General features: G+C 39.5%; 13 protein-coding genes across 25 annotated transcripts in view; 11 read left to right on the forward strand and 2 right to left on the reverse strand.

Annotated features, from left to right (window-relative positions):
• Positions 1–1,954: 1,954 nt before the first annotated feature.
• Positions 1,955–11,128, forward strand: pmt (phosphoethanolamine methyltransferase). Its single transcript, XM_040016372.1, has 12 exons — positions 1,955–2,088; positions 3,233–3,404; positions 3,778–3,933; positions 4,671–4,807; positions 5,000–5,151; positions 5,284–5,472; positions 8,858–8,947; positions 9,054–9,143; positions 9,237–9,359; positions 9,483–9,614; positions 9,898–10,014; positions 10,142–11,128. Exons 1-12 carry the CDS (start codon positions 2,079–2,081, stop codon positions 10,250–10,252), a joined length of 1,479 nt encoding a protein of 492 aa, XP_039872306.1. The 5' UTR covers positions 1,955–2,078; the 3' UTR covers positions 10,253–11,128.
• A 2,947-nt stretch (positions 11,129–14,075) lies between these two features.
• Positions 14,076–29,243, forward strand: zgc:152774 (uncharacterized protein LOC553526 homolog). 3 transcript variants are annotated; one of them, XM_040016369.1, is made up of 18 exons: positions 14,076–14,542; positions 15,464–15,633; positions 15,769–15,841; positions 16,873–17,005; positions 17,243–17,463; positions 17,738–17,885; positions 18,709–18,862; positions 19,408–19,536; positions 20,135–20,254; positions 20,349–20,452; positions 20,679–20,807; positions 22,669–22,785; positions 24,300–24,377; positions 25,673–25,709; positions 25,812–26,140; positions 26,386–26,890; positions 27,732–27,895; positions 28,266–29,243. In XM_040016369.1, the coding sequence occupies exons 2-18, from the start codon at positions 15,532–15,534 to the stop codon at positions 28,420–28,422; spliced, it is 2,700 nt and encodes an 899-aa protein (XP_039872303.1). In that variant the 5' UTR covers positions 14,076–14,542; positions 15,464–15,531; the 3' UTR covers positions 28,423–29,243. The 3 variants fall into 3 exon arrangements, with proteins under 3 accessions (XP_039872303.1, XP_039872304.1, XP_039872302.1); XM_040016368.1 differs by lacking the exon at positions 14,076–14,542 and having other exon boundaries at positions 14,938–15,633; XM_040016370.1 differs by lacking the exons at positions 14,076–14,542; positions 27,732–27,895; positions 28,266–29,243 and adding an exon at positions 27,224–27,473 and having other exon boundaries at positions 14,936–15,633.
• Positions 29,244–31,635: 2,392 nt separating this feature from the next.
• Positions 31,636–46,110, forward strand: f8 (coagulation factor VIII, procoagulant component). 2 transcript variants are annotated; one of them, XM_040016367.1, is made up of 27 exons: positions 31,636–31,897; positions 32,233–32,330; positions 32,529–32,651; positions 33,891–34,103; positions 34,400–34,582; positions 34,777–34,880; positions 35,179–35,299; positions 35,393–35,663; positions 35,752–35,917; positions 36,029–36,116; positions 36,482–36,699; positions 36,807–36,951; positions 37,075–37,284; positions 37,621–38,438; positions 38,524–38,666; positions 38,965–39,130; positions 39,294–39,533; positions 39,650–39,878; positions 39,967–40,149; positions 40,380–40,496; positions 40,668–40,739; positions 40,980–41,065; positions 41,236–41,391; positions 42,441–42,585; positions 42,685–42,833; positions 45,128–45,310; positions 45,628–45,783. In XM_040016367.1, exons 1-27 carry the CDS (start codon positions 31,725–31,727, stop codon positions 45,781–45,783), a joined length of 4,956 nt encoding a protein of 1,651 aa, XP_039872301.1. In that variant the 5' UTR covers positions 31,636–31,724. The 2 variants fall into 2 exon arrangements, with proteins under 2 accessions (XP_039872301.1, XP_039872300.1); XM_040016366.1 differs by having other exon boundaries at positions 31,639–31,897; positions 32,230–32,330; positions 45,628–46,110.
• Positions 46,111–55,145: 9,035 nt separating this feature from the next.
• slc16a2 (solute carrier family 16 member 2) lies at positions 55,146–76,602 on the reverse strand. The gene is made up of 7 exons (XM_040016371.1): positions 75,444–76,602; positions 64,719–64,863; positions 63,946–64,438; positions 62,481–62,624; positions 59,918–60,146; positions 57,715–57,980; positions 55,146–57,596 (listed from the first exon to the last, which is right to left on the reverse strand). The coding sequence occupies exons 1-6, from the start codon at positions 75,874–75,876 to the stop codon at positions 57,730–57,732; spliced, it is 1,695 nt and encodes a 564-aa protein (XP_039872305.1). The 5' UTR covers positions 75,877–76,602; the 3' UTR covers positions 55,146–57,596; positions 57,715–57,729.
• A 5,578-nt stretch (positions 76,603–82,180) lies between these two features.
• si:dkey-34l15.1 (thiosulfate:glutathione sulfurtransferase) lies at positions 82,181–85,075 on the forward strand. The gene is made up of 4 exons (XM_040016378.1): positions 82,181–82,310; positions 83,936–84,064; positions 84,217–84,379; positions 84,608–85,075. The coding sequence occupies exons 1-4, from the start codon at positions 82,298–82,300 to the stop codon at positions 84,660–84,662; spliced, it is 360 nt and encodes a 119-aa protein (XP_039872312.1). The 5' UTR covers positions 82,181–82,297; the 3' UTR covers positions 84,663–85,075.
• Positions 85,076–93,251: 8,176 nt separating this feature from the next.
• LOC120724267 (LRRN4 C-terminal-like protein) lies at positions 93,252–97,821 on the forward strand. Of its 2 annotated transcripts, XM_040016374.1 has the most exons (3): positions 93,286–93,381; positions 94,573–94,621; positions 95,799–97,821. In XM_040016374.1, exon 3 carries the CDS (start codon positions 95,801–95,803, stop codon positions 96,602–96,604), a length of 804 nt encoding a protein of 267 aa, XP_039872308.1. In that variant the 5' UTR covers positions 93,286–93,381; positions 94,573–94,621; positions 95,799–95,800; the 3' UTR covers positions 96,605–97,821. The 2 variants fall into 2 exon arrangements, with proteins under 2 accessions (XP_039872307.1, XP_039872308.1); XM_040016373.1 differs by lacking the exon at positions 94,573–94,621 and having other exon boundaries at positions 93,252–93,381.
• On the forward strand, positions 97,277–100,550 carry LOC120724268 (thiosulfate:glutathione sulfurtransferase-like). 2 transcript variants are annotated; one of them, XM_040016376.1, is made up of 4 exons: positions 97,277–97,315; positions 98,598–98,726; positions 98,819–98,981; positions 99,232–100,550. In XM_040016376.1, exons 1-4 carry the CDS (start codon positions 97,303–97,305, stop codon positions 99,284–99,286), a joined length of 360 nt encoding a protein of 119 aa, XP_039872310.1. In that variant the 5' UTR covers positions 97,277–97,302; the 3' UTR covers positions 99,287–100,550. The 2 variants fall into 2 exon arrangements, with proteins under 2 accessions (XP_039872310.1, XP_039872309.1); XM_040016375.1 differs by lacking the exon at positions 97,277–97,315 and having other exon boundaries at positions 97,929–98,726.
• Positions 100,551–100,928: 378 nt separating this feature from the next.
• Positions 100,929–108,222, forward strand: zgc:195212 (DUF4554 domain-containing protein). Of its 4 annotated transcripts, none has more exons than XM_040016629.1 (14): positions 100,929–101,054; positions 101,234–101,357; positions 102,826–102,891; positions 102,971–103,092; positions 103,200–103,283; positions 103,367–103,422; positions 103,791–103,862; positions 103,950–104,145; positions 104,307–104,430; positions 106,350–106,508; positions 106,609–106,730; positions 107,027–107,137; positions 107,215–107,327; positions 107,442–108,221. In XM_040016629.1, the coding sequence occupies exons 1-13, from the start codon at positions 101,034–101,036 to the stop codon at positions 107,281–107,283; spliced, it is 1,326 nt and encodes a 441-aa protein (XP_039872563.1). In that variant the 5' UTR covers positions 100,929–101,033; the 3' UTR covers positions 107,284–107,327; positions 107,442–108,221. The 4 variants fall into 4 exon arrangements, with proteins under 4 accessions (XP_039872563.1, XP_039872561.1, XP_039872562.1 ...); XM_040016627.1 differs by having other exon boundaries at positions 107,229–107,327; positions 107,442–108,220; XM_040016628.1 differs by having other exon boundaries at positions 102,838–102,891; positions 107,229–107,327; positions 107,442–108,220.
• A 1,043-nt stretch (positions 108,223–109,265) lies between these two features.
• Positions 109,266–115,459, forward strand: pola2 (polymerase (DNA directed), alpha 2). Its single transcript, XM_040015565.1, has 18 exons — positions 109,266–109,623; positions 110,099–110,223; positions 110,331–110,419; positions 110,546–110,603; positions 110,836–110,945; positions 111,109–111,308; positions 111,425–111,513; positions 111,737–111,889; positions 112,241–112,303; positions 112,378–112,429; positions 112,513–112,631; positions 112,795–112,833; positions 113,303–113,376; positions 113,805–113,913; positions 114,083–114,189; positions 114,392–114,448; positions 114,531–114,657; positions 114,841–115,459. Exons 1-18 carry the CDS (start codon positions 109,539–109,541, stop codon positions 114,991–114,993), a joined length of 1,809 nt encoding a protein of 602 aa, XP_039871499.1. The 5' UTR covers positions 109,266–109,538; the 3' UTR covers positions 114,994–115,459.
• On the reverse strand, positions 115,460–121,896 carry LOC120723820 (cilia- and flagella-associated protein 251-like). Its single transcript, XM_040015564.1, has 12 exons — positions 121,790–121,896; positions 120,775–120,870; positions 120,004–120,063; positions 119,781–119,931; positions 119,596–119,679; positions 118,088–118,148; positions 117,444–117,914; positions 117,221–117,347; positions 116,069–116,887; positions 115,856–115,996; positions 115,748–115,782; positions 115,460–115,671 (listed from the first exon to the last, which is right to left on the reverse strand). The coding sequence occupies exons 2-12, from the start codon at positions 120,786–120,788 to the stop codon at positions 115,574–115,576; spliced, it is 2,061 nt and encodes a 686-aa protein (XP_039871498.1). The 5' UTR covers positions 120,789–120,870; positions 121,790–121,896; the 3' UTR covers positions 115,460–115,573.
• zdhhc24 (zinc finger DHHC-type containing 24) lies at positions 121,372–125,268 on the forward strand. Its single transcript, XM_040015583.1, has 3 exons — positions 121,372–121,983; positions 122,763–123,040; positions 123,557–125,268. The coding sequence occupies exons 1-3, from the start codon at positions 121,679–121,681 to the stop codon at positions 123,847–123,849; spliced, it is 876 nt and encodes a 291-aa protein (XP_039871517.1). The 5' UTR covers positions 121,372–121,678; the 3' UTR covers positions 123,850–125,268.
• Positions 125,269–125,391: 123 nt separating this feature from the next.
• On the forward strand, positions 125,392–134,028 carry LOC120723825 (myosin heavy chain, skeletal muscle, adult-like). 5 transcript variants are annotated; one of them, XM_040015578.1, is made up of 12 exons: positions 125,392–126,328; positions 127,746–127,792; positions 127,877–128,035; positions 129,118–129,268; positions 130,313–130,363; positions 130,553–130,630; positions 131,122–131,184; positions 131,310–131,369; positions 133,202–133,266; positions 133,355–133,484; positions 133,564–133,637; positions 133,727–134,028. In XM_040015578.1, exons 2-12 carry the CDS (start codon positions 127,770–127,772, stop codon positions 133,929–133,931), a joined length of 1,059 nt encoding a protein of 352 aa, XP_039871512.1. In that variant the 5' UTR covers positions 125,392–126,328; positions 127,746–127,769; the 3' UTR covers positions 133,932–134,028. The 5 variants fall into 5 exon arrangements, with proteins under 5 accessions (XP_039871512.1, XP_039871514.1, XP_039871515.1 ...); XM_040015580.1 differs by having other exon boundaries at positions 133,573–133,637; XM_040015581.1 differs by having other exon boundaries at positions 133,355–133,478; positions 133,573–133,637.
• Positions 134,029–134,689: 661 nt separating this feature from the next.
• Positions 134,690–138,519, forward strand: part of LOC120723822 (sodium/potassium/calcium exchanger 3-like) — a 12,229-nt gene continuing 8,399 nt past the window's right edge. Inside the window, exons 1-5 of the mRNA XM_040015566.1 lie at positions 134,690–135,331; positions 135,552–135,650; positions 137,188–137,264; positions 137,376–137,450; positions 137,864–137,948. Of these exons, the coding sequence (XP_039871500.1) occupies positions 135,223–135,331; positions 135,552–135,650; positions 137,188–137,264; positions 137,376–137,450; positions 137,864–137,948 (445 nt within the window). The 5' untranslated portion in view covers positions 134,690–135,222. The remainder of the gene's footprint in view (positions 135,332–135,551; positions 135,651–137,187; positions 137,265–137,375; positions 137,451–137,863; positions 137,949–138,519) is intronic.

Here is a 138,519-nt window from a genome sequence, read left to right on the forward strand (position 1 = left end):
GGTGGTTTGAGTAAACCTTCTTGTTTTTATAAATAGAGCAGAGTGAAAGTGAAAGTAAAGGTGAGAAAGCAAATTGCAGCTTGTACACAGTTCAAAACACAATGTGTTTTAGAGTGTTTATTCATGTTATAATGTAGGTGCACTCAGTGTGAGAATCTGCTGTTCCTTTACTGCTTGAGAGGAGCAGAAGGCAAACGCTGTCACAGAAAACAAAGAAGAGCAGCAAGAAAGGAGCACTAATTGGTTTACAGTAGCATAGAAGCCATTTGGTGTATTTCACAGTCTCGTGTGTGCTGATGGTTGTGGCTTGATCTCTTTTGATTCCTATTGCCATAAACGTTCATCCACTGATTTTAAATTGCACGTAGAGCACCTCTAAATACAATTTTGAGGAACTTGTCTTTAACTACTGAAGCTCTATTTAATGCTACTCACGTATCCTCAGTTATAGTATTTTAAGGATGAAATTACTTTGTATTATTAGATCTGATAGATGTAGCTAGTTAAAACATAATAAGCTTAATATACCGTTGAAGATTGACTAAGACATTGCCAAGCAACTTTCCCTTGCCTTAATGCCTTAAGCTATAAAGATGCAGGAGGATTCGGTCATTTATGATAGCAAAAGGCAAGATTACCCAGAAGTGATTATGATTTTAACAGTCAATAAATACACACACTGGACATTTTATAAGGTAGAATGGCAATACCAATTTTACTTATATAGGACATTTGATTATATGTAAATTAAATGTGCTTAAAACAGAAAGTAAAAGCATAAAAAATCACTGCACATTTACTATGCCTTAAGGCAGTGAAAACAAAATAAAACAATACAAATATGCACAGCTATTAAGTGTAATGGCCTGTGTGCCTGTTTGAACGTACACACAGATGTAAAAGTAGTTTGTTCCAAAGAACAGAACCACAGTACCTGAAAGCACCTTCGGCACACTTGGATCTGATTCTAGGAACATTTGAAAGAGCTGCACTAGATTACAGGAGAGATCATCAGGTGCAGTACTGGTACTTTCTAGTACTTTGCTGGATGCCGTTTTGGCTTCAGAACTGCCTTAATTATTTGTGGCAAAGATTCAGAAAGGAGCTGAATACATTCCTCAGAGATTTTGGTCTATGGCATTTAGTAAAGTAATACAAAATAAAAGAGTCTGATCTCTTTGTACGATTCAGTCTGGTTTAAAACGACTTACTTAATGTTCAGTTACACACTCTCTGCAGGCTTTTTGAATTGTTTATCATCGTTTAATGGTTTATTAACTTATTATTATTAATGACAAATTAATTGTTTTATTTTACTTATTAATTCTACTAATTTCTCATACATTTTTAATTCCATACTTAAGTAATATATGTTATTCACTAACTTCTCATACAGCCTGGGACCCCACTGACTGCTAATGCTTTCTTTATAAAGAGGGCCAAAATTAGATATTAGCAATTAACTGTTCATTACAGTTTTCATAAAGCCTTGTGAAAACTGTGGGCTACTTACACTCCTGGCGCATTTCATAACCTCACGCTTTCCACCTTAACAGTATGAGGCAATCTTGCACAATGTTGCGCGTGCCGCCAGACATTTTCCACGTGTCAGCACAACCGAGACGCGACGAGCCGGGAGCCGGTGAGGCAGACTGCCGCGGGGAAATACACGAGGCAACGATCGTGCAAAAAGATGTGAGTGCATTCTGTCAACTTACTATCTGTGGCCGACATGTCTCCCAGGGATTTTTCTGGACGTCTGTGGTGTGTTGTGCACGTAGGCTTTGCGTTATGCCCAGTGTCAATGCAAATCTGTTCTATGTTCTCTGCAGACCCTTGTTCCCACATGGTGATTCGTGTGTGTGTGCTCCCCTCCCATGCCCTCGTATTGGGCGCATCCTAATGGCCAGTTTCCTACCTGGCGACCACCTCCTCCACGCGCCACGCTCGTCCCGTTATTTAAAGAGCCCACACGCGAAGTGACATCTGCTTTCTGTTATATAGGAGATCGATCGTTAATCATCAGACTGATTTCTCACTTCATAGATTAATTTTACAATAATCAACCAAAAACCACAATGGACAAAGGTATGAGCAGATCAAATGTATTCATTTTATTTATTCATTTACTACTGTGAAACTTTCTTGAAAAGTTGATTTAAGCCAGAGGGAACTGATTACACCAAAGTTTGGATTTTGTTTGAGCTGCTGTGTTATTGTGTTGTAATTGTTCACTCAACTGGTGGAAGTAATCCTACTGTGAGCTCTGTGCTGGAATGTGATGGTGATTTGAACAAAGCTGTCAAATGATTTTCTTTTAACCTGCAGTTATCCCTCAAAAAAAGAACCACGAAGATTGTCTCTCACCCTGTTATCACCTCGTCACTGGAATCTTAGATTCCACTTTGCCGCGTTGGCGTCATTTAGCCTGTGGATGTGTGTGTCTCTGGTGTAAAGCACATGGGGAAATTTGTGAGTGAAAGCGGTAGCCTGATGTTTACTGTCTTATATGCTTGTGCACATTACTGTACATGGTTTTCTTGGATCTCTGTAAAATTAAAGAATGAGTGGGGGATTTCAGGTGGGTGGAGGGGCCATGTGGAACAACTGTAGTATAATCTGTCTTTTGACAAAAGGCAGCTAAAACCTGTTGTGGAAATAACAGCGCGTCTTATTAACAAAAGCAAACAAAACCAAACTTTGCAAACTGTGACAGCGAACGAGTGTAATATGAAACTGATTCTGGTTTAATATTCTGTCTATGTGGCAAATGAGTGTTTTGGGATTGCTTAATCAGGTTAGATTAATGGTTAATCTGTGTGGCCACAGAGTGTTTGTGGGGGTTTATCTGAGAAGAATTTTTAGCCTAAGGGGTAGAGCCCTTTATATGAACATTTGTCAAACTTTCCAAAAGCTCACATTTGAGTGAGTTAAAGGAACTCAGATTGTTTTTTTCTCTTTAAAAATAAATAAATAAAAAAATAATTTACATCTTAAATAATTTAGAAGTAACATGATTAACCTGATGATCACTTCTTTTTTGTCATATACTTGATAGATGATTCACAGACAGGTACCCTTGAACTTTGACACATCATCCCATGGGAATTAAATCTTAATTGCACATTCATAAATTGTAACTGCATTGCCATCATTATTAGTGTCCATACGCACACACCCACTTACACACATATCTAGCTTCTTGCCAACCCTGTGTGTTCTCTTATGATAGTTCGGAGCAATATGACAGAGTTTTGGAAGGAGCACTCTAAGGCTGCTACAGTGGAGGAGATGATGCTGGATTCTCGTGCCAAAGAACTGACTCAGCATGAGCTGCCAGAGATCCTCTCCATGCTGCCTAGCCTGGAGGGATGCAAAGTGCTGGAGCTGGGAGCAGGAATTGGGTGAGCACACAGCTGCAATAGACTTAGAATTCTGGGAAAACAGTACAAGAAGACAAGAAAGTCAGTGCTTTAAAAGACAGGGATTTAGTAGAAGAAGTATAAGCTAATGGAGTACTGTAATATTTAATAAATGTTTAAAATGGCATATTAATGATGGAGAAACTGAACTCACAGATCATTGTTCATTCAGTAGGCTAGTTCCAGTCATTATACGAATGTACTGTTTACAAGGTTGGGGAAACCTGCAGTGTCCAGATGAACAGAATCAACTTTTTGGGGTTCGGACTTCATTTAGTATAAAGATTTATGACTGAGGAGCACTCGATGAATATATGTAGCAAAAGTCATTTTATATTCTTATGTTTGCATCCAGTCGTTACACCAAGCACCTGCTGACCAAGGCAGCCCATGTGACTGCTGTGGACTTCATGGAAAGTTTTATAGAGAAGAACAGGCAGAAAAATGGCCACCATAGCAATGGTACCTTCCTCCAAGCTGATGTCACAAAGCTGGATGTTCCCCAAAACAGGTGTGTGTTAAGATATCGTCGTTAATATTTAACCTCACTGATGGCGTGGTTCGATGAATGGCACTACTGTGAGTCAGCTGGTCTACTGGCCTGATTCTGAATTATCTCAAGAACATCTGGATAAACTGTCATAAAATGAGTATATTTAACATGCGCAGAAGTGGCTTCAGCAGAGGCTTACCTTGGAAAACAATAAAGCTGACATTTGCCCTTTTAAGTGAAATGAAATGACACATTTTTTCCATGAAATCTATCTTCCTACATCCTGCTTCTAGCTTTCTCTTTGAGGGCTTGCACGTGCACATCTGTAGTGTCCGTATGGGACCTTAAACATGCAGAGAGCGAAGAATCACCCCTTTTGTCAGCTATGGCCCACAGATCAAATAGTCTAGAGGGGGAGAGTCTGCAGTTTCCAAGCCAAAGGCATCTTAGGAGGAGCATTTAGTAGAAACTGCCTTAACTGTAGCGTATGCTATCATGAATCCCAGTGCATAGAAAAGGCAGAAGTATTATGGCCACAATACACATTCACCACAACTTTGTCCACTTCCCCAAAATGAAACATAAGTTAAAAGGTCACCGTTTCCAGCACACATCATAGGTGTACAAGTGGAAGTAGTAACTCTGAAAGGAGCCAGTCTCGAAAGGCAGAGAGACGACACGCACAGCTTTATTTGTTATATACTGAAAATACTGTTGGTTACTGTGATAAAAGAATGATGCTTTTTTTTCCTCAGCATTGACTTTATCTTCTCCAACTGGCTGCTGATGTATTTGAGTGACGAGGAGCTGAATTCGGTTATGCAAAAAATGCTTACCTGGCTGAAGCCTGGAGGCTTTCTGTTTTTCAGAGAGTCCTGCAACCACCGGTCAGGTACAGATGCAGAATTAAATTCAATGTTTAAACCTTTATGGTAAATGAAGGTAACTTAAGAAAGATTGTATGAAGTCCTCTGCCTGTATATTTCAAAAAGATTTAATTAGATGTCTGTACACCTTCTTTTAACTGCTCACTTTCTATGCTCCGTGGAGATTAGTTTGTTTTCATTCATAATTTTCTACCAAGGTGACAGTAAGAGGGATTTCAACCCCACCTGCTACCGTACTGAGGCACAATATAGCCACATGACTACAACAGTGCAAGTGACGGAGCCAAAAGAGGGCCAAACGTTTGGTTTCGACATTGTCTTGAAAAGGAGAGTTCAGACCTACGTTGAGGTAGAGACATTTGAGTCATATTAGGATTGAAAAAAGCACATGGCAGTTTCTGATGCTGGTGTGTGGACATGTAGTTAACCCATTTTACTACTACTTATCTCTGTCACCTTCTCATCCATCCAACACTTACAGATGAAAAACAATCCAAATCAAATCTGCTGGTTGCTAGAGAAGGTCACTCGCTCCTCGAACAGCCAGAATGGATTCAAAACCTTCCAGCAATTCCTGGACAACCAGCAGTACACCAAACGTGGCATCCTGCGCTATGAGAAGATGTTTGGGGCTGGTTACGTCAGCACAGGAGGGCCTAGCACCACCAAGGTAGGCAAATCCCAAATAATATGGCTGGATGCAAATGATAAGTGCTTCTCGGAAGGAAATTTAACAAGTAAAATGCAAAAATATGATTTTGAGTTATAAACACAATTACAGAAAATAACACAGAAAACTGCATGCTTCTGTAAGTATTCAGACTTCTGAGCGTCTAACATTTTAGTGTGGTGCAGAATTTGCATTAAATGCACTGGCAATTTTATTCAGACCCTTTGTGGTAGCTCTTCAAGTTGTGTTCAGGTGTAATATTTTTTTCTTTGAATTATTTTTTAAATGTCAAACGCAGCTGCGCGTCTCTTAACTGGTACTGTACTAGAAATTATGCCCACATCACACCAGTTTTAGCCAACCTACAGTGGCTCCCTGTTGATTATCGTATCAATTACAAAATTCTTTTGCTTACCTTTAAAATTTTAAATAATTTGCCTCTCGGCTATCTATGCAAACTCCTTCAATTGTATATCCCTAATAAGTCCAGAGGTGATCGGGCCTTTGCTGTCTTAGTGCCCAGACTCTGGAATAACCTCCCTCCTTATATTCAGTCCTCCGAGTCCATCCAGTCTTTTAAATTGCGTCTTAAAACTTATTATTTTAGTCTGGCTTTTGCTTCAAACTTGTATGTTATTTTGTGGCTAGTTTTTGTTTCAAACAATTGTCATATTGTTTCCTGCCCTCCTTTTAACGGTTTCTGTCTTATGCTATTGCTCTGACCGACTGTGAAGCACTTTTGTTCTTTGTTGTGTTATTATGTGCTATAGAAATACATTTTGATTTGATTTGATGTCACTGAAAGTTAATGTAAAAAAAAGAAAAGAAAAAAGAATGAATCCTTCAAAGGACCTGGCCTACCCAGTCTACGCCTTCAAAGGCTGCAAAGACTGGAAGCGAGCGGCTGTTAAATTGAAAGATCTAGCCTAAGATGCACTTCTCCTGTTGTCTAGCAACCACAACGATATCAGCTAGAGCCGCGGGGAATGACTGAAATAGAGAAAATCTTTATTTTATGTAATTTATTTTACTTTTATTGCAGAAAATTGTGATGTTTCATCTGCGTATGAGCTGAGAACTACGGAGCCCCCCAGGGGACATGGGAGAGAAAAAAAATTAGGGAGGAAAAAAAAAAAATTAGGGAGGAAAAAAAAAAATTAAGACGGACTTTTGCGAGATCTCTCGCAAAAGTATTGCGAGATCTCGCAAAAGTTTTAGCCGCATTCTTCGGAGGCCGCTAGCTCGAAGCCGACCGGGAGGTCGAGGCACGATGTGCCGGGAAAGCGGTGTTCCTCCCGGCTGTAGTAGGTCTCGACTTCCCGTTAGCTTCGAGCTAGTGGCCGCCAGCTCGAAGCCGACCGGGAGGTCGAGGCACGATGTGCCGGGAAAGCGGTGTTCCTCCCGGCTGTAGTAGGTCTCGACCTCCCGTTAGCTTCGAGCTAGTGGGTGTCAGATCTCCAAAAACGTCGGAGCACTTTTGCAAATATGTGATGTCTTGTAAACCGAGCAGGTATCTGACGTTTACACAACTACATTCACGCCTCAAAATATCTTAAAAGTGTATTTTGTGACCCAGAAAGAGTAATATTACAACTAAGTAGCTGCCGCCATTGTTGGACTTTTGCGAGATCTCGCAATACTTTTGCGAGCGCTCGCAATACTTTTGCGAGATCTCGCAATACTTTTGCGAGCGCTCGCAATACTTTTGCGAGATCTCGCAAAAGTCTGTCTTAATTTTTTTTTTCCTCCCTAATTTTTTTTTTTCCTCCCTAATTTTTTTTTCTCCCATGTCCCCTGGGGGGCTCCGTAGAGAACACCACAGCCATGCGCCGAGTCCCTTTAGCTAACAGTTATCTTAACTTTAGTTAGTAAACTAGTTTGCTAGTGTAGCTCACGAGACTAGTCTCATTTCATTTTGAAGGTACAAATACGTCTTAAGTTATTGATATTTTATTATAAATAAAAGGGAGCATCTAACAGGAGAAAGATGATACAGACACATGACTTCTTATATAGAATACTATAAAACACACTTTAAGTTTATGAACGTACAATTTTTGTAGCTCTTTGAAGTCTTTATTTCAAAGATCTGCATACTTTTCCCACTGAAACCAACACAATCATACTTTGACGAGAACAATATTTTAACTAAATATATTCTGGAGAAAATTAAACCATTATCAAAGTTGGATGAGGTTCCCTTTATTTCATCAGGGGTGGAAAGCCTCTGTACAGTCATGTCTCACGGCACAACAAAAGCAGAAAATGTAATCAAATATCTGTTAACTTTCATATGAAAGCACAATTTTCTCATAGAATCACATTAATATATCTCATATATTGTAATCAGAGAGAAAAAAACGAAACAGAATAAAGAATCCTGCAGAAACGTGGGCTTTATGACAAAGGTGACAGGCTCAGATTGTATGATATAAGCATGCCAAAAACAGCATAAAAACAAGAGAAGGGCTTCTCTATTAACTCTCTGTCTTATTATTATTATTTGCTCTATACAGGATGAGAGCGTATGTAAATATGACTTCAGCACATCCTGGTTACATCAGTCTGTTTCCTTACCACAGTTCACAGGTCACATGTTTGGTCCTGGAGAACACACTTACCTCAAAAAGTGAACCGTCTGCTCGTTTTTTCCCAAAACATTTAAGTACATTTGGCTTCACACTGGCAAACAGACGCAGCTTCAGCAGAAAACTAACTAGCCAACTAACCAACCAACCAACCAAAGCACGCAGGACCTGTGCTGCATTAAGTTGGCCAAAAGTTAGCTCAGTTCGGCTTTTTAGGATTCTTCTCTGCTGAACATTTGATAAAACTCAGCACTTACTATTAAAAGTTTATTTCTGGACTGCTTTGCTTAAACCGGTCACCATTTTTTCCAAAAAGTTTCTTCAACCTTAAAATCGTAATGAATTCTGGGATAGGGTGGGCCACGAAGGTCTATGTCATCTGATGCCATTTTTTTAGACATTTTAGTCTGATGCCAGAGGCTGTTTTGAGCTTATGTCTGAGGACGTTTTTCCTGAGACCTGCGGATGTCCTAAAACAAGGGTGTCCTGCAGGTTTTAGATGTGTCCTTGATCCAACACAGCTGATTTAAATGGCTAAAATTCCTTCTCAACATGTCTTGAAGTTTTCCAGAGGCCTGGTAATGAACTAATCATTTGATTCAGGTGTGTTGACCCAAGGTGATATCTAAAACCTGCAGGACACCGGCCCTTGAGGCCTGGAGTTGGACACCCCTGTCCTAAAATGTACACCGTAGTGGCCTCAGTAACTATGAAATAAAAGTTTGTAGCCAAAATAACGTTTACAAAGTTGGCCTCAAAGCCAGGCTGAATCAAAGAAAACATTTTTGTGCTAACAGGAGTTTGTGGACCTGCTGAACCTGAAGCCAGGACAGAAGGTTCTGGATGTTGGTTGTGGCATTGGTGGAGGAGACTTCTACATGGCAAAGGTAAGAGCAACAAAGTCTCAGGCCAAACTTACAATGTTGATTTTAGGGCACTTATCATTATTGTAAAAGCTATAACTGTGGCAATTATTATGTGATTTTTTTTCAGGCATTTGGAGTGGAAGTGCTCGGCTTGGATCTGTCAGACAACATGGTGGACATTGCAATAGAGAGGGCAAAAGTAGAGAATGTTCCATCAGTACGTATGTTATTCTGTTGATTACAACACCGAAGTTAATGGCTGGACTAATGATTTATTTCCAAATCTTTAATGGTATTTACTGTTCCTCAGGTGCGGTTTGAGGTTGCCGATGCTACAAAAAGGACATTTCCAGAAGATTCATTTGATGTGATCTACAGCAGAGACACAATCCTGCACATAGATGAAAAACTAGCCCTCTTCAAACGCTTCCATGTGTGCATCTCTTTAAGTCTAAATGGTTTCAATTCATGAATTTCCCAACTTTTCTTGTAATTTGTAGAGAAAAAATGATACAGCACTAAATGTAACAAACATCTTGTTCTTGTTGATATCCAGTCATGGTTAAAGCCAGGCGGACAGTTGCTTATCAGTGACTATTGCTGTGGGAAGAAGCCCTGGACCCCAGCATTCGAGGCCTATGTGAAACAAAGAGGCTATGTCCTGTATACACCTTCAGAGTATGGCAAGGTAAAAATACTCGTGTATAAAAATGCTAGTAGTTTAAAACTTTGGACTCTTGTCTGATATGTAGATTATATTTTCTGTTTTTGCAATTCAAAATCCTGTTTAACAGTATAAGCAGTGCACTGATCCACTTATGAGTAAATGTGTTTAGAAGAATATAGAAGCAGCCAAATTTTCCAACATTATGTCCAGAGAATAGACTTTGTGTGTATGTACTACTGCAGTCCATCAGTTGATGGTGCTGTCCCCACACCGCTTAATCCCTCCTCTGCCTCCCCATCTACAGTTCATTCAGGAGGCTGGTTTCAGCAAAGTTCGAGCCGAAGACCGCACAGCCCAGTTCATCGAAGTGATTAAGACAGAGCTGCAGAGAGCAGAGGCCATTAAAGATGAATTCATTAAGGTGGGAATGCACAACCACAAAGTTCACACAGTGTGTCAAAGATTGCACCTTCATAATTGTGTTACGACAGAAAGCTAAATTCCTCCTTTAGTGTGCCATCCAACACACCTGTATCTTTTCCCTGCAGGAATTTTCTGAAGAGGATTATTTTGCAATAGTGAATGGATGGAAAGAAAAACTGGAACGTTCCAACAGTGGAGACCAAAGATGGGGACTTTTTCACGCGACAAGAGACTGAGCTGTTGAAGCTCGCCGTGTTAGAGATAATAAAAGAAAAAAGAAACAATGTTTCTACTACATTATTCTTTTTCTGGGTATCCTGTTGTCTTTAAAGCAAATCACTGACAACTCTTTCATTATTTTGTGCCAATATACCTTTAACTAAGTGATCTACGCTTTGCCATCTTGCATTTCTAGTGAGCAAATATTTTTGGGAGTATAACAACAACGGGGTGTAACAGAAGGTCCAGACAACTGCACAGAGTAATCAAGGTTTATTCTGATTAAGCAGGTTGTTGGTGTCCAATTACTTAAATGTAAACAAGTTGAAATGAGTTCTTGAACTAAAAAAAAATAGCACTGTTCTCAACCGCAGAGGCAAAATCAATTGACAGCAGATTGATTTTTGAAGGAAGATGCAATTAATTATTTCTAGTTAAATTAACAGGTGCACGAATTAGTTAACAAACAGTGTATTGCAACAAGCTTTAGTAGCTAATACTGAGCAGATAAACCTGAGCAAAAAAAAATTCAACAGGAACCAGTTAAACTGGTTGAAGCAGTCAGCTTATCTTTTCTGAGCTGTCTGCATTCTCATGACATCAGTTTACAGTTTAAAACCATCAATTGGAGTTGCAAGTATTGCAGTTTGCTCATCTGGCTGGATTGCCACATTAGGTAGCTCCACATGTTTGATTTGGCAGAGTTTTATGCCACATGCCCTCCCTCATGCAACCACAAAGAAACTTCCATCTCCTTCCAGGAAAAATAACTAGAGATCTTTTGTTTGGTAGGCAAATGTGTAAACCACTACAATAAGAGCCACGGTTGGTAAAGCATTGCAACACCTCCTAAATCCCAAATGTTTAATTAAATACATAGTTTATCATTTCTTCATAAAAGCTGGAATAAATCAGTCTCATGCATTCTAAAGAAAAATGCCAATAAATAAAAGATAAGTACTCCGTGTTTACCATTAACTGCTTCTTCAAATATTCTTGTATGCCACGTTGATCCACTGTGCAGATTTGCAATAATGATTCTGATCCATTTTTAAGTTTGTGTGTTAACGCAGCAGATTTTCCTAAATGCAAAAAGACTTCTTAACACTTTATAATGCCACTGTTAATAAAAATGAATCGCTAACTTTAGTTAACAGTGTATTACAACAGTCATTATTATTGCTGCTTACTGTTTGGTCAATAGCTGGTTTGTAAATCACTGTAAGTTTGCAACTGATGGTTATAAAACGTCTTTGGCTATAATAAAGTTGAAGCCTCTGTCTCTAATACAAACCAATCAATCATGACCAGAAGCTGTGGTTTGTGTCCTCTTTCACTTACAGTTTAATTTTCATTTCGGTTAGGTTTACAGAAAGGTTGTGGTTTGATTTGAAATACAAGTTAGGAGTGAAACCCCTGTCACTATTGCCATGACACACGCATCACTGCTTTACACCCAAGCACGCCTTGTGTGTAATAAACAGTAGTATTTTATGTCCTGGGAACGAAAAGGAAATATGTCATCAGTGATTAAGCCTATCCTACAACACATATATTTAATAAAATATAATATTGATTCTACAATTATGGCTGTTGGCAAAAAGATATTTCTACAGTAAAGCAATGAATCTTTTTAATTTGAATAGTAAAATATACTTTGCTGCGTAGCCCTTGTTAGTATCGTTTTAGATCCATTCTTACCTGAAAACACTGCCTTAATTCAACAGGGCACAGATTCGACATGCTGGTGGAAACATTGCTCTCAGATTTCACTCTGTATTGGCCTGATAGAATCACACAGTTGCTGCAGATCTGTCGGTGGCACATCCAGGATGCAAATTTCTCATTTCACCACAGAGGTTCCAAAGGTGCTCTACTGGATTGAAATCTGGTGACTGCAGAGGCCATTTGAGTTCAGTGAACTCACTGTTATGTTCAAGAGCATTGCTAGACTGGGAGTTTAGGCCGGCCTCAAAGGCTTTTGAATTTTCACTCAGTAACAGTGCCACTCTTAAAGCTATTTACTAAATTTCAAAGAAAAACTAATATATGCCAAAGACTAAAATGTCACAGGATGACACTGAAATAAATAATCAGTGCAATTTGAGTTCCTCGCCATTTTTTTAACTTTAAGCAGCTGTATAAAAGCTTTAAAAAAAATGTAAAATTAAAGTAAAGTAGTTATTTGTGAGACCATATTGTGTCACTATTTAGTTAGAATGCTCGTTTCATCCGTCCTTTTCTTTTCTTGTCACCTTTGTGCTCTTTTGTTGTCTAATGAACCTGCTCCACTTTTAACCCCCTCTGCTCTCTCCCCCTCACTTTCATGTCCTGGTTCTAAAAAGAAAGCAGTCAGCAGGTGCCACCCAAATTTTATTTGGATCGCAAACTTTTGATCTGACCATTAGGTTATTAACTCGTTATGTATAAACTTAGTTTATATGTGGACTCAAACACTGTATTTATCATTCAACAAATATCAACATGCAGAATATGAAAATTTTCTTGTCATCAAAAGCTAAATAGTTATCCAAGTCACTACTAAGTGACACTTACAATATTTATAAATTATGATTTATAGCCCAAATCATGTGTTTTTTGATTTTTTTTATTAAATATTCATTTGCATATATGAGTTTTTAAATTTTTATTGTATTTTCTATATCCATACATCCATTATCTTCTGCTTATCATTATCAGGATTGTGGGGAAAAAAACCTCACCAAAACATGGTGAGGTTTTTTTTTATTTGTTAAAAATGTACTGTGTAATTTAACTAGGGGGAAAAAAATCCCACTGATGATGCAGAAGTCTCCAAAACTGACAAAACCCATGTATCAAATATGATACTCTAGGCCTTAAGGGGTTAATGCGGGCAGACACAACGTGCTTCACTCAGTGTTCTGCAGGATGTTTATTTCTATGGCATTCTGTGCCCTCTCCACCTAATGACGTCTGTGTTTACAGGCACACAGTGTTTTAACAATCACGCCTCATTCGTGCTATTTTTGTCATCGCTCTCTATTTTTCTGCATTTCCTTTATTTCATGTATGAATCCACAGTGAATGTGGGACCTAACATTCTACACAGACCTAAGTCATCTTGTTTATGGCAGACTTCGTATACAAAGATATAGATATATTTATATCAAAGATAAAGATATATTTACTGTTCCAAGTATATCTTGGAACAGTAAATTACACAAATGCACTCAAATGAAGAGTTCATTTCTGTGCCTCTCTGATATGATTCCTATAGAAAAAACATAACTGACTACATACATACACAGTATATTTTTACAAGGTTTTAGCACTGATGTGCATTCTTCATTTTAAATGGCCATAATAACCTGAGCTCTTTTATTGGGAATGGGAATGAGTGCTTCAGAGCGAAGTACAGAGCATCTCCCTGTCACCAGGGTTACTCACTGTAGCCATGGTTACTCATTGTCAACTACGTGTGCAGGTTGAGAGGAGAAAGTGCTGCTGTTTAGGCCTGGCATTACTTTGAGCAGCATGAATGATTTTAAGAATCAATAGATTTATTTGTATTTTTCTCAGGTTTCTCTTGATGGTCTAAATAACTTTGTTATGATAAATTATTTTATTTTATTTTATTTTTTTTTCAGATTAGGCCTACGTGAGAAAATGAAGGTCAGACAGGGTGTGAGGAATATGTGTGAATCGTTGACTCAGTGTGTGAGATACAGATGGCAACCTTGACTTGTAGCAACGAACATGTCAGAAGCACTTCACCAATTCACCCCCCTGAGTTTGTATCTAATGCAGTGGCCATTTCATGCCCTGTGTCTGCTACAGTAGCAACAGGAGGCAGCTCCTTCCACCTGCGCCTCCCCCTCACTTTGTCTTTTTTTTTCTAAAAAAAAAAACTTCTTCTGCTGAAGTGCTTTAGCTGGTTAGCAACCACCAGTTTGTCAGATCCAGACCAATCAGCAGTGACAGCTAACAGGTGCTGACGTTGGACCTAAAGGAGGAATGCTCTGCTGTGATTGGTCGGACAGAGATGGGAGTGGGGCTTCGCCCCAGATAAATTGTGGCAAACACATACCTAAATACAGGTTTCCTCTAATAAACATTTCATTCAGCCGGGAGATCGGAGGGTACTGAAAAAACATCTGGAAGTAGAGCCCCGAATACCCACGGGTAACGACAAACCTGTGTTCAACAAACCAGTTTGAGATGATTTGAGCTTTGTAACATGGCGCGTTATCCTGTTGGAAGCAGCCATCAGAAGATGGATACGCTGTGGTCATAAAGGGATGGACATAGTCAGCACCAATTCTCAGGTAGGATGTGGTGTTTTGAACAATGCTAAACTAGTAATAAGGAGGCCAGAGTGTACCAAAAAATATCCCTCACACCATTACACCACCTCCACCAATCTGAAACATTGACAGGATACAGCACGGATTCATGCTTTCACATAGCTTACACCAAATAACTACTGAACGTTGCAGCACAAATCGAGACTCACCAGACAGGTCAATGTTTTTCCAATCTTCCGTTGTCCAATTCTGGTGAGCAGGTGTGAACTGCAGCTTCAGTTTCCTGTTAGTATCAGCAAACCACTGCGCTGCACTTAGCTGACAGGAGTGGCACCCGGTGTGGTCTTCTGCTGCTGCAGTCGATCTCCTTTAAGGTTCCATGTGCTCTTCTTCATACCTTTGTTGTAACAAGTGATTATTTGGATTGTCTGGATTGTGCCTTCCTTTCAGCACGGCCACTCTCCTCTGGCATCAACAAGACACTTGAACCGCTGTGAGTAGCAGAGAATTGCTGAACACAGATTTTTTTTTCCCCTTTTCAGACCATTCAGTAAACGTTCATTTAAGAAAAAGTTGTATGGGAAATTCTCAGTACAACCTCAGATATTCAGACCAGCCCATATGGCACCAAGCCACATTCAAAGTCACTTATATCACGTCTCTTCCCTATTTTGATGCCAGATTTGAACCTTCAGCATGTCAGATCTGTTTTAATGAGTAGTTAAGGAGGTGAGCCTAATACAGCGGCTATTTGCTGTAAGCATTTAGCTGATTCTGCGACTGAATTATTATAATTTTTGAATGAAAAAAAACAGCCCATTTCAAACACGCGTTATAACAAAGTAACAATAAATCAACTTGGTAATAAATGCAAGAACTTGGTAAAACGTCATAATAACATAAGATCTGCAGAAAGAAATACCTCAGCTGTGTCTCTTTCAGACTGCTCGAAGCGCGACTTCGGCTGACTTCCTTTGACACAGGCCCCGAGGACGCGCCCACTGCTCTGTATGGCTACGTACCTGCGCACGGAGAGCTCACACGACGAGAAGCAAAATATTCAGACGAAAAACATGGCGAGGTTAAGTGAGCATGGGATTCGCCTGAGTTCTGTAAGTATTTCAGATATTTGCTGTAGAGGATTCGCATTTGTTTCGACACTTTAGAAAACGTTCGCTACAGCGGCTCACAAAAAAGAGCAAGTGAAAGTTTAACTTATTTTTTTAAATTCTTTTTTTCATTTCCAGATGAGTCCTTCCTTCCTGAACAGCAACTCCACAAGTCATACCTGGCCTTTCAGCGCTGTGGCAGAATTAATAGGTAGGCAATAAGAAATTTCAGGCATAATACAGAAACGCTCCACAGTCCCCTGCACCTGTTGATGCAGCTTTTCGTGGTTTCTTTCGCACCGCTCTTCCGCTGTCGCGCACAAAGTTGGCGTGTTGAGCAGACATTTGTGTTGGTGCTAAAATGGACCGAACGGACTTCCTCTTTCACGAGTTTGCGCTCACACGCCTAAAGACGTGTGCTGGCAGCTGCAGACGCTGTGTTGTGGTAATAATCCCGTCGTAAAGTAAGGATAGAGGAGCTCGTTCCTTTAACGCTCTGCAGTTTGAAATCATAGTGCTGAGATATTAGTAACTGCTCAACTGCAGCGAGGTTTTCTGCAGTGTCGGTACTCTTACTTCTCGTGAGCATTAACAGAATCAGTTTGGATTATTTTTGACAAAATACATATAAAACTTATTGGTAAATATGCAGCAGTAGCTTATTTGCGCCTTCATGTGACATAAATGGATCGTGTCTGGGCTGTCAACATTGCCATTCCTCCACTCTGTGCGCTCTCATTGGTTCAGACGTGCTGACCGTCTGTTGGCTGCTGAGGCTTTTTTTAAAAACCGGAACAGCGAAGGGAGTGCGCTGTAGAAATGCATTCGCACCACTGTCCCACGTGAAAGTACAGGCTAAAGTTTAGAAACAACAAAGGGAGCCACGTGCTTATTGGAATAAGCTCGCAGTAATTCGCAATAACCCTGCAGAAAGTTCCAAACTCCAAATGTTCGATGTTTGTTGATCATGGTGTGACGCAATTAGTGGCTGTGCCCCACATTGAAGTATAGATTACAGCACATGCAGTAGCATCCAGAGATCAGCAGTGGAGTTGTAGATCTAATGATTTGTTCCTGCAGCATGAGTCTCCTTCTCGGATCTATAATGTGCAGTATCACTTTGACTATGCCTGCAGGAAGTTCACGTTGTAAAGAAATATAAGGAAGGCATTAAAGAAACTAGCCATCCCATGTGCTTCTCTTGTTTTTCTTATTTCCAATTTTCTGTCTGTCGTCTTCTAGACAATGCCTCAGACCCCGGTGTGTCCGCTAAACAGTTCTGGATAGATGTAGTTCATGAAACGGATCACCTCTGTCTGTCTTTCATCGATAATGGCAGCGGCATGACCCCCAACAAACTGCACAAGATGCTCAGGTGAGACACGTGTGAAGTTCACACACAAGGAAAAAAAGAAACATAGAAAGACACAGTAGCGCTGCATACCGATTGTGTTCCTCTTTTCTGCATTTAACCCACAGACACACACGCGCAGTTTCCAACTGTGGCCTCACATGCGCCGCTTTGTGTCACATTCACACATTAGGCTAGTTTTGTCTTCTCAGCTTGCTTCTCAGTGTTCGATAATTAACACTTGCTCGCTTTTGTGTCCAGCTTTGGTTTTACAGAGAAGGGCTCGGGTAGGGCCAGTCAGCAGGCCATCGGGGTTTACGGGAACGGCTTTAAGTCGGGCTCCATGCGCTTGGGGCGTGACGCGCTCATCTTCACCAAGAACGGCGGCTGTCAGACTGTGGGGATGCTGTCGCAGACCTACCTGGAAAGCATTAAAGCCCAGGCTGTCATCGTCCCCATTGTCCCTTTCAACCAGCAAACCAATATCCTTCACAAAGGGACTGGGAAATATTAGGATACAATATTAGGTTTACCGTGTGAATTTGCTGATGCGTAGACGTTCTACATCAGTATGACTTCCTGATTTTTTTAGTGTGAGAACTGATGAGATCATTTGAATGGCACAGGGTGTGTGGGTGGGGGCGGTGGGTGACATGAATTAAAATAGGCAGGCAGATAACAGGAAACAAATATATTATGTATATGTGTTTATTACCATACATGCTCCCTTATGTTCTGACCTTAATTCGGTGTTACAGTTATTAGTTGTGACCGAGGATTCACAGGCCAGTCTGACGGCCGTCCTCGACCACTCGATCGTCAAATCCCTGGAGCAGATACATTCACATTTTGACTCAATTCCCTCCAAAAAAGGCACCAAGATATTAATCTGGAACATCCGCAGGTCAGAATCACATGTTCGTGTTACATTAAAGTTGAAACATGATAAGATAAGAGTGTTCCACACGACGAACATCTCCCTTCCACCACTAGCAGTTTGACGAAGCCAAATGTGTGAAATCTGTAATCTTGTTAGATAACTGTCATGATGTCAATCATTTTGTCGAACTCTGTACAACAAAGCAGATTAGCGCAGACCTTATTACACTGTTTCTTTAGTGTCAGTCAAGTCAAAACATCTCGGTTAGAGTTTCCAAGTTGGCGTGTTGTGACCATTGGTTGAAAATACCACATGACACTGAGGAGTGTGCAAGCACAGTCAGTATCAGAGGGAGGCAAGTGGGTACAAAAACACATATGTAGTATTTGTATAAGCATGGTTCTAGGCAAATCTATGCAAAGTGACCCACATTCAAATGGAGAACAGAGAACCTCCTAAATTGAAGTTTTGAATTTTCTCTTTTCCTTCTTCAACTAAATTTCTTAGAGAGAAATGGTCGACTGAAGTCAGGTTCTTGTAAAGTGGCAAAAAGAACCAGGTCAGGTTTCTCATACCTCCTATTTCGCTTCCTCTTCATGCTGGAGAGAGAGATGATCACCACAATGAGTATAATCATCCAGCATTTCAAGTATTGCCCTGTGATTCAAATCCTAGTAATTAGACACAGGAGGTAAAGCCATACAGTGACTTTGTGTTGCAAATCGTTCCCAATTAATGAAATGTCTCGCAAAGCCATCTGCGGAGCTTTCTAGACAGCCATTACAGCGTGTGCAGTGAAACACAATTACATGTTCTAACAGCTGCTTTCTTTCGTGCTATCCCGAAGAGCTAAAGACGGTAAGATGGAGCTCGACTTTGAGACCGATCCGAATGACATTCGTTTGCCTGAGATTCAGATCGAAGAGTTGAAGAAGGGGCTGAAGAATAGCGGATCCTTGAGAACTGAGCAGAACATCCCAGACATGCATTACAGTCTCAGGGTGAGTGGGTAAAAAAACACTTTACCATCTGTTATTATGTTAGAGCCTCTGTGGCCCATAATATTAATATTTGTCAGGGCTTGGGGACCTGTTCAGGAGGATTTTAGTGTTAAAGGTTGTGATCAGGGTTAGAGAAAAATTCAGGGTGTAGTGGTTGTGGTTTACGTGTGGGTTTAGCCATACAAGTGCTGTGTGTGTTGGGGGCTGGGTGTAAGAGTGTCTTCCACTTTTTGGCAGACACTGAGTACCTCCACACTACTGTAGACAAACTGTCAACCTTGTGGTTTTGTAGTAACACTGCCCCAGTTTCATTAAAAAAAATGTTTTTTTTGCAGGTTTTAAATGATAATTCGCAAATTCTAAGAATTTACTTTTTGTTTGTAAATCATCTTTTGCATGTTTCAAGATTAAAAAATGTGCGTTCACGAGTGGATTTCAACCGACAAAAGAGTATTTCATATTTAGAGTTTTCAGTTTTAAGCCTCGCTTATTTTCTTTGTTTTTTTCACCTTGTCCGTTTTATTTGCTTTGTATGTTTATCACAGGCCTACCTCAGTATCCTGTATCTGAAGCCGAGAACACAGATCATACTGAGGGGGAAGAAGATTCAGGCCAAACTGGTAGCGAAGAGGCTGATACACATTGAGCATGACGTCTACAAACCCCACTTCAGTGTATCCTTACGCTATGTGTGTGTGTAACAGCCAAATTCAAGTGTAAACAGGAAGTGGGATTCGAGTGACTGTTGGAGATGAAGCATCTGTGTGACTTTACTGGGGTCTGGTAAAAAAGTTTAAAAAAACACACACACACACACTTTTGGTGCTTAACAGATGTTCATGAAGGGAAAATCCAAACGAGCTTCACAGTGCCAGTTCATGCGGTCTCATATCTAGTTATTATTATTTTTTTAATCTTTTCATGTCTTCTAGAGAACTGAGATTTTGAAACTGGGGTTTTGTGTTATCGTGCCAGGGATCGGTTCAGCGCCCACAAAACCGAATTTTTAATCTGAACTTTATCTGTTTGCCTATCTAATATATGAATGCATGCAACAAACCAGACCTCAGGGGTAGGATAGGAGTTATGAAAATTTTGAATTATACTCTACTATAATTAATAATAAGGTCATTAATAATAATTGCATGAACAATGTTACATTTTTTCCATGTTTTTCTGTTAAAACAGTTACATTAGTAACATCCCTTTAATTATATGAAAATTGCATCATTATTCGAAACTTTGTCAGTTTTCTTAACTGGTTTTTGTCAGAAAGACAAAGTGAAGGTGACCTTTGGACTTAACCCAAAAAACAAGGATCACTATGGGATTATGATGTACCACAAGAATCGTCTCATTAAGGCGTATGAGAAAGTGGGCTGCCAGCTAAAGGTAAAGTAAAATAATGTTGTATGTTACAAATACTGTGGGGCTACCCTGGGTACCTGCCTCTGCTTAATAAATGTCACTCTTAAATTTCCTTCAGACTTCGGGCCTAAGAGCGGGCATTGGCGTCATCGGCGTCATCGAGTGCAATTTTCTGAAACCTGCTCATAACAAGCAAGACTTTGAGTACACCAAAGAGTACAGGTAACAAACAGTAATAAATCAGATCGTTGCTTTTTTTGTTTGATTGTTTTGTTTGTGAATATGAGCTGTTGAGTTGGAATAAATAGTTTCATCCTGTATGTACAAAGTTAAGAGCGAACGCGGTAATTTGATCATGTAATCTTCAGTCACTGACGTTTAATTTCTTTTTCTGTCATTGTCTTATTTTAAACACATTTACAGTTGTTTCCTCTTTTTTACTCCCAAGACTGACCCTCGGAGCTTTGGGCCTAAAACTCAACGACTACTGGAAGGAGGTGACAGAGAAGAAGGCCAGAGAGCGAGAGTTTCAGGCTCTAGACAAAAATGAGAAGGAGGTCCAGGAGGATGTCGATGAGTAAGTTTTAACTGTTTTGTTTTTTTTTACACAGATGAAGTCAGGGCCAGATTTTGAAAAACAGTGAGGTCAGACAGTGGAAATAGTTGCTGTTAAATTTGCTGCATTATTAGAACGTTAATACTTTATTGTAAGTTATGTGTGATGCTTTCATATTACAAATTATAAACAAATAATACATTGCATAAACATTATATGTTGAGGCTCTGAATACAGGTTTACAGTATGAAAGCTGATAAATAAGCTATGGTTATTTGTCATTTTACCAAGCTATAAATATATAGGAAAAAATGCTTGTTTATGACACTGTTACAAGCTGACATCATTGCAGACTAATAATAATTTCTAAAGTTGCCATTACAAAGTTTTATAGGCCTATTAATGTGGAGTCTGTTGGCTAACTAAGGTGTTTTATACTCAGTGATGTTGCCATTATGAGGGGTGAGGCCTCAGTGTTCTCTTGCATGTCCGTCATTGCTTTGTATCATCAGGTGGTATTCATTGTTGCTGTTCTCACACAAAGGCTGCTGCAGCTGTACAGAGATCAATTGAAGTGGTCGTTATGCAATAGGCTGGCTGTGCCCTTGGGCCATTTCTCACATACAGCATAAGCCTTTTTTTAAAATTCAGCTTTAAATTTTATTTCTAGTTCTAAAAAACAAAACTGCGTGGTGTTGTAGTGGTTAACCCTGTCGCCCAACGACAAGAAAGTTCCTGGTTTGAACCCTGTGTGGAGTTTTCATGTTCCTCATGTGTGAGTGTGAGTGCCCTCTGGCTACTTCCTCCGACAAACCAAAGATAGCATGTTAGGCTAACTGGTGACTTGAAACAGGCCATGGACGTGAGACGTGAAGGCTTGAAGTGTATGGAATAAGGTACTGTATGGTGTGTTTTGACTTGTAGTCTAGAGCACCTGGAGTGGTCAGTAAGACTAGAAAAGCCAGCCCATCACTGGTATAACGAGTATAGACCCAGACCTGATATAGCTGTAGTGCAAACAGTGAACACTCATCCGGTTCATCTGGCTCTAAATACGTGCCGAGTATTAAGTGCAGTTCAAACAGAAAGTCTAAATGTAGAACCCAGAAAGGTAGGAAAGGTAAATAAAGGTTTGGTGACAAGTATAAATAACTAGGGTGGAGCAGACAGCTAGAGGAATAAAAAAGTAACGGATGCCAAAAAGCTAGACACATGGTAAATAGTACTATCAAAGGAGGAAATAATAAAAAAAAAACCTCAATAAACCCTTACACTGCGTTCAGTGGCGCCCAGTATTATTAGTGCGCTGCTTTTCTATACAGGTGGTTTACAAACATGTCACTGCTGATAATCTAACACTCCTCACTCACCCAGCAAATAAGATCAGTGTACTTCAAAGCCCCTCTGTTCCACATCGCCGCACACTGTTTTGAGGAAACGTGCTGTTCAACTCGGAAGGGTTTCCCACAGTTTTCAGGTTTTTTCATGACCAAAATGTGGAGTGTTAATAACGTATCCTCATTCCAAAGTTCAGTTCAGCCGCAGGCCAGTGCATGTTAGAACTTGGCTATTTATCAAAGTCATAATATCATATCTATATTAAACCAGAGGAGTGATACTCAGGCTCTGGGGTAAAATTACAGAGACAAGGAACATAAAAATATCATCTATATGATCCGTTAAGCCAAAAGTTTATAGATAGATAGATAGATAGATAGATAGATAGATAGATAGATAGATAGATAGATAGATAGATAGATAGATAGATAGATAGATCTTGAAGAGATCTGTTGTGTGCACAAGTCTAGACTTACTGAGATAAAAATAGTTAAGTATATCTTTATTGCCAACTTTATCTTACTGACAGCTGTTGTATTTACAGGGGTCCCATGTGGTTACAGTGTGAAGAGTGTCTCAAGTGGCGAAGCATCCCTGACGGCTTTTACAGAATTGCTCCCGAGAGCTGGACCTGCAGCCAGAACCCAAATTCACGTTACAGGTGGGTATTTCATATTATTTCTCGTGATTTTAACTGCACCACTGACTTGAGTAAGAAGCACAATTACATAATGAATGCAAAAGCTGGATCATGTTCAACAACACTGTTTTCAGGAGCAACATTACACTGCTGGAAAACCTAATTATTTGTGTCAGGCAGCATTTATCAGTCTATTCTTCTTTCGGCTGCTCCATTGCTGGGCCGCCACAGCAGATCATCGGCTTCCACATAACCCTAACTCCTAACATCCTCCTCTGTCACGCTAACATATATATATATATGTTTGTTTGTTTGCTCTCAATTTTGACAGCCCTATTAAAGATTAATATCAGTCTGTACATGCTCCAGATAGTTTTTCTTCAAATTCTTTAATTCTCACTCGCTTTTGCAACTTTGTACTTTTGTGTTACTCGCAGCAACAACTCCACCTCATTATTAGTCCATTTAAAAAACTCGGTAAAGCCGGAAAGTAAATAAACGGCAGACAGAAATGAGGCAGGCCGAATCGTCTCGCATCTCACGCATGCACATGCGGCCGTTTTCGGTCATTTCAATGTGGACACACAACTCTCTGAAAACGATAGTGTGGACGCGGAAAACGCTGTTTTGAAATTTATCCAGGCTAATGTGGACGTAGACTAACTTTGTCTCTCCAAGCTGCTCATCTTGAGCTGATATATTCATTTCTAATTTGGTCCGTTCTGATCATTTACAATGCTCGCTCTAGATGCTATTCTTCTGTCTCGAATCGCCTCTGGCATTTGTTTTCAGTCACTCCACCCTGGCTGCACTCTCTTCTTCCCCTCGCTTGTGTGTGCGTTCGCCTTTCCACTTGTCTCCCTCTCATTCACACACATTTTGTCGCTTCTGCTGGCTTTCATTCCCCCTCCCTCAGAGCATACCTCCACCACTCCAGGCTCGCTTCCACCTGCTCTCACTGCACATCACAATGCCACCTGTGAACACCATTCCAGAGACAAAATTGATAGCTGAACCTCAGCTCTTCCTCTGATATACTCGTCATTTTATCAAGTGAAGCTAATCAGCTACCAGGTAACTTAACAAGCATGTTCTAATCTTGCTAAAATTAAGACTTCAAATTTTAGTATTATCTTAATGAAGTCAGAGCACAGAGTGGAGACACTGAATTTTAGCAGGCAGGCAGACCTATATTTTTTTTCTTGAGCTATTCTGTGGACTAGAGGTCAAGATATTTTAGCCTCTTCAGCATCAGTAGTCACCATTTCCTTTTTTTTAGTCTGTCTTTAATCGTTTAACTCTGCATGGTCATATTTTAGCGCTCTCTGTGGTTAATAGATCGAGCACGAGCCCTTTCTGAGCCCTGCGTGTCCTTTGCATTCATTTTCTCCCTTGTTTACTTTTTATTTCACTGCTTTTCTTAAAAAAGACAGATATTTCTAATGGCTCGTATGATGCAAAACGTCATTTTCAATTTTCGCCAAAGCCACTGCTGACTGAATTGAAAGTAAGCACAAGTCTCTTTGTCTTTACAGAAGCTGCTCGTCACCAGAGGAAACAGAAGAACACGAGGAGCTGTTAACACCGAGCTATCAGAAAAGCCACAAGAAACTGTAAATTCCCATTTCTTTACCCCTCTGAAACTTTGACTGTATGTGAAAATTCGTACATGGACGGATATATCGCACTGCAGCTCTTTCTGCATGCCTGCTTGCTCATGTGGGTTCACATGCCGTTTTGTGGTTTCATGCACTTATTTCCGGCGGTTGTCCATGTGACTCTAAGCGTGTCTGAGAAAAGTTTACTTATGGTATCCTCTAACTGATAAGAATCAATTAGCTCTTTAAAATATGGTTCTATGTTGCTCATCAGTACACAAAACGCTTTAGGTCTGTTATTTAGACACTTAAGCAGAAGTCGGCAGAAAGGGTGACGTCTAATTTGCTTAAATTTGGCAACTTTTGACAGAAATCTGTTAAATACAAATGTACTAAGATAAACCACAAGGTTATAAACCGCTCACTGACAGCAGTTAGTGAGTGATGCAGAGACTAAAGTGACTGTGGTCTGCCCATAGACTGTATATAAAAGATGGATGTGACTTGAACCTGAAATCTTCCTAATGGACGACAGGGGCGACTACTTATGTAACAAAAAGAAACCTGATGGTCTGTGACAAAAACAACCCTACTGCTTAGTTCCTTAATGAATTTAGTAAACACTTTCCCGATGACTTTACGGTCTCGATACCTAGTTTCAGGTCTTGCTTGTTGCAGCATAATTTTTGTTTTATAACTAAATAACTGAGAAATATTCTGTTGAACTTACACCAAGAAACTCTGATTGTTTTACAGCTCTGGGTATTTGTGTGGCATTTACTTGTAGCATTACTCTGGAAAGTTAACATGTTTTTTTTTTTTCGGTGCACGGTTACTCAAACTTCCTCCCACAGTCCAAAGATATTCTTTGCTAAGTTGATTCTAAATTGGCTGTAGGTGTGAACGGTCGTTCGGGTCTCCGCGTTAGCCCTGCAGACTGACAACCAGTCGAGGGTATACCCCAGCGTTACCAGATACTGATGGTTTCCAGCCCAAAGCCTATTTAAAACCACCACTATGCACACAAAGCTGCCCAAGATATTGTTTTACGTTTAGTTTTAATCACCGCTGCACGGCATCGTATTCAGAAAATCCAGTGCCCGCAGGAGTCACACAAAAACAATCCTTAAATCAACAAATAACAGCGAATGTCTGATTAGGGCTCAGATTTACTAAGCAGAATAACTTGTGTGCGCAATCCCCGAATAGCCTTCATAGGTTCAGTTAGTTAGTTAGTTCCAGCAGAGACAATTATATTTACTGACGATAAACCAGAGCATAACGTGATTATCCGTGTTTTTATCTTGCAGAGAGTACTCCAGAGGCACAAAGCGAAAATCATTAGAGGTATGTAAATTTGTTTGTTTCTTATCTTTGTTGTGTTTTTCTCACCGACAGTAAAGGTCCCGTACTGTATCTCACAGGTGCGTTCTGCTGTTTTCATTGCAGGTGTCTGAGGTAGAGGAACAAGTGTCTAAACATCAAATCGTCTTACGGAGTTCATCTAAGCCCACCAAAGTGGAAAACGCAGATGAACTCACAGATCTAAATGACACTTTCGCGAATGACGATGCGGAGTCAGAGTCGGACACGGACACGCAAACGCAGGAGGAGGCCGCTGGAAGAGACACGGTCACTAAAAAGAAGAATGAAATTGCAAAAGGAGCGTCGCCCAAGGAAAATGAGATAAGTGACAAGAGGCTTCAGGATGAAGAGAGCGACAAAACGGAAAACGCAGACATGGAGACAGAAGAGGAGGAGCACTTAGAAACTTTAAGGTGGGGAAAGATTGAATAAAATAAAAAAGAGAATCTAATTCCAGTCTAATCCAAGTGTATTGATGCAAACTTGTGCTTTAGATAATGGTTGGATATAGTGTAGTAATTAATTTATATATATATATATATATATCTGTGTGTGTGTGTGTGTGTGTGTGTGTGTGTGTGTGTGTGTATAGATAGATATATCAGTGTTTAATACCTTGTATTAACCGATTAACCCTCCTTTTTTGTAACCCCAAAAGGATGTCAGATTCAATATTGTGCGTTGTTAAAAAGAAGCGGTACCTTTGGAAGCTTCACCAGTCCGATTCAGCAGTTACGGATAAGGAGTTGCATTCTGGGAAACAAAGTGATATAGTCAAGACATTATCCCCAGAAAAAAACAAAAAGGACGCCAGCAGCCGGGTAGAGAACTCAGACACAAACCCACCGCAAACCCACACCGGCAACACGTGGCAGCACTCACTCCCCTCCACACAGACTGTGAAAGTGCCCCCGCTGAGCCGAACAGAAGGGCAGCAGAGCAGGGTGCTGCCCACGGAAGGGGTTAACCGGGAGGCTAAAATGCAGAGGCTGGTTGGGTTGGAGAAAGAGGCTGAGAAGCTCCGCAGCCTTCTAGGTCTGGAAATCACAAAGACAACTCAAGGAACGATGACAAATGATGACAGCGACGAAAAAAGTCCAACGCAGACGCTGGAGAAACCATCGGGACGCAAAGAGGTCGGCTGTCAGACGGACATGGCTGAGGTCAGAAACCATTTAGAACCATTTTTGCCTTTTTAGTTTATTTAAATGTTGGTTAGACTAAAATTTAATGTAGTCACATTTACTCTATCATGATTTTCTTTTGATTCTCATCATTCCTTCTTATAATGAGCCTCTTTTGATATTTACTTTTAGTAGTTATTAAACACTTGAAGGACATGTAATAATAATTCTTTCTGGTTAAAGTGGCCTGAATAAATTGATTTAAAGCATATATTTTCAACAATATAGAGTTTCTAGGTGATATCTTTTCACACCCCACTGCTTTATTTAATCATTAGCAGTTATTAAACTCTGGCTCTCTCTCTTCCATAGTTTCCTTTTGTCCCGTCTCTCTCTCTCGTCTCCCTTTTCTTTCCTCTCACTACCATCCGGTCACAGCGGATAGCTGCCGCTCCCTGAGCCTGATTCTGCAGGAGCTTTCTTCCTGTTAAAGGGGAGTTTTGCCCTTGGCACTGTCGCCAAGCCCTTGCTCATAGAGCATCGTATGATGACGTCATTTTTTCTGATGTTGTAGGGTCTTTTTACCTTACAATATTAAGCACCTTGAAGTGACTTCTTAAATTAAAAAAAAGTGAAATTTGATTTGACTTGCAGAGCTGAATTTAGCTACTAAAATATATTAATCTAAGGTAATCCCAAGTATAAGGTTTGATCATCTTAATAAGTAGTTGAGTGTTTTGTAATCATATGAACAAATCAAGAACAAAAGAGTGAATTATTAAGAAGAATGATAAATACTGCAGTGTAATGCGATTTATTTTAAATTTAGATTTAAATGAAATCTAAATGAAAACTTTGATTATCTCCTGCTGTCTGTCAGTGCTCTACTTCATCCTCTGGCCTGATTCAGGCTGCAGAACTTCACGGGTTAAAAGCTGTGAGTGAGTCCAACAACCAGCCTGAACTGAGCAGAGCCAGGAAGGAAAAGACTGACAGCCAGACGAGAACAAGACTCAGTGACACTGAGGCCCGTGAAGACAACAGGTGAGTGCGCTGTACAGACGTCCACATGCAGCTGTGTAGACAGGGATCCCAAGCTATATATTGATATTGTTCTAATTTGAATGCCTAATGCTTAATTTATATTTATCTTCATCTGCACAAAGTACGTGTAGATAAATCGATCGAGTATCAGTCAAGACTGTGATTTATTTCACATCAACTTGATAGGTTTTAACAGGTTTTAACAAAGTGATAAAGGAACACCTCGTAAACATCTCACTTGTAGCCTTTTACACCTATTCATACACGATACAAAAGCTCAGTTCTCCCAGAAAAAATTTTCTTGGAACAAGAAGTGAAATCTGAGCTGTTTGGGTTTCTTGCTGTAGTGACAAATCTGTTGTACGCTCAGGTCTGTGCAAGAGAATCTGCATGACATCCGCCACAACGTTGTAGTGCTTCTCACGGCACTCCTGCCCCAGCTGGACCTGGCCGGCATCAGCCTGGAGACCAATGATGTAGACAACATCCTGCAGCAGATCATAGAGGTCAACTCCCTGAAGCTATGATCAGCAGTCCAGCAGAAGTCAATTATTATTCGTTGTGTTACACATACTTACACAGTTGTGTTTGGATCAATTAAACTATTTGTTACTTCAGTATACAATATGCATACGTTAATAATTCTCTTTCTGTTGATTTGGAGAGTAATGTCATTCCCATGTTTTTCATATTCCTGGTGCTGCATGTGGATTACGTGTATAATAATGAAGATTATAAAACCTGGTAATATTTGTGTTCCGTGTGGTAATCAGTTTGCAGTGTTAAAATAAAAGACATGTATCGAATTACTTTACCTCAGTGTCTTTCAATATACAAAATTACAGTTCAGGTGTATAAAAAAATTGCCCTGCACTGATTACTGTATCACGCTGCGAGTGCCAAGAGTTCTTGTTAAGCAAGAGGCTGGGAAAAAGAGACAGGAGAAATGCTAAGTACTAGTTTGCAAATCGTTTTTATAAAGAGAGTTAAGAGGAATAAAAGTTGTAACTTAAATTCTTGTAGCTAACCGTCAGGGTCAAGTCACCAAGTCTGACTACTCGTACTTGTGAAGCTGTCTTGTACATATGGCAAACGGTTGTCACATCGTTTTGAATACTTGTGCAGTATAATCTTTAAGAAACATGAGCATGTTGGTCATGATGTCAGTTAGAAAATATGAGGGGTTTTTTTTTGTCTCAGTTCATCCATTAATTTTTTTAACTGTTGCTTTTCATTGTTCTGCTGCTTTTGTTGTTCTTTTTTAATTAGCTATTTAAGATGCTGTACACACTCGGTTGCTGTTTTCTAAACAGGATTTGTTATGTTTGCATTAAAATATTGAAACCAGTTATTGCTCACTGCATCTCTGTTTTTAAGCTACTCATGGGTCCAATAGTGGGATTTAAAATGGGAAGGTTTTCAGTACTTATTCTTTTTGACCACAAGGTGACAGTAAAGCCTCTCAAAGACGCCTTTGGAGAGGAAGGTGGAAAATTCTTTGCTTGGTTGGTTAAGTATCGACCATCCAGGGCATACAGTAATTGAATCTTTTAATATCTTGTATTGAAACTAAGTGGCATCTGTGCAGAGTGAATGGTATTATATTACACAATAGTTTGATACAGCATTAACAACCAACCAACACACCCTGGAAAATATTTCTTTTCTGTCTCTTTGACATTTTTGTAAACACTACACAGTGCATGAAGAACGTATGAAGGGATATATTGGTGAAAGGTGTGTAGTGATAATTTCTTGTAGAGGTACAGTTTCATAATGCAGGTATTCATTTATTGCTATTGTTTGGCTATTAAACATTGGAAACCCATTAAGGCACGTTAATAGCAAAACTCTTCTTGCTTCTGTTTTTTTCTTTCTTTTTATAAAGTTGTAAATGCAGGCAGTCCATTGGTGAATGCTATTTTCAAATAGTCAAGTATACACTTACCAACCTGTTCAACTGCTCATTAAATATTGACAAATTCCATGGCAACAGCTCAATGCTTTTAGGCACAAAGACATGAGGAAGACAACCTGCTGAAGTTTTAAGGGATCATCAGATGGGGAAGAAAGGTTAGCTAAGTGCCGTTGTGACGGTTGTTGGAGTATTTTATAAACTGCTGATGTAGTGGGGGTTTTTGCACAAACATCTGTGGGGAGTATAGGGAATGATCTGGAAAAGAGATGACAAGTATTGATGACCATGCCCATTCCAATTTCAGATGGCTTCTTCCAACAAGTTAACACACCATCTAACATTGCTCAAACTGGTTTCTTGATAATGACTGTGTACTCAAATGGCCTCCACAGTCACCAGATCTGAGTCCAATAGAGTTCCTTTGGGATGTGGTGCAATGGCAGATTCACATCAAGGATGTGGAACCACACATCTGGAGCCTCTGTGTGATGCTATTATGTCAATTTGGACCAAAATCTCTGAAGAATTTTTCTAGTACCTTGATGAATCTATGTTGTGAAGAATTAAGGCTGTGTTGAAGGCAAAAATGGTTCAACCCAATACTTGCAAGGTATGTTAAAAGCATTGCTATTCCAATTCCACTCCACTTACCTGTTATTCGTCAATATTTGCTCTTTATAAATAAGCTAAATAACAGCCTGTGCTCTTTGAGACTGAGAGAGTACCAACTGAGACAGAAGCCCTTCCTTCAAAATCAACACCTTCAAGTTCAACTGAAATTTGCAGCTGCCTACATGGAAAAGTTAAAACACCTTCTGGAGAAAATTCTTTAGTTAGACGAAACAAAGACTGAGCTGTTGGGCTACAATGACAAGCGGTCTGTTTGGAAGAGTAAAGGTGATGCATTCAAACCTGACAGCACTGTCTGAGCTGTCGAGCATGGTGGTGGTAGCATCATGCTCTGAGGCCGTTCTGCTGCCAGTGGCAGTGGTGCATTGCACAGTGGATGAAACAATGAAGCGGGAGCCATAACTCAAATAAAAATCTAGATATCTTGAACACAACTGGGTATTTCAACAGGACAGTGTTCCTGGTTTTGGAATAGATAAAGCAGACTAACATTGGACTTTTGGAATGCCCTTCCTAAAGCCCTGAGCTCAACTCTGCCAAAGATTTGCAGACTATGCTTAAATTCAGGAAAGCAATGAGTTGTCATGAATTCTGCCGAGATGAGTGTTCAAATATCCAGCCAGAATTATGCCAAAAACTTCCAAAAGCATCAGTTCATGTGCGACTTACACATTTAACCAAATGTCAGAGGCGGTGTGTGTCCGTCTGTGTACTTTCGACACTGTGTGGATTAGGAAAAATCCCCCAAAAAGTCAAACTTGTGCACCCGATTCTTGTGATTAACGAATGTGCAGGACAATCGTTCCAACTTTTAAAAAAAAAAAAACTGTTTAAAGAAATCATGAAAAGCCCCAAAATACAATTGATGTCCATTATGAGTATATATGAACCTTTGTAAAACTGGGATATTTGGCTTGTGTTTCATAATTATTTATCAATAATGTTTCCAATATGGAAAACTGAGGCTGAATGTAAGAGTGAGTGTGTGTATGAATAAAGCTCCTTAATTACAAGTATTTAAGAATGTGTGACTCGGGGTAACTTTCTGACTCTGGGCGCCACATGGTGTAGCAAAGTTAGATAAATCTCTTTCCTGGAACACTGTCATGTAATGTTACCACAGCAGAGCGCGCAATCTCACTCACACACTCCCCAGCCACCACAGATCCCCCGCGTGCTTGAACCTCTCAGTGACTTGGCCCCTCTCCGCCCTCCTCCCTTTAAATATCTCAGCCCACGGAAGGCGCACCAGAGCCGTGGCAGTGTTCGACCCGGGACGCCATGGAGCCGACAAGTGCGCACGCAGCGATGAGAGCGACACTCGCGCTTCTGCTGCCTCTCCTCTGCTCCTCCGTCGAGCAAGCGCAGCAGCCAGGTGCTACTGTAAGAGAGTATTATATAGCAGCTGTAGAAATCGGCTGGGACTACGAGCCTCACCCAACAACTGAACAAAGGTAAACTCTTTCTTAAATATAAGTCTGATTTAGACAAATGAAATCACGAGCAGTCTGTTCGGTTGGTAAATAATTGTGATGATTATGTTTCCAAATGAAGAAGAAGACTTAGCTTCAGAAAAATCTGTGTCCAGTCAGTTAGGTTAGTTTTGCTTTTATGTTTTTAGCTTTTCTTTATGTAATTTTTGTTTTGTTTTGTTTCTTTAAATTACTTTTGAATTACTCGAAGTAAATTAAATGCAGTTTTATTAAGGAAGAGCTAATAAGGATATTTTAAGTCAGTTTTCTCATAAGTTTCTCTTCATATTTTTATGCGTGTTTTTATCTTTAAGAAGGACATCCAAGGACATTCCGCAAAAATACATCAAAGCAATTTATAGGGAGTATACGGACTCTACATACACTGTTCCCAAGCCAAGACCAGCATGGACAGGTAAGTCTCCTTGTACATATTTTCAATAATCAATAAAAAAAAAAGCCATAAGTGCTTGTATCATACCATATTTTTTGAATGTCAGACAATTTTTCTGAGTGGTTTGAAAAAAAAAAAAGAAACAAATTCAACTTTTTTTGCCTGAATTGTTTGAATTCTTTTAAAAAGAAAATAAAAAATGATGTAATTTTCTTGCAGGGATTCAAGGCCCTGTGATCGTCACGCAGGCTGGTGAAACGGTGGTGGTCCACTTCAAAAACCTAGCCTCTCAGCCCTACAGTATCAGCCCTGTAGGGATCACCTACTGGAAACAATCTGAAGGTTGGAGTAACAGAATGGAAAGAATTTGTCTTGCTTTCACTCATAAACTTACTCACAAGTTGAACCTTACTCAGTAGGATTCTGTTCTTCCTCACCAAGCAGCTAGCAAGAACTTGACTCAGCTTTCTGACTCATGTCTGTTTAAACATAATGTTCATTCACAAAAAAAAGCCCAGATCCTTGCTTTCCAGTACTACTTTGGCTGAGATCAACACTTTTCCGGTTTTGCTTGAGTCTGAAAATATGTTATCTGAATCAAAATGTACCTCAAAAAAACTGCTTGTTAAGGCTTATTAATGGTTTGATCATGAAAACGGTTTCGTAAGTTATACAGAACTCAGGAAATAACAGTTGCCACCTCATTCCTTAGAAATTACCAAGAGAAACGGTTTTCATTATCTTGCGTGTGCAGATATTGCACTGCCTGTGAGAGCCAAACAGTCAGTCTTTAAACTTCTTTCATCTTCAACACTACCCAACCGTCGAGGATATAGCTGAATATCACTGACTTAAGAAGGTTCTTAGTGTTAATAACCCCCCTACAGATTAATGCTGCCATGGATCTAATGCAGTCAGTTTCTGTAAGCAGTTCATGTCTTACCACCAAAGGATAGATTCCTATAACTGCGCTTATCCTAATCTGAAAAGCAGCTTCTGCCATGTCCAGGAACGGGATTTGATGAAGCAGATCCAATCACTTCAGCGTCACCACAAGCCGCCACTCATCAACCACTCTATTAGCTACACCTCGCTAGTAATGGGTTAGAACCTCTTTGTGTCTTCAGAATTGGCTTCATTCAACATGTCACAGACTCAGTAAGGTGCTGGAAACATTCCTCAGAGATTTTAGTCCATATTGACTTGATAGCATCACACAGTTACTGCAGATTTGTCGGTGGCACATCCACGATGTGAATCTCCCGTTCCACCACATCTGCTCTATTGGATATTTGGTGACTTTGGAAGCATTTTGAGCACAGCAGACTCAATGTTGTGTCCAATGAACCAGTTGAGATTATTTGAGTTTTGTGACATGGTTCTGGCCCAAGACGAACTTTAGCACATCATCTTGACTACCTATCTACATGCCTTAATGATGCGCTGATTTGCTGTCATGGGATTGGCTGATTAGAGTTTTAAGACAGAGTGGCTAGAGAGTGTATTTTCTGCTTTCAATTCTTTCTACTGCTTGAAGGGTACGGATGAGTCACAAAGTGATTACATGTGGTTTCTTTCCAGGAGCTGGGTATGACGACTCCACAGCAGGCCAGGAGAAGGAAGATGATGCCGTCTCTCCTGGAGGATACTATGAGTATGTGTGGGACATCAGCCCTAAAGACGGCCCCACCACCAGCGACCCCGATTGCCTCACCTACTCATACACATCACGAGTCGATACAGTCAGAGACCTCAACTCAGGACTCATTGGTGCTCTGCTTATCTGTAAAGCAAGTAAGAATGCTACTGACTCATCTTTCTGTTGGTATTTTCCATAAACACATACTATCAAAAATCAAAAACATAAAAAGAAAGAAATAAGGCCATCTTAATCAGAGCATCATCTAGCTTTAACTACTCTGACTCTGTTATGTTTCAGTTAGAGGTATAGTTATGATAGCACTGCATGGAGATAAAAGCAGTGGACTGGAAAGAGAATTTCAAAGGAGTGTAAGGAATTGTGGAAATGTACTCGATGGGATCCTTTTATCGCATCCTGCATCGTGTGAATTATGCCTGTCTTCCTTCAGGTGCCTTCACAGAAGACGAGGAGAGGAGATATTCGGCGTTCGTCCTGTTTTTTGCAGTGTTTGATGAGACCAAAAGCTGGTATGGAGAGGTTGGAGAGAGGGTGAGCAGAGAGAAGTTCAAAAGGAGCAACGGCAAGAAGGAATACCACACCATCAATGGCTTTGTTAACTCAACGTTACCTGGTAATCAAAGAGCCTGACTCAGAACAGAAATCACTTAACATTACAGCGAGAAAGTCATGCTGTAATGTTAATTGCCGCTAACACTGTGCGGGCACAGCTTATCAGTGGCTGCTTTGTATTTGGTCGTCACAGGAATTTGGTCACATTTTATTCCGCCTTACCCACTCTCTCTGTTTCTGTGTTTTTGTGTGTAGGGTTGACAATGTGTCAGGGGCGAAATCCTGTGTTCTGGCATCTGATAGGCATGAGCACAGCTCCAGAAATCCACTCCATTCAGTTTCAGGATCATTCTTTGACGGTAATCTAATGTTTCATTCTGGAAGGGCAGGAACATGTATATGTAATAAGAATACACTTAGATTAAGGAATATGTGCTGCTTCCTTATTATTGCCTATTACTTTTCTATACAACACTACACTCAGTTTGGCTTCAGAAACAGTGCAACAGATATATAATAAAGCTCATTAAACCGTGTTTGTCACAGCAAAGCATTTTGGGATACGTGTTTTCTTTCTAAGAGTTAGGTGATGTTAGATTTTTAAACGCGATCTTAAATGTGCACTACACTGCCTTTGTTTGCTTTTTTTTTCTTCAGATATTGAACCATCGTAAAGTCACCGTGGAGGTAACCCCCATGAGCTTTATCACCGCAGAAATGAGACCTCACACCATCGGCAGCTTTCTAATCAGCTGCAAAATACATGCTCACCGCCATGGTAAGAAAGACCAAGATTCCAGAACCAGAACATTTTATTCATTTTGTTGTTTTGCGAGTCTTTCTTTTCATTGTGCACGTCTGCTTGCCCCAGATGGCATGAACGCATTGTTCACAGTGGAGAAAAAATGCCCCGAGGTCGTTACTCCTCCAGCGCCCAACCGGCGTCAAGTCAAACACGAGGAGGACTACAGCGACGAGAACTTCGACGACGGCGATTTGTTCAACGTGATCAACGTTAAACCAAAGAATACACAACTGCAAGTCAGAAGCCTCAGAGGACAGGAGTCCAAAACCTGGGTGCATTATATTGCTGCTGAAGAGGTCACCTGGAACTACGCTCCTCATCTCAAACCCTCTGACAGGTACTGAGAGGAATCATAGCAGAAGAGCAGAAGAAAAACAGAGCGACACTTGTTTAACTCAATGTTTGTTTTCTCTTTGCTTCATCAGTGAGTTCCAGTCCAGATATTTGCCTTCAGCTTCACACCACCTCAGCTACCAGTATAAAAAGGTTGTGTATGTGGAATACACAGATGGATCTTTCACTCAGCGGAAAGACCCTGACAGCCCACTCCTCGGCCCGATTCTGAAAGGAAAAGTCAATGATCAGTTCCATGTGAGTGAATAACATTTCAGAGTTTTGCATCCTTAAATTTAAGCAAAAACTATCAGAATCACACCAGACTGAGAGGTGAACCTACCTTTGAATGGCTTTAATATTTTGCAGATCACCTTTAAGAACCTGGCCAGTCGCCCTTTCAATATCTACCCCAACGGCCTTACCAAGATCTTTCCGCTGCAAAGATCCACAAATGGTAAGCTTAAGAGACAAAATGATTGTCTCTCAGTTTTGAGTGGTTTTGTCAGACATCGAAAAGTTAATTTTAGTCATTGCGAGGTAGCATTTTTAAGGTTTCTCACACTGTTTAAGGTAATTTCCCCACTTTTAATCTGTAAATATAATCCCTGCAGTAGCAGATTACTGATCCGAAAAGCACACAGATAAAGTCAAGAAATAAATGACAGTTTTAAACACAGCACCTTTAAAATTGACAAGTTAAACGTGACTGTTTTTGATTAGTCCCTGTCACCAAAATGACAGACTCTAACATCTGATTGATTATCTTTATTAACGCCTAATGATTTCATTCACAAAGTCTTTTCAAATCTAACCAAACAGCTGCAGAGAGTGACCTGCACTCAATGGGTGTGCCCCCCAACAAGACGTTTGGCTACATTTGGAGGCTAACAACAGATGATGGGCCCTTGGAAGGAGACCCCACGTGTTTGACCCAGCTGTATCAAAGCACTGTCTCCCCAGAGAGGGACTTGGCCTCTGGGCTGGTGGGCACCCTGCTCATCTGCAAGTACGACGCCATCGATTTCAGAGGACGACTGGTGAGGAGAATGTTAACGTTTTCAAGCTGCAGCCACAACCGTTAATGTGCACTGACGTAACATAGCAGCTTGCTCTGTGTTTTGCTGAATCCTGTTTTTGCATGCAGTTGGGACCAGATAAGAAGTTCAGCTTAATATTCGCCATATTTGATGAGAACAGGAGTTGGTACTTTGATGAAAACATGCGGAAGTCCACTCAAAAGTCCTTCAACACCACGGACCCCGACTTCTACAACTCAAATGTCATTTACAGTGAGTTACGTTTACTTCTTTTCGGTGGTTGTTACTGAAATGAAAGCCACTTTTGAACACAAAATCTAAAATAATCATCAGAAGTTGAAAAATAAATCATTTGATTTGCTTAATTCCTTTCAGGTGTAAATGGCATCATGTTCAGCAGGCGTCAGTTTGTGATGTGTCAGACTGATGTGACCTTCTGGCACGTTGCCAGTGTGGGCACCCAGAGTGACTTCCTCTCCGTCTACTTCACTGGAAACATGTTTCAGTACCAAGGCCTCTACCAGTCTGTCCTCACCCTATTTCCCATGACTGCTATAACTCTTCCCATGGAGACGGAGCTTATTGGTAAGGTCATAGGCCAACATCTGCAGAGAGAGTCAGCTGTTGTAATTGCAGGAACAAAATTCATTTGTTAAATATTGTTTGGTGGGTGGATTCAAACTTTAGGCAACTCTGGAGTCTTGTTTTTTTATTGTTGTGTGACTCTAGTACCCTATTTCCACCCCTAAGTGACACAGACACAGTAAAGACACTGTAATCAGGGATGTAACAATCTGGAGAGCGCTGCTTTTTTAACAATGCATATCAAGGCAGTTATACAGGACACACAAAGGTTGTTTGGCTTGTGTGCAAAGTGGATGTTTTACTTTGTATCGCACACACACTTTTCCCCTCTTGTAGGTGAGTGGGAGATCAGTGCCTTTGACAGCAGCCTCAAGAACCGCGGGATGAGCATCCGCTACACCGTTCGTCCCTGCGGGAATGGAGACAGGGATGACGATCTCTCTGACTATATTGATAAAATAGACTTCCTGCCAAGAGGTTTGAGACCTGAAAATCACACAGTGTTGGTTCGAGTGTGCAAGAAAGCCCGGGCTCAAAACAGTACTCAGTCACTGAACACCACTGCTCAAACTGAAGGAACTGGACCGAGATGCCGCCTGAGGAAAGTGAACATAGCATCGCTGAAAGGGGGGAAAGCTCCCTCTGAGAGTGAAATCCCACTGGATGTCTTGAAAGAATTAGACAGAGATGGAGAGAGGGCAGCTTCTGAGAATCAGACAGAGCATGGAGAAAGACAGAGACAGAGAAGGCAGGCAAACAGAAATGAGACAGATGAAGACATAAGCTCTGAAGATTTAATGGATGAAGAAATTACGATGGAGATTGTTGGAGAAGTTGTGGAAAACATGACTGACATCGATGCCAAGGCAAAAGCTGAGGAAAGCAGAGAAATGCAAAGCGAGAAGAATGACACAGTGGTAGAACTTGAAGAGAGCAACGAGATCATACTGGACCGGGAACCCCTGTTGAGCACCAAGGTCTCAGCTGCAGAGTTACAAAATTCAGCAGATATGGATAAAAACTTAGTACCGCAAAACCACATTCGCATCAAGCCAGAGCGACTCATACATGATCTGCCTGATGTGGAAGTCAACTACACTGCTGCAAACACAACGATTGATCTGTCCTTCGAGTATGATGACTACAGTTATGAGGTACCGTGATGTATGTCTCACGCACATTTGTAAAGGACATTAAATAGCACGAGTCTCACTACATAAATTCGAATTGTTTTTTTAGGCGAATGACACATTAGATACAGTTGGTGCAGATTACATAAACGTGCGCTCTGGAGGAGTCAGACCTCGGCACTACTACATTGCTGCAGAGGAGATCATCTGGAACTACGGCATCAGAAAACCACAACAGGTCTTTGAAAACGGGTAAGAATTAAGTTTCCTTGCAGAAATTCTAGGAAACTGTCAAACATTTGTGGCAGTATGCCTTTATTTTTCCTGTTGTTTTCTGGCCTTTTTGACTTCTTTCTCAAGTCTGTGTAATAAGAATAGGTCAGCTGAAGACTGAGAGAGGACAGGAAACTGTTTGAAAGCCCACCCAGTGTTTATGCAACCAACTTCCCCCATTAAAATGTGAAATCCTAATGTCACCTGAAAACCAAAAAAAATACATCTGTAATATAATTTGTGTAAACGGCAGTTTCGACTCAATCCCTCCTTTTAGTGAGATACGTCGAGGGATCAGGAAGTTCCTGCCAGATTATAAGAAGGTGGTGTTTCGAGCCTACAAGGATAAAGACTTCCTGCTACCTGAAGACAGAGGGGAGCTTCAGGAGCACTTGGGAATCATGGGACCTGTCATCACAACTGAGATTAATGATCTCCTTACTGTGAGTGCTACTGTACCCAAACCAAAGTAAAACAATGACTGTTTCCTCAAGACTCGGCAATCACAGTTATCTAACTTGGTGCTGAAATATGGAAATAAATGTGAACAATGGTCATCAATTAATTAGTTAATTAAACCCATCTTCTCACTATGTCTAATCCCAGGTGACCTTTAAGAACAGCGCATCCAGACCGTTCTCCTTTCACCTTCACGGAGTCTATGACCGAAGCCAGGGGGCCAGCACTGCCCAAACAAGCTCCCCCTCTGCTCCGCCCGGGGTGCCAGGAGAGCCTGTTCCTCCTGGTGAAGCCCGAACTTATAACTGGAGAGTAACCAAGAAACAAGGACCGACTGACTCTGAATTTGACTGCAAGACTGGGGCCTACTACTCCACTGTGGACAAGGTCTGCAAAGTCTTCATTTGTACCCTGTTCCTATCTTAAGATAGGAACTAAAATGTCCAACATTAACACTATTCACCTGAATAGGAGAAAATTAACAATTCTTTTTTATATTCTAGGAGAAGGACCTTCACTCAGGTCTGATCGGTCCACTTGTGATCTGTAAGCCTGGTACCCTCCGGCCCAATGAGAACATGCAGCCAGGCATCCAGGCGTTTTCCCTGCTCTTCCACACCTTTGATGAAACTAAAAGCTGGTACCTGGAGGAGAACCTGAAGCGACACTGTGCCCCACCTTGTCAAGTCAATGCTGAGGATCCCTGGTACCACACCAGCAATAAGTTTGCAGGTAAAGATTAACACATTGATTTCTGATGTAAAATCTGCCTGCCTGGGCTGTAATCACTCTAATAAGTAATGCCAATGTTTATCCTCAGCAATAAACGGCTATGTGGCAGAGACTCTTCCTGGTTTGCTGTTAGCCCAGTACCAGCGAGTCAGGTGGCACCTTTTGAACGTAGGAAGCGACACAGAGATCCATGCTGTGCACTTCCATGGTTTGCCTTTCACTATTCATGCTAAGCAGGAACACCGTATGGGCGTCTACAACCTCTTCCCTGGTAAATACATATGCATATTCATATTCATATACTTATTTCTCCACTCTCCCAGACTCTACTGCTCTTCGTCATATGATGACACATGAACATGAACAGATGCTTCCACTGAAATAACAGATTTTCTTTTTTTACCAGTTGGGGTTAAACACGTTTTTGTTTGCTTTTCCTGCAATGAAACACACTTTTTTCATGTAATGCATTGCTCACCAATTTATTCCTCCCTCCTCTAGGTGTATTTGGCACGGTGGAGATGAGACCCCCCACGGTCGGCACTTGGCTGGTGGAATGCACTATTGGAGATTATCAGCTGGCTGGCATGAGGGCTAAACTACTGGTCTATGACCCAAGTACGTGCAATGTACTCTGACCAAGTAATGCTGCTGTAAATAGTATTGACTGAGCTTTTAGGTGAAGGATGGCACCAGCAGAACATGCTAAAAATTGTATAATATATGGGTAATTTTTGTGTGCATGTGGAAACTTGTAATGCATGGAATTTTTTTGGTTTTGCTATGCAGAATGTGTTTTGCCGCTGGGGATGAAATCAGGGAAGATTGAAGATTCCCAGATCACAGCATCAGATCACATAGGTAAGACAGCAGGAGAAGGGGAAGAGTTATTATTATATTTATTTATTTTAGTCCAATTCAGCAGGGAAACACACCAAGAAGGCTCTTAATCCCTCTTAGTGTGCGCAGAGGAGATGAAGGGCTTAACATACAAATGAAAAGAACTCACTCTGGTGGCCACCAGGAAACTTTATGAGATCTGAAAGCCCGGAAATTACCCACAGCGAGATGGATTATAACTGTGTTTTCACGTGTGTCTAGATTACTGGGAACCAGCGCTGGCGAGGCTGGACCAGTCAGGTTATATCAATGCCTGGATGGGCAAAAACAAGCAATCATGGATACAGGTTAGATGTGCAGCTTTCTTTGTTTCTGCTCTATTTCCTTCACTTACGTAAAGTCATGATGTTCTGAACTGATCTAAAAAATGATGTCAAAATCAGTTTAATCAATCAGTTATCTCATATAAACCAAAAATAGGGCACAGGAAAATATAATGCAATGTCTGTGTTTTTAGGTTGATCTGCAAAGACCCACCCTCATGCATGGTGTGCAGACACAGGGAGTGAGGTCAAGGCTGAGAGAGCACTACATCACATACTTCACTGTCTCCTACAGCCTGGACCAGGAGACTTGGACTAATTACAGAGGAAACGAGACCAGCAACATCAATGTATGTCCACATGCTGAATATCTGTTACAGTAAGGGTTGAAATTGCCCTGTGATATTTAATTCCACACTTTCTGATATGAGGCTTGAAGTAAGTGAATTTTTCTTCAAATAAGCCAGGCGTCCTGACTGTCATTGCACCACACAAACATGACAATAAGATTATAAAAAGACTCAGAGCAATCCAGTTATAAGGGGAACTTGTAGCTTTTTTTAATGACAAATAACTCTGTTATATATCAAAACAGGAACTTCACATTTACAAGAAACGTCAAAAAGGCCAGTTACGATAAACATGTCTAGATTTTAAAAACAAAATCTAAATATAAGATTATTACACTGGACAGCAGCTGCAGTTTTGTGGCATGCACCACTAAAATGTTAACCCTTCTGGAAATTAGTACTGCAGCTTTGAAAAGTCCAAAACTAGAAACCACACATGTCATTTGCAAACCCCACGTCGCCAGAAAAAAGAGAGCACATGACCACTTTTATATTTTTATTGAAGTTCCAGATATGGCACGATGTCATTTAATGTGTGCTGGTTTGAAATTGTGTGTTATGGAACATTTCACAGGGCAAAAGCAGCTCTGCTATCTGTTTCCTGTTTCATGGTTGGAGGAAGACAAACCGCTTCCTCCATTATTCCTTTCTACTGAATCCAAAAGTTAAAGTGAAGAGTAGAAGCTCAAGCGAAAAGTGAAACTTGCTGCTGTGAAGCTGTTACTTAATATTTGATTGAGTCAACGGCTAAAATTATTTCCAATTCCTCATAGTTGCTTCTATTTTGCGTCAAAGCACCACAGAAATGAAAAGCCAAGGATAAATAGTAAATGAACTAAAGAGGAGGCTTTATTAAATTGTTTCATTCTTAAATAAATGCTGTAAGACACCAAATACTTTACTTTAACAAGTTACTCATCTCAAGCAAATTTCAAGTCTGGAAAAGAAAGAAAAGTATGCAGAATGTGAGGCAGTTGTTTCAGTGCTGGGTTGTTCTGCTAAAACATGCCGTCCTGCCAAGTGTGATCTAAAAAGTGGTTCTGTTGTAGATCTTTCATGGCAACCTGGACAGCTCCAAAGTAAAAGAGAACCTCTTCTCCCCGCCATTCGTGGCACGTTACATCAGGATCCACCCTTACCGCGTTGTGCAGAGGCCCGCTCTCCGGCTGGAGCTGCTGGGCTGTGATCTCAACAGTGAGTTGCACCAAAAATAACAAGAATGATCTCAATGTAGCTCTGTATAGACTGTGAAAGTGCTTACATCATATCTGTGGGATATATGTGCGTTGCCAGGCTGCTCTCTCCCTCTCGGACTCCAGAGGAAGAGTATTCCTGATGGCAGCTTCAGCGCTTCCTCATCTCACTCCTCGTTTCTCCGTACCTGGAAACCGAGTCTCGCTCGCCTCCACCAGGAGGGCGGCGCCAACGCCTGGAGGCCAATGGTGAACGTGCACACACATAATTACACATATGCAAAATTTGTAGAAAACTGTACACTGACTTATTTTTAATTAACATAAAGAATAAGAACAAGTGGCGGCTTTCAGGGAAGTTACTCTGGCCTTCATTTAGCATTTCAGAACTACACATGAGGAGAAAAGGATATTGATTATGTTACGGTTAGTGGAGCGGAGACCATTTACAGTGTGTCTGACGTGCAGTTCACACAGACCATAAGTTCTGTTTAACTCTGATGTCTGGGAAAAAATATGTCTGCCCACTGAAGATATCATGAACCAGACAGTTTGTTTTTAATCTTGGAATACAAATGAAATATTAAAAAATGTTTTACTCTAAGCAGCAAAAATATTAACAGATCAGCTTTGCAAGCACCATCAGTGCCTCAGCTATACTGTTCAAGAAGCTTCACCACTGAGAGAGCAGTAATTTGCATAATGACATTTATTAAGCTTTCAATCTTCTGTCTGTCCTTTTATTTTTTGGCCTTCAGTTTCTCCTTTCATTCTGCACAAGTTATCATTTTCACACTTCGCAGCACTGAACTTGAGAGGTGTGATTTGTCCTTGTGGAAAACTCTTGAGCTGCTTATTAAAGGTCACACACATCAGTTGGGACTGAGGTCAACCACTGCGCGCTACCTTTTACCTAGAACAGTCTTTTTAAAAGGTTTCAAGGATCTGATGGAATTAGATAATATTTTCCTTTTTCTAACATCCTGATTGGCTCCGCTAGTACCTGAAGTGAGTGCTAAGGTTAGACTAAACAGGAATACTGCAAATATGTCACAGGATACTGAAAAAAAACAACATTTTCTTTGCTTTTCTTTGTAAGCGTGAGAGATCTGATTTTTAGACTGGGTTTTAATATAAAGAGCACAGGCACGCAGTGAGTTTCAAGTTCTGTTTAGACTTCTGATGCCAACCGTTTCCCTGCAGTAAACAGCTAAAATTTTTCCTGAATGACGAATGGAGGATTTAAAGTACATAAAAAAGTCTTCACAATAAGCACTTGTGTAGGTCTGGCCATGCACAGCGAAGTCATGTCAGTGGAAAATGATGCATCGCATTGCCAAAAGCATTTTCTTAGTTTATGAGTTTCCTCCTTCCTGGTAATACGGGAGAGGAAGCAGTGTGGTATTCATTTTGGCCATCTCTACATCTCTTTGCTTTCTTTGTTTTATCTGCTTCATTCAGAAACATGTATCCATTTCTTTTAGTCATAAAAGTTTTTTTTTACTAATTTAATTTATTAATTTTTGCACATAATATCACAAATGTAGATAGATAGATAGATAGATAGATAGATAGATAGATAGATAGATAGATAGATAGATAGATAGATAGATAGATAGATCAGTTACATTTTTTAAGCCCTGGTTTCAATCCGGGCTTCTACATATTATATGTTGCCTGGACGTATTGATCCTGTCAACATGCTTTTTTTCTGTTGGGTATCTGTCAATTCAATTACACACCGCAATATTGAGTTTCTGCAGCCCAAGAGGTCAAGCTGTTTGTCCAGTAACTAGAAGGTCAGTGGATCAATCCACAGTCCGTGTAAGAACTCAACGTAAATTCAAAAGGTCAAAGTCTTTACTGAATATTCAGGCAGCCGTACACAGAATGTACACAGTATGGACAGAAGTATTGGGTTGCACCTCTTCATCTTTGAATTCAGGTGTTTTCAGTCCCATTGCTACAGAATTGAAGAAGTGTGGTGTTGTAACAATGCACCAACATTAAGTCATTTGGTGAAATCTCTTCATTTCTGCATATTACACCATCATCCGTGCTATTGCAAAGTGGAAGTGTTTTGAAACCACTTCAGCTCAACAACAAAGTGGCAGATCAGATTTAGCTGCACAGTTGCCAACAATCTGTTGACTCATTAAACGCAGAGACTGGTGTCTCAGCCAAAGAAGACAAACTGAAATAACAAGACATGTGAGTCTTTCAAAACAAAACAAGAAGCAGAACAAGTAAACAGGCCAGGTTAACTGACTTTCAGAGTGTTTTGTAGGCCAGGGGACGCTGCTAATTAATTAATTAATTAATTAATTAATTAATTAATTAGCAGCTCCCCCATCTTCCAAGCAAAATACATTAAAATGATGGGTGACTCAAGATTTATGTATTTCCTAAATGTATCCACCTTTTTCTTCCGAACACAGACATTTATAATAATTTCCTAAATTTCACAATGTACTTCCACTTAAGCATTTTTTCTCTCTTTTTTATGTCTAACCATGTTTTCTCATGTATCCCTCTTACCTCAGAACAACAACCCCCACGAGTGGCTGCAGGTTGACTTGGAGAAAGTCAGACGCATCACAGGAGTCATCACCCAAGGAGCACGATCACTGATGACCCAAATGATGGTGACGGAGTTCTCGGTCACCAGCAGTCTTGATGGGCACTCCTGGAGCAGCGTGTTAGACGAGAGAGCCCGGAGAGAAAAGGTAGGCTTAGTGTTTAGTTTTGCAGCAAAATGAGGCCTCTGTCAGTCTGGGATGGGCTCCAGCTTCCTCTATGACTTCACCTACATAAAACAGTCCATAAAACTACAATGACTAACATGCTTACTGCTTCTTTAATTTATTTCTTCAGGGAGGTTACCAAAATGTGTTGGCATTTAAAGCATTTTGATGTTTTAGTGGCATAAAATGCTCTGGGTGCCGGCATGCACAACCAGGTGCAGATATGTGTCCGATCCTGCATGAATCTGTCAAACTGTTTACTTACCGCTTCTCTTCTTTCTTCCTCTGTTCATCCAAAGATCTTCAAAGGAAACGACGACCCTGACGAAGAAGCCATCAATGTTTTTGAGCCTCCGCTGTTTGCCCGCTACATCCGAATCCACCCACGGGGTTGGATCAAAGACATCGCTCTGCGTCTGGAGGTGCTGGGCTGTGACACACAGCAGGGCGTCTGAGACCACTGGACAAACGCAACCAGCAGCACGAAGCAGCGTTTAAGAAGTAGAAAAGCCCTCGTTAAGTTATATATAAATTGTATTAAGCTATTTTTCCTGTGGCTGCAATCTGTGAACAATTACTGATCAGAAGAAATTAGAGCTGAAAACTCTGAGAATTACCACTTCAGCATATGGCTGCAATAACTACAGAGAAAACCTTTTGAATGTAATCGTGTGTAAATATTTCTGACTCAGATGGATATATACTGTTTGGCTGTTTTATATCATTGGAAAAGTTTGTATTTTTGTGCTTTACGTTTGAATAAACTATGAATTTACTAGTTAGAGTGGTGCTTTTTTTCATGATACTAAAAATATGTATAATATATTGCATAACATATTTTTGCTGACAGACATAAAACATTTGAATTCTTATGGCTGCTTTCCAAAACTGTTAACTAGTGCAAAGTTGAACATGCTTAGAGCTAAACTGAGTGTTTTCTGACTCACTTTTTTTGCGTTCTGATCTCCAATTACTTTTCCTGCTTTTGCTTTCTTCATTCTTTCCAGCTCATTATCCATGCTCTTTCTTCATTTCATCTGTCTTAAGTCCAAAATGTTCCCAAACTGTTATTTTGGCTTATCCGCCTCCACCAGGCCCTCCTGGCAGAAACAATGAACCCTTCAGGTCCAGCATTGTTCTGTTACAAGTTAAAATATGCACTCCCGTTCAGCAGAGGAAAAACAAGTCTGTTCACACACAATGATAGAACGACCAGGTCCAAGGACTGTCAAACCAATGCTAAGATCAACAAGGTGTGTGCATGCCTGTATCTGTTGGTTTTGCGTGTGTGGTGGCAACATGAAAACAGGGAATTCACCCTGTTTGTAGGTCCACAACCTTTATCACCTCATTATCAGCCAGGAAGTTTCCAGGCAGGGGGTCTGTGTTTTGTTTGGAGGGCAGAGTAACACTGGACAGGAGATGAACTGGCAGAGAATTGGCTGTAGCACAATATGCCTGACTATCACATCTCTCTGAAAACAATAACAAATTGTCTATAATCTCAAAAACAGACCTGCACAGAACAGCACCTGCATTGATCTCGCGCTAACCAATCCGCACACATAATCTCAGAGGAAAGGAGAGGCCATGGCCTGCTGCTCAACTTCTAGTGCTGAGTTTAGTGTGTGAAAGAAGCAACAGCAACAAATACAGGCCAGTCACATACAGCAAAGTGGACACAGGTGGAGCTTAAATGGCTAAACATGAGTTTAGGTTTATTTTCCAGCTTTTGGTTTCAGTTTGTTCTTTGTAATCATTCAAATGTTGACGCAACACAGAAAAACCCACAACTGAAACTATACATTTAATGGGGTTTTTTTTCAAGTCCCTGCTTCACATCACCAAAAGTCGAAAAAGTTTTCATGTTGAAGTAAAAATTTGATTAAAGAGATGTGTTTTTGTCTTATCCAGGTATGCTTTTACTGCACTGGCAGTGTGTTTGGGATCATTGTCATGTTGAAAACTAAAACCACAGCCCCTCCTCTGTGTTTTACAGATTGCTGTAGACACTCACAGTTGCACCTCATGTCCTCATTAAAATTAAAAATTTCTGATTTGGATCCATAGACTCCACGTTTCCTCCCTCCCTTCTTGACAGCCATCCTTCCATCCTTGTGCCTCCTTCTGATGAGGCTTCAGTCAACAGTAGACGGATGAAGTGAAGGACGGATCTCTCAGGTCAGGTTTTTGCTGATTTTTTTTTCCTATTTCTGCTGCTTTAGGCACTTCTTTTTGCCCACTTTCCTCAAATTCTTTAAGAAAAAGCTTCACACCATATGCAGAAAAGTTTTCAGCTAACAGCTGTTAACTCACTGTTGTTGCCAAAAAAAACCCTTCTGGTTCCTCAAAGCTAATCACAAAAATGTTGCTGTGAGTTATTTCATGAAGAAATTATTTTAGAAAGGAAAATTTAGCAAGATAATGCAGAGGTGGGGAATATTTATTTCTTGTCATGACGCTATTATTTCACAAATAGCCGTCATCATTCCTGGAAAAAGACGTTGATTGCGATGACTTTTTCAAATAGTTTTTGGCTGATTTGAGTGTCAAAAAGCAAATTTTATGTAGTACAGTCTAATTAAAAGAAAGCAGGTATCTTTTAAAGTGGATACAGTATGACAGCGTAAACTAGATGGGCAACTAAAGCTACAAAGCAGATCAAAAATACATTTAATTAACGAAAAAGAAGGAAAGAAACGTAGAAATATCAAATAATCATAAAAATAACAGCACAAAATCAAAGTATTGAACATCAAAGTTTGTTAAAGCTCAAATGTATTTAAATGTAAGAAGACTGTTCTGTTGTTCAGCTGGTAAGGGGTGAGAAACAGGACACATGGATGTCATCAGTGCAGTGGGTTTTTGAGGTTAATGTGCAACGACACACAGCTGGCCTCGAAGGCCCCTCGGTTTCCTCTTTTTTCTTCTTCTTTAAGTTTGCATCATACCAGAAAACAAAATGAAACTAAAAAGTTGGTAATTTCAGAAAATTATAGCTTACCTTATTTTAATGTGAGTCATGACACACTCATAGAAGGTTTTCTGAGAAACAGATATTTCCTTTTGTCCATAAAATGTTTTTTAGACTGCTGTGATCACCTCCGTCCACCCTGAATTGAATAAGTGGAAGATAATGAATGGATGGATTTTTAGACAGTGACATATCAGGCTGAGCTGATTTTAAACATCTCGAACCCATTTGCTTCGAAACTGTATTTTAACCAAACTGATTACTGATTCTGATTTCAAAGCGTCAGCTGCCACACAGACAGTAATCTGATTAAGAATTTCCAAATATGACCAATGAGTGATCAGAATTTTCAGATTTTCTCAAACATTTATAAATGTGAACCTCAGTGAGCGATTGCCACACTTCTTGTTGTGACAACAGTGTAAAGGAATCTGTTTCTCGGGGCTTTTACAAACCAGCAGGAAGGAAAACAAAGTGACACAACTGAAGAAAAGACCACAGTTTTATCACCCTCACTGACATCACTTCTTACCTTGGCCTAAGGTCCCTGAGAACCGACATATAGATTAGGGGGGAAAAAAAAAACACACAAAAACAGAAGTACCTCGTCTATACTTTTTTTCCCACCATCTTCTTTTTCTTCTTGCAAAATTGAACAAGAATAATTCTTTTTTTCACATTGTTTTCTCATATTAAGCAAGAGACTACTATAAGCAATAACCACTATACAATGTATTTGTGTAATATACACCGATATTGGGGACTGTAACTGTCAAATCGAATTCAAACCAGTGAAACAGCTCTTCGTAAATTGCGCTTCTATCAAGCACCTCCTGTTTTTTAACACGAAACATGTCACAGGAACCGTCAAATATTTGAAGAAGATGCTGCACTGCTTTGGAGTAGATTGCACAATGGTTCCTAATAAAGTGACCAGATGGTCAGATTAACAATAATAATCTTCAAACTCTATTTTTAATACCTTTTAGAAAATCTGCCAATGCCTCCAAAGTTCAGTGTAATGATTACTCACTGCCCATATGCATTGTTCAAAGAGGAGCTGCTGAATGGACTTACTCGGGGGGGCTTTGCTTCCAAATAAACTGCAGGGTTTTCCGTTACCATGGTGATGAATAAACACTTCTTTGCAACAGTAGGTCTTGACCATATTAAGAACCATCCCACATGTGCAGCATGGACCATTTGCCGATTTTCCATTGTGACAACACCCTATTACCCTGAAAAACTTTGAGATTACAAATATTTCACAAGCACAGAATCATCTCAACGTCGGTTTTTCTACATAATCGTGTGTCCGTTTAAACATGCACATTTCAACGAAAATGGATTAAATGTTGTGGGGTTTTACCATTTTTTTTAATCAGCTTTACAGACTTCTGTAAATACCATGGCCTGCATCTAAGTTAAGTAAGTAACATATTAAATTAGTTATCTGTAAACAGTAAAATAATAGAAATGTCTGTTGTTTCTGTAACCACTTTTTCAGCATTAACTACAAAAATATCTGGTTTTATCATGTGCAATCTATATATATATAGAGAGAGATCATATAATGTGTTTCATATCTCATTGAATAGTCCTCTTGTTGCACCAGCACACATATAGTATAGACATGATTTATCCGTCTCCTGTCCTCATTTGTTTTTGCTACTTTCAGACATCATCAGATTGTAATGAGTTGACAGTTCTGGTATAAAGCTGCTTGTTTGTGGAAGTTACTATCTACATGTTAACATCATTGCTTTGACTTATTTAAATCTCTAAACCTTTAGATTTAAATGTGTTCTTTAGTCAGATTCTGCTCATGTTTAAACATTTGTGTGCATTCACAACACGTCACAAATATCTGAGTTTTTAAATGATTTTTAGAAATCATGTAAACCCTTAGGTGACTCAAGAACATGCACCGTTGTCTAAAGGCTGGCTCATGGACTTGCAAACAAATCTAAACTTGAAAATCAGTGGCTCGTAGGGTTACAGGAGTCATATTTTTTGAAAGAAAAAAGAGACTCAAGTGCACGCCCACTAAATATTGTAGGAGACAGAGAATAAAACCAACCAGCATAAATATTAAACTACATTCAATTAATTATCATATAATTATTAAAATAAGTACATTTATTTGCAGTAACTCAATCTTTACTATTTACTTTACTACTTTCAATATAAGACATGAGGACAGGGACCCCTGCTGGACAATTTGGAGTGTTACATTGGTGTTTGCTTTAGGAAAAAAAGGTTTAGTATTGAAGTTTGTTTCAGCTGCTGAAGGGGGGGTGGGGAGTTATTATCTCAATAAAAAAAATAAATTGACATTCATAGTTAACTTGACGTTTTGAGATAACAAATATTTTTTTAAAAAAATAAGTAAAAACTTCAGTGACGGTAACTATTTTGTCAAAAACAAGCAGTCAAAACAATCTTCTGTAGTTTTCACTATATGGAAAGATCTACTGTTAAAACATATTTTTTTAAGGCACTTCCTTAAAGTACCTTCAAGGCAGATCATTTGCTGTTCCGACACTATTGTGGTAAGATAGAAGCCAGTACTGTTCCAACAGGTAATACCAGTCACTAACTGCAAATCTATCTAGAGGATTAGATGAAAACAATTCTTAAAGGAAAATCGTTCTGTTTTCTTCTAGAGGGGTCAACATGTAGGAATGAGTCAAAGGGTTTAATGATTTTTGTGTTTTGGAAGAACAATGAATATCACTGGTAAGCAGCATCAGCAGAAATCAAATTCAGGCCAATTTCTTTAGCAGGTTTACCAAACAGCTCTTAGTACAGTGTCTCTCCTTTCTCCATGGCTAGGACTAGTTCAAGTAAATTTACTAGAAAACAAGGTTGTGACTTCTTGTCTCATTCTATAAGGTTGATTTCCAGTAAGTAAAAAGATCAGTAGTGAGGTAAGTGAGTAAGTAGTAAGTAGTGAGGCTGGTAGGGCAAGAGTTGCTCAGGCAGGTTAGTAGAGAGTTCTTTACAGCAGGTACTCAAACAGGAAGTAGGATACAGGTAAGTACAAGAATAATGACTCCAAACACACAGGTGAGCAAATAAGTAAAAAGTGGCCTGAGGTATACTACCACTACCATAACAGTCGCACAATGAGTGATGGTGTACTCTGGGTTTAAATACTGCATGGACGGGGCATCTGAAAAACGTTAAGGAGAGAACTGTTCTGAGCATACTGCAGCATGTTCAGGGCTTTGATAGACTGGCCAACCAGGAGGTAATCTGGGTGGGAAGTGATCAAAGCATTAATGAGGGTTTCAGCTGTGTTCTGCAGATTTTGAGATGGATTTAATATAGAATGAGAATTTGAGGGTGGAGTTCAGTGTCCAATCATGTTAAGGTGTAAATTAGCCACTTTTGAGAGAATTGACTTGGATGGATGGCTGGACAAACAACATGTGCCTACAGAAGTAGAAAAGAAATCCATGAATTAAACACTATATAGTCATGCAATATTAGAACGCTCACATTTAAAGGGGTTAAATAATGTAATGTGTGCCCCAGAAATATCATTCTTCATTGTGTTTATAGTTGCTTTATAAAAGGAGCTCCAAGCTCAGAGTTGAAGTCAACAACTGATTTATTCTTTGCCTTGTGACACGTGCCCAGTCATTCCCTTTGTACATAAATAGCTTTGCTTTCCGGAGCTGATTCACCAAAGCGTAAACTTCAAGATTAACCATGACCGGGTGCCTAAGTGAGGAATACTGAGGCCAGCGCAGGACTTAAAGCCTGAATGAACACAGCCGTGTTGCTCTGGTGATAGTGAACAGATTGCACATTTGATGACCGAGAGCGTGTCCATGGACAACAGCACAGAATTACACTTAAGTTAATCTCCAGTCGGGTGAAAGAGTTGACAAGCGAAGCGCACAGCTATAGAGAAAAGAGTGACAGCATGAGCTGCAATATTATGTCTTTATTATAGGTTTAATAGAAAAAAAAAATGTGCCTCTTTTGATACAGATTCAAAATTATGACAAAAAAAAAAAAAATCCATACATTTTTCTAGCAGCATGACTTAATCTCAGATCATGTGATGACACTGGCCTTGTTTGATCATTCTGTAAAAGGAATTAAATGGATAGATATATATTTAAAAAAAAAAAAAAAAGCTTCTTTTTTTGCAAAAGTACAGCTTGTGTGAAACAGAAGGACAAAAGGTGGCAGCTTTAAGAAGTGACGAGAGGCCATAGAGGTTTAACTGCAGGAACCTTACTGGAGGTTAGAGAAGGAAGGTTTATCAGATCCCTGTACTGAAATATGTAAGACTGTGAGGAGGTCTCGGCTGAGCATCACTGCAGAACCATCCAGACAACGTACAGAATCAGTCAACAGTTTTAGCACACCTCCACTTTTCCAGTTACTGCTGTTTACATCACATAGTGTCTAAACCAGGAGGGTCAAACATAAGGCTCAAGGGCAGGGATAGGGACGCCAAGGACTCCAGTCTGGCCCACTGCACGGTTTTGGAAAACGTGAAGGAGGACATGAATGATTTTTTTCATGTTTTGCAGCTTTCACTAATGATAAAGAACTCCCTCATGAGCAAGTAAATAATACCCTAACAATTAAATCACAGAATGTTCCTGTTGAAGCTGGCCCTCTGGGTCCTTTCGATGTTTGGCTGCCTCTAGAAAAATTGTTTGCATCTACTTTCAAAGCTACGTTGAATTGCACCGCTACTGGAAATTATTTTCTTAATTCTGTTTTTGTTGCAGTTTACTGCTTACCTTTGTACCATTTACGGTCAATAGACATTAACAGCCTTAATCTCAATAAATACCTGGAAAATGGAGGGAGTGCTCAAAACTTTTGACCATTAAGTGTTTCACAAAATTTAAAAACACAGTTACTAAAAACATTGGAACATTTATAAATGTGGAAACATGATGCCTACAGTTAAGATCATTTTTAAAAAAAAATATCACTGAATAAAACATGTGGAGCGTGGAAAGGTCTATACATTATGCATGTGCGACCTGTAATATTGTGTTCTTCCTGGAAGGGATCCATAGTAATCTGCAAATCATGACTCAGCGTATAATAGAGACCCCTCAGCTATGCTTTAACACATACTGTTTGTTTTAGATGTTACACAGTAAGCAGAGATTGAGGTCTGAAGAGCAGCAAAATGACACATTGCACACCGGTATAACAAGGCTTGCTACTGCAAATGGTGAAGAAATTATGCTATTTTTTTTTTTAATTACCTATAAAACAAACAAACAAAAAAAAAAAAACAAGTAAATATGACACAGTATAATCACATTTAGTTCATCTGACCTGTATTTCTATGGGTTTTGAAACAACCAAGAAAGCACATAGGGAATCATGCTAGCGTTGTCTTTTCACGTGTACATTAGAGTTTAATGTGCCTCTTTGAAGCTGCTACATGCATAGTGTATGTCACAAGCAGCACAGGAGAAAAAGGTGAAGCTTTCTGGGAAACAGTGACAAGTCTGACAACGACTCAAAGCCTTCTAATAATACAAAGTATTTAAAAAGAAAACATTAAGTAAAACAAGTAGTAGTGTTAGTAGTACATACATAGTTTAGGTAAAGTATAAGGGGCTCTACTGTAGGTTTAGCGGTTCCCGAACTACTACCAGCTACAGCTTTGAGTGCTACAGAGACAAATGCAACTTGTAGTCCAAGTAAGCATTCATTATTACAGTCTGACATGATCAGAATGAAATTAATGCAGTCTCATAAAGTGGACCACAAACCCAGTGATGCTGCATAGATCAAACGGCTTTGCTAAGCCAAACACTGGTTTAGCAGACACCCTGTAACCATACACATGTACTCATGTGTCTCATTTTTCATTCATTTGGGTGTTTCGCCTTTATGTATTCCTTCAGAACCGGACACACAAACTAACTCAACAGTTCTCTTTCCAGCAGTATCACAAAAAAAACTTATTTATGATTCATTTAAAAGAATTATAGTAATATATGTCATTTTTCTGTATCTTAATCTACAGTAGGTTACAAAATAAAAAGCATTCAGCTGCTTCTGACCAGAAACTGGACGAAGCCGTTAGAAAATGAAAAATAATCAGTAGAAAAGTAGCACAGGTATAATTGAAAATGTTACGATTTTAATTCTGGTCTCAAATCTGGAAACAAATTCCGATCACGTGTATAGGTAAATGTAAGGCAGGCAAGTTTTCATAATTTAGGTTTCTGCTGTGACTCAAATGTCTTGTTTTCGTCTTCAAAAGCGTGATTTGGAAAACACTAACATGATGCCAACATACTAAAAATTAAGAAAAAAGCAAAGAATGTATCTTCACAGTCAATGACATGCTAAAAACTGAAAAAAAGAAATCTATTACATTTTGTTTGGACGGATATAATTGGTGCATAAAGAAAAATCACTTTTCACAACTGGGGGGTCACCGAAGAGGACATAATGTTGCGACATTAGCTTTATCTAATTTTTTTTTTTACCAGTGGTGGAATATAAATGACACAGGCCCCTAGTTTGAGCTGCAGTGGAATTGACAGTGTACACAAAAAAGATAGTTTATATAATAAAATTTGCCTCATTACATTTCATATTTACATATGGGTGGATGCACTTCATATAAATATAAACCAACTCTATAAGGACGCTGAATTTGCACTTCTAGAAGCATCTCCTGAAATCATTTATAATACTTAATTACAAAATCTGTTGGGCAGCTGGTGACTGTTTTAGTTAAGTAAAAGAGGCTTTGCATGGAGGGATGAAATCATGTTAAATCCTTTGGTTATATGGCTGGTGTAAACCCATCATTTTTAATTACCACCATTTTTTTTTATTGGCCAGCAGCAGCTGCAAATTATGTAAACAACCGTTTCCACTGCCAATAAAATCTAACAAAGCCTTAGACCTCAAACTAGAGACGTGTGATTTTGCTTCCCAACCTGCGCATATAAACTGTTTATATTCCTTTATTCCACCTTATTAAGTATATCTGACAGTTAAATAACAGCATTTCTTCAGCTGAAGTCAATTTCATGAAGAGAACTCACGGTGACAACGATCAGTGAATGTGTCGGAAGAGCGGGAATGCTGAGGACTGAAAACAACAGAGTAAACGGATACGAAGGCAGAAGATCTGTTAAAAACGTTTACGCACCAACTGTTTTGGAGGAAGCGAGACTGACTGACAGACATTTGGCAGTTTTGTGGCTCTCGGACTGTAACAGAAAAAAAGAAAAAATCTCAACACAGAACAGCAACGTTATAAAATAATAAAGAATGTCGAAGTGTTCAACTGGATTGCTGAGGATTGTGTAATTACTGAGGTACAGGTGTATGTTTCCTATCCAGAACCATTTGTCCATATAAAAACTACACTCAGCAGTGAGGTTTGTGCAGCTTTTATGCTCTGATCTGTTGTCAAGCAGGAGCGGACTGAGTAATGGCAGTGAAAGCAAGGAGGGGAAACCAACAAAGAATGCCGCGGCATTCCCCCCTTTGTGATTCAGTTATGCATAGAACCACGTAGAATTGTGTAACTCAAACAGCTGATTATTGCAGCTCTACTTCACGTCTGTTCGCTGAAGTCTGTCGTTCAGGAGAACTTGCAATCTAAAAGCGCAGAGGTAAGTGGTCCAAAATGGTAAGTGGTAGTTACCACTACAGATTGTCCTCCCGAGGGAATACTGTATCTCAACAAGATTGCAACTTTGTCTCTTTTTTTCCCATTTCTGCAAAAGCAACTAGTGATGTCATCGTAGTGATGCTAAATTAAAGCAGCAAACTGGCTGGATTATCTGTGAGACGGCCTGATGAGGGCTTGGGCCATTTGGCAGTTTTTAATCTCTGCCCCCTCTTCATCAACAGACCCCAACTTACCTTCATATTAAATAAATGCCTCTAATATTAAATGCAGATTCACGCACGCACAGGATGCATGACTATCTTTGTGAGGAAGATCACTGACATCATCCCTACCTTTAACCCTAACCATCCAAACCAACACCCCAACCATAACCTTCTTGTAAACAATCCTTAGGCCACATCATAACCTTTAAACAGGCAGAAAGGATGTGAAACTCAAACTAGTCCTTACTAAGATCACTAGGCAACCACACACACATACACTTTCAAACAAAATGCCTTTTGCAAAGTTGAATAAAGTCTATGTTTTTCACAGCCATTAAGTTCCCATAACTACTGCTTGACTCCAACTCTTTCCACACCTATAAAGCACAAAACTGTTGTCAGTTATTTTTCAAAGCTGTGTCAGACACAGTTGATTCAGATTTGTGTAGCACCCTGCTAAAAAATAATTTAGTTTGGTGAGAAAAAAAGCAAACATTTATGCTTTACAGACTCAGGAGGAAATACCCTCTATTAACTGTGGTGGTGAAAAGTCACTGACCCAACACTGAAAACTGGTAACAGGTCAAAAACACTAAGGTTCATTGCATATGAATCAGTGGAATCAACAGCTGCCACAATTACACACGTCCTCCTTGCAGGCAGACCGGTGAAGAAATTCTGCTTAAGTTTTAGACAGCGGGGTGTGAACACACAGTGACGCCAGGGTCTAAAACTCATGTGCAGCTGAGCTGAGGTGGATTGTATCTGCTGGCTCATCTACTTGTAGAAATATCTGTTACCTCCTGTGACATGTACAACCAGTACGCATGCTTCTCTTGTAGCTGTAACAGCAGAAAACAGAAACAGAAGCGCAGAGCCGAATACAGCAAAGCTGCAAATCATTTAAGATATAACCATGTTTTAGCTACACATACTAAATAAAACACATTGTGTTAAAAAGAAATCAGATGTTTGAGGTACAACATAAAGACATTTTGACTTTATCCCTTCACTAGTTGTTATTTTATATACCTCTTCTTCTCAGAAGATCTAAAAATAAAAGTGTATCTTTTTTACAGCTTCAAAAGCTAAGGTAGCACGATTAAACGCTATAAAATCAGAAAGACAGCTTTTTAGTCTTCATTTAGTTCCTCTTGGAGGTATGTGTTACAACGACTAGATTAGACTACGTTGTGCTTTTCTGCTTTTATCCACCTCCGACGCTAATGTGCCCTCTTTTCATCCACTCCGTGACTTGTCGCCAGAGCATTGTCAACTTCTCTTCGCATTAAACAAAAAAAAGAAAGAAAACAGCCAAAGAGGGGGGTCTTGGAGGGTTGCAGGTTAAAGATCAGCCAACAGGAAATCCACAGTTGAGACTTCTGGTTAGGTGGAGGGCAGATTATGGATGAGAAAAGGTGCTGGTGGGCTGAATCCCTGAGAAAAACAGTATATGCAATATGTTTTAGAAGGAGTTGGAATATCTAGACGTTATTGCATACATGTATGTTTTCACATACGCGAGCAGCGTTTGACATATGTAAATATGTCTAACCTTTGTATGATGCGATCAGATGTGTGTCTCTACATCTGTATAGCCGGGCAGGATGTCTCCATTGGAGCAGCTCTTGGGCTCCTCGGCCGGTGGGGCGCTGGGCAACATGTGGGCAGTTGTGGAGGTCTCCTCTGGTGATGCCTGACCTCGCTGGAGCCTGTGGTGGATCAGGGGCACAAAGAACAGCACCACGCCCCCCACCATCGGAGGCACACCAGCCAGGGAGAAGGCCACTGTGTAATTCCCAAAATAGTCATGCAGGAGACCTGTGCAGAGGAGGTAAGGAAGCAAAATGCGAATGGAAAGATTAAAACATCTGCTTTAGATCAAGCAGATTCCCAGTTTGTTTATACTGTGTATACACACAGTGAAATAAATGTACACCCTCTTCCACATCCTGCAATGCATTTAAGCTACTCCGCTGCCCGGCAGATGGTGGACATCGCACACTAGCAAAGACAGGCCGTGTGTTGACGAAGGCAGTGAAGAAAAAGATTTGTAATTACCAAACGTTGTAGTAAACAATGCAGTATTCAAACCATTTACAGACCAGGGTGTGCAAAGATTATATGAGGAAGGAAATCCACATTTGTTGGGCCTCAAGGACACATGAGAAAAGAGCAGGGGGGGTTTTTAACTACAGCTCTGGGCCTAGAAGACAATAAGCTTTGTCAAGCCTCATAAACACAGTGTTCCTTAGTTTCAGTTTGTCTGCTTGTAGGCTTTAATGCTAACTAAGCATTAGAATAAACGAACCGTTTTTACGTTCTATAGTATGGTTGTTATTATGGTTGTTTTTGTGGCTTAAAGGGGCCCCAGTATGCTCATTTCCAACTATGTTTTATCTTTGGACTCCAATTGAAGGCTCTGTATGTGTCACAATTCAAACTAATATTTGTTTTTCTTATCATGGGGCCTGGTGCAGCCCCTCGGTTTTTCCTCTAACACAGTTCTTTGGTTCCAGTAACCATAAGTCAATAAAAAAAGACACTTTCTCTGCATGCAGGTCACAGTGTGCATTCTCAAGTAGTGCAGTCTAATTTCTTAAATTAACATCCCACCTGCACCGCCTGTTCATATTACTTTTTGGTGATACTGTTCGCTAACAAAGGAGACAGAAAGCCAAGAAACAAGGCTGTTCATTTTTGTAAAATTCATGGAATTTGACAGTAAGAATTCCTTATTTTCTGTCTTGTTTCCTGGATTTCTGGTCAATTGTGAAAAAAGACAAGTGCCCAAAATTAAAATAAAATTTCTGGTTATTGAATAGAAAACATTAAAGATGAAATTGGATCTCCTATATCTTGATTATGAAAACAAGACTTTGCAAAAGAAATGAATACAGCAAGGCTACAACTAGCAGGTTTTTTTGTAGTTGAACAATTTGCAGGTATATACTGTCATAATACCTCTTTTTGTTTAACCACACTATAAAAGAGGTGCATAGTAATGTATTATTACAGTGAGAAGGATTATTGGTTGCACCAATATTGCTGGCATAGCTTTGGATATGCTATCGATCTATGTCAGTGCACTGCTGTCTCTAACACTGCAATGCAAAACAAAAATCTGTCATTAGGAAGTGAAGATTATTTTGAAAACTAAATCTCTTTTAAAGAAATAAAAATAAAAAAAACCCTGCCAGACAGCATGACTCTTCATTTAAAAAAGTACATTTAGCATTTGACATCTAAGAGTTTCAGTATGTTGGCTGAGGCTACAAAGGCCAGGAAAAAGCTGTCAGGAAGTCAGAAAGTTGTGTAGTAAAAGCAGCTCTGGTATGTGTGAGAGGCAAAAGAGATTGTCGAGATAAAGTCAAAAGATGCCTGAGTCAGCAGCGTGCTGCGACTAGTGTTCTTAGGTATTATTTTTTTATTAGCGAGCGGAACAAAAGAACGCAGATCGAAGATCAGTACTGTGTGTGCTTTTTCATGAACACAAATCCTTGGAGACGGGCAGTGGCTGGCCATGAGCCCAACCATCTCTAAACACAAACCAGTGTATAACCTGTCCTGCTGTGCATTTGTCTTTTTCCGTTTACTAATTACGTTAGTTGTACCCACGTCCAAGGTTTTTCTCTGCTAATATAATTCAGCTCATTGTGCATCCCTACTGCCAACAAGCATAGCACAGATGTGTAAATGACATATATCTGCGCTATTCAAAAAGTGGAAAACACACACACACATATATAGCTTCTTACCAGCGATAGGTGGACCCGCAGTCATAGGGATAGACATGAGGCCTAGAAGGTAACCTATAGCCTGCGACGCTTGCATGGGCCCGACAAGCTCAAAAGCTATGGGAGCCATCATGGTGAGGAAGCATCCATCACACAGTCCCAGAAACACACACACGACCACCAGCCCGGCGAACATCGAGCACTGAGGAATCATCATGGACATCAGGCCAAGAACAATGAAGGAGACCACCTGCAAAATACAGCAAGAACCCATAAACAAGCTTTGAATGTCTTGATGCTCTCCTAACGTTCTTTTTGACAGATAAATATGCGTTAAATGCAGTCAGTCAGATGGCTCACGTTGCTTTCTTTTTGCCTTTGTTCATGCATGTAAATCTGGCCTCAGGCAGATATGGTTACGTGTGCAAGTGGACACACCCTCCATCTACAGGCTCCACCTACACATATTTATGTCAGGTAAAGTTATTTGAGAAAATAAAAAGTACTTTGTCTGCCAGAGAAATTGATCATGAACGATGAAAAGTCCTGATATGTTCTCATACATACTTTACATATGCAGAAAAACAAAGTTCTGATATGAGTAAGTCTTACCACTTGGCTCGGTAAGACCTGTTGGTCCTTACTGTGAAATACTATTTAAATTAAGTGTATTTCTGTGGTAACAACATAAAAGAATTTTTGAATTAATTTTTCCAATTCAGGACTCTTCCTGTGTCATCGCTCTCACCTAACGTCTCCGTCAGGCAAAGTTCAGCATCATAGTTACATTTACTATGGTAATTCACCTGAGTGCACCGGTGCCGTCATCAATCTGATTAATAAACTACATGTTAATGATTATGAAGAATATAAAAGATATAAAGCTGTCTGTTCACTAAGTGTCTACGGCATGAATGCTGTGAATGACTGTTCTGTGTCACTTCAAAGAGCCAAAGAGTGTTACTTCAAATCCCTTCACAACTACAACAATGTGGATTTAAGCAATTAAAAACTGTGTTCAACACTTGGACAAAAGAAACATACTGGATTTCATTCTATAAAAGACTCTTGCATAACTAGACTCTTTAATATTCACCGCCACACTGTCAGGAAATTCTTTATATGACTAATACTGCAAATGAAGCTTTAGAAATACTTTGCTTGATATCACAGATCAGCACATTTTAAGTATGCATGTCCCACAACTTCAAAGTTGTTTTTATATTTTAATTAATCTGTAACTCCGTGCCCCTTTGCTTAGTGAGCTGCTTGAACGAGTTTGCTGGTCAAAACAATGGATTCCTGTGTTTTGCATTCAGCAGATGCCGCACGTGCAGGAAATGGCAACTCCTGTTTGTATTCACCGCACAAATTGCTCTCACGTCACCTTGTCTATTTCCTGGAAAATAGACAAGGAACCTGACATTATCCAGTCATGTAATTCCCCTTGTGTTCGCAAGTCTGTTTTTCATTCCAGAGAAACATAATGCCATTAATAAAAACGAATTTCTAATTTCACCAAGGTAATAAAAAATAAATATTTTAGTAAAATTGGGCCTAACAAACAACACAGGTGTGTGAAAAAGTGTTTGCCCCGCTTAAATGTTTCAAATCATCAAACATATGTACATATGTACACAAATGTAAACACAAGTAAACACAAAATGCCGTTTTTAAACAAATTATTACATAAATTAACTGTTGTATATCACATCTTTGGAAAGCTGAGTCCCCAGGCCTGATTACTGCCACACGTGTTCTCGATCAAGAAATCACTTAAACAGAACCGGACTGACAAAGTAAGCAGTTGACCAAAAGATCGTCAAAAGCCAGACACCATAGTGCGATTCAAAGGAATTCGGGAACAAATGAGAATCAAAATAAGTGAAAACTCCCAAGAGGTTATAAAGCTGTTTCTAAAACTGTGTGACTCCAGTGGACCACAGGGAGAGCCAGTATCAATAACTGGCAAAAAACACGGAACAGTGGGGAACTTTCGAGGAGTGGCCGGCTGACCAAAATTACCACATGAGCGCAGCGGCGATTCATCCAAGAGGTCACAAAAGACCCCAGAAAAACATCCGAAGAGCTGCAGGCCTCACTTGCCTCAGTGTTCATGACTTCATAAGAGTCTGGGCAAAAAAAGCCTGCATGGCAGAGTTCCAAGATGAAAACCACTGCTGAGCAAAAGGAACATTAAGGTTCATCTAGGTTTTCCCAGAAAACATCCCGATTATCCCCAAGACTTTTGGGAAAATAGTCTGTGGACTGACGAGACAAAAGCTGAACTTTTTGGAAGGCGTGTGTCCCGTTACATCTGGCATTTCAGAAAAGTAACATCATACCAACGGTCAAATATGGTGATGGTAGTGGGATGGTCTGGGACTGTTTGAGTTACTCTTACATAATAAGGAAAAGCATAAAAAAAAAAGTGCTTGTGTGGGTGAATGAGGCAAATTTTATAAAAAACACTTTTTGACGGGCACGCTTACCACTGTGAAGTGCATTAGGTTTTCCCAAAAACAGACCAAACAGTAAAGAAAAGCAGTCTGCATAAATTTTAGAGCTTCAATAATTCCCTCACCTGCATGTAGACTTTCCGTAGACCAGGAATGAGGTCCCCGATCTTTCCAAAAGTGAGGCGTCCCACCCCCGATGATGCTCCTATGCAAACAAGGAGCACCCACTCCTTTTCAGTGCCCTTGAACTGTTCTTTTACAAAATTAATCTGAGAGACACAATAAGACAGAATCATTACTGTGGACACTGTTAGTCCGTAAAAGTCCATCGTGCATATAATGACAAAGATATTATACAACGTGCTCATGAACCGTATTCTTCATTGCCGAGAAAACATTACACTCAGCATTTGTTGGAGTGGAATTGTTCATCCTTCACCCCAAATCAACCTCAAACATTAACAAAATGTCCACATCAACAGACCTTTGGAACAGCGGAGCAGGAAGACTGAACGCATATAGGTCAGAGCCTCCCGCTCCCTTTAGCCGTGACCCCCAAATTAGATCCAAAACATGAAACCGCCCTCTGAAGTCTTTCCTGAACATGCTGGTCCTTGTGAAATATTTGCTCTGCTTTGAAGGTCTACATTCATCAATGGCCATAGGATAGGTATGTTTAGGGATACAGAGAGGCCATACAGGAGAGGTTTCCTGAGATGGTCGAGCCAATACAAAGACCGGGGCAGTGTTTACATCTGGGCCCGGGCCTGAAACAACAGGCCTGACAGAGGGAGGCCGGAGCTGGAACATCCGACATCTGGATAGAGGGAGATCAACTTCACAGCAACTTAACACTTCATCTTCATTTTTTACTATCTTACTATCACACACCAAATTCAATCAGAGTTCAGACTTTGAAAACATACTTGAGTTTGTGGATGTAAACAAAATGGATAAATGGACTTCTTTTACTTTCGGCTTCTCTAGCTGAGTAGTTTAGTTAGTAAACTACTGTCAAGCTCTTTGGCTTCAACATGACATATTTAAAATATAGATTTTCCCTTTGGGCAACCTTTTTCAAAGGTTGTACACTGAAGCAGAAAAAAAATTAAGAAGAGCACAATTAACTCCTGGCAACTGAGTGCTGTTCCTCACACAAGCTATTGTGACAAACTCTGTTATCCTTATTGAGAGGGACAAAGGCGATGTTCAGCCACTGCTCATTTACTCAGTTGACATGCATTCAATTGCCCTCTTTCCAAAAGGCCTACAGAAGATGAATGGCACCAGACCTCCCACAGTGCAACAGTATGGCTCTGACATCAATCTCACTCCCCCTCATTTCCAGTGTCAGCTGAGAAAAAGCATTTTTACATCAAACCCATGATTAGGAACCCCACTGATCTCTAATGCTCTTTGTGTAAGCGCATAATATAAATAAAGAGGTCGGAATGTTTTACCACAGCAGAAATAACTGAAAGGCTGTTAAACAGTGCTTTCTTTATTCACATAAAAACTGGGCTTATTGTAAATATTTATAAAGCAGCACCATTTAGAAACAATTACTTCTTGCCTATCTTATGTTCTTACCAGATGGATATATGGCACGAAATAGCCCAATACAGCTGTAGCCACTCCAAACGCCCACACTCGGTATGTGACGATGTGAAACACACGCAAATTGAAGTACTTCCTGATGGTGGTTATCGCCCTGCTCCACCTGCCTCCACCTTGAGCATTAGCTTGAGTTTGGGATTCTGAATGGTCGGGGCCTATTCCTTGGGGGCCCATGCCTCCCCCAGCAGGGATCAGAGGCTTGAACATTAGCGCCAGCAGAGCCTGGATCAGCATGAAGACGCTGAGGATCTGGAATGTTCTGCTGAGGCCCAAAGGTTCCACCACCTCTTTCAGTAACACCGGAAGGCCCATAGAGAAGAGGCTGGCACCAGCCGTCACCACGCCATTGGCCAGACCCAAGCGCTGGCGGAAGTAGTGGCCCAGGATGACCAACGAGGGCTGGAAGGTGAAGGAGGAGCCGCAGCCAAACAATATGCCGTATGTGAAGTAACGAAGGATCAAGGAACTACAATGAAAAAAAAGGACATCAGGAAGAAAAACGAGCATAAATATAATAATAAATAAACCCAGTGTAGGTTGTCCACAGAAAACTCTCACAGAGGACCACATGGGCTAGCCGACATGGCGCCCACATGGGTTTTTCATGTGCAAGCTCATAATGGTTTACCCACAAAATTTCCTCTTGGAGGCCTAAAAGGGCAAAACATCTAGAGCCCGTGATTTAGCATATAATTACATGGTTTCATTCATATTTTCAAAGGACGTATCTGACAAACATGTCTTACTTTGCAAACGATGTACTGAGCAGTCCTATAAAAGCCAGTGCCGCCCCACTCACAGCCGTCTTCCTACAGCCAAAGTGGTCTGTGAACATGCTGACCACAGGCGAACAGAAGAAGATCATGCCCATGGCCAGGGCCCCAACCCAGGCTGGAGAGGAAGTTGAGAGAAGAAAGAATTCATCATCGGAAGCATGTGGAAATCTCAGGTGTTATACCTATCACCTACAGTAAATAAAAGACACTGTTATATCTGTTTGTACACAAAGCAAAGATCAGTGTGTGCAGTCCTTGACCATTAAAACATAATTTTTTCCACGTGTAGAAGTTATTGCATAAAAGTTGAAAAAGGCATCACTGAAAAACAACATGGCCTTCATGCACGTATGCCTGGGCCTCTATGCAAACCTTTATGTTTTGTTTAAAGTTTTTGAGAGCTCGCAAGCTGTTTGCAAATCTGCCACCTGACCTCAGCAGCAGCCACGCTCAAAGTAAACATGTGCAGCATGTTGAGTCTTGCCTTTAAACGCCCCATACAGTAGGTATTAATTAACCCAGACAATAAGAATTTTGCCCACAAGATTTCCCGAAGCTTTGAAAAACTACAAAGCTTTGTATGCTGCACACTAGTTTTTTCCTTCTCTGTCTTTGTGACTCTCTCACCACCTGATGTGATTTGCTATTAATATACATTTATGTAACTCTACTCATTATTGTGTCTACACTTGCATCATGTAGATCAGACACGCTCTATAAGATTTCTCATGGTGATTAAGCAGATCAAAAAGTGAATCAAAGTGGATAGTTCTGGCCTGTAGAGCATGCAGTGTTAAAACATAACGAGGCAGATTTCTCTAGCAGAGACACCGCGCACCCTGTAGTACAAACAAACACATGTCTGGATCCAGTCTCTGAGGGAGCAAAGGTAGCTTTGATGTCTACCATGGTGTCTGGGCCTTGGGTCACACTGGTCCAACAGTCCAATAGAAATGAGACCAGAGAGACTACTAAACAGCCTGATGGCAGGATTTATGTACCTATGCGCGCGCACACACACACACACACACACACACACACACACACACACACACACACACACACACACACACACACACACACACACACACTGAGTTCAGAGTGAAACATGAGCTGTGCACCACTGTATAAATAGTCTTAAATGTGGACACTATGTAACACTATGTACTATACTATACATGTAATACATGTTCTGGTACACAGAGTACGATTAAAGCACAGGACTCTACTCGAGTCTTTCTACAGTTTATTCTTTCAAATTAAATGGAAAAAAGGGGAGGGGGGGTCATATACCCAGAAATATAGGTGGAATCTACATCCTCAATAACAATTTCAGTAGATTTAATAGTATAATATATTAAATGCTTTTGATACACATTCACTAGTCACTTTGTTACCTTGCAGTGCTGGGTTAGACTCAGAATCAACAAGGTGATGGAAACAGGATTTTGGTCCGCGTTGACATCATAGCATCACACACTTGCTGCACATCCATACTGTGAATCTCCTGTTCCACCACCTCCCAATGGTGCTCTAGTGGATAGTGATATACTCATATTACAAATGAGTATATCATAAATGACCATCATAAATGGTCCACTATAATACATAGGTAGGCTGTGATGCTTAAATTATGCTTTATTGCTCAAGGTGAGACTTTTTCTAGTCCAGTCAAATTCTAAATAGCATACTTTGAGGAATTTGCAAGTAGTGAGACATACAAACATAAAAACAGTGCCCTTTAAGTTACCTAAAAGTGCGAACTGGCTGATAGTTATGAGTGTTTCTATTGCTGAATTAAACTCACTGCATTTCCTCAGCTTCAGATATTATTTCTTACTGATGTAGCTCCTAAGACCACTTAAGCTACCACCTGTAATACTTTTCCTTTTTTCTGTTCAATACTAGATGTCCAGCTGGTTTGTCTGGAAAATACCACAGGCTCTTAACTTAATCTCACCAATCTCAGCTAGTGATTGCGGCGTTCCCATCTGGACATGCACTGCTGCTAGCATGCTGTTTCTTGCAGACTCATTCTTGGAAAGCCCAATATCTGACACAGAGATGTGAAGTGTTTTATAACACTCAAATTGGTCAGTTTGGCATTATAATGTAGTTCCAGTATTGCTTTTTTTAATGGCTCTAGCACCTGCAGTGCTGGTACTGCACCGATAACAGTTTGGACATGACAAACCAAAAGGTCCGATGTGAAATCAGAGGGTCAAAACAACAGGCCCGTGTCACACTGCCTTACAGCATACTCTATATTCTGGCCAGCCCCACAACAAAGCCCCATTTCCCTGTGTCCTGACACAACAACTGAGTGCACTGTGCTCATTAGAGGGGATTAGGTCCAAACACTTTCAAACAAAAGCAAAAGAACACAGTGAGGGAGACTGGAGCCAAATGAAAAGATGTCTGTTTGTGTGGGGTAGCAAAGAAGGGGGTTAACAAGCTTCCATCTCTTAACGTGATAGATGCAGTCTGACAAGAAGCAGCAGACTCTATAGGACCCATATTTATGTTAGAGTAAGAACACTTAAGGCAGAAAAATGCGGTTGGGTTTGATATAATAAGAAGTTTATATAAGACTAATGATTTCAGCATGCTTTATGCTAAGCTGTAATATATGCATGCAAGACAACTGTGTTTTGTGGATTTCTTCTATGTGTTATGTAATTAAAATGTATATTTACATAACTGTGTCTACTCTAATCTGTGTAGCCATCCTAGACAACCATATATATGACAGCTAAAGGTACACTAAAACTAAGTCATTCATATCACAGAGGCCCTGTTACTCCATTCATAACAAAGCTGAAATTTAACCAGGCATTAAATTACCTACACTGCAGTTACTAAATTATTAGGTTCACAGATCCTTTTTTATGAGCAGCTGTAGTGCAATGAGAAACTGACACTATTTTGTTGTCCACAGCACCGGATTTGAAATGAAATAATGACGTTTAACTGCCTACTTTCAGTCTTAATTTGAGAATATCAGGATTCATATCAAATGACTAGAGTACGGTAGGAATAATAGGTCATTAGTCCCCTTGTTTAAGGGGGCAGAAAGTAAGATACTTTGAAGGGAAACTGCTCAGAATATGGTCTGTGGGTTTTCCAGAATAACAAAGACACTGTCCTTGGAAAGATCCCTTGCTGTTCTTTTTGTTTTCATTGCTTTGAGGAGCACCAATGAAATTTTCTTTCACTTCCAATGTATCCCGCAGTGTATGAAACCATCCGCTTAGACGACTGCGAATGCAGCGCACTGCTGCTTTCAGCTCAAAATTATTGTTTCTGAGCCAGTGAGCCCAAACAATCAAAAACACATCTGTTCAAATGCTTTCTGGCGATATTTTCCACGGCTGACGCAGACACGGGGAAATGCTGCTGAACCTAAACAATGCATCACACTGTTTCTGAGAGCGTCTTGGGGACGTACTCCTAAAGAAACAATAGTCATAGGTATTTTTGTCCCTCAAGGTAACATAAAATGCTCTTAGCAGGTGCTGAGGCAACATAATAAACTGAAAAACACAAATACATTGCTTTACACTGCTACGATCCAGCAGTGTGTTTTTTGCACACAAAAAAAAGTTTAAATGAGGAACCGACTCTGACAATAAAGATTTCTGGTATTTTGCTAAAGATGGGAACTGTTAGGAAAAATTTGATTGGAATATGTACGAGTAATCCCTATGATCCAGCTCAGGTTTCAAACTGCTCCAAATGCACAGATTCAGAGCATTTTTTCTACTCTATATCTCTATGATGAGAGCACATATCCCTAACGTGGTCAGTCAGTCAATCATGAGAAATTTGGCTTGAATTTAGCCAGAAAAGAGCTAAAACTTCTTCAAACGCAGGCAGTGCACAAACTTACAAGCCGCGCCAATGTCCAGTATTAGATCAAACATGTTGAATCATCTGTGAATCAACTGTGAATCATCCACGAATACTAAAGTAGAGTCCAAGAACAACACTATGAAGATGAAGATAAGCATAAAAGTCACCTTTAAATCAGTCATTTTTATCTTATAATAATTAATACCATACCAAGTTAAAGGTTAAAGTCCATAATAAGGACAGAATGTTCATTTTAAAGAATGAGAAAACACTGCTTGTATCATAAAGACAGTAGAATGGTAAGGATGTTGTGTTAGCACAAATATAGAAAGTACAACAGGTGAGGCGACACAGTTCGCAAAGGCTTGCTAGCAGAAGGCATGTGGAGGCCCATCTGTCACAGATCAACCAGGAGTCTCTTCAAACAGCTCAGGCTCAGACCATAAATGAGCTCTGACAGCAAAGCTATCAGGATGCTCCTTGAGTTGTTTACTCGGTACCACTCACAGGAAAATCAACCATTCCCTCTGATGTTTACAAATCGCATCATATTTCAGGCTGAGAGTAAGTGCAAACTGCTTGTGTTGACACTATTAATAAAGCTGAAAGGGGTAATCCTTTTTTTTTTTTTTAATGGATGTGTTTTGCGGAGATTTTACTCTGCCATGTGTCGGCGTAGTAGTACAACTCAAATTAATTGGATTGAACTGAAATGATAGTTTCTGCAACATCATCTATAAACAGATGCATTTTGGTATTGAGGGGACACTGGTGTCCTAGTCGTTAGGGTGCATACCCCATAGGCTAAATTGTGATCAGTAGAAGGGTCCAGAGCCAAGCGCCTGGTTAAATGGACCTCATCCTATCTAAATACAGGAAAAAATGCCTAAAACTAACCAAAATCAACCAATAACAGTCCAATTAATCTTTGTACACATCTTTATATACCTTTTTATAAGCGCATGGAGTTTGAAGAAACTTTTTCCAACCTGAACCCATTCCACTGTCCACTGGAATGCTAAAAATGCCTCGTTGCACCCTGATCTGCCAACCTGAGATTTCCAGCTGTCCTGGGAGATGCTGGAGAAATCTGGAGCAGGGGAAAAACAATAACACACTACCTACCAAGAGCACAGCCCTACGTTAATGGTTTAAGACATGTTCTTGGCAGACAGACTATTGTGTTACTTCACTTGTTTTTGATGTTTTTGATGTTTTTGAGAAAATCCAACAATGATTATTAAGCACATCTAAAATAATGAACAACTAGCCACTGAAGAAACACAGAGAGAAACCTGGAATCATTGTCTTCGAAGGTTTCCCCAGTTTCTCCAACCACTGTGTATACAAATGTTATAAGCATATGTTGCACTTCATTCTTCCCCATGTTTAATGTTCTGTTAAAGGCTTTTTAACATTAGAAAGACTTTCAATAAAGACGCCATTGTTGCCTTTAAGCAATGAATCAATGAGTTTAAAGTGAAACAGAGTTTAAAAAGGTTTTTTTTTTTTTACCTGACTGCTAACGATGGCCAAGATAAATAATGCACAACAAGGTCACACAAAGAAAACAGAGATATGATGAAGCACAACTCAATATTTGGAAGACAGCTTTAAGCGGTTTAGTAAAACATCTTTAATGCCTCTCACTTGTTGACTAGTTTTGGCTTGTTGTAGAGTTTCCTAACTATATATTGTCAGCATGCAGCGAATGGCTTCTTTTAATCTTCAGATACTTTCCAACGTCCAGGCCAGTGAGTGTGAATGTCCCTGTTATTTCAGTATTCTCAGGGTTTTCAACACTTAAAGTTATGAATGCATAAACATTATGATGTTTGAGTTAAAAAGGCTCTCCTTTACCTGCAGCATTACTAATGGAGCCTATCTTGCAGAAGCTTGTCTCAAAGTCTTTGAACCAGGAACAAAACATCACGAGTAATTTTTTAAATGGACCCAAGAAATCACTTAAATTAAGAGAAATCTAGCAATAAATTAGACTACAGGTGACAGGGCAATTAATTTTTGACTAGTAAAAAGGAATAAACTTTTTAAACTTTTTTGGGGCTCGATATTAGCAGTTCTTATTAATAATAACCGGTGTAGCAACAGCTGAAATGTAATGAAAGAAAACTAAAGTGTGTCCCCTACTTTCATCCAACAGCAGGCCCTCTACACTTACCCTGGATAAACAACAAATTGCTAAACACATAACCTTGTTCTACGCAAACAGCTGATCAATAGTCAAGATGAGATAAACCCAGTAATTGTTTGATCTGTCTGACTGAGCTACCTACCGCATAATTAGCACAGATACTGCGCCACTCATTTTGGCTTCAATCCTATCAGTGTGACAGGACCAGGTAAGCTGTTTATCCAGACTGACACCTAAAAGCTGGACCTGCCCTGAAGTCGTATCCAGACAAGACACCAACTTGTCTGTAAGCACTGCAACATAAGGAAGTGTGGTTCTGCCACTAAAGCAAACATTTCCTGACTGGATCCTGAAAGGATCAAACCACACTTTGAACTTTGAAGGTGAATCCGCTCCTTTTTTTAAGTTTTAATACAGCTAGGCTAGTAGTTAGCGAGTGTTTTAGACGCTGTCAGTCTCTTCCATGAAAATTAGGAGGGACCAGCAATCTGCTAGCAACCAAAGCGAATGTAAGGAATTTTCTAATGCAGCTCCCAATTCAATCAGTTTCAACAAATGTCACTTCCAAAAACTTAGAGGAACACAAATTTTCCCTAGCAACCAGAGGTTTCTGGGGATTGCCGACCGGTCTCGATCCCTTTGTGTCTGCAGGCTTAGCGGAATAACCGTAACTTAGCCACCAGCATCTACACTGAAAATATAAGCTTTAAGGTACTTCAGTTATAGTTCATTGTTCCTTATATTGAAATCAGCACTGACGTCAAGCAAGAAAGCGTCACCATTTTTCATTTTACATCTAGCGGTTAATGTAACGAGGCATCAGTTTTCTATGCTAAGATAAAAAGATTTTGAGCTGCCGTCAAGGCCAGTGATAGAAGAATAACAGTTACCTGCTATAAAGGCTAAAACCGTTGGCTTTGAGAGGAAATTGTTTCTTTCAGACTAAAGTTAATAATATGACAACAGTAAAGCCTGTTTACTGAAGTAAAGCCTAAAAATCATATAAAATTCTTGATAAATTCTTCAGTTGGTTCAACAAAAAGTTTGCTATCCAAGTTATTCGCATCGTGGCTTTTATTGATTTCCATTTGTTTAAAAAACAGTTTATTTACATATTTATTTATTTATATACATAGTGGGTTTTGACACAATTAGACTCAATGAACAAAGATATATGTGCCTAACATGTCAGTAAAACTATTCTATAATACACTCCTATCATGCTTTAGTTAACTGAGCTTGTGTTTTCAATCTTTCCAGATTTAGTTTCTAAAAATGAGGTGGTTTATTCTGTTATTCTCTCTCAGTTTTATTGCAGCATGCTTCATTTAGTTCAGCTCCACATCAAGCCACAGGGCTAAAGCACTGCTCACAATAGGTTAGTGAGTTTTCTTATCGGTGCATGCTTGTCTAGAACAGTCTGTAAGATATCCAGGAACAAGCGTAATGTAATTTCTGAATCTTTCACTCGGTGTGTTCTTTTCCCCTGTGAATTTTTTACATCATAAGTCTTTGAAGCAGAATCTGTGACCTAATGATTCTGGTCATTGCTATTATATTATACTTATTAGATCCATTATTGTGCCATTAGTGTAGATGTGGTCAGTGCATGAGGCAGACATGAGTCTAGACATGCCAGAGCTTACTGTGGTAGGAATGATAAATATCTGAGTTAAATCACTCGCATTCTTTGTCATCTTTCTTTAAGAGTGCATGATGAAGAAATCCAGGCGATGTTTAAGTCCCCAAGAATCATTTCACTGCATTTCTCTCTGTTGATTTGTAGATTTGTGAAGCACAGCACATTCAAGCTAGCGGGATTTGATGTAATGTAGGTGACTAAAGCCAACAGGCTTCTGCAGCTGGAGTCATCAGATGTTTTCTCACATTCGCACAGATACCATAGCCTACTGGTATAGTTACTACAGAGTCATTAAGTATTCTTGTGAGAGAATAAAGTGCATAACGCTCAGTAAGTAAACCAACTTTAGCTTAGAAACAAGTAGAACTTGATGAGCTACTTTTTTTCTCATCACAATTTTCCTCCTGCTCCGTTTCACGGTGGCACATAGATGGAAATAGTTTTAGGCTTCAATGAAAAATTAATTCCTTCCTCACTCAGTCCCTTTCTTCTGCCCCTTCACACACATTCCCTCTTTGCCAACTTTGCTGCAGCTGAAACAGTGCCGGCTGCATTTTGAACTTTCCTCCCTACATTCGGTGCAGCCACGTTCATTCGCACACCACCTGACTGGGGGCTCACCCCTCGCTGATTATGAAAGCACCCCCCCCCCCCTTCCATTTTCAAAAGAAAGGTGTGCCGGGCACGTGCACTCACTTTACAAGTTTACCAACATTTTTGTGGTAACAACTGGGAAAAAAATGAGTAAAGGTGTCATGCTGTAATCACGGAGCAAATCATTACCATATGTGACTCATAACCCACACACACCTCGCCGTCATTAAAAATTTAAAGAACCTACTGTTCTCAACCCCTACTTCGATACTGCTACGGTATTCTGAAACTCACTTGTTTACTCCTCGAGGTTTATAAAAGACCTCAGCAAGGCCTAATGGTGATCTCTAAGTATGATTTCATTATATCCAGCCTTTTGTTATCCCTTATGGTCCTTTGCTTTTTTTCCTATTGAGCAGTCTGACATCTTTTAAAATGTTGTACACGTGTGAATTTCGACCGGATATCTCAAAAGAAGCCTTTAAGATCATAGCTATTGTAGCTAAGCTCTTCCCCTGTGCTTTTTTCCTGCTGCTGAGGTAAAAAGGTCAGGTCTCAGCCTACTCACTTAATCTGTTCACATATGAGCTCAACCCAGAATTAAATCCAAGAAAATGCTGGAGATGAAATCCTAAATATGTCAAAAAACGGGGAGGAGAGAATATAAACATCCTGTATAAAATTCCATCAGCTTCTTTTAATAAATAAGATGTCTTTCCTATACCCCCCCCCCCCCTATTGCTTTTATACTGATAATAATAATAATAAACATTTGTTCCAGCAAACAGCATTAGTGCCATAATCCCTTCCCACATTGTGACCTTAACTTTTGCATGTGATTGCGGGAACTGACGAGGATTTTAAGAAAAACATCCACTCCTGTTACATGATTCCCGAGCTCAAAACATTTCTCTGTATGGATCAGTACACTGCAGAAGCAGCTTTCACGGTTTTCACAATGAGGAAGGGGAGGAGGAGAAAGAAAGGCAGGAGGGTCCCTTTCTTCTCCCCCCAAACAAGAATTCCCATGATTACTCCTTTAGTCAGTATTTGTTAACAAGATTAAAGAGCACAAAGCTAGAAGCCACGGTTACCCAGAAGCCCAGAGCTTCATTAGCAACAAATTGGACGCTGACTTTGTGAACTCATTGAAGAATAGAAATGTTTCTACTGGACTTGCAGGCACAAGAAAATGTCAGATTCCTGCAAACAATTGGAGTAGCACCAGGCCCATTGTTTCTGGGGACTAATTTATCTGCAACAACAAGACTGAACTGTCACATTCCTGTAAATGAACATCAGTGATTTCTTTATTAAGACTGATATCCTTGCCTGCTTTGTATAGTGCCTTTCCCGTTGCAGGGAGCTGAGCACAAACAGTAAATAAGGATAGAGAAATAGTCTGACCATTTAGTAATGAAAGCTTATGATCCTAAACAGAATGGTTGAAATGGGAGAAGTGGGTAGGGTAATGATGTGACTCTAAAAATAACTACCTGTTAGATTGTATTAAATACTACAAGCAGAAGCAATATCCCTGATTTACATATCTATCGCAGGATTTTTAATCATTAGTCATGTGCATCTTGGGGACTCTAACAAGTCTGTCCATACTGGTCCAGCAATGCATGGGTCAGACATTCGTATGGACCAATATCGGCCTCGCTAACTGCAATTATCTGTCTACTACCACCCTGGCTGATATTTAACAAAACAGCTTTGTTCTGGCCAAATGTTCAACGATATTGTGGTAAATAGCTTAAAATTTTTGTCTTTGTTTGCTTGTTGGGAACCAAGAGGGGAAAATATAACAAGAAAAAAAACAGCACTCCAATATCAGCTCAGTACCGGTGCAAATGTTCACAAATATTCAGTCCTTTGTGCTCACTATATCATTAAGGAAACCTTTATCAAAGGACCCACTGTAGCAAACTGTGTTGTGGATAAACAGAACAGCCTTAATGAATAGTTAACAAGTGCCTACGGTGCTTTTTCAGTTAAGTGCCTGTAACTCATTAGAATGCTGGTGCTTTGGAAAACAAGAGATTTCAACAGGATGTAAGGAGCAATTTCAGAGTAAGAGAAGAAAATAATCATTCAAAAATAAGAATGCAGCAATGAGCATACTTTACACCTGCTGGTGGGGCACTTGTTTTATTCATTACTGTGTTTAGTGTTCCACTGGGAATTTAAGTTATTCCACTTTTTTCTAAAGTGATATACATATTAAAATAAACATCCTGTAAATTAATATAAAGTTGATGTTAAAATGTTTATTATAGTAATTGTGCTTTAAATGACACTTCCACAGCTCTAATTTCCACTTTTAAAAAAATTCCTATAATTATAAACCAAATGTGCATCAAGATTCTCTACTCCTGTCCACCAGCTCACTTGTGGCTTCAGCTCCAGCCCACCTGAGCAGAGAGATACTGCTCAGATAGTACTTACTCACCCACTTTGAACTGGGATGTTTGGTCTTCAGGGTCTGTGTGCTCCTTCACCAGCATCATGTGCAGGATGCCGAAGGAGTTGTGAATTCCGAAGATTGACCCGTTGCACCAGGTTGCAGCAAAAACCACCAGCCAGCCAGCGAAACCACCTTCGGGTGGGACGAAGCCAGCTCCGTGGCCGGGCTTCTCTACCTGCACCCCAGCCTCGAAGTCGGAACCCGGCGTGAGGGGTGGCTTGCAGCCGGTCTCGATCAGCTGCGTATTGCTGTCCTCCTTCACGATTTTACCCTCGCTGCCGTCCGCCTGGTCATGCTTTCTCGTGTCTAGGTCTTGAGGGGCATCCCTCTGCTCCATCTGAGGACCTGGAGCCGGCTGTTCCGTCCGTGACTCTCCGTCGGACGGCTGCGCTTGGTTGTCTAGCCCGTTGGTCCCCATGCTGTCTGATCTGGCGGAGAGGCTACTGTGGGCTTTTGGCGCACATGCATGAGATATAGGTCGCTGACATAAGAGCACCGATTTGAATAACAGCTTTGATTGGTTATCTGTCAAACGTGAAAGACGGATGGTGTTTTTCCTGGCACACAAGCTTCCTACACGCTGCTCGCAGCCCCAACTTCAGCGAATAAACTCCAACCTGCAAACGTAGCGTGTGTCATTCTGGCCGGAGGTCTATATTTCCAGGAATTAGCTCGCACCGCCTATCCTTCCTTTTAATGCAAGCCTGCCTAACCGCCTATAAAGACTAACACCATGTATTTACTTGTGTTGGCTCTTCTCCTCGGTGCCGAAAGAGGATCATCAACCTGCGAAAACGTCCGCTCCGCCTCGACTCCGTGTAGCCCCGTCGCGCAGTTCCCGCACGATCATCAACATTTCCCGATGTTAAATGCAAGAATTAGACGCTTCTTCTTATCTTTACAAGGTGGATATGTAACGTAGGTAGGCCTGTGCATGTCCCGTAGGCTGTAGCGGTTCTCAAGTGTCAACACACACCGAGCCGTCATTCAGCAAATCCACACACCCCTCCTCCTCCACCACCTCCTTTCCCCGGCGGACGGACAGTTGGAGCCAATGGTGGAGCTTCAGTACAGTTACAGTAGAACGAGTTTGCACTTCGTGGCTTTTCGCGGAAAAACCCGAGTGTGGCTTGGTTTTCCCCTCTTGTGTCGGATTAGTAACAACATCCTGTGGCTAATGCAAACATCCGTTTCAGCGCATTTTCCTATATAATCTAATCTAATCTAATCTAATATAACATAATATAACATAATATAACATACTGTGTTATATATCGACACATCAAGAGATATATCTACTTTTGTAATTTTTGCAAATTTTTAAATTTAATTTTTGTAACAAGTCTTGTTCGTTTGATTAAGTGACCTAATATCTAAAATAAATAATATTAATTATAATTTTAAAAAATACGTCTTAGCTTTATTAAAGTTGTAAATTGCTCTAAACTATCAATTGAATTTTTAGATTAAAAAATGTTTTTACATCATTGTGGCAGACGTCAGGCAGGTTATCTGCTTACTAACTCTCTGGATTGTATGGATATGGAGAAAGGAAAAAATATCATCCAAAAAATCTAAATACGGGATTAAAATCTAAAAAAAAAAAAAATCGATTTACTAACTCGAAATTTGAAGATATTTTCTCAATTTAGATTGATTTTCTCACACGTTTGAGTTAGTAAGCTGATCATTTAAGACACCTAACTCACAATTTTGACATAATGACTTATTCAGTTGAGACGTATAGTTTTAATATGTTGGTGGCAAGAAATCTTTATTATTTAATTCATGGATTTATTTATTTCAGTGGCATAAGTAGGGTTTTAGTATAGGGTATTGGGGGAAAAAAGACAGCAGAACTTTACCATCTATGGTGTTAACGGGGTGAAGGGTCAGGAAGCAGCAATAACGAGGATTCACCACTATGTGGAGCTACAAATCAGTGTGAAGGTCTCTTATTAAAAAGGATTTTAATCTCAGTCAGACTTTTACATGAACAGATGCATAAATTCCAGTGGCTGTGAAGACAAACTGCATGATATTTTAACATATGTACAGACAGGTTTTGTTGTCTGATATCACAGCAGAAACCGCAAGTGTAAAAAATATCACGATTGATGGTTTAATTCCTGCTTCAGCTTTGAGGACTTGGGACTGATCTTAATGTTCAGCATTAACCTGATCAGTAACATCTGCGCTTTTCGTACTGTGATGGCAAGTGAAAACAGTCTTGGTAAGTTTGTCATTAAGTTTATTTATAATGCAACTGAACAGCAAAGATAAAATGTTTATGCTACTGGCTGCACTCCAGAAAGAGAAAACTAGAAAATCCTTCACTGATGTTTGGTAATTTTGAGATATTTTGATAAGCCTCTAAGTCACTATTCTGTGGTGTTGATATACATTGTGATCTACACACTATTTATACTGCCAGTGTGCCAAATTTCTATTCGTAGCCTGGTATTCTAAAACATTCTGCTCAATGTCATCAAAGACTCTGGGAAGTACTCGTGCTGAGGGTGTCACAGCACCCCCTGGCCAACTGTACAGGACCTGTATGTCAATTAAATACTGAAAATGAATAATTAATACTAGAAATAATAGATTTTTATGTCATTTCCTTCATTATTTTTTAAAATTGTAGTAAATTAGCTCTTAGGTTACTCAGGTTCAGTTGTGTCTGAAGCTGTGAGGTCACCAGACATGCAACCAGGAACCCAGCAGCACAATATAAAGGCTATGCAAAACTGCTTTGTAGATGTCCTCATCAATCCTTGAAAAATAACAAAATCTAGCAGATTATCAGAATCAACAACATACTCCTACAGCCTTAATGGTGACAGTGAAAGCATGTTGGCTGTTTTTATTATCCTTTCTTTATCTAGGACAAAGTCTGATAGCAGTTAAAATATCTTTTTCAAAAAAAAGACCTGGCCAAGAGAGCAGCATCAATTACAAAAAATGCAAGTGAAGAAAAAACTCCAACCGATATTCAGCAGACAGACAAGTGAACACAGGCGATTCATTATTCCAGGAAACAGGAACAGTGCATTTGTTTCCAAATTTTTTGTATCTAATCTCTTTAGATACTGGCCTGGTGCATTCATAAAGACAACCATAATCCAATAAAAGTAAGAATGTTACAGGGTTGAATGTTTCATTACTTGGTTAGAGAAATAAGATTTATTTCCTAGAAAAAAAAACTGAAAGCAAGTTTCAGCTTGGACACAAGCCTTTCAATGGGATACATAAACTCAGGTAAGGAACTAACTAGCCTATGCAGAGCACAGAGGGCACAACTGTGATGGAGGACACAACAAAGAACACAGGCACAACCCTCTATTCTGAGGGTTTAAATACACAAGAGAGGCCAGCTGTGGGGATGAGAGGCAGTTTGAACACACCTGGGAAGAAACATGACACAATATAACTCATATCAAACTAATGAGGCAAGGAAAACTGAACATGGTGCACATGAGACGAGAGACTAGCAGAATAAAACAGGACGCCTTAACTCTGAGACAGAGACATGGACAAAGACACACAAACTGGACATTGGTAAAGAGACATGACTGACTACACACAAGGGACCGTGGGGAGGACACACAAAGAAGAAACAGGCGAAAGGGAACAATACTAAACAAAGAACTGAGAACTAGAAACATTTGTTACAAGCACTGTTTCTATTGTATAGCACTTTTCAGCATTGAAAAAACGTGCTTTGCAGAACAGGATGTAAAGGTTCACAATGAAAAATATACTGAGAGTAGAAATATAGAGTATAAAACTGTACACACAAATAGAACAAAGTGTAAAGTCTGTCAAAAATAAAATGTTATGGTTAAAGAAAGGCTTTAAACTTAAGTAGGTCAGCCTGGAACCAGTACTGAGGAGAAACCTTGGGTTGTTCTTGTTTTTGTAATCAGTGATGAACAGTAAGATGGTCCCAGCTTCATGGAGGGCTTTTTATAGAGCAACAAACTCTTTTTACCATACTAAATGAAGACCTTCTAAATTAGTGAGACATTATTTTCTCTCCAGCTTACAGTTTATCAGCTTTAAGGTGTGCATTTGAGAGTTATACCAAGTAGGCAAGCACTTGTTATTTGACTTTGAAAAAGAAAGCGTCAAATAACAAATTTGACGCTTTCTTTTTCAGGGGAAACACAGTATCCAGTTTCATATGCAATAAGGATGTAACACTATTAATATGATAACCTACCTCTGTGGAAGTAGAGGTTGTGTTGCTGTTCTGCACTGTATTGACACATAGTATTTTGGAAAGTAACAGTGAAGGAATTTTAGCCTGCAATTTCCCTGACTGGGCACATCCAATTCTGAGCACTTGTTTCTGATAAAAGATCTTCAGTTCTTTTCAAAAGTTACAGAAAGCGTATCATTTCCCCACGCATATCTCAGCCGAAAGCTTTTTTAATAAAGTCAAGGTCTTTGCAAAGTAATTAAGATTTTTTTTTTGTCCTTAACTAGGACAAAGATTAAAAATGTTGTGAAACATAAAAGGTACTTTGCCCGCTTTAGCACATTAAAGGATAAGAACAAAATGAGGCCTCATTCATTTCTCTCCAGCGTCTCACAATGGGGGCTACAAGAGGTGGAAGGGGTCTTTAATAAATACACATCTGAGCTTAAAAAAATCTGTGCAAACTGCAAGGTCACGGATGGCCAGTTAGAAAGCTTGCTAAAAAAAAAGAAAATTGTAGTGCACGAAGGGGAAAAAAAGAGTAAAAAGAGGGGGGGGGGGGGAGGCCATGAAGGCAGAGAATGATGAGGGGGTGTAGATGAGGAGGAGGAGAGAGTCAGAGAAAAAGCTTTGACTGAGAACAGTTGAGAGCACACGTGAGAGCAGCAAGAGTGGAAACAAAGTACTTCAGACTTGAGACGCCCACCAGCATTGAGCAGGTACTGTAGACCCATTTCAGTATTTTCTTTTTTTCACTTTATAGCTCCATGTTTTACTTTTAGAGGTTTAGTCATAAATATTAACTGCATTACAAATATTCTCTGAGTTTTATAATTAATTTTATAAACTGACCAGACTGAAAATCAGTCAGCTTTTTGTCTGTTTTGGGTTCCCACAGAAGTCCCCTGGCTTTCTTCCAAGTACAAATGTGTTTGCAGGACTGGACATTGCAGATGTTTGAGTATACTCAAGAGCATTTATGAGCTGTAAACTTAGGCAAACTGCATCCCAGTGCCTCGAATCCAGCCAAAGAACTTTATTTTGTGTGTCACCACACTTTTGTCTTTCTCTCTTTTGATACAGTGAAATGCCAAAACAGAGAGCAAATGTTAAAGTCTCACTGTCATCCTTGGTACCGCTGCAGAGCCTCTTTGCTTTTTTCATTAATCAGAAATTACAACCAAATTCAGTAACAAGTTCTGAAAGATATTAGACAGGAATATTTTAAATATATCAATCAGTATGTTTATAGTTGTAAAGTGACCAGTGACCATATTTATTCTTTTCATTTCTTTTCACAGAGATGACCTCATTTTGCAGGAACCTGGTGGCACTTGTCTTTCTTGTCTTGCCTCCCATGCATTCCCATTTCTTCACCAATGCTGCGTCTGCTTCCCCACCCATCACCCGTCCACGGATCATACACATGACTGACATGGGCTCAGAAGGCCAGGATGATTATGACTTTAATAAGGAGGAATATGACACAACCACAGCTCCTCTAGGATGGTGTCCTTCCCAAAGATGGACCTAGAACCTCTGCTCTGTGAGTACGACCCCTGCTCGGAGAACCAGGTTCCCTGTGCTGCACTTTCAGACAAATTGGGTGCCTCTGCCCTGGGATGAGTGGAGCTAATGTGCCTCCTCATCCACCACGTATCCAAGCGCTGGTTCCAGTCAGTGCGGGGAGTGACAGAGGGAAAATACAGGTGCAGTGGTGTGCTCCATCTTCAGTGGACTAAAGTGTGTGTGGTGGCAGTGAACAACGCAGGAAGCAGAGATCCTTCAGAGTTTTCATGTAAGCGGTATGAATGTCGTCAATCTCCTGTCCTCACAGTGATGGCCTGGATTATAGGAGGTTTATTCGCTCTCCCTTTACTGGTTGTTATAGGGACTCTGATCTGTGGGACATATCAGAAGTTTCGAAAAGGAAAGAGAGACTCTACTGATGAACTTGCTAAAGTACAGTTTGAACACTGCAGTTCTGTAGTGGTGTAATCAGTGACTGTAGAATTTAAATGTTATTTCAATTCCCTCAAAGAATGTGTAAATACGATTATAACAATGTACATGTAAAATGTAACGAGAACAAATAGTTTATAATGCTCTTTTGCAGTCACCATGATTTTATTTGCCGGCAAATTAACCTCTGTAGATTGTTTATTTTTTAATATATCAGAAACAGAATGTAAAGTAAATATTATTTTTAGGAGACTGATTGATTGTTTTTGTAATAAAATGGTTTAAATAGGAACTATGTTTGTGTCAACTTGATCTTTTTTGCGACCATTAAAAGGTTTGTGCTCACTGCATATGACCCTTTATGCATATCACACTCGTAATTTTACTCGCACAAAACACTTAAACGTAAAATATTTAAACCACATACTTTACTCTGTGAAAAAATATTCAACATATGCATTTATTTAAATACCTTTTACTTCCTTTTACTTTGAAGAGTGACAAATTGATTTGTTTGGCTAAGCGATGAAGCCTCGCCGACTAAGCCCCGCCCTTCAACGGTATGCGAGCCAATGAGACAGCACCAAACAAATGCATCAGGAAGAAGATCCAGTATTGTTATACCGTTTGTGATTGTCGATGACTTTCATATTTCTAATTTTATCCAACAACCAGTATGGCGAACACAGGTGAGTCTTTTTAAGCCCACTCTTACAGATACGGTTAACGTATGTGAACTATAGAAGGCTACTGTCTGAATTTGTTGAATGAACTGAAACATGTCAAACGTAATGAGTAAAAGACGACTATTTTTAATTGTGACAACCCAAAACTACAGCAGCTTAAGAAGTATTACCGTGTTTTCATAAAAAAAAAAAATTATTTATATGTTTTCATACACTTTGGTGAACTGTTTCCATAGACTGTATTTCTCTTTCTAATATTTACAGAAAGGAAAAATTGTAGCATGACTCAGCAAACAGTAAAGAGATTAAAGTGGAGGCACCAGTCTCCTTGAGGACTGTACTCGGTTACTCGAGCAACAAACAACAAACTGATAATTATCTGCATACCATAACCTGTTGCATCAGTCCAGTGTACCTTTAGTCATATCTTACAGTCTAACACTCTTCACACGATCTGATAAAAGCAAGTACGCCTGCCTTTATGGAAAATCTGCCTGTAAGGAATGTACTATGAAAGTGGAGTTTGATGTCAAGTTCTGCTTTTAGGGAGTCTTTAAAGGGGGGGGTTCTGCTTGAACTAGAAGCCAAATTGAGAAACTAATTACAATATGTGGCAGCTTAGTCTGGCGTGTTCTTCTGACACGATTTTGATATCTGAACTCAACACTGTTTATGTTCCAAACACCAAAAAAGTCCAAGAAAAGGTGGGTGGCAACGGGAGGTTTGTTTTAGAACACACTTCTGACTTCATTGTTTAAAATTAAATGGCATTTATTTCGTGGAAAATTATTAACAAAAATCAACCAAATAAATTCTTAAAACTTAAAATTAAATTAAAGTTAACTTAAATTGCTTTAACAACTTCAAAAGTGGTCAAAAAAAACCTTTTTTAAACCCTCCCGTCGTCCCATCTGACATTTGACTAACAAAAAACATCTTTACCACACCCCTCCAGGGTGCTCTTAATCCCTTGATTAATGGGAGGGTCCATAAGCTAATAAACCAATCACTTTCCAAAAATAAAATTAATTACGAATTTACATAACAAAAACTAGGTCTGCATATTCTTACAACTTTAAAGAAAAAGAAAAATTCAACCTGCTGTTACATTACCATTCGAATGTAGCAGCAGAAATTAAGACCAGGCGATGTTTCTGCAATCTTCTATTTTCCAAATTCGCTGCCATGTGATTGGCTGATTAAGTATTTCAGAGGATAAACAGCTGAGCAGGTGTACCTAACAAAATAGCATGGGCATGTACAAGTAATTATGATGTACAGGTTGTTGTAGCACTAACAACAGAGCCAAGATAGTGTTTGGATCACTACATGACGCTCTACATATGTCATGTTAACATTGATATCTGTGCGGTTAGCATTGGTACATCCTTCCTTGTCAGTGTGTCTGCATGGACCTTTTTGGGCAGTTAGAGCAGGTGTCATATTTCATCTGACCCTTCACATGAACAGCAATTTGTTTTCTTTGACGAGGATCATCAATAATGCATTCTTGTGTCAGGATGATTTGTCACATGAAACCTGTATTTGAGGAGTAATTGGTGTATAGTTTTATTTAGTCTGATGAAAGGTTATCATACTGTTTCTTGTGTTTCCTCCTATGTTTTCAGGTACCAAGGAAATCTCCTATGAGGAATTGAAGGCTCTTGTGGGAAAGAGCCCGAATCTCATTCTGATTGATGTCCGCAGTGAAGAGGAGGTAGCAAAAGGACATATTCCAGGATCCATTAATATTCCACGTCTGTCAAGTTTGTTTTATTTAGCATTTTGCGCATATATATATATATATATATATATATATATATATATATATATATATACACACACATTCTGGCAGTTATGTACTTGTTGTTCATGTTTTCTATCTTTGTCTCTTTTTTCATTCCTCCAGTTAATACAGTAGAGGGCGCTCTTAAAATGAATCCAGACGAATTCAAGGTTAGGTACGGAGTAACAAAGCCACTGCTGGATGCACCAGAGCTGGTTTTTCACTGCCAGATTGGCAAGCGAGGGGCAATGGCTACCACCAAGGCTCATCAGCTAGGATACGTGAAGTAAATAAGTCACTACCTATACAACAAAATACACATATATACATACATACATACATGCATACACAAGGCCCAACAAAAACTCCAAGTGTCCTTTAATTATACAAAGTCAAGTTCTTTTTTTTATGAAGACATTTTTTTCATATTATTGAAAAAGTGCTGCTTTTTACTGCATTTACTTGACGTAATGAAGACAGTTTTCATCTTTTATGTCTCTGTTCTCTGTTTCAGTGCACGTAATTATGCTGGTGCATACAGCGAGTGGTCGAAGAAAGAAGGAAAATGATGCTAAAGGAGAGTTTCCATATTTATTTATGAAAACAGGAAGAATAAAATAAATATTGGTATTTTTCAGACTGTACACTGAATTTTATATTAATGAATAAATACATATAAATAAATAAACTTTTGTGTCATGCTGTAAGACCATGAAAATATTGGAAGTTCATAAAACATGTGACAACATCCTTGATATTCCTGAGGTGTTTTAACAATCACTAGTTTGCTCAAGGTTTATAAAGGAGCTCTAGCTTTTTTCTAGTGAAGCAGTGTGACATCTTTTTAAATGTTCTACACGTGTGAATTTAGAGTGCATAGCTCAAAAAGACCTAACAAGTCTCTGATTCTTAGCTTTGTACCACACAACTTCTTGTAGTGTATGAAATTAATGTGCATGGACATTAAAAAGTGTCAAAATGATGCCTTCTCTTCCCCCTCTTACTGCTTTCACACTGGTAATAATGAAGTCTCATATTTGTTCCAGCAGCAGCGTTAGAGCTATAACACTTCCCACATCACGACCTTAACTTTCTTTGTGATTGGGGGACCTAACTAGGAATTTTTTACTCCCTTATTAAAATAAAAAAGAAAGAAGGAAACATAAGTTATATATGTAAGCTGTAAACTGTCGGTTGAATTTTGTAAAATTTGTTGTTTATATCAAAAAAAACAAAAGTATTTAAAAAATGTAGTTTGTATAGTGTTTCTACCTTAAAATGTTTTTTTACCTGAAAAATGTCCATTTAAATTTCAAGTTGTTTTATAGTTTTGGGTTATTTTCTCAGAATTTTTACCTTGGTACATTTAAATTTTGAGATAATAACCAATAATTTATAAGTTACAGATGATAATAAATGTTTATTTTATCTCATTTTATTTTATCATTTCTTTTTTTTTTTAGTGGCAGAAAAATATTTATTTTTCCAAACATAAGTGATTGGAAAAGAAATGGTGGGAAAAAGAAGAAAGATTTAATAATGAGCATTTACCACTAAGAGGAGCTACAACTCAGTGTAAAGGTCTCAAAGTGGAAACCATCGGTACAAATGTTTATGCTGTTAGCTACTATCCAGACAGTGTAAATGAGAGGTTCCCACATTGCCTTTTGGTAGTTTTGAGATGTTTTGATAATAATCTCTCAGCCACTACTACATGATTCACAGTCTGGTATTTTCAAGAATTCTGCTCCTCATCAGGCATGTGAGGGTGTCCCAGCACCTCCTGGCAAATATTAAAGGATATGTATGTCAATCAGCCACTGAAAAATATATAATAAATACCACCAATCATAAGTCTGTGTCATTTCCAGTGTTATGTTTTTTTTTCTATTTAATTACATTCCATTCTATATTCTTTCATTTTTAATAGTGAATAAAGTGTCTCGCAGTGTGATCAACAGACTTGCAAACAGGAGCCAGGCTGCAGAGGAAAAAAAGTGCTTTTCACATTTCTTATAGCATCATCTGGCAGATTATCAGAATCAACAAGCTGCTCTATTGGTAGTAATGATGACAGCGAAAGCATGTTTGCTATTTTTACTATCCTTGATTTATTATCATTTATTTATTTATTATACAGGTAAAAGTTTCATCGCGATTAAAAGTTCCAATCCAGGTATTCAGCACAGACTAATGAACACAAACCACATATGTAATGCAGATCATTACAAGAGCAGCTTTAAAAATATAGTCACACTGACCAAGAGACCTATTCTCTTGCTCCAATAAGATGAACTTAAAGTCTCCCCTGTCGTAATCACTACAGCTCCTTCTGTAGATTATTCCAAGAAACAGGGACCCAGGTCTTTCCAAGTACATTTTAATTTGCACATTCTGTTCTATAGTGATACCTAAATACTTGGATTTGCATCCATTTAACACTAGCTAAAGTTAAATAAGACTTAATAACATCATAGGAAGACTGCAGAAATTCAAGCATTTGTACTACTGATGGAGATGAACAATAGATAATTGTTCCATGCGCATTAAAATCGAGTGCATCGTTCGATAAATTATCACAAAGGTTATTTGTATGCCATGATATGCCACAAATATCCTGGACATAATAATGTTTAGGTTCCCCTGATAAAGAGTAAGGTGCAGTTTTTTCTTTGCCTGCTTTAATGGTATTTTTTAAATGTACATTTTACATCTATACGGTTCTTATTAAACTTTATTGCTATGGATTCTCTGTTATCATCACATTTTATGTTGAGATTTCACATTATGTGACACATTTGTTGACATGTTCAAAGAAAATATGCAGTTTATTAGTTTGCAACATTAAAAGGCCAAAAAGGTTCTCTTTCCCTTTTCTGAGAACAATTAAGACTTTAATAATCAAAAAAAAAAAGAGGAAACGTGTTTGGAGAAACTCTTCTTCGGGTATGGTCCAAAAATATCAAAAGTTTGTGAAGTGACTCGTTTCATTACTTCCTTTATTAAATCCCTTAGCACATTACACACTGGGAGCATCTTTTATGAAATGAGAGGAGACACAGTAGTCCCATATATCACTGAAATAAATCTTTCAATTATTCATGAACCACAAAAGTTTACATTTTCAACAACAGGCTGTAGCTGAACTCTGATCATCAAACTTGCTGATGGATGAATTTTTTCCACAAACACATATTTATATTAGTGCTGTAAATCTAGATTATGAGTTCTATTAATTCATCAAGGTGAGTTCAAGGTTCTTTATAATTATTTTTTTTATTGTTTAGGTCTATTGCCTTTAGGATAATGATTGGTTAGGTTTTACTTTGATTGAGCTGGGAGTGATGGATGGGGGTAATTTCACTTCACTTCTTTTACTTTAGTTATCATGGATATCTTAAACAAAGAGGAGGAAATGAGGTAGACTAGATCACATCGTCAGTTCATTTCAGCAATACTGAGTATTCTACCAAGAGCAGCACAAATTAGCAGTTCACCCAGTGAGTGTGCAAGAGGGAGGGAGTGATATAGGTCTACTAACCAAAATAATACACAACAAGGTAAGTCAGATCAATGAGAAGAGTCTGAACGACATCAAACAATATTTCAGATAGGAAGGATATCTCTTCTGATAGAAATTACTGGGCACTGTGAGAGGGGTCATGAGGAATGAGACTGGAGAACAGGATTTATCCAGAAGAGAGCTGTGTTAGTGCAAATTATCATCATTAATATTACAAAGAATAGTAATTATTTATCATCAGATTGGATCTTAGTGAAAGTACTGATGCTGTTTTTTTTGTTTTGCATTCAGACATTAATCATACATGTTCACATAGTACAAAACAAAAGCCGCATTTGACAGTTAAATAAAGAAACATCACTCATTGTGTGCGCACTGCTGAGAAAAAGGGAGCCCGGTTCAGTTAGTTTCTAGTTTGTTTCATGAAAGTACCAGTATTATTGGGAAACAGACATAATTGGGCTTGACTCAACTTTCAGCCATCCATCCAACGTTCCAGTCACCTACTGATTCTGATAACATCTCCGCCTCTCATTTCAAATTAAAAAACACTGCTAGAAGGACAGAACCACAACAGGCTTTCACCTGGGCTATCTATCTTAAATCCAGTAGCCTTTTAATGCTAAAAGAAGGCTTTGTGCTGCAACAAACTCTAAATCTGGCCCTCTTTGTTTCTTCTTCTTTAAAATTCCGACCTTTGAAGTTAAAACCGTTGTCTTTTACATGACCTGCATATAACAAGAAGTTAACAACATACTGTTGTGAATTAAGATGCTCGTTTTGCATTTCATTGTAGTTTTGACACTGCAGGCATCTTGGATTACATTGTTAAGGAGACTAGTTTGGATTCTCATTGCATCACTCTTCTCTTTATCTGAGTCTTCATGACATATTGACCTTGTTGACATTTTTATCAAGGCCAAGGAAAGGCGGGTAGGATGAAGAAAACGCGAAGGACTTTTAGACTGCAACCTCAGTTTTATGTAGGAAACAGGTGTGGCTGACAGGTCTTATCGGAAACATGCCTGTTGGAACTTAGCTAATGGCTTTTAAAAGGGGCTCTGTGCTAAAATACTTTCCCTTCCCTCCAGCACGCTCTCATCTGCTGGGGAGAAGAGTGGCTGGTTTGGGTTTTGTTTGCTTTTGGTAAACTTCCTTTCCTTCAGATACATTCATCATATACCTGCTTTCTACTGATAGCAATTCCACATGTCTACGAGCTTAATTTAATAAAAAATACATGCTTGTTTATTTAAGCCCCCCTGTCTGTCTGGTGTCTGTATTTTGTCTGAGATTTGATCCGGTTCATGACACATAAATAATTAATAAAATACGCATAGGTATTGTAAGTTCATTGGGGAATCAAATTAATAACAATACTAATTTTTTTATTTGTATAGCACCATTCAAAATTGAAAAAAGTTATTTACAGAGGTTCATATAAGCCTACATGAAAGTAAAAAAAAAAAAAATAGAGCGTAAAATTTTACACACATTCAAGTTTTTTAAGAGAGAGGAAAAAAAAGGGAAAGGGAAAAAGAAAATAGAAATAAAGCCCTCTGTGTGATTTAAAAGGCCAATAAAACAAAACAAATCCAATTCAAATTTATAATTCACTCTATTGTGGGCAGATTTAGGAATGTGGGACCTCATCATCACATAGTACTGCTACATTACACTTCTGTTTCCAATTATCCTCTGGAGGATCACTGGGACTTCACGCTGACTGGGACTGCATTCTGGTTCCACGGCTATTTTAAGCTGAAAGTAGCGGTTCACACAACATCACAGTCTGGTAATAACCCTACCACGAGATTCCTTTTGAGTGAAGTGGGAGGTCAAAGGTGATTGGGATTTAGCCAATAGCAGTGCTTCCTGTTTAAACAGAAATAGCTTAAATCCTCAGAGACGTATGGACTATGAGAGGGACTGGAGAATGAATTTGATTAAGTCACGCCAAATCAATCAGAAACTGAATACGTGAATGGGAAACTATGTTATTTTGATTCAATAAACATATGTTAGAGGAGATTCCCTATTTAATGAATAATTGTTGTTTTACTCAAGAAAATAATAAATAAAATAATTCCATATCAGTAGGGATTTTTTTTAACCACTACTACACCACAAGTTTAAACCATGGAGTTGTCTATGTGGTCATGGCTGTGTGTCACATACAGCAACATGATCAAACATGTAGGAGGGAAAGAAAGGGGAATGTGCACAGGCAGGCGACTCATTATCTCAAGTAATGTGACTCAATCTTTATGGCTTCCTTTATTCCTCAGGGACCTCTGAACCACAGTTTCTATGAAAAATTAAAAAACAAAAAAAAACAGTCTGGCCTAAAACTGACCGCGGAAAGTAATTTAAAAAGAAAAAGCTTGGCCTCCTTAGTGATGATCTCCACCTTTAACAAAACTGCTGACCTTATCAGTACATAAGGGCATGTTATAAAAACCAGTGAAGACAAAACAGTGACTATATCAGCTATCAGCTCAGTCTGTGCATAGTTTTCCTTCAGCCACCTGCGTTTGCTTGGGTTTACCTGAGAGAAAAAGCTGAATAAGGAAGTCAAGCCATTCATCCAGGAATTACTCACCTCCCAACGATCACAAGATTTACTGAACATAGTCAGTCACTGACTCTATGCTGTATACTTTTTTGCCTGTAAGTAGTTGTTCCAGAGTTGACAGTGAACATGAAAAAAACAGGCAATAAATTTAATCTTTTAAAAAAAAAATTGGCTGATCGGCTGTAACCTGTTAAAAATAGCAGATACTTGCTTCCATTTCTGTTCTGTCGATTCCGCTTTCCATATTTGACGAAGAGAGGAGCTCCTTCTTTATCTGACGTAATCCTACCCTCACAAGTGTGACCTCACACACACAAATAGCATACAAGCTGATGGAAGGGTCTCTGTGCTGGAGTCTGTCTAGATGTATCGTTGGCTGAGTCGTCGCTTGCAGACCTTTGAAAAAATCTTTATTGTAAGCCACTGTTTCTGTATGTTTCTTTTAATCTGACACTGTGTTCATGCAGAGTGAAATTCTTTGGCTCTCTTTATTGTTAATGTCATAAAACACGATCTTGCTTATTTTAAAATAAAAAAAAACAATGGAGCAAAATGCCCACGCTGAGCTGGATGAAGCAAGAAAAAACTTACTGCTGTGCTGAAAATGTGAGAATATTTCTGTAATGAGAGAAGAATCGTTATCACAGATCCTGGACTGTCCTCAAGGATTGACTGGATGTTGAAATGAATGACTTCAACTTGATGAACCACAGAAACCTGTACCAGACAGTTTCAGGGAAACTGTTGATACTTAGCAATTTCTGACGTGGCAAACGGGGGTCAGACAGGGGAAGAAATGGTGGTTTCACGTAGCCAAAACAACGTGAAGACAGAATATACATATGGGAGACGACTTAAGGAGACCTTTCTAAATATGCTCTTTCCTACTGAATTTACAGTAGCTCTTCCTGAATTTTCTACTCAGTTATGACACATAAATGATACATGTTATATTCATGCTCGGTTGACTGACTAAACACAGGAGTGCAAGGAGAAAAGCTACGCTGCCTTGTTCAGAGACATAATCTGCATTTATTGCTAATGAGCAATAAATCAAGTCATTTTAAAACCAGGTCTTAGCACTTGGCTTTGAAGAACCGCTGAAATAGTTCTTCAGTGTCTTAAATAACCCCAGGATCAGCAGTCATGTAACCACTGAAAAGCTTTGCTAACTTTTTCTCCAAATAAGATATTAAGAACCGGAAGTTCTCCCAGTATCAAGATTGTCCCTTAAAATGTCTTTGGATAAACATTAAAATACAGCTGTGACAGCAGGGAACTTTTCACAGGTCTTCATTCAAAAATTAAAGTACTCGGAAATGGAAAGTTTTCCATTTTGACATGACTAACATGATTACAGTTAATCCCGAGGACGTGAATGCGTTCATCAAATGTTTGCTTCATCCAGTAAGCACTGAGATACTACTTAAGGGTAATACCACGAATATCAAGTGACCAAAGATGTGGAATAGATGACATTTCAGAAATAATCGATACCTGACGACTCCTGGGAACCTTCATTAGGTCTAAACTGAGAAGTCATATCTGTTTCACTTGACCTGTTTGAAAGTCTGAACTTTTCAATTCAGCTTTTTAATCCTTCATCGCAGCCTTTGAACAAGGCTGTGCTGGGGAGAAAAGAACATTTGGATTCAATATTTCTTCTGCATGATAATAAAACCAAGACGCGCAAGACTGTTTCATTTCCCACAGCAGGCACAACCACTCGTGAAGCGCCTCTGCTCTTCTCTGAAAATGTGTTACAGAATTTCCTAACTGATGACTCAGCTAGACTCCTTTTTAACAAGCACATAGAGAGTCAAGGTCTTAAATGTGATAGTGAAGAATTTTTAAAGGTAATTAGGAGAAAGACTGTAGATGTTATGAAAGATGAAAGGCTACACCTCACTTTCAACCCTTTAGAGCTATGCGGGTCTAAATCTAAGTTTTTGTGCACAGCATACCTTTTCCCAGTGTGGATTCATATTATGTTATTTTGTGTATTCTTAAAGCTCCAACTTCAGCTTCTTCTTTTTGAGAGTTAAAGTTATAAGCAACCTGGCCCAGTAACTATGTTGTTCCACTTTGAATGACTGCATGTTTGGGTTCTTTTCTATTGTATTTTTATCTGGACAGATTTATAGCTTTCTTCAATCGTTTTGCCCTCATATGTAAACTCATACTCACTAAAACCTTAACAGATTTGCCTTCAAATCTTCTCATATTTAAACGAAATAATCATTCTAAGAAAATTCAAAGGCAGTTATGACTTTTTAAACACACTGTATACTTTTTGTTTTACACACAAAGAAACCAATCATCATCCTCCCAAACAAAGAACTGTAATGTTGTATAAAACACTCAGCGTGACTCTACTGACTAAAAACGGCCAAAGATCTTAGGAATTGTTTCTGAAATGAAGGATCCAGAGATGTCAGTGATATGAGTTGAGTGAATCTTTAACGATAAAAGGAGGCTCCTGCGCTGGTACTTTTCCTCTATTCTGTGCCACAGTGGCATTTGGAACGAGAAAGAAAAAATGTGTACTCTGCCAGCTTTATCCCATAAAAGGGTAAAAACAAAACAAACCTCCATCGTTCCTCTCCAATGTCTCACAATGAGGGGTTACAAGAGATGCAGGACAACTTTAATAAATACACCCAAGCATTCCTCACCCCCCTCCTGACTCTGAGAAGCACAAATAAACACGTAGTTAGGTGACCTTATGTGCTGTCCCCTTCCATAATAACACCTGCATATAACATGGAAAAACAGACAGCTACACCTACAGATTGTGAAAAACACTCCGAGCAACAAGCACAAGCCTGTCTCCCGCTGTTACTTAGCAAATTAATATGCTGAGCAGCACACAGACACATGGCGACTCTCCCCCTCTCCCTCCTAACGCACATTCAAACACAAATTCCAGACACGGATTAACAAAATAAAAGAGCACTGCTGGTCAGTTGGAAGAAAAACAAATGGGAAGAAGTGAAAAAAGAGTAAAAAGAGGAGGTGGGGGGAGGCCCAGAAGGGAGAGAATGATGAGGGGGTGTAGATGAGGAGGAGGAGAGAGTCTGAGAGAAACGGCTTAAGACTGAGAACAGTCGGGAGCACACGGTGAGAGCAGCCAGAGTGGAAACAAAGAACTTCAGACTTGAGACTTGACACATCCATCAGCATTAAGCAGGTACTGTAGACCCATTTCAGTATTTTCTTTGCTCCGTGTTTTATTTTTAGAGGTTTAGTCATAAGTATTATCGTTTAACAGCATGAAAAATGTTTTCTGACTGTTATGAATAATTTTGTAAACTGACCAGAATGAAAGCCAGCCGGCTTTTTCTACATTTTGGGTTCCCACAAAACTCCCCTGGCTTTCTGCCAGGTAACAATGGTAGTGCTGATGGGGTAGTTGTACTTGTCTTCCCGCACTCAGTATTTATTTATCTATCCGTGTTTACAGGACAGGACACTGCAGATGTTTGAGTGTACACAAGAGCATTTATGAGCTGTAAACCAAGGCAAACAGCATCCTGGTGCCTCGAATCCAGCCAAAGAATTTTATTTTATGTATTACCAGACTTAAAAAAACTCTTTTATCTTTCTCTTCTTTTATATATTACCCTCCATAATGTTTGGGACAAGGATGCATTTTTCTCTGCTTGCCAGTGCCACTCTTTCCATCCATCCATTTATCCATCCATCCATCCAGCCAGCCAGCCAGCCATTCTCTTCCACTTATCTTATCAAAGTCGGACATTGGTCCATTAGCGTAGGGATACGTTAGTTATACTTGCTTCTACAGAGTCTGTAGTTGCCATTGTTCAACAACAGGAAAAAGCTAAAGGTATTATGAGAAGAATAAAACAGTTAAAGACATCAGCTCTGTAATCACAAAGGGACGATTAACCCAACGAAGACCACTGCTGAGGACAAAAGAACCCTCACTATGGTAAAGAAACAGATCAGAAACAGTCTTTGGGGGCAGGTATGTGTTTGTGTTTGTCAGCGACTTCGAAGTCTTCATGAACAGAATACAGAAGCAAGATGCAAACCACTAGATGGCCACAAAAACAGGATGGCCAGACTACAGTTTACATTTAAAAAGTACTTAAACGAGCCTGCAGAATTCTGAAAAATAAGGCGTCATGGACAGACGAGAACAAGATTAAGCTGTATCAGAGTAAGAGCGAGATCAAAGTGTGGAGGCAAAGAAGAACTGCCCAAGATCCAAAGCTTGTTTTTTTAAAAATGGTGGTGAGGAAGTTATGGCTACCACAGGTGCTAGCAAGCTTATCTCCTCTGACGATATGACTGCTGAGGGCAGTTGCACAATGAATTCTGACGTGCATAGAAACCTATCTGTTATCCTGTTATCTAGACCGCAAGTCATCCTGCAACGGGATAGTAATACCAAGCATACTGCTAAGGTAACTTAAGTGTCTCAAAGCTAAAAAATAATATTAATAATTATTTTTTTATGTTCCCTCCATTACTTTTCTCCACACCTGATGGCTCTCTGAAAAGAGAGGGACTGATTATATCTGAACAACAAAGTATTACACCGAAGAGCAGTGGAGAACTGAAAGAAAAATGTGTCTTTGTATCAAACAGCGTGGAGTTGTTTTAACAGTTAAGATGTTAACAGTTACTGTTCATCTTAACAGTATGTGTTAAGGTGCCAAAATGGAGAACAAATCTTAAAGTTTCACTATTTCACCACTGCAGAACTATTGATTAGAAATTTCAACCAAATTCAGTAACTAGCAGTGTTGGGTTAAGTTACTTTGAAAAAGTAATTCATTATAGTTACTAGTTACTTCTTCAAAAAAGTAACTGAGTTAGTAACTGAGTTTCAAGATTCTAAAAGTAATCAATTACTAGGAAAAGTAACTATTGCATTACTTTAAAAGTTTAACCCTCTGGGGTCCAGGGTATAATTAGCCTTTTTTTTTTCACCTTTAAAAACGATTTACTTTGCCTTGTTTGGTATCATTCTTTTCAGCACAACCTCATGTGTCTGAATTTGCAGGATTTTTTTTATTTTGATAAACTGTTTTAACACAATTGATCTAAAGTCAGACAAAAAAAACATACAATCGGAGTAGAAAAAGTTGTATTTTTTACTGTAACAACCACAAACATGTTTATTGAATCATATTTCATAACTTTAAATGCAAATATAAATTGTCAATTTTAAAATCCTATGCACAACGTTTGCAAACACCAGTTATTTGCATTTACCTTTTACCTTGTTTTTTTTTTTTTTAATAACCATTTCAAACTATTTACATAACAATCAGGTGTTCTGCACTAAATAAGATGCCACACAAATTATTTGTGCCACTCAAAATGCAATGCCGTTACTTGTAACACCATTATTCCCATCACTGGTAACTAGTTCCTTTTTTTTTGCTACAGTGACTGTTGCTTCAGTGCGTTTCTTGTGTAATTTACTTCATCATAACTAAAGGAAATTACATAGGAATACTTTTAATATACAGAAGTAGGTTAATGAACAAGCTGTGGTTAGGTTGCATCAATCAGTCTATTTATGGTTGTAAAGTGACCAGTGACCATATTTATTCTTGTCATTTCTTTTCACAGAGATGACCTCACTTTGCAGGAACCTGGTGGCACTTCTCTTTTTTGTCTTGCCTCCCATGCATTCCCATTTCTTCACCAATGCTGCGTCTGCTTCCCCACCCATCACCCATCCACAGATCATACGCGTGCCTGACATGGGCTCAGACGGCCAGGATGATTATGACCATATTGAATACGACACCACCACAGCTCCTACTAGGGTGGTGAACGTCCCAAAGATACACCAGAAAAACCAGCTCTGCGAGTACGACCCCTGCTCGGAGAACCAGGTTCCCTGTGTTACACTTTCAGAGCAAACTGGGTGCCTCTGCCCTGGGATGAGTGGAGCTAATGTGCGTCCTCACTCACCACGTATCCAAGCGCTGGTTCCAGTCAGTGAGGGGAGTGACAGAGGGAAAATACAGGTGCAGTGGTGTGCTCCATCTTCAGTGGTATCTGAGTACAGAATAGTCATCGAGGGAAGGGACAGTGAAGTCCCAAAGTTTGGGGATGCGTCACGGCGGGGTTTGGTCAGATCTTTGGAAATGGGAACTAAAGTGTGTGTGTTGGCAGTGAACAACGCAGGAAGCAGCGATCCTTCAGAGTTTTCATGTAAGCGGTATGAATTGCATGAATCTTCTGACCACACACTGATGGCCTGGATTATAGGAGGAGGAGTCGCTCTCCTTTTACTGATTGTAATAGCAGCTCTGATCTGTGGGAAGTATAAGAAGTTTCGAAAGGGAAAGAGAGACTCTACTGATGGACTTACTAAAGTACACGTGGAACACTGTGATCTGGACAAATGCAGTTCTGTAGTGGTGTAATCAGTGACTGTAGAATTTAAACATTATTTAAACTCCTTCTTCAAGGAATGTGTAAATATGAGTGAATATGACTGTAAAGTTGAGGAATAATGTTAACAAATCATTTATTATGCTACTTTGCAGCCACCACAGTTTTATTTGCTGGCGAATTAACCTCTGTAGATCTGTGATATTTTTTTAATCTATCAAAGACAGAATGTAAAGTAAATGTTATTTTTTTAGATAGACACTGCTGAGTGCTTTTTAAAAAATAAAATCATTTAAATGAGAACTCTATATGTTAACCTCTTTTTTTTAGTTTCCACTTAAAGGTTGGGTTCACTTCATTCTAATAATGCGATTGTGTCTGCACTATAAGAGCTGAGACTGGTTTACTTTTGATCCTTTAGGCATGTCACACTCATAATTTTACTTGCACAAAACATTTGTAAAAAATATTTAAGCCACTAACTATACACTGTAAAACAGGCTTTTGCACAGTCACTAAACACCTCCTCTAGCTTTTACTTGGAAAACAAATGAGTAAGACTTTGATTTGATTGGCTAAGCAGTGAAGTCTCGAGGGCTAAGATCCACCTTTTACCAGTAGGTGAGCCAATGAGGTGCCACCAAACAAATGCATGCAGAAGGTGCATTATTATTCCATTATATATAATTGCTAATGCCATTCATATTTTCAACTTCACCCAACAAAGAGGATGGCGAACACAGGTGAGTCTTTAAGCCCACTCTGCAACTTTGTTAACCAGGTTAACAAGCTATAAAATATTTATTGCTGTCTGAATTGAAGCACGTCTAATTTAATGGGTAAGCAATTTGTAAAATAACAATTCGAAACTACAGTAGCTTAAGAAGAAGTAATAGAGTGCTTTCATAAAAATCTGAATTATATATTTTTGTAAACTTAAACTTGTTTTGGGATCCTTCTGTTGAACTGTTTCATTTTCCCACATTTATTTCTCCTACTACTAAATATTTACATGAAGAAACCTCACTTTGTAGGATAAGAATGACTCAGCAAACAATAAATAGCTCAAACTGGAAGCTTTTAAGTCTCCCTAAGGACTTGATTGTTTTTTCTTACTCGGTTATTCGAGTAAGAAAAAACAATCAGGTTTAATAACCGCTGATAATTATCTGCATATTTTCACAGGCAGTCAGGACAGTGTCCCTTTTCTCCTATTTTACAGGCTCATATTCATCACACTATATGATAAGAACAAGTCAACATGCGAGTGAAATTATCTTGTAAGGAATATAGCATGAAAGGGGAGCTAAATGTCAGGTTCTTTTTCAGGCCATCTTCTACTTAAACTAAAAGCCAAATTGAGAAACGAATTATTTTAATAGCTGAACTCAACACTCTGTTTACCTTACTGTGTTTAAATAACTAGGACGATTTACATCAGCCACTTTAATAAGTACACCTTGATAGTAAGACCCCCTTTTAGCTTCAGAACTTTCTCAGTTCTTCTTGGTATCGATTCCAGTAGCTGCTATAAATAAGCTTTAGAGAATTTGGACCATGCTGAAATGACTCTTCTATTGTTTAATTTTTGGTGAGCCTTGTATGCCGTGTGACAGGTTAATTAAATTTTTGAGATGATGAACAGCTGAGCAGGTGTACCTAACAAAGTGGCTGGGTCATGTACATGTATTTGAATATTATTGCTAGATTGTTGCGGCACTAACAATGAAGCAAAGATACTCTCTGGATCACTACATTACACATGCCAAATGACATGTAGCCACTGATATCAGTGCGGTTTGCATTAGTACATCCTTCCTTATCAGCGTGTTTGCATGTACCTTTGTACAAGTAAAGCAGGTGTCATATTTCATCTAACCTTTCATGTGAACAGTAATTAGTTTCCTTCCTCATCAATAATGCATTCTTGTGTCAGGATGATTTGTCACTTAAAACCTGTATCTAAAAAAGAAAGTGGTGTAGTTTTACTTAATTTGATGAAACGTTTTTTCTGCCGTGTTCAAGGTACCAAGGATATTTCATATGAGGAACTGAAGGCTCTTGTGGGAAAGAGCCCAAATCTCATTCTGATTGATGTCCGCAGTGAAGAGGAGGTAGCAAAAGGACATATTCCAGGATGCACCAATATCCCACGTGAGATTGTTTTTCAAGTTCTGTACGTTTTCTCTAAGTTTTCATTTGCATATTCATGTTTTATACCTTCGTCTCTTCTTTGATTCCTTCAGTTGATACAGTGGAGACTGCTTTTGCAATGAATCCAGAGGAATTCAAGGCCAAGTATGGCATAAAGAAGCCACAGCTGGATGCACCAGAGCTGGTGTTTTCCTGCCAGACGGGCAGGCGATCAGGACTGGCCATCGGCAAAGTCCAACAGCTGGGATATGTGACGTAAATAAGTTATTGCTTATAATACACAATACACACACATACATGGACAAGGCCCATTAAAAAAACTCCAAGTATTCTTCATTAACACAAAGGCAATAAGTCCTTAAGACTGTAGAGAGCCATCTTTGGTTTTTGTTGTTGTTGTTGTTGTTGTTGTTGTTAAAAATGTGCAGCTTTCTACTGCATGTTTATGATGTAATAATAACAGCTTTTATATTCTGACATCTTTCATCTCTGTTCTCTATTTCAGCGCATGCAATTATACTGGTGGATACAGCGAGTGGTCTAAGAAAGAAGGAAAGTGATTCACGCTAAAGGAGAGTTTCATATGTCTTCATCCAATCAGCAACTGTGAAATTTAGATGTTTTAATCTTCTGGTGATTTTTTTTCACACTGTGCAATATTGAATTTTATATTTATGAATAATTACAAAGAAATTAAATTATTACATTTACTTGGAAAGAATTGTGTTGTGTTTGATATTCTTTAAGGATGAAAAATATTGCAAGATCTCAAAAGATATGATAAATACATGCTTAATGATGTCTTTGCAAACAGAGGTGCACGCAATGAGCCTGATAAACACCACAAAATTACAGCTGTACAGTACAAAATACCAGTGGTAGAGTGACTTTTATTGCATCATTAATAATTATTTATCATCATAAAATTAAGAGCTTTTGCTAACATTATCAGAGAAAAGCGCCTTGAAAGATTTTTGCCGCCTTGCTGATTTTTTAGTTTTATGCCTCTTTGTCATACTTAAATGTTTCAGATCTGCAAGAACATTTTAACATCAGGCAAAGATAACACTAAAACTAGAACTAAATACACAATACAGCTTTTAAAAGATTTCAATTATTATGGGAAAAAATATCCAAACCAAGAAGGCCCCGTGTGAAGAAGTCATTGACAGCTCCTTGTTAAATCATGAAATTAACTGTGGTTAGCCACAGCCACAGATGATAAACAAGGTCACCCACATCGATTAGTCAGTCTAAGGCTTTAAGACTCTAGTGAACCACGCTCGTGAACCCAGCCTACCAAAATGACTTGAAGAGTGCATCGATGACTCATGGAGGAGGTCACAAAAGAACCCAGAACAATATCTAAAGAACTGCAAAACATTGGGGAAAATAATCTGTTGACTGATAAGACAAAAGTTTAACTTTTTGAAGGGTTTGAGTCCCATTACATCTGACCTAAAACTAACAAACGCAGGATTGCATAAAAAAGAACATAAAACAAACCCTCCAATTTGACTGGGGTAAAATAATTCTGCAAAGAAGAGTAGCCAAAAACTCCTCCCCGGTGATGTGAAAGACTCATTTCCAGTTACTTAATTTTTCTTGCTGCCAAGGACAGAACAACCGCTGAACAGATTTATACTGCACTTATCTTTTTCCGCACAGAGCCAGATGGATTTGGATAGCTTTTATCATATATGAAATAATCATTTAAACAGTGTGGTGTATTACTCAGGTTATCTTTTTTTATTACTAGTATTTGATTGATGATCTGAAACAGTTAAGTGTAGCAAATGTAGGGGGAAAAACGGAGAAATTACAAAGGAGGCGAGTACTTGTCACTGTATATGAACAGTTTTTTATGAAAAAAAAAAATTACTTTCTTATGATCTAATATGCCTAAATATATAGACATTTTTACGATCAAATGTAAATGTTCAAAAACATACTTTTTAAACTACTGCCTATTATATGCTTAGATATAAATTAATTAAACTAAATTAAATTCATTAAAGCTAAATAGTAAGTTAAAAAACAGTTAGCAATACAATACATACCAATAAAAACCATGTTCAAAACTGGGTAAAAAATATTATTATTATTATTATTATTATTATTATTACAATGAATATGATGATGATGTCAAATATTTTAAACAACTAATAAATAATAAATAATTTTCAAATTACATACAGATGCTTTCCTGGATTGGTATGAGTCAACAGCCTAATTACGGGAGCAAAGTTCTGACCCCATATTAAATTAGGTTAGGTTGCTGATTTAGCACAAAGACAACAACTGAAAATGCTGAAAGAAATGCAACAGGTAATTGTTTAAGTTATAGCTATTCCTGATTCATGGTAGAAAAGAAAATGGATAAAAAGGTTTAGAGATTAATAAAGATGAAAATTACTAGCAAATTAGCAAATTACTAGCTAACGCTAACTAGCAAGTAGCGTTAGCATGCTAAGCTAGGAGTTTGTTTTTTCAAATGGCCTCTCCAGGTGCTGCGTTTGATCATGCTAATGGGAAAGCAAAGGCAAAAGCTGGGCTTAAGGACAGGAGGAGGGCTTTTGTTGCTTTTGTGGACTGACACCGAAGTTTCTACACAAAAGCTGAACTGCACTGGTGAGTCAAAGCAGCTGAGACTGCACCAAATAAAAGAGGCATAACAGGGAGACAAATGAGGATTAAGGTAGGGTTTGATCAAATATTAAAATGACAATGTCCTTGGATAAAAGGGGTTGTTTTTTATATTTACACACCATGTATTAGAAAAATGCAGTGTTTTAATATCTACAGGTCATTTTATCAGGGACACTTAATTCAACTTCTTATTGATGCAAATGTCTGATGGCAATCAAATAGCAGCAGTTGAATTTATTTAGGTAAGTAAACATGGTCAAGATGACTATGCTGAAGTTCAAGATGAGCCTCAGGATAAAGAATGAGTTGGTATGATTGTTGATGCCGGAGGGGCGGATCTGAGTATTTCTGCTGCACTGCTGGTATTTTCCCACACAGTCATCTCTATGGTTTACTGAAAACGGTCCAAAAAAAGGAAAATATGAGGTGAGTGGCAGTTGTCTTGCCCAACCTTGAAGCAGATGGGTTACAGCCACAGTAGACCACACAGGGTACCAGCTAAGAACAAGAAATTGAGGCTACAAATCACACAGGCTTACTAAAATTAGAAGTAGAAGATTGGAAAAGATGCCTGGTCTGATGAGTCACAGTTTATCCTGCAATACTTGGGTGTTATGGTCACAATTTAGTGTACCGTAAACAACATGAAAGCATGAATCCATCCGGTCTTGTATCATCAGTTCAGGCTGCTGGTGGTTCATTTTTTGTGGGCGGATATTTTCTTGGCACGCTTTGGGATCCTTATTGCCTATTGAGCATCATTTAAACACCACAGCCTGCCTGAGTGTGTCACTGACCATGTTTTTGTGACCACATTGTACCCATTCATGTGATTCTATTCTAACGCTTCCACCTAGATAACAATCCATGTCACAAAGCTCAGTTTATCTCAGACTGGTTTCTTGAACATGGCACTGTACTCAAATGACATCAACAGTCACCAGGTCTCAGTGCACTAAAGCATCTTCGGGATGTGGCGGAACAGCAAATTTGCACTGTGGATGTGCCGATCCTGCAGCAATTATGGGACACTGTCACGTCAATATGGACCAGATGACCCTGATGAAGGCCACAAGCCGAAACGCGTTGGTCAATTATTAAAGTTGTTCATCTTCCCTCAAGTGTTGCTGGAGATCCTGCTTTGTGACGTCAATATGGACCAAAAGCTATGAAAAATGATTCCACCGCATCGTGGAGTCTATGCTACAAAGACTTAAAGCAGTAGATAAGTGGAAACTAACTTAAAATAAAACTTCAATGGATTTTTATTGTATCAATTAAAGCTATAAATTATATCATAAATGTTAAATTGGTTACCAATAATTTATTACTGAACAATTACTGTTAGTGCCTCCATCTAAATTTACTGCAGTATAAAGATAACTAACAGGAAGCTAGTTGTCCCAGCAGCTCTTGAAACAAAGGCTAATGTTTTGTTATATTGATCCAGTTAATTGCACAGTTGCAGCAGCTGGCCCCTGGTGTGCAGGGATTCAAATGGAAGCCCTCCAACCTGGTATGTACACACAAATATAGACATATACACATAACTGGAACCTCTGTGCATTACATCGTCTCTTTTCTTGCTACATCAGCCCTTGCCCGTTTGAAAGAGAGCATGTGTCCCTGTGTGTGGCCATGTAATGAGCCTGACCCTGAGGAGCTGAGTGCCTTCACAGATCTGTATGGTTCCCTCAGATTGCTTCTATCTTTTCAGGTAGAAAAACAACCCAGATGAATTCTGAAATGCATTTTTCTTGTTTTTCAGTCGTAACACAAGTAGTGTGAGTCACATGTTTTTTTTAAATATCTTGCAATGTACAGGTAAAAGACACAAGACACTGCACTTCAGAGTGGCAAGCCCATCTAGAGGCATTCCTGCGCACATTTACTTTGGCTAATGCCGGGGTATGAACAGATCTGTTTCCCCGTCTCGAGCCACATGTTAAGCTTCAAGCAAAAAAAGTTTACATCTTTCTTATTTTTCATAGATACAAATCCACCTCAAACTCAAAATCAACCAGGAGGCCTCGCTGCGGGAATTTAGGTACGAGTGCATCGATGTATATCATAGCTTCTGTTTTTGAAAGCCTCCCTCTTGTTAGAACATCTCACAATTAATGACTTTGCTTTTGGTTCATTAAGGATCTCACTTCATAAACAGAATTTAGCTATTTATTTTTGAATAAGTTTAAAAAGTAACTGCAATATAAAAAAGTTGAAGCAAAAGAGTATTGCCGTAGATCATTGTAACTGCCTCGAGTGGTTTGTCTTGGAGTAAAAACATAAAAACAAGACAAAAGGCTGACTGTGCTAAACCCTCTTGAGTGGAGTCTGGATTGTAAATTAAAAAGGAATGGAAACATCCGTCTCTGTTTTATGAACTGCTGACATAGTCATCTTGCGTTCTTGCAGTGTCAAGGTCAAGAGAAGAGTTGCACTGGCGGACCAACTGTTACTGACCCTGGACGTCACCTGTTCTGTACCGTCAGTAATGCCGCTTTTAAAGGTTTGACCGGAATAAGTGCCTTCTATTGATCCGTCTGATTTTCTCTTCTCCCCTTGAATTTAAAGGCCTCCGTGCTGTGTGAAGAAAGGGTGCTGGTGTGTGAGAGGACACCCTGCTATAGGAGGCAGGTTGCCACTCAGCATCCCACCACAAACCATGGAGCAGGGCCTCTTTGGGGATCTGAGTGTTCAGGTGGTTACACTCCTGACCCCCTGTCTGCTGCCATACCCCAATGTGGCAACAGAACTTACTCACATACAAATATCCTTTTCATGTTTTATCATACATCTGTACCACAGTCTCATTTCCTGTCATGGTAGGCAAAGGAATTGAATACAAGGGGAAATTCAGACTAGGGCCTGACTCATTTCAGGGGTATTTGGGCATCTGATTTGGATTAGTCTTCCTTGACATGTTTCCATGTGTTGGTATACAACCCCAGTAACATTCCTGTCACTGGGCCCTCTGGCTTCTTTCAAAAACTTCCTGCTGTTCTGGACTGTCAAGAGCTGGGACTATATAGAGTTTACTGCTCTTCTTTCAAAGGTAATCACTGCTGGGAACAGCATGTTCTGATGTTCAGGGTGTATTTTAATTCTTTTTGCTGAGAGGTTTGATTTCCCAATACAAAGAGTGTAAAACGAACCTGATGTAGGTCCAAAGTCCGGAACAGTTAATCCTGTCCTTACAGGACATTACGACATTGAAACAATTAGAACTTGGATTTGTTACCTTTCAACTAATTTCAACCACCTGCGTGGGTTTATGAGAGAATGAGCCCAAGCCTGAGGCTGCTAATTAAGACTTTTATGGATCTCATAAGCCCAACACTTGAATGGGAAAGGCAAAACCAAACAGAACAATGGACACAGAACATATAACATAAACAAAAGCATTAAGCACTAAAAGAAAATGGACTACAGAATTTACTTTCTGTCACAACACAGTGGTTGTCCCTGCACACTAAAAACCTGCCTCATGAGAATGAGGTTCATCTGCAACTAATTTGCACTTGACATTTATTTCCAATACAAGATTTAGTGCTTCAGTCACGCTGCAAAATATTCTCATAGCAGCGATTCCAGTTGTGGATAAAGGGTTTGACCTAACTGTCTGTCTTACCCATGAATTACTGTGCTTTTCTTAAAGTAATATACTTAAAAGTTTGTTTTGTTTTTTTCAGAAGGATTTACATAATTTTTCATGCTAATAGCTTTTGGGATGAGCAGTGTTTCATTTTTGTTTCATTGATATTGTCACAGTGACAGTGCAAAAAGCATGTGGAATGTGAACTGTGTGCAACGTGCAGACTGAATGTTTGACTTGATGGCAGTGCCAGATAAAAAGACAGGACAACCAGAGTTGCTGCAAATCTATCAGGACCTGTTTTGTTGCAAAATATTCAGCAGTTGACAAGACACATCCACAAGACCGCCAGTGCCGTGCAAGGAAAAGTCTGTCCCATCAGAGTTACAAAAAGCTTTTAGAGCAATCCATCAAGTTTTTCGGGTTTAAATTTGGACCAAACTGATGGACATACAGGCAGCAGCATTATAGTTTCCCAAAATGTATTTTGCAAGTTAGTTCTATATGGCATATTTGAACAGATAAGATCATTTGACTCGCAGAGTAATAGTCTTATAAATATTATATGGTTTCTCCTGTCAATGAGTACCTAACAAGCAGGACGCTCTTCTCTAAAAAAGACCAAACTGTCTTCTTGTGTCCAGACAGCAGTCCAGTAAAATGAGCCTAATTTAAGTCTTTATTAACCATTTAGTCATTTAGATTTTATTTTAAGCAGTAGTAGCAGGTATTTAAAACCTTACCCTAAAGAGAGCTATCAAAAAGAAACACATTAGTCTGGAAGCTACATTTTAAAAAGACTTAACAGTCGCTGTTTTGCACACAAGGCAGACTGGAGCAGTGTGATTAAACGCACTCATGTGGTGATAACAGTCAAAATGCAGCCCTTTTATCAGAAACTGCTCTTTCACAATAAGTGTCTCCCCCTGTGTATGCAATAAATCATAACTACAAACAAAACCGACAGTCTGTATTAATCAGCAGTAGTCTATCCATTCACATTTACACAATTAAACCTGAAAACGCCCCGTAATCTATTCTGCTTCACACTGTCTCTGACTATTTCCATCTTCCATCAACATTTATCTTATTTAAGAAGTTTGATTTGGGATAAAAAGAAACACGTTTGACACGCTATTTTTTTAATGCTGACATAAAAGGCTGCAATAAATAAATAAATGCCCTTACAATTATCTGCCCAACCCAGAGGTGTGTCTTTAATTGCCAGCATGCTAGATACATGTTATGCTGGTTGTAACCCATGTGTGGCTTCATGCGAACACTGTTTTCTTCTTAAAATTCTTATCTCAAGTCACTCCCACTGTATCCATCTTATTATTTTCTTTACTTTGGCATAAATGTTTCAACATCCCCTGCAGATCTTGTGTATAGCGGCGGTACTGTGTACACAGTAGAGAAAGACAGCTGGGATGATCCAGAGCAGGAATCAAGTCTTCCCACAGTGCAGCAGAGTCTCCTGCTTTTCTTCTTCTTACAGCATAGTGACCCCTTCACCTCCCAGCTCACTGATCTTATGGGTGAGGAACCGCAGCGGCATGTACAGTCACAAAACCCTACACTGTAGACAGCCTGCCTTTCAGTTTTCCAATCCAAACATGCAAATTGTTGATCATTCAGCCACCGAGATGTTGATAGAGCTCCACCTGGAGGACATTCTGAACAACAACAGGCAGGCCCTCGTAGCAGCCGTGCAGACTGAGCTGAGGAACACACTGAAATCACAAAATCACAGAAAAAAGGCATGACAAAGACATACACGCACATGCACAAACACACTAAGTGTCCTACTTCTTTTACTTAAGAGTTTTTAGTCCTGTAATGATAACTATTGCAGTCCATTATCAGAAAATGAATCAGCAACAGTTTTGATCATTGACAGCTTTTCTCTCTTTTCACTAACTATGGATTGAATTGGTTATGCAATTAAGCATTACCCTATACTCTGGTAGATTTTGATGGTTGTTTTACATTCATTTCTAACAGTTATTGACACCAGAAAAAAAAGTAATTGTGTATGTTTGTGTGTATCCTTAAGCAACAAGAGAAGCTGCATGCAGCTGCTGAGGTGATTCTCGGTTCGTCCATGAGTATCGTGAGCAGCAGCAGTAGCATGGACTTCAGAAATGCCTGTCTGAACCGCATGAAGGTGTGGAAAAACTGCTTGTCTCATGGTGTGAAGCAGAACCTGAATACTGTATTCAGAGGCGTTGACAACATGTTAAGTTTGTGTTTGTCAGGTACATGACACACATGAGTTGGCAGCCTCCCTCCGTGAATCACTGTGGAGAGTGACATCATGGAAATTCGTTCCCAAGGCAAAGTGCTTTTCTACTAAGGTGAGTGAGACGCTTGCTTTCCGCCAGCACCACCCAGTTCCTATAGCAGCTCCTCATTACCACTGTACCTCTTACACTGAACCACAATTTAATGCAATGTCATTGTTTTAACAGATGGAAGTACATCCTGAAAACGATGAGCCCACCACAGCAGAAATCTGAGAATCTCTGTGTTTATCTTAAGAGTTCTGTTATGGTTAAAGGCTGCGGAGGCAGCAGAAGAAGGGTTTGAATGTGTTTAAAAAATTTAAAGTGCACCAGTTGTGCTGCCAAAAGCAACATCTGTTTAACCCATAATTTTAAAAGTACAGTTGTTGTTATAGCTTGGTTGCACTGGTTTATTTTTGTAATAATATTCCAAATTGATCTCAGTTTTTTTCTTATCAATGGTTATACCCATAGAAAAATGTCTGTACCATATATCTATTTAGGATGTGAGGCGAAAGAGCCTCTCTTTTTACCTACATCACCATGGTAACCTGGAAAAAAAGCCGTAAAATCAGAGGCAGTGATACCTTTGTATTCGTCACAGATAGCCAGAAGAATGCCCATGAGATCTTTGATGAGTATCTATTGTTGAGATATCTCCCTAAACTGACAAGATTGAACCCTGAAATAGCCCCAGTTCGGATACTCTTCCGTGAAACATTGGCATTCATCACCAAGAACTGTGCAATCAATACAATCAATTTCACTTTGATCTGGTGGCAAACAAAAGTGATTTTCACATCTTTTGGCTATGCGCCAGTACGTTTGAATATTTAAAATTTGTAAAATGTAAAGTTTCAGAGCTCTAACATGCATCCATCCTATTAGAAATAAACAACAGCATTAAAATAATTAACTTGAGTTCAAATGTTTATTTTACCACTTTGTGTGCTAAATGCAAGATTAAAAATTATCTGTTGAATTAATTTCCTGTCTTATTTCTAATAGTTTTGAATTTTACTCGTATTCTTTATAGAATTTGGTCACTATATTATCATTATCTTATATCATTTCTGATAGGAGTAGGTGGCACTCATAGGGATCATTTTATGCAGAAGAAGAGTCATATGAGCAACCCCAACAAGTAATACAATTTGAAATATTATCTAAATTTAGAAAAAACAACACATTAATGATCATATAATTAAGGTAAGGCTATAAATCGGTAAAGGATGCAATTTTGTGCATTCTTATCTGATGTATGCAGTTGTTTAGACCGCAGTTGTTTCTAGAGTGCAAATGAGTCTTAATAGATATAAAAACAGACAATAGGTGTTATTGCAAAAATGAGTCTGTTTTGTGTAACCTGTTATTGCGTATCGTAACAAGTTCCTAATGTGTGGGTATGTGTGCATGGACAAAAAAATGTTAGTGTGTAGCAGTGTTTATGAGTGTGACAGGTTGTTTTTGCACTGATGATGCACTTTGTAAGGTGAGGGGGTAAAAAGTCCATGGGTTTAAAGAGTCCTTTTTGATACTGGTAGCCCTGTTCCTGCATCTGCTGATGTACATATCTTCAATCAATGACGGGCTGCTGCTGCTGATCTTCTGCAAGGACACAACTGCCCACTCCAGAGACTTTCTGCCAGCAGCAAAGCAGTATCATTAACACACACTGCACACCTGTAAAAAGATCTGAGAATTGTGTTACCCAGACCAGTGCTATCCAATAGTTAAACACACATATGTTATCCAGTGATTCCCAGACAACCATGGAGCAGACAACCAGATGATTAAATAAGTATAAATAGATAGTTTGTTGCCACTTGTCTGACCATTATTCAGATAGAATTCTTGCGTCCTTTGTTTTTAATTGTTATTGGATGATTAAACTGTGGGGCGTTTGCGTTTTTCTGCTTCTGAAGTGGGACACTGAAAAAGTTTGAAAAAAAAAACTAAGTTACCAGGACAGGCTTTTATTTTTGTGGGACCGCCAACTTCCGTTTATTACTGTTACGAATGTGACGTACATTCCGGCCGCCAACACGAACAGCGCTTTTTCGCGGTAAAATGAAACAGGCATCAGGTTGACCATTATTATTTAGTTTCTGCTGTCTAACAGCGAACCGCCTGTAGGTAGTATTTAGAAGCCGTGTAGTTAAAACAAAACTAGGGTCGGCGGCATTGTCGCGAAGTAAGAGTAAAGCTAACGTTAGCAGCTATCATCACAACATTGGAGCTTTTGACGTTTTCCACAACGTAGTAACTGTGTATCATAAAACCATGTCGCTAGTAACTACAGAGAGCTTAAAGACTGAGCTGGAAATATTCGATATACCCTATCAAGATGATTCCATCCTCGACAAAAGTAAGTTGCTAACTAAGATGACCGTTTTTCTCATATGGATTGAAGCTTTACACGGGCGAGTGTGTTAGCAAAGAAGCTAAGTGCATTATCACTGTAATCATCGAGGACTCTACCGTACCCAGGATAGCAGTAATGTAGTGTTGTGACATGTTTAAGCTGTTGTCATCAGTCATAATATTTATATACCCATGTGTATGCGATTTTGTTAGTTAAAGCTTTTGACTAAAATAGCATTTTTCTTCTTGATAACTTACTTTCACAAGTCAAGTAAATTAGAAATCTGCTTTTTTTTTTGTTTTGATTTCATTGATACGTCTTTTATAATTACTAAGCCATTTTTAAAGATCAGGAACAGTAATTATTCACTGCAAGTTGTGTCCCACAAAATTAATTCACATTGTACTTGCATCTAATATTTTCTCAGACACTCAGATTAAATCCTAGGTTGTTTTCCCTCATATCTCCTCCATTTCAGTGGTGGAGCAGTGTATTTGTAACAGACTGCATGCACAAGAGATACTGCTTGAGTGGGTTGCCTATAGCGCCACAAAACAAGGCGTGAAGCTCACCACGGACACTCTGGAGCAGTTTGAACATGAGGTAACAGGACCACAGATTTGAATATGCATTACAAATTACTTATTAAATATGCAACAATTTAGTCATTCTCTGCTCCTTATAAATGCAGCATGTTTGTCATCTTACAGGTTTTGAGCAAGAAGATCAAATCCAGAAAAACCTCCCGAAAGGAAGAAGCATCCAGTAGAATGAGAGACATTAGCATGATTGATGATTTGTATCCTTCACGCTGATGCTTGAGCATAAAGACCCGTCCATCTGCACTGCCTGGAGTCACGTGTTTTCTTTGATTTGTGTCTGCTAATGTTGCTGTTGAGTCATAGACTTTGACAAAATGAATCAGAATAAAAGCTGAGGAAGAGGAGGAGGATCTCTTAGATTTTTACTCTACTCCTGCTAAGGTAACCAAACACTTCTTGCTTGTCAGCAGCAGAGTGTTATCTAATCTGAACAAAAGAAATAAAGTTTCGTAACTTTTAAAAAAAAATTATCCATTTATGCTTTAGGTTTTTTTTGTTGATCTGCCTTTAAAAGCTAAGATAAGCTAGATGTAACTCGTGGGTCTCCCGCAGAGTGAGTTTGAGTCTATGTAGACAGACACGATCCTAACTGTGTTTGTTCCTGTCGGTACAGGGCTCTCAGAAACGACCTCTGACGACACCAGAGCGTCCTCATTCAAAGAGAACTGCAGCTCTGATGGCCAGCCCGAGCATACTGCTGTCTCCAGCCAACTTCTCTCCCAAGTACTCTCCACCCCATGCTGCTCTGATTTTTTTTTTTTGAAAACATGAAAATTATGCTCTCTGGTTGTGTTAAAGTTTAAAAAGAAAGCTTTTTTTAAAGATAAACCTTTGTATTTGCATCACTGTCACTTTAAGTGACCTTCTCCCCTTATCTCTTTGGAAGTGCGACACCCTCACAGAAGTACAGCCAGCGGGGAGGAAAGGGAGAGGTGGTGGCCACGTTTGGGGCTGTGCAGGGCACCCGTTGGGTGGGCAGGAAAGACCCAGGTGCAGGCATCCAAGTTGAGATATTGGAAGGACCGGAAGATTCCCTTAACAGCAGCTACAAATACATGTTCCAGAGGCTGCGAGATGTTCGAAACGGTACATAGCTGCACACACTTGATTAAAGATTTCCTGTATGTTTGGGTGTAAAATCACTAAATAAATATACCCCCAGAACATTTGGATAATATTTTTTTTTTCTGGGTCTTTCCCAGTGTTGACAGAGAAGATTGAGGAGCTAGGAGAAGGACTCAGGACTCACTTCAGCATTGAGGAGTTCTCCCCCGTCTCTCTGCCTGCCCAGGTACAGAAGAGATGACACCTCTGGAAAACTTTTAAATTAAAGATTCATCCCCACTGCTTAAACAATAAATTATTAAATAATAGTACATTGCTGTAAAATGTTACGTTACATCACTGAATTGTTTTCTCTTAAAATCATATTTATTGAGGAGTAAAATCAAACCTGCTTATTTGTTTGATTAAAAGTTAACTTCTTTCTTGGGTTTGCGTCTTCTTCCCTCCAGGACAGTATAACTGTGCTAGGACAGATTTGCTGTGACAGTAATGGCAAACTGAATGCACAGTCAGTTCTGCTAGAGGCTGGACCAGAACAAGGTGGTCAGCAAGTACCTGTTGACCTATCGGAGCTTAAAGAGTATTCCCTTTTTCCTGGTCAGGTGAGCTGAATGAAATCGCTTACTTTGACAGATGAAACTAGAAATGGGTATGCCAGTGAGGTCCTTCCTAATGACCAGTCGGTGGTTTCTCCTTTGCCTGTGCACTGAGCCTATGTGCAGCAGGTTATATGGCCACCAAGAGTAACAGAGCATGCCAAGGACATGGGCTTGAGACTGACCCGGTGTCTGACCGAGAGCTCTGACAGTTTTTCCCGCTCATAAAAATAAACTTTCAGAATTATAGGAAACCTTTTATCAGCAGAAGCATGTAGCTTTGTTTTTGCAGCTCTTTCCAACAAACCCACATGTAAGAAAACATTTATCTAAATGCTCCTGTTCTGTTTTTTTTAGGTGGTGGTGATGGAGGGTATGAACACTACAGGAAGAAAACTGGTGGCTTCCAAATTCTATGAGGTCGGTTCTAAGTTGTTGGCTTTAACACTTTTCGCCTGTTTGTGAAAACTCTTGTAACGTTGTTGTGCTTTTAGGCTGTTCCTCTGCCGTTCTACAGTTCTGACATGAAAATGGAGACAGATGAGGGTAAGATCTGTCTGATCAATTTTTCAGATTTAGCTTGAACTTAAAGCCATCTTCTTACACTCCACACTCTTCATTTGTTGCAGAGCCACTGAATGTACTGGTGGCCTGTGGACCGTACGCTCCCTCTGACAGTCTGACCTTTGACCCCCTGCTGGACTTAATCAATGTTATTGTCAGGGATCGTCCTGATGTCTGCCTGCTGGTACAGTCTCCCTTGTTGTTCCATCATAAAACAGACACTATCCATGACAGAATTTCCACTAAAGCTCACATACACACTGTCAGGAGTGTATCTATGAGGGAGACAGTCCTCCCATGACTCTGTGTTTTGTCTGGTTTTCCTATTTCTTGTTTCTCTTCCACAGCTGGGCCCATTTGTGGATTCCAAACATGAACAGATTGAGGTCAGTGGGACAGAGACCGTGTTTTTCTTGTTTTTGAGTGTGCACAACGCAAGGGGGAACCTTTCACGCGCATTTTTGCACAAGTCAAAATGCTTTAAAAGGGATATGTGTGTAGACAAAAACTAATAGGTATCACTTGCTGAATAAATCTTCTGTGTTATCCTTCAAGATATAACACTTAACCCACAAATAAGACGATTAGTTTCAGTGTTTTTGGGTCTGGAAATAAAAAGCGTACCACTGGATTGACCACAATAACAGATCAATGAAACCGACAGGTGCAGTATAGCAATCACAGAAAGTTTTTTGTTTTTTGTTTTTCCATCATAAAATATCGTCTACTCGTACACGTTTTGCATAGAAGGATCTAATTTGAGCTTCTACATCCAAATTTGCAGTGTGAATTCATTTTAATCAACATGTTTGTTTGTTTTTCTTTCTTTGTCATCTCCATGTGTTTCTTAAATAGAAAGCCCAGGTGACTGAGACTTTTGAGAACATTTTCACCAGATGCATTGAAAGCATTGTGGATGGGACCAGAAGGTATGTGTTGTCTAATCAAAGCTCAGAGTCAGACAGCTATGCATGTGACTTCCTTTGTGATGTTAAATTCAGGATCCATATGTGACCTTTTCTGCAATTTTCCAAAAGTTACAGTTTTTTTCGCTTTTGTTTTAAATCTGTGCCTTAAGGACATTATAGCTGCAACCCCGCCTGAAACCCTGCGACTTAACCTGCTTGCAATTGCACATGAAATTTGTCTTTCTTGTTTCTGCGTTTAATTACATATATGTCTGCATAAACTATGTCATCACATTATACAAGTAAGTTAAGACAGGTCAGTCACACTGTAACGATTCGAGGTTTGTTTGTTCGTTTGGTTGTTTTTTTAAACTGTGCTTTCCTCCTGTTCAAATCAGAGTTTCTTTACCACAATGAAGCCTCGTGTTTTCTCGTTTTCTTTAATCCAGTGTTGGCTGTCAGCTGGTGTTTGCGCCTTCTCAGAGAGACGTCCACCACGATTTCATCTACCCACAGCCTCCGTTCAGCCCGCCCCACCCCAGCAAAGAACAGACCCAGGTTAGACACTGTTGTTGCGTGCTGATGAGCACATGCAGCACATTTCTGAGCACTCGTGGCAAACCTTATTTTAATAGTGTAGCATTGTTTGTCTTTAATATGGTTTTCAGTCCCGGAGATGTCATGCGTAAGTGTCAGGTTATATAATGTTTGTCTTCATGCTTTGCAGCGTGTCACCCTGGTCCCTGACCCCTGCACCCTGCTGATTGACGGGGTGACTATTGGCTTGACATCAACTGACATCCTCATCCACATGGGTGCAGAGGAAATCAGCTGGTGAGTGAGGCTGTTTTCTAATTTGCACCAAATTCTGACATCAAGGTGGCAGATCAGAAACACCAAAGTGAGTTACTGACCTACATTTTTATGCAGATTTATAAAGAACAGGGCTGACCGTTTTCTTAAATTATTCACATGATCATATTTTCCAGTGAAGGTCATCGGTGTACATAGTTGAAATTGATGTTTTGCATTGCAGTGGAACCGGCTCAGACAAATTCTCACGTATACTGAAGCACATGCTCACACAGCGGAGGTAAATCCTGAAGGAGTTCAGATCTATTTATTTATTTGAGGTCACGTATTATTAGTGATCGTGTCCATGTTCTCATGTCCAGTTACTACCCACTGTATCCGCCTGCGGACGAGGTAAATATGGATTATGAGAAGTTCCAGAGCTTCGGCCAAATGCCGCTCACCCCCGACATCCTTGTTGTTCCCTCTGAAATGCGCTACTTTGTAAAGGTAAACAACTCGTCTTCCCCTTGACATCCTTTAAATACACATTTATTGAGGTAATTGATTGCAGGATCATCAGTTATTGCATTGATAATATAAAGTAAAACATGTTTTTTTTTAAACACGTGACAATTTTTTTGATGAGTTTTTACGAGTGTTATGTCATCTAAAATCTCCTCCCATGTTCAGGACGTGGTCGGCTGTGTGTGTGTCAACCCTGGGCGGCTGACCAAAGGCCAGGTGGGCGGGACGTACGGGCGGCTGCTCATCCAGCGCAGCCCTCAGTCAGAAGACGGGAAGAGGGTGAGCCCATGTTTGACTGCTCAGGTGGTGAAAATCTAACAAGAGTGCAGACTTTCACTTCTAATTGTCACCAGAAATGAGCTGGTGTAACCAGGACCAGCTGTGCTACAGGCATGCTGCTGGAAAACAATTTCAAATTATTTTGTATATTGGTTTATTTTTATACCTTGAACATGTTGAAGTGTACTGTGCTCATAACTGATGGATTATCAGTCAAATACAGCAGCAATAATTTCTTTTTCAACAAATGATTGTTGCCCTTTGTACAGCTTTTGTAACATTGTGTCTCTTCCACTTAAGTTTTATTGTTGTCCAGATTTTTTTTATCTTCCTGTGTCTCTAACAGGAGGAAAAAGTAACACGCTGAAAAATCCTGTTGCTTTTGTAGCTCAAAATGAAAATAATTTTGTGTTTGCAGGGAAGTCTGAGTACAGTCTGTATTCCAGTTTAAGATTGTAACATTCAAAAATGCCTTTAATTAAAACAAGAAGAAATAAAACAGTTATTAAATAGCCTGTTGTTTCTGTTTTTAATGCATTATTATAAAACTAATTATAATACTCTGCAGTACTTTATTTTGAATGTGGTTTTGTCTCTTTTAACTTGCACAGCAGTACATTTAGTCATAAAAATGATCAAACTCATCAGAGTCGTTTGGGTCCTCCGTCTTCGGCTTGTCGTGCTCCACTTGAAAAATTCCCATGTTGTGAAAACTCGCTGGAAAATAAATTGAGCATAAATCAGAAGTCCTGCAGCCTTTCTAATGTTACTGTAAAGACTGGTTATACTGTACCTTTGGGCTTCTCTTCACCTCTCAGATGCTTTTCTCTACAAGGTAAAAGAAAAGTAAGAGGCACGTTTCACATTCTAATTTAAGTCAGTCAGTTGAAAGAGTACTTACTTTTGCTGAGTTTCTTCTTGAGGCGCAAGAAGGTTCTCAATATCCTCTTCATCACTGACTTCGTTTGAGTCGTCATTATCAGATCCTGTTTTACCCTCTTCCTGTTCCTGAGCTGCCTCCTCGGTTATAATCTGTGTAGATCTAAAAACAGGATCACATTAGATTTTTTGTTGTGATGTCTGTGAGGAATATTTCAATCCTTCACCGTCTTACCTCTTTTCTTGTGGTGTGACGATGCAGTCGTCTGAATCTATCTGATCTTCCTCACTCCCGTGTTCCTCTTCCTCTTCGCTTTCGTCATCCTCCTGTTGATTCAAGTCCTCATCCTCTTCTTCTTCACTGCCTTCACTTCCATCCTCTTCGTCCTGAGAGGAGGCAGCACCCTGTTTTCTGTTCTCAGTGCCTTCGTTCTTCAGCCTGATTGACTGTTCTTCACCTCCCTGCTCCTCCATTTCATCACCTGTAGATGTCTCTGCTTCCTCCTCTGTTGCGTCCTTGGCAGAAGCACCATCACCTTGTTTGGTATCACTGTCATCTTGTTCTTTATCTGTTTGACTCTTCTCTTTTTCTTCACCGTCTTCTTTAGCTTCCAGGTTTTCCTCTGTCTTACCTTTAACTTTTTCTCCTGTGCTGCTTTGCTCAGCACTGCTACTGTGCTGCTCTTCTACTTCACTGACATCATCGTTTTTATTCTTTGCACTGTCACTTTCTGATTCCTTCTCCCGCTGGGATCCTGACTCTTTGCGTCTGTTTGTTTTCTCTTCATGATTTTGATTCCCTGCTTTTTCACCCTCGTATGCCTCATTCAAACTTCCTGACTCCTCACCAGTGTCCTGACTCTCCGAGTCACCTCCCTTACTCGCAGTCCTTTCCTCTGCCTCCTGAGATTCTGGTGATTGAACAGAAAGCTCCCCACTTCTCTTTCTCCTTCTCCTACTGCTCCTCAGGCTTTTCTCTGAGGAGGCATTGCTTTCTGAACTTTGGGCCACTTTAACTGAGTGAATGTGAATGGCACTCGAATTCCCAGAAAACCTAAAAGATGGAAGAATGGATGAATGAATTTGCCAGTCTAAAACAGTAATAAGTATTAAGAAATAAAGCAAGAGGAGAACACTTGTTTCTGATCTGTGCTGTGATCAAAGGCAAGTAATTGCACCAGAAAGATTAGGACACACATAAATCAACTACATTTTTTTTTTTTTAAAGGAGACAGGAATGCGCCTATAAATTGAGGGGGGTATTGATGAAGGGTATTCAGAACACATTTAGCAGACTGGTGCAGCATGAAGGGAAGAAACTAAGGGGAGATGATACATCAGTGGGATCCAATGAATTCAAAGTCACATCTACAAGAATGCTGCTTACTCCTGAGGGCTGCATCTCTCTCTGTCTGAAGAGACATGCTGTTTTCTTCCTCCCTTCTCCTTCCCCGCCTTTTTTCTGGAATCCTTGCCACTCTCACTGCTCTCACTGTGACTGCTGGACAGACGGACTAGATACAGAATGTACGAACACAAAACAAGTCCACACACATGCTGAATACGCACAAAGACTCGTGTAAGAAAAGTGTTTATTTTTGTGTATTCACCTGGTTTAACGTCTAACTCGTGGGACGAACGACTGCTGCTGCTTCTGATGCTCCTCTCCCTCTGTGAGCTCAGCACTCTGCTCATTTTATCCTCCTCTCCTACAGTCTGCGAAACCCTTGAGTCACGTAAAGGCTCCTCCATATAAAGCTGGCCCCACAGGGCCTCGGAGTATGATGGAGTTCCAGTTGCACCAGCAGGCTGGTACCAGGGGTAGTCAGGCTGTAGGGAAGCCCTGCCTTGTAGATCCTGCCTGTGCCAGGGATGATGGTACTGTCCGGGTGCGGAGGCGGGATAGTAAAGCGGATATGGGTGAGGAATGATGGGTGGAACTCTGGTAGGAAATCTGGCTATCTGGGATTGACTGCAGCTCAACCAGGAGGACTGCGTGTGGGGAAGATGGGAGGAGCCATCTTGGTTGTAGTCAGAGTAACCTTGAGGTGTAGCAGTTTTTTGTGGCTCCGTGGGTGGACCTGAAAACAAGGATACATGTTCGACTGGTGTTTGTCACACTAACACAGGACTTTAAATAAAATATTTGAACGCCTCAATCTTCAAGATAACACATGAGACCAGATTATTACCACTAAACCATAAATGTGATCTAGTCATTTCCTAAAGTGAGCCCCACAGCATAAAGACTTACCTGCAGAAGATTTCATCACGTCCGTGTTCTTTAAACATGACTTCAAATAGTCGTCCATTTTCTGTTGAAGAAACAGTTTCTTTAATACACTGTCAGAAAGACATGGCATCAGTTGTAAATAAAGAAAAATGACTTTGGATTTTGGAACATGGATATTCTTAATCTCCTTGCATTTGTCATTTTGAGGTGAGAGGAAGTGGAAACATTGAAAGTGCTATCAAATACAGCTGTGATCAGAAATATACATACACTTATGATGGGCATGAACGTCACTGTCATTTTGATTGTTTCATGATTTCTTTGAACTGTTGGGTGGAATGATTGTAAAGCATACATATTTAATGACTTTAAAAAAACAAGAATTGGGTGCACAAATTTGCACGCCCCCACTAACACATGGTTAGATGAACCAGCAATCAACAAGCTTTTGGCATAATTATGGTTGGATATTTGACCCCTCCTCTTTGCTGAATTGGTAGAGTTCATTTCAATTGGTTGGTTCCTGGCATTGACTCAACTTTCAAGCATCCATGCATTTTCAATAGGGTTGAGGTCCAGCTTTGGGAAGGCCATTCCAGAAGCTTAATGTTAGCTGGCCTTATCCATTCCATAATGCTACCTCCACCATGCTTTACAACAGTTTTCTTCAGTTTGAAAGCCTCATCTTTACTCCTCCAAACACACCTGTTGTCATTGCCGACATAAATCGATCTTTGTCTTGTCTGACTATAAAACCTGGGTGTTTGACTTTTCTGTGTAGGGAGCTGCAAATTTTAGTCGGGCTTGAAGTTGTTGATTTAGTAGCAGTGGCTTCTTTCTTGGTCGGCACCCTCTCAGTCTATGGGAATGTAAAATTAGCTTAACTGTGGACAGTGACGCTGGTGTACCGGCAGTTTTCCAGTTCATGAAAGGCTTGAGCCTTTGTGGTTCCTGGATTGTTCCTGAATATCTCAGCAAAGTGAATAAATCTGAATAAATTGAGTTAAATATAACTAATTAAACTGATTATCCTGGAATCTACAGTTATTTAGAAATGGTTCCAATAGACCTTCCCAAAAAGTAAATCTACAGCTCTCCCTCTTAGATCTTCCCGAAGTTCCTTGGACTTTCCCATTGTTCATTGAGTCTAGTGAGTCCTTTTTCATGCAGGCAAAGAGAAGCTACCAAATGTGGTCAATTGTGTTAAAAGACTTTGTAGAAGCTTCAGCACCATTAAAATTAAAACGTGTGTACGTATAATTTTGACCCTGTGTGGATTAGAAAAGATCTAAAATAAATTCTAACTTGTACACCCAATTATTTAGCGTCATTATTAAAGATGTATGCTGTACAATCATTCTACCCTGGAAAAAAATAATAATTAAAAGCCCAGAATTACATTCATGCCAACGAGAGTGTATGTAAACACAACTGCAAGTAAGGCAGCAAATACAGAACCAGCTCTACATTTTGACCAGACACTTTAACTTTGTGAATAATCAGCTCGCCATGCTGTGCATTACTTGTACCTTCTTCTGAGCTGCCTGTCTCTTCTCCTTAAGTTGCTGCTTCCAGCGGGGGGAGTTCTCCTCCAGGTATCTCTCATACTCCATCTGCAGGGGTCAAAGCAATAGTTTATTTTAAGAGCTTCACGAGGAAAGAATAGATTTCTTCCAGTGTGTTTAATGGGTCTGTTTTCTGCACGTCTACACACCCGAATCACTTTCATGGCAGCATTGCGGGCCAACATCCCTTTCAGTGTGTCCTGGGCCTTCTCAAACTGCTGCAGCAGCTGCCTGTTTTGTTGCTGGGCTGTGTGCTCTCTTTCCTTCAGCTCCTGCCAGCGTTGCTGCAGGTGCATCACTCTTGAATAGGACACACACATAAAAACTTGGAGTTTAAAAAACACTTACTGAGAAAGCATCTCGCTAACTTACAGATGATCCTGAGTGTGAAGAGCTGAAGGGTCATCTTCCAACAACACCAGCTTGTTAACACTGTAAGAGAAAGAGGTCATGAAGCAGCAGGATGGTCATCTAAGCCACACACACACACTTTCCATCTACATACAGCCCATTTTTCCAGAAGACATGGCAGCATCTGCTTCTTAGACTTGCCAATAAAACTAGTCTTGACTGTGAACATTACTTTTCATATAAAAACTGCATACACACTTAAATTATGTCACATTTTAAGAGTTTAAAAGATTTTAAAGACAAAATCATCCACCATTCTCTGCAAATGTGGTACCATTTAGGTGGTCTAACCTCTTATTTCCACAGATTTGTCTTTCTTTGGTGAAAGTGTTTTTTTCTGAGCAGTTCAGACGCCCAAGAGACAGCAAATTTTCCTTTGGTGCAGCCATGACTGTGGGCTCTCAGTAGATGAGGAGATTACCAGGGATTAAAGACTGTGTTTCAACAGGGGAGGGACCAAAGACATGCTGTCCAATCAACATATCGACATGCTAATGAGGTTAAACAGCAGCGAGGTCAACTTTATTGGTAAGTGGGTAACCAAGTTATTGGAACTTGTATTTATGCAAATGTGTGAGCCCTTAGTATAACATAATCAAAATGATTTTTATACCTAATATCTGGTATTTTGAGGGCATGTAGCAGGCATCAGTGGAATGCCATCTATAATAATCTATGTGTAACACTGAAGCTGCAAGAGGTGGAGGTGTGAAGGCTGATAAATTTAAATACCTGGGGTCAACCATCAAAACCAATGGAAACTGCCTAAGAGGTGAAGAAGACTGTACAGGCAAAGTGGGGTGGGCAGAGATGAGTGCCAGGGGTGATCTGGGACAGAAGGATAGCAGCAAGAGTGAAGGGTATGATGTACAAGATGACAGTGAGAGTGAGACACAGTTGAAGATGCTCAGATTTTCATTAGGAGCGATCCAGGATGTACAGGATTAGAAATTAGTCTATCATTTCTATAATGAAAAATTCATGTGATACTTAGGGCCGAAGGTGAGCTTCTCTGACTTGGAGAAAATTTGATTCACCTTCAAACCAGAAGTAATAAAAAATATTTTTGCAGTTCTGTCGCAAAAAGTACACCTGCTACAAAACTGAACAGATTAACAAGAGGAGAAGCTGCTTTGTTTTCTCTCTTTCTTCAAAACAGGGTTGTGGTTGAAGCAAATTTACACCAAAATGGTGCCTGCTGGCACACAGAAATACATTTTGGGACGTAAAAAAAACGATACACACAGTTATATACAAATAAAGGGCTAAAGGCGAGTGATTTAGTCATGTTTTACCCATGGCAAGTTAGAGGTGGAACCAAAGTATATTGTTGCATTGCGGATATATTTTCATGTAACACCTACTAGCAGACGAGATTCCGTCCACAATCAGAGATCGTGCTTGTCAGTGAGGTTTTTAAAGATTAAAACGGTACCATTTATTTTCTTACGCTACTGTAACTTTCCGGAAGACACGTAAGGCATTTTTTATTTCATGTGTTTGACTTCATCTCACGCGAGAGGCTAATTTAGATTGTTTTAGGCTAGTTAAACTAGCCAACGCTTACCGCTGTGCGTCGGCTAAAGCATTCCTTCCGCTTTCCGTATTCACTTTTAGGTGCAGTTTCAAATAAAACATGACGAGTATAGCTAGTAAGGTGTTTTGCAGGGTGGAGAAGATGTGTCACTACCTCCCTGTGGTCCTTAACACGTTCCTGGTTTTCTCCATAACCGGAGAGGTGAGTTACCTGGTGTCGGTGGAGGCTCCGCTGGAGCCAGACCAGAAGAAGACTCAGTGGTCCTCTCGGTGGAAATTAATCCACTTGCTGGCCCAGTATTTCATGTTGGGGAACATCTGCTGGAACGCCCTGCTCTTCATGAAAACTAGTCCCAGCATCAAGGGAGTGTTCCTGGGAGGAGAAGTCCTCGGCCAAGGGTGGAGGTGAGGATTAAACAGCTGTAGAAATGGAACATTTGATGCACAGCACATTGTATGTTTAATATTGCCACCTATCTACGGCTACCTGCTTTGTGCGCTTCGGGTTTGTTGTTGTTGTCGTCATGATTTGATAAGAATCTTGATTTAAATAATGTTCTGGGCAGCTAATTTGTATTTTGTAACCTTCATAAAGCATCGAATCAGAAAAACTACTTCCTGTATGCTTCCCTATCCTGCCCAACATAAGGTATAAGCAAGGCAGAGGCAAGAGTTCCTTGACATATTGTTTTAGGCTTTAAAGAAAGACAAGCTAGGAAAAACACTGAATCCTAACAGATTATTTGTGACTTAGATGTGAGATGAGATGTTTATGTTTGAGTGAAGTGATCAGATTAAATTTGCAGTAAATCTTTGCTTACAACTGTGCAATGCGATAAAAAGGGTGAGGGTGGGGGGGATTACATAACAAAATTTAGCATTGCATAACATGTACTGCATGTTAACAAGAAATATAACCTCTGCTGACAACTGAACCAGATTGTAGGTTTTCTAAAAATCTGAAAAATGCGAGATCGGGAACCATAAATAATTAATTTAACGGCAGCAAAGAAGTGAGATTTTTGCTTTTTGCCATATCTAAAGTTTGCTTCACACTTTATTCCAAAGCAGGTGTTTCTTTTAATTATTAACGTGTGGCTCAACACAATCTTTATTTTTGATGCTCACAATAAAATAGATTTACTAATAACCATACATTAAAAAAATCTGTCTTTTATTCAAAGGTACTGTTACACATGTGAGACGCACACTCCTCCGCGCTGTTCCCACTGCTACGACTGCAAGGTGTGCGTGCTGCGGCGGGATCACCACTGCGTCTTTTTTGGCCAGTGCGTGGGCTTCCGCAATTACCGCTACTTCCTGAGCTGCTTGTTTTTCATGTGGTCGGGGCTCCTGTACGCCACCCTGATGAACGCAGAGGTCTTCATTGTCATCTTGAAGGAGGGTGTGACGGTACACAGCATCCTGCTGCTGCTCATACCCTGGATCATGCTTGTTTCAGGTACGACCTGGTTTGTCACAGCTGGAGTGCACATTATTACTGTGATTTGGCACTCTGTTTGAACTTATAGATGTTGCTAAATGAACATAATGTATTAAAACTGAAGGAAAGAGGATACTGTCATCTCTGCTTAAAGAAAAATTCTCGTTATTGCTGTCTGATTTCGCTTGGTATTGGCTGATATTCCCACTGTTGACTGGTATCATTACTGATCACATATCTTAGTAACCACAAAAAAAAAATCAGCTAAATGTCAATATCAGATCCAAATATACAGTTAGTTCATCTCCATTATTTTTACATCTCTGACTATTAAGATCTATGAAAAAATAGTTAGAATTATTCAGAAATACATATTTTAGTTTGTATTTCAGAAACTCTACGGGTTAAGTAAAACTGATACTGTCCTCTTGCCTCTGGTTGATTGGTGATGAGATGAATCACAGACCTCAGTTTGCCTGGATTTGTAATCACTTGCTGTGATTTAATGTGTGCTGCTGTTCCTCGTCACCCCAGGCCAGGTCTCAGCGCGTGCCTTTGCCTTCGCATTCATCGCAGACACATGCGTGGTGGGTTTCCTGCTGGTGTCTTCCTTCTTCTTCTTCCATCTCTACCTGCTGTTTCGTGGTCAGACCACCAGGGAGTGGTATTCCTCCCGCCGACCCTACAGCCTGGGACTCTTTGGCAACCTGCATCACACGCTGGGCCTGCGTTGGTACATCTGCTGGCTCTGCCCTCTCATCCCCTCGCCACTGCCAGGAGACGGCATAAACTTCCAGGTCACAGGATCGCTGGAGCCCTCGCGGTAACAGGTGCTGATCGGAGCGGACCGAGTGTCTTTACTTTAATGGTGGTGGTTAATGTTATCGGGAGCAGCAGGGGAACTCATCTTAGTTCAAGAAGAGGTAGCTTGGAGTGGGAAGAAAGCAGAATTGTCTGTGGCTGTGTAATGTGTTGGTGGGTGTAACTCACTGCCAGTGTCTACTCTGTAGATTCTGTGCTGAGACAAAGAAATTAAGGGTCTTCTTTTGGTGGTACATTGATCTTAAATGGTAATCCGTACACTCAGCAAGGCTGGCCTCAGAAAATGAACACAGAAACTCAATGTGTTCATCTTGCAAGCGAGCACTGATAATACATGTTTAAAAATAGCACTGAAATAAGAATGTATTTTGACTGAACAACGTTCAGTTTTAATCCTTGTTGAGAAGCACTCACAATCTCTGACAGTGACGCCTCGTGGGAGTGTTGATAATAGCTGCTTTCTTGGGTTTTCCCTACGCTGAGGCTGCCTAAATCCGAACGTTACACAAGTGTGGCTTACGCAGTTCCTGATTACTCCACTGGACTGTAAAATGCACAATCATTTGCCTCTATTTTGCTGTTGCTCTGAGGATGCTCCTGAGTTTATTAAACTGACCTTTTTAATTGGATTCTGCTGTGGCAGGTGGAACAGTGGGAGACACAAAGGAGCAGTCTTAATGTCTTCAGCACAACATTAATTTGAAATAAATAAAAATAAACACTGAAATGGTGTGGAAAAAAGTGCAATTTATGACAGTTTACGTTTAGTGAATGCAGTATTTAAAATGTACATGCTTATGATGTGTGAACAGTTTTGCCTCCATGCTTGATATTTCATTAAGCAGCATCTGTGTCCTCATTCTGTACCCTATACGTTACATACTCTATAGAAATCTTTAGAGCGTCCTGTTTTTGCCTATAATTACCAGTTTTTGCATACAAACACATTCAAACTGTTATAATTGATGGCTATAGAGTCTTTCTTTTTTTCACGAGGTATCCCTGTAACTGTTTACCTGTCTTGAGTGTACTTCATCCTGTCAAGTGCTTCAGTTCAGAATAATATGGAAGAATGCGAACATGTCAGTTTTAATTGATGCCAAATGAATTTCCTTTACCTCCATGTATTTTACTCCTTGGCAGCTTTTATTTTTCTTATTTTAATTCTTCTGGCCTAAGTGTATTGGAAAAATTACAAGCCTTTTTTGTTTGTTTGTACTGGTCACTAAATTTTATATTATTATTCTTTACAACTGTTGTTAGTTCCTTGCCAAAAGATATCATTTTGTTTGGTTGATTATTGGGTTTTGCCTTTTAAAGGTGTTTTCTTGAAGGGATATACCACTGAGAAATGTTTAATTTTAATATTATTCTATTTTTGTTAAAGTTGTTGTGCTGAAATAATTAAATTTTGGGTTTCAAAAGTTTTAACTTTTTCTAATTTGCATCACTTTAAACTGCAATTGTTGTCATATTTGACTAATAAAAATAATTCTTATTCCAAAATTCCAAATAGATCCTGTTCAAACAGGGAACAATTATAAAAACAGTTATAAAAATCACCAAAAGATAAAATCTTTGCCATACTGTTGTTGCCATGTGTGCTTATGTATGTCGAGATGGAAAAGGGGAAGAAAGGTGATTTAAGTAACTGAACATAGGCCAATCCATCTGGCACCAACAACAAAGCTGAGTTTCAGAAACTGCTGATCCCCTTGGAGTTTCCTGCACAGCCATCTGAAAATAACTGAAAATATCCCGAGTTCAGAGAAATGCATAAACTGAAAGGAAGGCAACAGTAATTCAAATAATTACTTGTTACAACCAAGGTATGCAGAAGAGCATCTCTGAACTCAAAACACATTGAACCTTGAAGAAGATGGGCTACAGCAGCATGCGACTACATCAGGTGACAGGAAACTGAGGCTCACCAAAATAAAACAATATAAGATTGGAATAATACTGGTATGGCATGCTGAGACTCCATTTGTTCTGTGACAGGGGATATTCTATTACCACTTTGGGACGAACTAAGCATTTAAACACCCACAGCCTGCCTCTGGCCATGTCCATCCCTGTGTGACAGAAGTTTACCCATCTTCTAATGGATCGTTAACCACAAAGCTCAAAACATCCAAGACAGGTTTCTTGAACACAACACAAACAAATTGTCATATTTGTCTAATATTGAACTAATAATTGCAACTGAAGCAAGCAGCAATATCTACCAGCACAGTTTACATTTATTCCACATGGCAGCAACTTTTCTGATCCCTCATAAGCAGTATCAGTGAGTCTTACAGTTATACTGCTATATAAATTTGTTATAAACTAGATGGAAATAAGCGATTTGATAAAAGTGCCTTCATTGTGAAGCCTGCCCAACTAATTGCTGCCATGGTAACCAGCTTGTATGGAAGCTAGATCGTTGGTAGTTAAGCTACTGTGACCAGGTATCCAAGTAGCAAAGTGTTCGTGTGGCTGGTAAGGTTTTTAGCTTGTTAGTTTTATACAGCTACAACACCACTGAAACACTTTTATAAGCTCTGTTAGAAATTGTCTTTATTGCACAAAGTTGAATTTTATTTAACTAACGCTAACTGAAAAAACTGTAAAGCTGGCCATTAGCTTGCACGTTTTTACCTTGCATTAGCCTTTTCCCCCCCTCCATTTTAGTACGTTTAAACATTTATGTAAAGTTACAATAATGCTTGCATGTGTGTCTGTATTTTTTATAAAAACTTAACCATTTTGTAAACGACAGTTAAGTTCTCATAACTTATTAGCTTTAATTATTCGCATTTAAGTTAACCGTTAGCTAAGCCTGAGTCTGTTTTTATTCATTTTCAAGCTAATGTGGCCTTAATCACACCTCCATCTATATTTACATTAACAACTTGCTTGCAAGGCCAAAACAAATATGCCTCATATGAAGCATTTCTGGTTCAGTCATGTTAAAAAAAAAAAGGACTTGATGCAAAAACTAAGTTAACTAGTTAGTTAACTAACAAACCCTTACTATAGCCATAGCAAGTAATAGGGCAAGTAGCAGCTAGGTGCTCCAAATGTAAATGATTAACTTACCTTAAGCAAGTACCAGCACCTCTGTAAAAGCAGGAGTTCAGGCATTTTACTGGGCTGAAGCATTCAGGTGTGTGTTAACACAATGCCTCTATCATCCCAGGAGTGGACATCCCAGCATATTCAAGTTCAGATTGTGCAGTGCTTAGTGAAACTGCAAAAAACCCAAGTGCTACATCTCAATCTCTGCAAGCCTCGATTAGCATATTAAATGTTAAAGTTCATGACAGTATAGTTCTGAAAATAATGAACAGGTAGGCCTTCTTTGGAGTCGTTACCAAGAGAAAGCCTCTTCTGTAAAAGTGTCAGCATGGCTTAGCTTTAGTACATCTGAAAAAACAATGATACTTCTTTGAAAAAGACAAGACCAGAGTGAAGATACTTAGACATAATGCACAGTGACATGCTGTGTTGGGCAAAAGCCAATATTGTAAAAGACTGATAAAGTCACATTGGAAACAATTACTTGTATTTATTACTGCTTAAGGTGGGTTTAGTTGAAACTTTCTTTTTCACATGACTGTAGTGGCCTAGATAAATTAAGTAGATCATGGTTTTTCATGGCACAAAATTGTCTTTTGGGAGGAAACCACACATAAGCACAACTTGTCCACATATATTTTTGTTACTTTACCTAATAGAAACCTGTGCATTTGTTTGTTCTTTCTTGCCAAAAATCTATTTATGCTTGAGTAAATAAAGTCTACTTGAAATCTAGTTGAAATCTAAATTACTTTCAACACCATTCACTTCAAAAATATGTATTGTGGCTTTGTCACTATTTTATATGAATTTTGACAAAAACATATGTTGATCACAGCAGGGTAAGGAATACGCCAACTCAATGGATGTCATAGAGGAAAACATGTGAGTGATGCTTAATGAACACACACACAACCGGTTGGACTTACTGTGCAGCATATGACCTTTTTCTGTGATGTGCATGTGCAGGTCACCAAAGGAGATGCTTGAGAAAATAGCAGAGCTGGAATACAGTCAGAGTCTGCTGAGAGATCAAAATGCTGGCATGAGGAAATTGCTCGATGGTGCAGATGATGACATGGCAGCACTGGGTTCGGAGAATAAGTCCCTCAGAAAACAAGTTGAAACGTAAGTTAAGACAGATTACTGTCACGAGTGGATTGTGGAAGGGTCACTTCTGTTTCGTCTCCCTGCCATTCGGTGGCATTCAGTTGCAAGTGTCACATGTTTCCATATTTTGGCTTCCAGTAAAACATTGTGGTTTATGTTTGTTTGGGAAAAGTCTGAAAGAGAAAGATTGTTATCTTTGGCCCTGAGGTCAACAGCAGTGTTTCTAAGGCTACGTTTACACTGCAGGCGAAAGCGCATCAAATCCGACTTTTCTGACCCTATGCGACCCATATCCGATCATAGTATCACAGTGTGAACAGCACAGATCCGATATTTTCAAATCTGATCTAGGTCACTTTCGTATGTGGTACTGAATCTGATACATATTTGATGTTTTAGAAAGCGACTGCTGTTTGAATGGTCATGTCGCATTAAATCCATCTTTTACGTCACTCACACAAGACAGACGCCAATCATCAGCACCGGAGAAGACATCGCGAATGCTTCCTGGCCATCCAGTGTAGATGTCAGTGAAACTGTTGGGAAGACAACGTTGGAGAAACGTGAACATTTTGTTTGTACTGTATAATCTGCAGATTATGACAGAAATCTGCAACTTCTCCTTGACCACCGCTCCTCTCTAAAACAGCAATAAGGATAATTATAGGCAATGTAAATAAATAAAAAAACTTTACATAACTAATAACAAAAAAGCTAGGGCCATGCAACGGCCGCTGTTGTGGGCTTTCGTTTGGAACAGTCCGTTTCACCAGAGCGGCGTTTGCTGTCACATTTTATTTGTAGTGTGAATAACCAGACAAAAAAATCAGATTTGATCAACAAATCGTAATTGAGCATTAAGACCTGCAGTGTGAACATAGCCTAATTCTTGCTTGGAATTTAATGAAACAATCCAGATTAATCTTGCTGTTTTATTGTTGCCTGTGAAATACTTTGCATCTTGCTGTTAGATCTCCTTTTTTTGTTTGTTTGTTTTTTAATTTAAACCTATTATAAGTCAGTTGTTATTACTGGATAATTGTGCATTGTTTTGTTTTTTTATGGTGATTTTATTTATTAGGTTCTTTTTTTTTTTTTAGCAATGTGGTCAGAAGCTTAAAACTGTCGCTGTGTGTCTCCAGCATGGAGAAAGTTTTCCAAGACTTGCAACAGACTGAAGCGGAGCCTTGCATAGCTCTGGAAGATGACTTCGAGGCACATAGACGGAATGAAGAAAAGATCCGTGAATTGGTTCGTAAGAAGTGTTTGAAATATAGCAGAGGAATTATCTAATCCCCAGCTGAATTTGTAAGTTTGCTCACTTACAGTGAAATAAACAGTGTCTAGTTTTTATGGTAGTTTCATTTTAATGGAGAGATGTGAGCCAATGTGGTACATAGATTACAGTCAATCAATAACAGACTTGTTATATGAGTAAAGCAGTCCTATCCTCAGAAGCAATTTCTTTGATTCCGACACCCGCAAGGTTCCCCTGCTCAAGCAAGCACATGTACAGGCCCATCTTAAGTTTGCCATGGAACAGCTAAATGATTCAGAGAAGGTTTGGGAGAAAGTGATGTGATCAGGTAAAAGCAAAATCGAGCTCTTTGGCATGAACTTGAAATGCCGCGTTTGGAAGAAGAGAGATGATGACCCAATGAGCACTATCTCCACAGTCAGGTACAGAGGTGGAATCGTTATGCTTTTTCTGCTAACAATACGAGAAGTCCCTAAAGTCATGGAACAGAACCCCCTTCCATGGATGGGTTTTCAACCAATGACCCAAAAGAACAATGTGAAGCATGTTAAGGAGTAGCCTATCAGTCCCATAGAAAATCTGTGAAGGAAGCTGAAGCTTTGATTTCCCAAGCAGCAGCCAAGAAACCTAAAGGATTTAGAAAGTTCATGTAAAGAGCAGTGGGCCAGAATCCCTCCTGACATGTGTGCAAACCTGGTGGTAACTACAAGAAACATCTTCAACAGTTTCTCCACCAAGTGCTAAGTCATGTTTTATTATTTCATTCAATGGCACAGAAATCAATTTACTACTTTTATGTAATGTGTTTTTTTCTGAATAGTTGATTGTCTGTCTCTCTCCATTAAAAAGAAACAACCATAAAAATTGGAGACTTGTGATTTCTTTGCCAGTGAGCAAACTTACAAATCCAGCCGTGGATCAAATCATTATTTCCCCCAGTGATATTTAAGCTTCATAAAATGTAGATGTAATGTTGCACTGATTGCTGGTTTCTCCCAGCGAGTTCACTTCAGATGAACCTTCATGTTTTTGTGTAGGAGAAGGAATCCACTGTGATGAAGAAAAAATATGAAAAGCTAACTGCAGAGGTAGATAAGCATTACTTTTCACATTCAGTAACAACTTTAAACACTCATATTTTATAGTTTCAGTGTGCAGTGATACATGCTTATTTATCTTGGATGAATTTTGCTTTTGGGTTTCAGTTTTGACATCTTAAGTTTTGCAGAAACTTGGAAAGCTGTGTCTAAATATAAATATAATTTATTTTTTTTTAGCTCAAAAGCCTCCAGCAAGAAATAGAGCAGGACAAGCTCTCACTGAGCAACCTCAAGTCTGAAATTCAGGACTTGAAGGTAACGTTATCAATTCCACCATGGTTATAGCCACCTCGATGTCACACATTAGTAAAGTTATGAAGCCTCCAACTGAGTGTTTTTCGTTGCCTTATTATAGTTTTGAAACTGAATGTGGCAAACAAGGAGTGTATCTGACTGCAAAAACAAGGACAGCCCATTCTTATGTGATTGACAAGTTATTTAAAAACAAGAATACGGTGCATAATCCTCTTTTTTGGCTCTAATAATGTCCATAATAAACAAAATGAATGTTTTTTTCAGAATGATCTGATATTAATGAGCTCATAAAGATCCCAGAAGGGTGTCATATCATAGATCAAGGAAGCTGAGTGCTGTTTTTCCACAGTCTTCTATATAACCGGAAGACTTTAAAAAATAATGCAGATGTAAAGAACGTCCACATTGGTTTCACTTGACAAACCTGAATGACATGAGTATATAGTATTTTGATAATCTTCTTTTCTTCTGTACTTTGTATGTTTTTTTAGTTTAAAAGGGAAGAGGACCAGTCAAACCTGGAGCACAAGGATGAGGCTATTCATCTGGCAAGTGTAAGATCAGCATCGATGTCAATACAAAGCAGTGACTGACCAACAGTTTTAGATTTTCTCACAAACATTAACAGTAAAGATTGTCACAGTTCTCTGTTGTTTATTGTTTTACCATTTCTTTATAGATATACTTGCAGTTGAATCAATTAAGTGAAACTGTGGAAGAGTGCTTCAACAATATAAAGGTAAGAATGTTTTATCCATTGATATCTAATCAAACATTAAACCAAAAAAAGTATAATTTATGCAATTTATTCATGTGATGCAACTCTTTATCACATGGTTTTCAAACTGTGTCAGTGATTGGCAGACTGTTGACAAGAGAGACATTTCCTTTGTGTGATGATGTGCGAGCTTGCATTGGAGCTGTTGGGATCTGCAAATGCACAGTTGTATGTAAAAGTCCGGGTACTCTTTGGGCCTTAATTGACTTGTTGACAGGTCAAAAAGTGCCATAGTTGAAAAGACTGTCAGGGCATCAAAGGGAAGGCTTTTAAAAAGATCAAAGTACCTCCAACTTTCAATTGTCTGACAAGTCACTGAGAAACGACAGTTAAAAGGAACTCTGAAAGTCAAGACAATATCTGCGAGGCTTAGAAAACTTTTAGCTAAAACTGCACCCCTGCTGTGCAAGAAAGGAAAACAAATCAACGTCATGAATTCAAAAGAGCTGCTGGAAATTTTAACTGACAGAGGAGAGTTGGTGCACTATTTCACTGTGCAGTTCAGATGTGCAAACACAGCCTGCATGGAAGAGTCCTCCAAAGGAATCCTTACGTGCAGTCACTTCACTAAAATATCTGGATAAGTCAGAGATGCAGAGAGCTCTCACAGTTTTATGACTTAAACATCACTGAAAGTCAGCGGGGAGATCTTAAACATGCTGTGTGCCTGCAAGCCGAGCGCACAGTTAGTAGTTGTGGGTCACAATTACTGTTTGATTTAAAAAAAACTCATCTTAAAGTCTGTTTGGTGGAGGGATTGTCTGCTTCATCTTCAGTGTGAGAGTCAGAGATTCCTGAAATGTGATACTGCATTTGGAATCAGTCCATAGGCGATGCTCACAAAGAGTCCCCACTTGCCAACCTTGAAACCTCAGAATTAGGGAGACATTCAAAAGGGCTGTTGGGGGTATCCAACAGCTCTATTGGCTGGCCAGAAACAGCGGGGGTATCCAAATTGAGAGGCTGCATCCTCCTCAGGACCTGGCCTTCGCAATCTAAGTGGGTCGGGTCCTCCGAAAGCCGGGTAGGCCGGAAGTGAGTAACTGTGAAACTGGACAGTCTAGCCTTCAGAATTACGTCACGAACTCTGTCAGTGGAGTGAAATTCTGCCGCCTGCTCCTTGCTATCTAAAATATAAACTTGACGCTGCCATAAATTCTTGACCATCTCACACTTCTGTTTAATCAGTTTTCTGTTTGACGTTTATTCAGCTGTGTGAAAACCCCGGAGGAACCCTCCCGAGGGATTAACAAAGTTAAATTGAATCTAATCTAATCTAATAACTTTAATCTCACCAAACTGATTTACTCACAAACAAATAAAACACTGAAAAAAGTCCAACAATAGCAGTTTTAAGTTATCAAAGTGACTTATATATCATGTTTAATCTGAGTAGTGAAAGACCGCGGGGGTTGAAAACGATGTGCCGGGTGCCGATGTGTCTCCTCGGCTCAGATATTTGAAGTTTACACAGCTACATTCTCGCCTGAAAATATGTTAAAAGTTTATTTTGTGACCCAGAAAGAGTAATAGGAGTAATATTAAAACTAAGTAGCTATGGCTGCGCTATGAATTCTGCGATATATGGTTTTTCAATTTTGTTGTCCGGGTGGAAAATCGGGAGAAATTCGGGAGAATGGTGGCTCCGGGAGATTTTTGGGAGGGGCACTGACATTCGGGATTCTACAGGAAAAATCGGGAAGGTTGGCATGTATGCCCTTGTAACATTTGCACAATTCTGACTTATAAACTTTTAAGGTGTTTTACTGTCTGGCCCTGTGTCTGTGCTACAGGACCTCAGGCAGACAACGAAGGAGCTGAGTAAGCAGTTGGAGGACAGACAAGATGAGGCCACATTGTAATCCTCACTCACAGATCCTCTTGCTTTAAAAGATTACACAGTATAGTGGGAGAGCTCATAATGTACTGCGTCACTCTGTTTTTAGTGACCTGATGAGAGAGAAGGAACGAGTGCTCAACCGCCCTCTGTCCTTTGCAGAGGAAATTAAACTGCTGGCCACAACAGCTGAAATGAATACCGGCATGACAGACTCCACAAATCATGGAAATGTAGATGTCTGTATGAAGTTCAATAAAATAAATACAAACTAGAGAAACTGAGTTAGAAATGCTACATTAATGATGCCTGCTACACTGTCTGCAGGAGGAAGCTAAGACTGAGGAGCTGCTGAAACCTCATCTTCCCGCAGTTAAGCTTCAGTCTAAAAGGTACTCAGATAAGATTTTGTACGTGATGGAGGCATCGTATTTCATTTTCTCGCTCATTATTCTCCCTCTTGCTTCTCAATCGTGTAAAGATGCCCAGGTACCTTGGAGAAAGCCATCTGGAGAGTGGGTTTCTTTATGCTGTGCATCTTCATTCTCATGATTATAGCCTTTGTGGCTTCAGGATGCTTTGCAGGAACATCTGACTTCTCTTCCATCACCACTTTGTGGACTAGCGCCCACCTGATGTTACAGCCCTATTGGAGTGTACAATATGGGGCCTTGCCTCCCATTTGATCTTAACTCTCGCTCTGGTCTACTCTTGTATTTTAGTATTTCTTTTGTAAACATGAGTTCAGAAAACAAACAAATAAAACTTCTCATGATGCATTAAGCTGCTTCAGCCTCAGGGTCTTGCATGAGCTTGCTGATTGTCTATTGCACTGTTATGACATACAGAAACGTCTAGATTCTAAACCAACAGCATGTAGAGGCTGTGCTGATCAAAAAATCAAATTTGCAAAAGCAAGTGTCTTAGCTACAGAAGAGGATTAGGGCCACTGGGGGGGGGAAAGTGGGCACGTCTTTTTTTTTTTTTTCCAGAATTCCGAAAGAAAGGGCAGAATTCTGACTTTTTTTCTCAAATTAAAGTCAGAATTCAGAGGGGAAAAAATCTGAATTCTGACTTTAATCTCAGAATTTTGAGATTAGTCAGAATTCTTTAGTCTCAGAATTCAGATAAAAAAAAGAATTCTTACATTAATTTCAGAATTCTCCATTCTGACGTTTTTCTGAGAATTCTGAGATTAAAGTCAGAATTCTTTAATCTCAGAATTCTGATTCCCAAAAACGAATAAACTATGGATGTTATGGCTCTCTTTGCAGTTTGCATCTTTTTTACTTTCACTTTTTTTGTTTTTATCTCATTTCATTGTCTTATCATCTATGTTAAGTTGCATTGCGCATATGTCTTTATTCAACATCTTTCTGATCTTATCTTATTTTTGGACCTTACTTCACACAGAGGCTTTACTCCCTGTAACCTTTTGAATTTTCTTTTTTAATCGATGAAAAAAATATATATACTTTTGGAAAATATTCTCATTCACCCCACAGAATCCCGGTGCCGCGCGCTTCACGTGACACTTGAATCGTTGCTTCGTGTTATCAGTATTTCACTCGCGTCGCCCCACCCAGCTGAAGGCGCTCTAGTCTGTAGGTCCAGGAAAAAAACCCTCCTCCCCGACGGGAAAATCATAAACAGCAGATCAGATTTAGGTCAGGAAGAAAGACGGGATATTATCAAATAGGCGCTGGCTGATGATTCATTGTGTGCAAGTATCCGCTGGATGTATGTGAAGCGTGTGGATGCTGCACGGTTAGTGCTGACTGACTCCCGGAGATGCTGTGGACAGGCCGAACCTGTTTAACATCCGCTTGCTTATTGGATGGAGCAAAGAAAGATAGACAATAAATCAGAATAAGAGATCAACAGGCCAGTTGTATTCGGTCTGAGAGCAGGAGTCCGAGGAAGAGGGGCAGCGGCATGTTCTGAGCGGAGAGCCGACGAGCGGCGGCAGCAGGCGGGATGAAGGCTCCGAGAAGACCGAGGCAGACGCGCCTCCTCCGGCGTTTCTGCGTCTGTGGAGTCGGTCTGTTCGCAGCCGCCTGGATCTTTCACTTCTGTGATGTTACAGGTGCGTATAAAGACTCTGATTTAAAGTTGTCTTAACCACTCCTATACTTTCATTATTTGCTATAACAAATCAAATTGCAGTATTAAGGCAAATGTCACGTTGTACAGATTATTTTAGCGGGATACTAGTAAAGAAACACATTAAAGTTACATAAAAGGTTATGTTGAATTTATATCCTCAAATAGCTTAACTGTATTCATATGTGAATTACTCTTTTTAGACTACCATAGACCAACTGTGGATCACAGCAGCTCCTTATTCAAGAGGGAGCTCATCCAGCAAAAAGAAGACAACCAGACTGGGGGTGCTTCTAGATCTGGTGAGGTGCTTTACCACGTGTTTGTGTCTTTCACATACACTCTGTTTATAGGCGTGCATGATGCACCAACATTATCTTTACAAAACTTTAAAAGTCTAATTGCATCAGTGTGTTGAGCTAGAATGAGCTCAGGTTTGGATAACCATGGCACTGAGTGTACAGTCACCGTGACCTTCTGAGCCCTTGTGTGTTTATGGCAGTCAAAGTGTGCAATCTTCGTTTATCTCCTTAAATCAAGAACTATTTCCTCTTGTGCATTCCTTTACTCCTCTGGTCCACCTTTCATTTCTTTAAATTTAGCACATATATATGTTTTAAAAACAGTTAGGTCTTTGATGGTTGCTAGGAAACTGAGTTTGTGGTTTGATGTAGTGTGCATCTGGAGCTGTTCAAAGTGCCCGCTTGTGGTATTGACCCGCTGATTAGTAACCTCTCATCAGCCGCTCTACCATTGCTTATGCATGCTTGGATCTGTGTGGCTGCTTGAGATTTTTACAGAACACACTGAGCTGTATTCAGTCAGAATGAAGTTCCTGCCTCACGGAAATATAGTGCAGATCAACTTAAAAGCTTTGTTCAAACTATCATATTTCTATTTTTAAGAGCATCATGTGGTTTCTGATGCTAAAAATATACAGTTTGATCATGATCTGAATTAAACCAACATCACGCCATTTCTGCCTCTTAGGTGTGATTTGTGTTTGCCTCTAACTGCACATTGATATCTATTTCACTTTTAAAAGCGGTTTAAAAAATCTGACGTACAGTTAAATCAGAAAACCTTGAGGGGAAGTCACTCGGGAGGCTGCTTTTCAGATTATTGTTGCGTCTGTATCATGAAAAAAAAGATTTTTAAATGTTGCAGTGAGCTGTGGTATTTATGAGCTTATGTGCAAGACAGTGCAGCCAAGCAAAGCAATCGCTTTCTGCTGGGAGGAGAAAGGCTGTGACGCATGGTGACGCTCAGCCAAATTAGATGCCTCTGAACTTCAATATAATTGGAATTGCTTTTAGAAGAACTGACAAAGAAAGTCAATAAAACACTTGTTTTTGGATGGCGTGAGGGATAGTGTGAAGTCATAAGAGGAGCATGGAAAATACAGCTGTAATGCAATTGGACTCCTGGTTGTGTGACTTTAAACTCAAGCTGTGTCTAGACAAGATACAGGATACATTCAACAAACTGAGATACGCCAATTCTAGATCTGACGCATGCAAGGATAAATGCCCGCAGGTTCAGGGTGGAGCTGAGTTATAATTCTAATCACAGCCTTCATTTAACCACCTACCTGCGGCTCTTCTCTGAACTCCAAGGGAACAAATCCTCCTTTAAAGAAAGTGTGTTAGAGTCACTGTGAGTTAATTTTGAGACGTGACAGAAAATAATCTTCAGATATCAGGAGATCAAAGTGCAGGTTTTAGGGAGTCGTGTTTAAAATGTAATGTATTAGAATACTTGGTAACTGGTTTTTGTTGTCCAACACTGTTTCCTAATCCCACACGTCATTAGATTACACTCTATCCATCTTTTCCCAAGCTATCAGTGAGTTTCCTGAAGACGTCTTTACTGTGGATCAAAGGAGACAGGGTGCAGTCCTCCTTCATGTTCTCTGTGTGAGTATCACATCTGTCTGAAAGCCTGCGTTTGACATAATAAAACGCTGTATTTTCTCTTATTTTCATCTTAAACCAAATCTTCAGTAATGCGTTTGCTGTATTTCTCAGGCTATCTACATGTTTCACGCACTGGCCATTGTCTGTGATGTTTACTTTGTGCCATCACTGGAAAAAGTGTCAGAGGTACGATGCACAAATCTATAATGGCTGAAAGTAAAGTAATACTTGATAGTTTCCCATTCTACTCTAGGTATTAAGTAAAAAAAAAAAACCTTTAAAGGGTAAGAAGCGAGTGTATTTTCTTTACTGGCTGTAATTCATCTCTAAAGACATGAAACAATAGTGTGTTAGTCTATCAGAACTCTCTGTTTAAGCCTTGTGGTATTAAATTATAAACTAGTGGTCATGTTCATTGGACAAATGTAACCTTAGTTGATGTTTTTCTAGTAGTTTTTGGACAGCAGTAGAGGTCTTTGGCTACGGCAGGCTCTGGATAAACACACCGTATTTATTAGGATCAATCCTGTGACAGAAGAATACCAAATATGACCATCCTCATCCTTAAGGCTGTTTAATCTCCCCTCTCCATCCACTAGAACCTTCAGCTCAGTCAGGATGTTGCCGGGGCAACCTTCATGGCAGCTGGGAGCTCCGCCCCTGAGCTCTTCACTTCTTTGATTGGTCAGTATCCCAGTCAGTCATTCCCTCCAGTTGGTTAGATCAATATTTCTGCCGTCAGTGCTCCAATTAGAGGCAATCGGAGAGACAATGTCTAATCAGGACAGAGAAAAGTGCACATAGGGAGCCAGCAGTGATTAATTTTAGGCATTTATCATTAATCATAGATGTCAAGAAGACAACGTTTATTTTTGCTTGATGGTTTATCATGTCACTGTGGAGCAGGGTTTTTTTTATCATAAGCAGTGTTTCAGTAAATAAACTTTCACTTTTTTTTAAATAAGATTAAAAAAAATTAAATAAAATTAAATAAAACCTTTATTTTATATTTTGGAGTTTATGTTCTGATTTTTCCTGCTATTCCAGAGTCTATAGTTCTATGTTTACTTAACTGTTTTCCTAGTGGAGGGTTGTGTTTGTCCGTGTATTTTGTTTTCAGCTCATTATTCCAGCCTCCCCCCGTGTTGTGTTTTTATTTTTTAGTGTGAGCTTTCATATCTCTGTGTTTAGTTGGGTGCTGTTGTTATTTTTGCTTTGTTAGTTAGTTGTCTCTTGTGTCTTGTTTTGAGTTTCA

The sequence above is a fragment of the Simochromis diagramma genome, unplaced genomic scaffold (genome assembly GCF_900408965.1).
Source record: "Simochromis diagramma unplaced genomic scaffold, fSimDia1.1 OVJJ01000685.1, whole genome shotgun sequence".
NCBI lineage: Eukaryota > Metazoa > Chordata > Actinopteri > Cichliformes > Cichlidae > Simochromis > Simochromis diagramma.

Excerpts from the sequence above, each read along its gene's own strand:
- LOC120724267 (XM_040016373.1), top strand. The coding sequence starts at position 95,801 with ATGACCTCACTTTGCAGGAACCTGGTGGCACTTCTCTTTTTTGTCTTG.
- pmt (XM_040016372.1), top strand. Across the intron at positions 3,405-3,777 it reads GAGCTGGGAGCAGGAATTGG|TCGTTACACCAAGCACCTGC; the intron begins GTGAGCACACAG and ends GTTTGCATCCAG. Across the intron at positions 5,473-8,857 it reads GAGGGCCTAGCACCACCAAG|GAGTTTGTGGACCTGCTGAA; the intron begins GTAGGCAAATCC and ends TTGTGCTAACAG.
- f8 (XM_040016366.1), top strand. The coding sequence starts at position 31,725 with ATGGAGCCGACAAGTGCGCACGCAGCGATGAGAGCGACACTCGCGCTT. Across the intron at positions 31,898-32,229 it reads CACCCAACAACTGAACAAAG|AAGGACATCCAAGGACATTC; the intron begins GTAAACTCTTTC and ends TTTATCTTTAAG. Across the intron at positions 37,285-37,620 it reads CATGGAGACGGAGCTTATTG|GTGAGTGGGAGATCAGTGCC; the intron begins GTAAGGTCATAG and ends CCCCTCTTGTAG.
- LOC120724268 (XM_040016375.1), top strand. The coding sequence starts at position 98,492 with ATGCATTCTTGTGTCAGGATGATTTGTCACTTAAAACCTGTATCTAAA. Across the intron at positions 98,727-98,818 it reads AGGATGCACCAATATCCCAC|TTGATACAGTGGAGACTGCT; the intron begins GTGAGATTGTTT and ends TGATTCCTTCAG. Across the intron at positions 98,982-99,231 it reads CAACAGCTGGGATATGTGAC|CGCATGCAATTATACTGGTG; the intron begins GTAAATAAGTTA and ends TCTCTATTTCAG.
- zgc:152774 (XM_040016369.1), top strand. The coding sequence starts at position 15,532 with ATGGCTACGTACCTGCGCACGGAGAGCTCACACGACGAGAAGCAAAAT. Across the intron at positions 17,886-18,708 it reads TTAATCTGGAACATCCGCAG|AGCTAAAGACGGTAAGATGG; the intron begins GTCAGAATCACA and ends GCTATCCCGAAG. Across the intron at positions 22,786-24,299 it reads AACCCAAATTCACGTTACAG|AAGCTGCTCGTCACCAGAGG; the intron begins GTGGGTATTTCA and ends TTGTCTTTACAG.
- LOC120723820 (XM_040015564.1), bottom strand. Across the intron at positions 118,149-119,595 it reads GACAGGCAGCTCAGAAGAAG|AAAATGGACGACTATTTGAA; the intron begins GTACAAGTAATG and ends TTTCTTCAACAG. Across the intron at positions 115,672-115,747 it reads AGGTGAAGAGAAGCCCAAAG|CGAGTTTTCACAACATGGGA; the intron begins GTACAGTATAAC and ends TTTATTTTCCAG.
- pola2 (XM_040015565.1), top strand. The coding sequence starts at position 109,539 with ATGTCGCTAGTAACTACAGAGAGCTTAAAGACTGAGCTGGAAATATTC. Across the intron at positions 109,624-110,098 it reads TGATTCCATCCTCGACAAAA|TGGTGGAGCAGTGTATTTGT; the intron begins GTAAGTTGCTAA and ends CCTCCATTTCAG. Across the intron at positions 113,914-114,082 it reads CCAGCAAAGAACAGACCCAG|CGTGTCACCCTGGTCCCTGA; the intron begins GTTAGACACTGT and ends CATGCTTTGCAG.
- zgc:195212 (XM_040016627.1), top strand. The coding sequence starts at position 101,034 with ATGCTGAAAGAAATGCAACAG. Across the intron at positions 104,431-106,349 it reads TTACTGCTCTTCTTTCAAAG|ATCTTGTGTATAGCGGCGGT; the intron begins GTAATCACTGCT and ends CATCCCCTGCAG. Across the intron at positions 106,731-107,026 it reads CACAAAATCACAGAAAAAAG|CAACAAGAGAAGCTGCATGC; the intron begins GCATGACAAAGA and ends TGTATCCTTAAG.
- LOC120723825 (XM_040015578.1), top strand. The coding sequence starts at position 127,770 with ATGGATGTCATAGAGGAAAACAT. Across the intron at positions 127,793-127,876 it reads GATGTCATAGAGGAAAACAT|GTCACCAAAGGAGATGCTTG; the intron begins GTGAGTGATGCT and ends GTGCATGTGCAG. Across the intron at positions 128,036-129,117 it reads CTCAGAAAACAAGTTGAAAC|CAATGTGGTCAGAAGCTTAA; the intron begins GTAAGTTAAGAC and ends TTTTTTTTTTAG.
- si:dkey-34l15.1 (XM_040016378.1), top strand. Across the intron at positions 84,065-84,216 it reads AGGATCCATTAATATTCCAC|TTAATACAGTAGAGGGCGCT; the intron begins GTCTGTCAAGTT and ends TCATTCCTCCAG. Across the intron at positions 84,380-84,607 it reads CATCAGCTAGGATACGTGAA|TGCACGTAATTATGCTGGTG; the intron begins GTAAATAAGTCA and ends TCTCTGTTTCAG.
- zdhhc24 (XM_040015583.1), top strand. The coding sequence starts at position 121,679 with ATGACGAGTATAGCTAGTAAGGTGTTTTGCAGGGTGGAGAAGATGTGT. Across the intron at positions 121,984-122,762 it reads GTCCTCGGCCAAGGGTGGAG|GTACTGTTACACATGTGAGA; the intron begins GTGAGGATTAAA and ends TTTTATTCAAAG. Across the intron at positions 123,041-123,556 it reads CTGGATCATGCTTGTTTCAG|GCCAGGTCTCAGCGCGTGCC; the intron begins GTACGACCTGGT and ends TCGTCACCCCAG.
- slc16a2 (XM_040016371.1), bottom strand. The coding sequence starts at position 75,876 with ATGGGGACCAACGGGCTAGACAACCAAGCGCAGCCGTCCGACGGAGAG. Across the intron at positions 62,625-63,945 it reads TCGTGCCATATATCCATCTG|ATTAATTTTGTAAAAGAACA; the intron begins GTAAGAACATAA and ends TGTGTCTCTCAG. Across the intron at positions 57,981-59,917 it reads TGCGGGTCCACCTATCGCTG|GTCTCCTGCATGACTATTTT; the intron begins GTAAGAAGCTAT and ends TCCTCTGCACAG.